This window comes from Aphis gossypii, chromosome 1 (assembly GCF_020184175.1).
Source record: "Aphis gossypii isolate Hap1 chromosome 1, ASM2018417v2, whole genome shotgun sequence".
NCBI classification, from domain to species: Eukaryota; Metazoa; Arthropoda; class Insecta; order Hemiptera; family Aphididae; genus Aphis; species Aphis gossypii.
This window is the reverse complement of record NC_065530.1, coordinates 60,966,445-61,110,623: the sequence shown is the minus strand read 5'-3', so window position 1 is coordinate 61,110,623 and position 144,179 is coordinate 60,966,445.

The following is a 144,179-nucleotide window of genomic DNA, read 5'->3' as shown; positions in this document are numbered from 1 at the left end:
GGCTAATGACGAACGGGTGGCAAGTCATCGCCGGACGGACCGGATATTTTATTATTATTATTTCGCAAACAGTTCAAGTTTGAACGGCTTGTTATTTTATTGTTTATGTAAATTCCGCAGAACCGTTGATTTTATATTCAATAAATAAACATACATACATACAGTATAAACACTGATTTCCGAATAGGATATCTGCAGTACACAAAATAATAATATCAACAGCAATAATCGTAATTTTTTTATCGTTTGCAATACTATAATGTTAATATTATATACTGCAGTATATTATAAATGAAAAATAAAATACAACGTGTCTGTCGTCATCGGTTTTCACAAATTTTATTTGCACTTGAGTGTTTTTTTTTTCATTTAAAACAATACTCTATAATACAATAATCACATAATAATAATCATAATATCGCTCGTAATAAATATAGATATCCATCAGTAAGATGAATACTTTATCGTGTTTGCTTACGGACTTTGGCATAAAAATACTTCAACGTATACTGCCAGAATTTAGCAATTCTTAACGATTTACGACCAATATTATACAATTTGCATCCTATAAGCTCCAAAATCAACATTTTAAAAAGTCACTCGAATTTGTTTCGTGATATAAGACTCGTAAAAAATAAAGTTTTAAATGTTTTCAAATATGTTACATTCATCAGATGCTAAATTTTAGGATAATTCTTAGTTGCTAAAAGATTATTAAACATTGATAGTACCTAGTTTAGACAGAGTGTTAGACGGCTAATATTGTGGAGGTAAATTTTGTTATATCAACCTTGAGTGTAATTTCAACATTTATTTTGTTATTTGATTAATACAATATTAATAAGACAATATAATGACATTGATGTAAAACATTTAACTATTTTATTCCATTGGTTGGTTACCGGTCATACATTATTATGTTATTATGCACTTGTTTATTCGTTTAATATTAATAAGCGTAATAATTTAAAAAATTCCATTCAACTCAACCGTCGATCTAATAATATAATTTTCGTTTGTTGGCGACGTATTATAAAAATAACAACAATATCATGGTGATTATAATCAAGCAGTACAATACCGATAAAACGAATGCAGATCTTGGAGTTTAAAACGGAGATTCGAGAATAAAGACGTAGGTACCACGGGGTCTGTCGGTCTGGTTTTTATTACGATTATTATTTTAGCCATCTGCGCCGGTCCGCAAAGCACTCCTATTAATGGGTTCCCTAATTTTTTAATTGCCTCCGACCCCAGGGAACCACCGTAGGATTTCTGGCCATATTGTTATTATCGTTGTCGTTTACCGCGACCAGCCAACAACGTTGTATAGGGTGCTCGGATAACGGCGAAATATAACAAGTGCAAACGTCTCCGGAATAATTATTATTATGGTAAGTGTGAAATATTAGTGGTTGAGTATAGTCACACTCCGTTCTGACGATCATAAATCCTCATCACGTAATACCCTGGCGTTGGTGGATAACAGGCGCTTTTAAAAAACAGAAATCGTGAGCATTTTGACAAAATCCCGTTGATCCTTTCTAAATGTGGTTTTATGTGGCGTAAATGTGAAGTTTTCTTACTCGGAATTTGCATATTATATATTTTTTTGTAAACGTCTCAAAATTCAATACGTGACGAAAGTAATATACTCTGTCACGTAATGAAATATTCATTAGTTTTATTCTTTTTTCCTTAAAATTTGGTTTGTATGGAAGAATATTAATCATTGAGTTTTTGCTGGATATAGTGGCTTAAAAAAACGCATTTTAACAGCGATATCCCTTTCTAATCAACACGCTGTGAGTACTACAACGTTTCGTATACACCAACAAATCCTATAAAAATATAAACTACGTCAGTTTAAAAATGATATTTGTAGTATCTTATATGAGAATCGGACCCAAGAGTGTAATATAGACGACATAGCTATTAAGAAGGACGCCTTCGTTATGTATTGCATAAAACTTAGAAATAGCTAACCTTTCTTGAAACATTTAGCATTTTACATCTTGTGACTAAACGTTAAAAATTTGTTTTTATTATGTGACCTTTAACAATTGTTCTACGATTATTTTTTATTTATCTACATAACATTCTTAACACACACAAAATTATTTAACATCCGTAACTATTCTACGTAAACATAACAAACGGTAAAAAAATTGAACTCAGTTCGAAAATTATTTTGAAATATAAATAAATAATCTAATTTCAATTAAAAGTGTTGATAATAATATAATTAATTTAATATGTAAATATATTGTCATTATATTATATTAGCAACACAATATAATATATAATACAGGTGATAGTTACGAATCGCGATAAATAATTGATTTGTGCATAGTAATGTTGATACGATACGTATAACATATTATAATATTAATCATTATAATATGCGCATAATTAATGCTGATGAATTACTAGTTGTTGTCGTAATTGTATAGACTTGCAATATATTCTCGAAACGTTGACAGTATATACGTGAACTTGGAAATTTCACAAAGCGAAACGTATAGAGTATTACAGTATAGTGGTAACGGTGGTGGTGTAGTAGGTCTAAGCATTATATACGACTAACAGTGATATATCGTACCTCAGGGCTGTGTAAATTTACAGTAGACCGTTTAGGAAGTGTTCGCCAGTCCTATGAATATTAAAGCGGGGCAGTGGGTTCTTAACTTTTAAGGAGGACTACTCGTTTGAAATCGGCCTATTAACGCTGACGGTCGTTAATGAAAGGGGTGACTTTCTACGAGGGGAAGGAATTATGGCCAGAGGTATCGCGTGTTTTTTTTTTTTTTAATAAAAGCTTTCTTTCATACAAAATAAAGGTAAACTCGGCGGGGAAAAGTTTTTACCGTCATCATAAATAATGATACGTTATAATCTCGTGCCACAGCCGAATCGCCTTCCTATTATATTATAATACGTAAAGACAAAACGTTTTACACTGCACGACACAGGAGCTGATAATTATTTTCTAGGATTTTCCGATTTTTATCTCCACGAGAAAACACACTCGGCCTATGCATAAGTAGGTACACGTGTTATCAAAACATAAATATATAATATCTAAAATCGGTAAAATGAAAGTACAGTGTAATCCGAAGGAACTGGTCCTAAAAACAGATCCGATTTTGATTTGGTATAATAATATAGAATAATATCAAAATCCGTCAAATATATATTCGGCAACAGCGACAACAACAATAACAACAACCAATGAAATAATATTAATATGTCGTCGTCGTAGTCGCGAGCTGTTTTCACACGTCATTAGCGTGCGTAGAAACGCATCAATCATGTTAATGATATCACGGGCGCGGCGGCCAAAGGATTTAACGAATACGCGTGACCCCGTGACCCGCAGTAAATCTCAAGTCGATTTCGTTAAAAGGTCTTAATGCTGCGATATTGATTCACCAAACGTTTTACTATTATTATAACAGAATACTATGTATATACATAATTATAATATATTATTATTATGTTTATTATAGTCATGTGAGCGTTGTACTACGTACGCGTAAGTCATCGTAATAACACTACGCGTTGTTTCGCGTTGCCGCTGTTTAACGGGTGCAATAGTGTATGTACGAAAGTTACGTCTAAACGCTCTCGTGATTTTCCGAGTGTAACATAATGTATTGTACCTATTATATTAGTCTGTGACCTTTGCGCTGCGCCCGAACGCCTCGAACACTGCACAAAACCCGAACGCCGCCGCCGCCGCGGCGGTTTAATCCTTTTAGATCGCGTGGCGCGAAACTTTTAACGACCGCACAAGTCCGACCGACGTTGTAATGTTTTTCTCGCTCCGTTCGACGACGACCGCGGAGATTCGTTATTATTACTATTATTATATATATATAATATTATAATAAGACTCGGGAAACGCGGGTTCAGCGTCAAGTCCGGTACGACGGAGGCAATAATACATAGTTACTATATAATAATAATATTTATTATGATTATTGTTAAACGACGACGACGACGATAATAATTGCGACTTGTACGCTTTACAATATTGTGTTCTTCGGGCGAATAAGAGACCGACAGACATTACGCAACGCGCTGTCGAAGGAAATTAATGGACAACGATATGTAGATTCGAATCGTTTGTTACAATACACACAATAATAATAGTAATATATAATGTACCTACTGCAGTGAGTGTATATATATATATATAACTAATATACCTGAAGGTATATTAACGACCAATGACAAATTATAATGCGCGTTGTGATAATACCCAAATATATATTGTATGTATAATATGTGAATAATACGCGGCGTATCATAAAAAAACAATTGTTATATAATTATACACTTTTAATAATGTATACTTTATACCTATATAATATATATACGCTTTTATATAATATATTTTATATATTTGTATAGGTTGCAAGACCATCATCGATTGTTAGTGTCGATAAAAACTTTGTGACGTCGCCGCAATACGCATCGAATGCGTACTAGCGATGTACATTGTAGGTACGCCGAACGTTATAGGTAGTCCGATGTCGTATGCGACGTCCAGTATAATAATGTATTTAATTGAGAACAAAAAAAAAAAACGACTAATGATTCCGACGATCGCTATGAACGATATAATTGTATTGAGGGCAGTGCACGTAAACTGAATAGAATCGACAATATTATGTTTTAAACAAATCGTATTTTCGTAAATAAAACTATTAAAAAAATATATGATATTATATGTACGTACCTAGGTATATTATACTATGCGTATATTATGAAAAAAGGCAGAGGTCTAGCCACAAATACTAAATAATTATAAAAAAATAATATTTTTCGTGACACAGTAAGAACACAATCGTATATATCGATGGGTGTATGTAGTAGTCGGTATCTACAGTCTCCAAAAATAGTGCCTACCCGTGCGAATGGATGAATCGATTTTCACCCTTTCGGTATTTGGAATATTGCGAGTAAATAAGATGCTCGCTCCGCCGTTATGAACATTATATACCTACCATTCTGTCATAGCGTCATACCTTTTTTTCACTTCATTCTGTATATTGTACAAAAGACGTACACAGTGCGGTGTGAGTGTGACTTTTGGTTTTCGAGACAGCAAAGTTTTCAATACCGTTTCAAATACGCACTGTACATTATATTATAAGAATGAAATCCGTATTTACTGAAGGTGGTAAATATATGCAAGCTTTATTCTATATACATAGGTCACTCGAGAATATAGTGTTCTTTTTGTGCAAGATTCTCTTCTCTTTTTTTTACACGTTAAAAGTGTTTAAATGGGCCACTGATGGCGGACCTTCTCGTGAATCCTGTAAAATTGCACATGATATCTTCAAAGCACATTATAATAATCTTACTACGTTTATTGTGCAAGATAAAAAATGTCTAATGTACTTTCATTTATTATCTATACCGGCACAATAACATTTGTGTAATATGCACAATTTACAGGTATAGTATATAGGTATTATGAATATTAATTATATGCCGTTTTCCCGTTAAATGGGAAATAATACATTATTTTTTTTTTATTTATACATTACCAACTGTCAAATTAGTTTCAGATTAGTTTAAATCAACATTTATTTATATGTATTTACATAAAAAAAACATTATTATAGATATTTTAACATTATTTATACCAATTATTATATTCATAATAATATGTAAATTTTCATAAGCAAATATGCATTAATTCAATTACCTTTTTTTTTATTGCTGTGCTACATTAATGAATTATGGTTCACGTATTTTATAATCTAATAGATTACGATGATACTGTAACCAACACGTGAGTAATATGTTTTATTTCATCAACTCCGTGTTTAAACAGTCATACAAATTCAAGTCACGCGATCTGCAAGTATTATTCTAATGAACATGCTACTTTTGAAAATATACAATAAATACTCTAAATTATATTAAAATTTAATTGAGATTTGATTTTATAATTTTTTTTTTCTGTTAATAAAATATACGAATATGAATATTTAACTATGCACTGAATTTTGCTAATTGAATAATATAACTCACTTTAAAAATCATAAAATTTTATTAAAATGTTGAAAAAATATTAAACGAGCACTAACCTAAACGTATAAACTGAGTTTCCTACAAAATATAATTTTATTAATGGTTCTTTGAATATTTATATTAAACTTTAAATTTATTAATCCTTTAAGTCCTACATTTTACGTAGGATTTTTTTTAAATTCATTTCTTTAGCTGTATTTATAATAACATTCGTTTGTAATAATAATAAAAAAAAATTTATCCTTACATTTTATACTTTCTAGTAAATTTTTTAAATTATTGAAGTAACAAACTCTATGTTAGAGATTTAATTTTAATCAATAATGTTTAAAACTATTTTACATTTTTAAATGCATTAAATCATAATGAATAAAACTTTGATTAAACAATGATATATATTTGTTGGATAACATAGGTATTATTGTCAAATGTATTTTATCAAAGGTTTTTTTCTATTTATATTATATAATTATAACTAAAATTATGTATTATGGTCTATGGGAGACAAAAGACATAATATAAGTTTATAGATATGAAATGTTTTGTTATATTTATTTTGTCATTAGATTTATAATATTATGATTAATTTATATTGTATATATAATAATATTAAGGTAAAATAATATATAAATACTACCTACTGTATTAACATAAAAATAATTCTTTTTTTAATAAAAAGTAATATTAATGGTTATATGTAGTACGATTAAAATCAACTTACTTTGTAGTTAACTGCAAATAAAACACAATCAACAAATAAATGAGAATTAATTTAAACTTTCAAAGCATATAAGCAGAATCGAATGAGTGTTAAATATTATAATTCTCAAAAATACATTGATAATAATTATGAAAATACCTATCGACTACCTGAATAGCTTTGAATAAATTTAATAATAAGTATATTATTTATTAAAGTGAAGACGTTAATTATTATACGTAAAGCAAAATCTGTATTTAGTTTATAATTGGTATCATTGATTCAAAATTATGTTATGAAAAGTATATAATATATATTGTACAACATGCCTATAATTAATTGAAAATTACTTTAAGCGTTTCAGAGTTACCCATGAATTTTATATTATAATTTATAGATTTACATTTAAAACTTGTATTTCTCTCATTTTGTTATCCAACCAGTAGATGAAGTTTTCAAAAACTGTTATCACAAGCAGTCGATTAACAAAAATAATATTATATTTAATTAAGAACGAGTAATGGATAAGTGTAAAGTTTTAAATCATTTGCCATCTGCCATGTACTGTGTATTGGAACCAACGTTAAATTTAATCGTATTATAAAAATGCTTTCAAGCATAATTGGTTTGTGATTAAATACTAAGTGTAACATTAATACATCGTAAGGTTTTTTAATGTTTTTTAAATTGTTCTATTTTGTCCAAAACTACATTACGAATTTGGGATCTCTTATAATTTTGAAGCGACATTATTAAGTATAATAACATAATTTTTAATGGATGTAATGCTTGAATAATAGTGAGTTACATACTTTCACGTCCAAAAGTTATTCTCTAGAAAAAAATTTGCATTATTATAAAATAATATACTCTATTCTATAGTTACCAGTACCACTACTTATCTAGTACCATCGTTCGAAATCTAAAGAAATCGTTTTTATAGACGATTATTATTTTCTATTGTTAACCGTTTCACATTGTAGCGTTAACGATGGAAATAATGAAAGTGTTTGTATAGGAAATGAAGGAATTATAATATGGCGTGTGAGTGTGTTGGGTGCGATAATAAACGTTTCTTTGCGTTAATTGCATTTTTTTTTTATCTCGAATCGTGTACATACCGTAGGTCCGAGTAAAAGTGAGAGCCGTAAACAAACAAGTTGCCAATGTCATACTCATTCATTTATATAAGGTTTATATATCAATATTATATTACATAATAGTGACGATGCATCTCTGTAGAATCGAAAAAATATAATCTGACACCTACCCTCACTCGTATGTACACGTAAAAAGTTATCCTAGACATGAAATAAAACCATAATGCTTTCTTAGAAGTTATAAAAGTTAAAACTGGAGTAGGAATCGCAAGAGATCTTAATACTTATACCTCCTATTGCACTATTACAATATATTTACTACATAGTATTATGTTATATACTAGTAAGCTAAATCCAAATTGAATCAAAATAATTAATTCTCCTCCGTTAAAATATTACTTAATTTTCTGAAAATTGTCATTTTAGGTTTATTAGTTTATTAAGTTCGATAAAAAAAATTATTGATAGTGGAAAATATAATATAATTATGGTTTCGATTACATTTTTTCGGTTTATAAAGAAAATAATTCATTTTTCAAGTGACACAAGAAAAATATAATTAGCTACTCAAATTAAGTAATCACCTCCTATTCTCTAATATTAACTTGTTTTGTACGAAATTGCATGAAAGGCTTAAAATAAAATATGAATTTCAGTATTTTTAATAATTTTGTGATACTTAAAGACCTGACTATACTATAATAATTATTGAAAATGAATGCCACACCATTTTATTTTATAACTATAACATAATTTATTACATATATAAATATCTTTTACGTGGTATATACGTTAGCTAAGCTTATAAAACACTATCTAATTAATTCTATATTGTGGGAGGCAACTCGTATACGCACAATAAATTATGATACGCAATCCGTTCACGGGAGGAAACTAGTAAATTTTATTGATCTTTTTATTCGCGATAAGGTTGTTAGGCAAATTGTATATTTTGTTATAGGTGATTATAGTACACGGCGATCGGAACGAAAACAAAATCTGAGCGTCCTTACCACGAAAGAGTGCCGACCGTTGCGAAACGTTTGCGATCCGAGCACATATATCCACACTCGCCCATATTCTTGGGCGAACATAAATAAATTTAGTTAATCGTTTTCTAACGTACATACGAATGACACGACCGAATAAAATATTATGTATAATGATAATATGCGCGTACACCCGCCGCGGTCGTGTACGTCATTATTTTTTATTCACTCCTCGGCCCTTTTACCTCGACGCGTTGCTAATATATTATAATATTATATGTAGGTACAGTATATATATATATAAATAAATGTGGGCTACTGACCCGACGGCCACTAACAATCGATCATTAGGTTCGATCGTAACGCATTTTGTCGCGTCGATTGAAGCACGCGTGCCGCCCCCGTCCTATATACGACGACGGTAACTATACGACTGCGATGAAGTCTCTGACGACGACGACGACGAATGATCCGAAAAGTGTCGTTTGCACTGCTGTACAAAGCGAGGCACCTATAATACGCCTGCCCATAGCTGAATGTACGTTATATTGTTACCATACACTTCTACGATGTCAATACCCACAACTAGCCATGTTTTATCGGTCGCGGACGGACGCAGCACGCCGAAGCAAGACCGCCGACGGCCGCCGTTACACAATCGCCACGCAGTGTTTGACCGGGTCGCACGAACGCGCGTTAGTATTTACTTATATACCTCTGCACCTGCCCACAGATATAAGTATTATAATAATGTACATATATATGTGTGCAATGTGTGTTTATGCGTGTAAGATTCGTACTTGTACACATAATAATATTATATATGTATATAATTTTGTATATGATCGCGAGAGTTGCGTAAACAAACGGAGCCGCGTGTTTTACCGACGCGGATTCGACGTTTTCATATTATTATTACGAGCTTATTGTAGTATGAGTGTTTTTTAACGTTTAAGACCGTAAACGAACGGGCGCGCTTTTGCCCGCGGTCAAAACTGTTCGGGATAATAGTTATAATAATAACAATCCGAATATTATAATAAAATATATTAGACGTGTATTATACACGTTTATCGCATAGGTGTATTTATAATATATTATTATGTGTACTTACTGCGGGTCTTAACGACGTGGTGTTTTGTAATCGGTCGCTCGCCGTACGCCCAAACCCGCTGCGGGTTTACGCGTGAAACTCGTGCGTTTCCGAAACATGACGTTCCGCCCTGAATTTCCAGCGCGACGAGTTCGTGATATATTGTTGTGCTTATAATTTTTAGTTACATTACTCCCTTGTCGTTATCGGTGATTTTTAAGTTTTTTATATTATCTCGGTAAATTATTGCTGTACTATAAGTAGGTATATTCTTCTCGAGTATTGCAAACGCACATACCTAAGTCTAAAATGCATAGCAGAGTAGACAATTCAGCTATATTATATATATTATATTATATTCAATTTTCGTCCATCGCATCAAACAATATAGTGAAAACGTGGTAAAACCGTTGCGATGGGTACTAGATATCTCGTCAGTTGAAGGTGACGAAAAAGCCGAAACGCACGCCAAGAACACAGCATATTCTCGACCTATCTCAAACAAAATTTCGCTCATCACCTTTCAAGATATTAAATAAACAATACAGCTAGTAGACAACACGTCCACGCTTTCAACTCTTCCAAACACAAAAAAAGAAAAAATTCACAAACGCATTGTTGTTTTTTCTACATTAATTTTACTGCACTCGTATAATAATTGAAAAAGTTTTGAATTTTTCCAAACGCAATAAATTAAAATGTCTGTGACGGGGGAGAGGAAGGGGCGATTTGCGGTTTTCAATCCGACAGTCTGTACATAGGTGGTATATACCTATATTGCACCTCTCCATCGAATACCGTCGAATGACCGAACGAATCGGACAGGAGATGTTATATGATAATAATATAGGGACGAGTCAACGTACGGCGGGCACACGGTCGGTCTCTCGTCGACGGCTCATGGGAAATTATATGCGACATTCGTTTCAAAACCTATGTTATTGCGGTTGCTCGCGAGTGTTTATAGAGGTATATTATACATCGCCGTCGATTTATATAGACGAGGAGAAAAACTGCTCTTCTGTTGTGGCGGAGGCGGCGAGAACTTATCGAGATCTGATACACTTTGGACGCTCGTCTCGCAGAACAAAGTCGGAACGCATAGTATATTAATACACACATACAATGCACATTATACGCGTATTTTATTATACATATTATATATACTGTGTGTGTGTGTTTATATGCAAATCCACACTGTGTACATGTATACGGATTAGTCACCGGTCAGCTATAATAGTACACACACACACACCTATATACCTATATATACCTCGCGGTTTTATTTATACAAATTATTATTATTATTACAATGGCAGTGTTAAGATTGTGTTTGCATATATATATATATATACAAGAGTGCACATAATATAATACACAAGACTTCGACGCCTCTGGGCGGCTTTACGTCAGTCTATCTGTCTGTCTGTCTGTCTGTCCGTCCGTACTTACTTCCATCTGTCTCTCTCTCTCCCCTACACAAACACACTTTTTCTATGTCCGTTCCTCCGTCTGAATGCGTTCTCGATTTTGCGTGGTTCGGCCCGTCCCGTATCCGCGTGCCCTGCGGATGACACCTACTGAACCACTGTGGTTCATTATTCGGTATTCACAATAATAATATAATAATATTATTACAATATTATGTACGACGTGGGAATACGCGTTCGGGCCGGACGACATACCGATCAAACCGATACTCGACCCGTAATTGCATCGGTTTGCTGGCGCATTCGGTAAGGGTTTTCGTTGAAGTACGTATAAAATATAGATATTTAATATTTATTATTTTCTATGCCCGATACATATGTGCACGGGCTGAATATTTACTCGTACATAATATGGCTGTACTGGTTTTATCTAGTCGAGGGTAATATATGCCCACTACTATATATTTTAACGTACTTACATAACATTAAAATATTGAAACCAAAACGATTATCTAAATATTTTAAAAATCAGGACCTCGAATATAATAATATGTTGATTGTTATGTTTTTGTTTCGATTAATTTGAAACAGACATTTAGAATCTTTAAGATTTTGTTTTGTTTTTCTGAAAACCAAATCGAAATGAACTTAGAAATTATAATACAATTTCAGACCTTAATGCATAACAATAATACATGATTTTTTTGAATTCGACCAATTTTCGATTACTTACTGCATTGAGTTTCACACATTTATTACACTTAATATTACTAATTACTGTTATAATATATACCGATAACGGTACATTTATTTATACACTTAATGGTTTAAATACCTATGTGATTTGTATACTCATATACGTACCTAGAATTCCTATAGTGTTACATTTTCCTTTCCCAAGTTTCGTGCAAATAAATGGCACATACCATTTTTGTTCTTCGCGTCGAGTACCTACTAACATTCATAGTAGGTCTTAAAATAAATCGTGATTTTTCCACTGCTCGAGTCGTTAAATACATCGATGTCATTCGATATATTATGCACTTTTAATGTGCGTTTGAATCCAAATGACCCGGTGTCTTGACTCACAGTCATTAAGTAATTCAGCAGTGTATTTATCCGCTAGTCACACACATAATTTTTTATTACCTTCGCGTACCGCAGGTATTATTCACGTGCATGCAAATTCAAATTAATGACCCGACAACGTTGTAAAGTTTTATTATATTACACACTTCTATTTTTCAAACAACGACTTTGATATGATCAACAGTTTATAATATGGTACGAAACAAATGTCTGGACGGTGTTGTAGGAATTTGTTTTTTATATATATTTTTTTCGTTATCTCGTCACCTTTAATAACTATAATAATTTATTTAGTATAGTGCAGCGGGTGTAGTGTACAACACAATATACTGAATGCAATCGAATCCAATTATAATTCATATCCCGGATATATCGATTGGTTATCGATCAATTTTTGAAATGTATTGCTTTTATAAATTGGTATTGTATTACATTACCAAATTAATATATAAACTTTTTACATAATCCAAAGTACCTATATAATATTATATACTTCGATAATACGATACTTTAAATGAAACTTGATACTATAAACACTTTTAACGAACCACAGAAAATCGGTAAAAAGATTAATGTTATTTAATTGAATTAAAATGATTTTAAATTCTTTGAAATTACTTACGCCCGCTTGCATCTGCAACATAATTTTATTTATTTGTAATTTAATTTTCTATACAATTGCACATGATTTATGCAAACAACAAAAGATATTAGTTTCCTGATAAAAACACTATAATCTTAAAATTAAAATCTATTCACTTATTGTTGTTCATATTATTATTATAAGTAACAATATTATAAAAGATTCAAAAGCATTTAACTCTTAAAAACTAAGACATTATAGCAATAACACTTGACTTATTATAACCAATCGTTACAACTATCTGTAATTAATTTAAAAACAAATTATACTAATTATTTAAACAAACATTTTGTTTACATTTCTGAATATTATAGTTATATTATACAATAATTTTAAAAATGTGTGTTATTTATATTATATAATAATGTTTGTAAATTATTATTTAATAAATATTCTACATACATTTGTAATCGTGTATTATAGTGTTGTAACGGTTTTGATTTATTAATATTTGAGGTCAATTGCCTACAGGCGAATTTTATCGCTGCTGTTACGTTTGAAATATAGTTGAATCTGATAAATGTCCAACCAGGACAACATTATTAATTATCCAGTATAAGTTCAGTAATCGTAAATTACGAAATAACATAAAAATAACTGACTTACTTATAAATTTAAAACGATTATACAAACCTATAAAATTGTTTTAACATCTTGTAGTTTATTAATAACACAAAATGATACAATTTTCGGTAGAAAAATAAAAAAAAAAGTCGTAATATACGTCAGTTATAATAATTTATGATTTATACTAATTATATAGTAGGTAGTTACAATCAGCAAGACTGCAACATTTTATAACGTTTTATACTATAAATATCATATTTTCTTAAATTATTATCAATTGGTTAGAAATAAGTACGAGTAAATTAAAGTATAAATAAATTACCTAGATACATGTCTATCTAACATGATTATAAAAATGTATGGTATTAAAACATGAAGAAAAAGAAAACTCAAAATTATTTGTTCATGGATAAGGTAATAGAGAGGGTGTAAAATCACATTATAGGCTAAGAACGACAAGCAAAGTTAATTCATTTCATTTTGTCGCCCTTATTTTTTGCACATTTATGACTTGCCGGCGAGGCGAGGGTCCAAACACAGGAACCATAAGTAATATTGGTTTTGGGGAACTCGTGTTTTACGGTTGGTTTTTATTACGAAATATTATTACTGCCCGAAACTGGAGGTACTGAGGAGCGGGGAAAGCTGTCCAAATCCGGCAGCCGTCTTTAATCAAAAGTAAAAGCAAGCAAAAATAAAAAGAAAAGTTTTGCGCGCGTGAAGATATATATCCGCGGATCACCGTTAAGTTTTATTAATAATAACGTCTTCTAGAACTCATATTTACTTATATATCACAAATGAGATGATACACGACCGGAATACGGGCTCGACGGTAATGACGAAGACAGAGAAGGTCAAAACTTTTTTCGAACCATACACACCTCACTTCTTTCCCCATCACCACTTCCTGAATGAAACTTTGGAAAGAAAAAAAAACTTATTTAATAAAAGCACTGCGAGAAAAATATGTTGTCGCGTGTGTGTGCGTGTGTGAACTTCTTGGACCCCGCGAGGGTTAGAATTTATGTCGCCCATATATTGGACGGCTGCGAAACATCCGGAAACGCAGACAAAACACGAAACAATATTATAAATCTTTCGATTGAAATGTGTTTTTAACAATTTGTGTGATTGAAAAATGAAAAAGTGAATATTAGAATCTCCTTGCACCACTCTACCGGAAGTATTCAATATATTTTGTATTATTAGTATTACCATTAGTGCATCGCTGCAGTGGCGCATCGAAAAAATAGTTGTTTAGCTTAAATTCGCAACACGCGAAATGTGAGCAATAATTCAACATCCCAAACCGATTATATATATATATATAAAAAAAAAACCTATTGTGATTTATGATTTTGTTTCATCGTTTCTTTGCACTGTATACAAACTGATTGTGCACATAAAATGATTCGTTTAGCAATATCGATTTCCGAGTATATTATTATAATATTATAATGTATTGCTAAACGGTGAACAACCAAAGCAAAAAATAATATTTTCTTAAACTGAAATGCATTGTATTTTAGTGTACTCAAAAATAATATGTAGACAAATATTTTATTATACATGTATGTACAATATTATTATGTGACAACAAAATATATATTATATATTCAGATAATAAATAAAAAAACGTTGAAAAAACCGTGTAAGCCGATAAAATATTGTTTCCATTGTATCAGTTTTATAAGTATACACATAAATATAGTGATGTCGTGTGTCAACCCAAACATAAAACAAATTTATTTTAGTCTTTATTATTATACAAAATATATTAATGAAAGACCGAATTTGATGGGTTTTAAACGGATATTTTAAACTTTATTTTTTATATACAAATAATTTATTTATATTCACGAACGATTCACGTGGTTCTAATTTGTAATACTTTTTTTCTGTTATTCTTATACATATTAAACTACCTTAAATTTAACACAACTCGAACAATAAACTAATATTATAAGCACAAAATACATTCACGAGTATTATAATCGAAATAATAAAATAAACAAATAAATACACCAACGCTCTGATGAGTCACAATAGTTATTATATTTGAATATTACATTTTTTTTTCTTTTTTCATTTATTTAAGATGCGGAGAGATTATAATATGTTTTTAAAAATCTTGCGCGTTCAAACACTAATATACTTAAACATCAAAATATATAAACATGCAATTCGAATACTACGATGATGTATTCCTCTTAGACATGCATATGTGTGTATATATATATGGCTTTGTAACGCATTACACACCACGTGTTCCTGTCTCGTTTGAATTCATAAAAGCATTCTCTCGTATTACCACCACTCGGCGAAACATTTTCAATGAAGTCATACTTTCGTCGTTTTCGACCCAAGAGTGTAAAATATTTCACTCGGAAACGTTATGATGATTAAATACTTAAAACACGTGTATTCGCGGTCCTCGCAAAGACATATTGGATTTCAATGGCACGAGCACGTAGTCGACTGCGAGTCTGCGACTGCAGCATCACCACTACAGGAAGTAGATTACGACACGTTATCTTTCATTATATAACTATAACACATTTGCAATTTTCGAATAGTTAAAATATCGTTTTTGGAGAAAAAAAACGCGCGACATTCAAACGTGCCGACTCGATAAATTCAGTGCGTTGCTCTGAAATCCAATACCTGTACAATATATGACGTTATTTTGACACAAGGGTTCGTATACCGTTTAACTACGACGATTTATGAACAAACGTGTATTTTATTACGATATACACGGATCAACAAAACGACACATCCGACATGGATATTTGGTAAATGAGCGTTATTTTAAATACACGTATAGAGACCATATTATGAAATTCATAACCATAATATCGTAATTTTAAGTGCGACTTTGTATGAGCTATGGACTCTATCTGTGAATGTTTAGTTGTCCGTACATACTTTTCTACCGTAGATTTCCGTATTTACTCGTGACCGTTCATAAAATAGGATACGAGCAATTAATAACATCACTTTCAGTAAGTTATTCATCTGAATCCCAATAATATTATATTATCATTGATTATTTATTAATATTGTCGATAAACGCAATCTCTCATTTTCTCCGTACAACGATAATATCATTACATGTATATCTGTTCAATGACATGATATTATATCCTTTTACCGTATTCTCGGTTTTTTAATCGTGCCTCACGTAGTCACGTGTGTAGCATATACACTCGGTCTTTCGCCTCTTAGTGATCCGTCCATATAGTTCCGCCCCGGGGTTGACCCGAAGGGAACAATAATAAGAAAATTAAGATTACGCGATGAATTTCACACTCTTCTTAAAATTTATTGCTCACAGACATGCACGGTGGCAGTACAATATTCCCCGTAGTTGACCCACAAAACGCAATAGGTCGGTTATGCGTGTATATGTGCGAGCGTGTGTGCATAATATTATAATATAATATATAATATATAATGTACAACGGGAGGTCGGTAAAGATCGAATTACACACGCCAAAGGTCCGTCCGCAAAATCCACGACTGAATATTTACGCGACCGACTTTCTTCGGCACCTACGCGGGGTCGATTACCAGCTCGCACAACGGTTTGTTGTTATATTATAACTTATATACATTATTATACGTATGTGACGCTGCGCTGTTGAAACAATAATAGTAATACCTACGAAGACGACAAGACTTTTATTTAATATTATTTTGTGAACTATGTATTAGGTATATTATAATATAATATGTGCTTTGCGCGCCTCGTGAGGGGTTCGCAAAAGCTTACTAAAAAATGTTAATAATAATAATATATTATAAATAAAAATAAAAAATAATTAATTATCATTGTTGTGTTTATACGCCGATAGCAGTCGTATAATGGCAATGCAACAATAACGGCCGTGTTATACATATTGAATGTATACAGAAATTAGCGCCTACGCAAAGCGTCTCGCGTACACGCCCCGTATAAGAATATTACATTATATTATACACCGTCCGGATGCAACAGCGTATTGCGGTTGTCGAAATTAGGCATTATTGTTTTGTAGGACGTATTTCGGCGGAATGCAATATAATATATTAATAATTTATGCATTCGTTCGTGGGTGGTAAAGAATATTATAATATATTCTATATTTATTATTATTATTATTTGTGCGTCGAATACCAACTCGTCTGTATACAATATTATTACTACGGCCGCTTTTTTCCCCGAATTCCGCAAATGTCCGTGTTTTAAAGCAGAAATATTATTATTATACTATTTTTGTCACGGCTGTTGTTGTCGTCACTGCTGTTGTTTTCATCATTAATCCTATACATAATACTCAATTATTTTGCTTAAGTTTTCAAAAGAAGTTTCAAATTTAGTTAAGTCTCAGTCAAAAATATTCGACTTAAAAATAATTAAAACTGTACATCAGACTTGAACTCTATTCCTCTATCCATTGACACTTGTATTGGGAACGTTATAAAAACATATATTTTATATTATAACATTATACGATTGTACGCATTGAAAATCAGTCGTGCAAAAGCAAAAAAAATTAATTTGTGGTTCACTGTAGTAGTTTCAAGTATCACTAACCTACACAAATAAAAATGAATTCTTAGTAATAATTGTTGAGCTTTCCGGAATTTATCATTGAATAATATAGATGCCTGTACTTGAATGCTATAAGCCTATAACCAATGGTTTTAATTTAGTAATGACATCAAGCTAATATTAATTATAATTAAAGTATAACTTAGTTAATTAATAATATTAATATGCAACCACACAAAAAAATAAATGTGTGCTGCATTGCAAATCTATTTTAAATTAATAATATTGTTTTAAAATACCTATTCGAGTTCAATAGATTCACGTAATGCATGTAGCATAATGTGGCCAAAGAACAAAAAAATAATAGATAGTTGATTTTACTATAGTAATTCATTATGATGAAACCATATGTTTGTTCATGAAAATAAATATTACAAAAAAAAAAAAGTTTTCAATAGAATAGATCATTTTAATTAACTGAACAGCGACTAAGATAATAATTTTAACAATAATTATTGAAAAAATTTACATTTTAAATGGATATTTGTGCGGATTTAAATAACGTATAGGTAACAGTTAATTATATTTTTCATAGGTATGATGTAAAGTAGTAATGTTTTTACTTCATGAATAATGTATGGTAAATATTAAATATTATAAAATATAATTTAAATTATTATTAGTTGAACTATTGATTAGTTTTCGGCAATAGTTTCAGCCAAAAGATGATTAGTATAATTACACTGTGTATAAAATACACTCCCAGTTAAAAAATAAAAGATGTATTGTAGTTACACTGATAATTAATTATTGATTTATAATTCAAAAAGGCTTTGTAATTGTTTAGTCAAATCGTCATAAAAACTGAATCTAGAGCTGAACAGAGATCGATTGATATCGTCATGTCTCTTTAAATCTCTAGATTAAATTACTTCAAAAGTTCCATGTGTATAGTCCTTTAATATTTGGAAAACTACATAGTCAATTGAAAAAAAAAACTATTTCTTTAAAGCTGCAACTAGATTCGATTTCCAATCGATAGATGGGGTTACTTGAAACTTTTCGGGCACTTTTTGTTAGAAAATTTATTTACAAAATATAATATAGAAATAAATAAATCATAGTTGTAAACTTGTAACTTCGTAAGCCTATATTTCACGCTTCGCTGTGGGTTCTGAAACGTTGATAATTGACTATTTATATTTATTCAATGTGCTGACATTGTCAAAATAAAATATTTATCATTTTATTATTTTAATAATCTATTACTTATGAAGCTGATTTATTATTATACAGTTAACCTGTACAAGAATCCCACACAAAATATGTAGAACAAATAATGATTATTGTATACAGTATTATAATTAAAAATAAATATAAATAATTTGTCCACCTTCGAACTAATACAATTAAGTAGATTTATTTTATAGGTATATATTTTTCATTACACACGCGTAATAATTTTACCTTTATTAATCTGTTAGCAATAATGGATTTCATTATATAAATAAACTATGTTAATACTCCTTGAATATATTTATTTATTTTATTTTTTTTGTTATAATTCATTAATTAATTTTATATAAAACATGATTTAAAGTTTAAATTCTCTTGAAAATCAGTAGTGCTTATTTAAAAATTATTTTTTAAATTTAAAATGTGTATTACAAATGTATAAATATTATTTGTTCAAATATTTTAGAAGTATATGTAAATTATATAATTTTAAGTTACAGTAATTGAAAACCTATGTAACTGAATTTTATATCAATTATTTAGAATTACCTAAATATTGAAATATTGTTCTTTTGTTTAAATCAATTGTGTACATTTTTTTTTTACTCATTTATAGCATACATATAGATATAGGTGTTAGGTACTTATAAATATATTATATTAATACACATTGGTTTTAAGGTATTAACTCTAAATTAAAAAAAAAAATCTTATACTTATCTTTTAGTTAATTAAAAGCAATTATACTTGATCAATATAAGACTATATTAGGGATTAAAAATTGAAGATTTAAATAAATTATAGTACTATAATAGTAGTAGGTATTGTATAAGAGGATGATAATATAAACATTTATGAATAAATTATAAACTATAATTATTATCCAAAAAAAAGCGCTGTTTTATACTATTCCAGGAAATTATTTCAATATAACACTTTTAGAATAAATAATAATTATTAAGGTACATCATGCGGCTTTTTTTATACTCGTATCTTTTAATTTGAGTCGTATAAATCGGAGGGAAATTTTTCACGCTCATATACAAACAAACGATCAACATTAACTTGTGGCGAACGGTATTTTGGGCGTTTATTAGCACTGTGTAAACAGTTTTTGACGGGCTGAGATGGATTTTTTATTTTTATTTTTTTTTTTTTTTTTAGGTATTTCAACGGATTAACAAATCTTCTTAATGAAATCTCCGAGCACGAATTGTTCCAAATTTGCACATGACTCGTCACCGGGATTATTTTTAGTAAAAAAAAAAAAAAACAGACCTTTTATAAATACATAATATTATAATATCGCGTTTGTGTGCGCACGCCTGCGTATTCGAGTGTGCCTGTGCGCGCGCGTGTGTGTGTACATACGTGCGTGAGCGTGTCTGTGTATATGCGACAGAGAGGCATCGGTCCACGGGCTTTTGATGTGTTATTTTGACGCGATTTCTAATTATATTGTGAGTCCTCCTTTCATCTTTTTTCATACGTTTATATATATACGCTTGTGAGTGTGTGTGTGTGTGTGTGTTTACACGTATACATGTATGTGGTATAAAGCACACACCAGCGGAGGATCACAACGCTATTTTAATTAGCCATTAATCTGGGACTGGTGATGTTTCGCACAAAAGAAAATACGAACGGGCGACCGACATTTTTTCTTCTCCGTCATCTCCGTCTTGTCATCGTATTTTTATGGACCGCAACCGTTGTCAATTAAACCGAGTTAGAAAAAAAAAAATTAAACTCGCACACACACTAACGCGGCAGATTTTCGTATACGTTACGTGCACACATGATGATATTATATAGCAGAGAGGTGCATATAATATCATATGTTTTAATAGCGAACTCACCGTATATATATATATTTTTACCTCTGCCCACACCGTTAACGCGTATACGGTGGTGGTTGTGGTGGCGGTGGTTAACTTTTGTCACGGGCCGTTAAAAATATACACGCCTTGGCTAGGAAACATTATTCAACCGGCCGCCGAGCGCACTTGCATCAATGACATCACGAATTAACGTTTCCGAGCGCGTTTTAGACATAACAAAATATGCGCGTGCCGAACGTCCTATTGTCTCTCAGCAGTTGGACAGCGTACCTACGTACATACCTACCATATAATATATTATCGCTGCGTGTGCTCGTGTGCGTAGTTGTCGAGCACGAGAATTTAAGGACCTCCGTCGCCGATTCCAGACTTTATAATAATATATATATATATAATTGAATATAACTACAGAACTCGATTTATCGATTCCAGGAGAAATCGGTGAGGTTTTGTCATTAAAAAAAAATTATTAGGAGTGACATGAAGTGCGTTACTTTGCAAACTGTCCTCGAGTGTATTAATCTTAGCATAAAATACATAGGTATATAAATAAATAATAATATATACTATAGTTCCTTCAGTGCTCGAATTTAAAAAAAAAATTATACATTTCAAAGTACCTACTAACCAAATAGTAGGTGATTCAGAAGAATTAAATAGTATCCTGAAATCTTCTTAAAATAGAAAACTGTACTTGGGTCCCGCTCTTCGGTTGCTGTTCAAAGCTGAGAGTATTTTACAAGGATAATAGTAATTAATGACACTTTGATGTAGTTGTACAATTATTACTCATATAATATAATATATATAATACGCGTATTCTATTCTGTATTGATTGCATATTTTAAATGGCCATATTTGTGCATGCATGTTTGTATTGAATAAAATCTAACCTGCAACTAACGTAGAACTATATGTAATTGCATATTTGCATCCTAAATAACGGGCACTTGACATTATTATGTGTTTTCACATAGACTCATCCGTCCTCAAATATATATACTTTACAATACATTTATACTACCTAATCATTAAAAATAAATCATTGAATAATACGTATATACTTTTAGAAATAATGTATGCAATTTATAAGCTTGCGGTTCTCTGGCTGTCACATGTCGTCACAAAAAAGAGTCTTATTATTATTATTATTATTATTATTATATGGTGAATATGAATAATAAATTACGTCTCAGCATTCAGCAACAACGACATGAGCAATTGAATAGACTAATATGATTTATCGTCTTTTTTATGTTTACTATCTTAAAGTTTTAAATATTTACTTACCTGTGCCATTAATTTATTACGATTTTTTTTTATTATTATTATTCAAACGACTGAAAAAATTGCTGCGCTAGTATTCCTTTCAGTATGCATGAGAGGTCAAGTGCATTTATAGAATTGCATAACAGGCGGCGGCAGCAAAAAGTACGTCTCATAATATAATAATACTATAGATGTTCAATTATTGTCAATACTGCGAATATTACATGATCCCTATTTTGAATGTGTTTTATTATACTTAATTGATAACAATGGTAATATAGTATTATAATATAGTATAAATAGAATAGATCAGGAATAGTTGGCCAAATAGTTTTTAACGCACTGATGATTTAAGGTGGTTCATTTAGTGGCTGACAAAACAAAGCCTATTCATTTATTAAAAAAATGTATTAATTCATAATGATTATGGTATAATTTAATTTTACAAAAAATCGTCCTATAATATATCACATCCTCTCTTGTATACTTGCTATACGTGGTTAAGTAGTTAGTAAGGTTAACCTACTCTATATTTTTATAGACCCATATAGTTCATAATATTATAACCACATCGACTATTAAACTTTTTTATGCAAAGGCTAAGTATAAAAACTAAAAGCTCTTATGTGGATCAAAATTATATAAGCGAGTATAATTTTAATTACAGAATTTATATTTCATTAATATTTAAGTGATATTACCTGACACGTTATGATGACGAGTGCATGCGAAAATAATTTGGTATATTCTATTCTGCATATTTTTGTTCGTTCATCGTACCTACTTCGAAAGCCGGGTTAATACTTCGTGGATCGTAGCTTAGAGACTCCTGCTTTACGTTATTCGTATGTACAATTTATTAATGTCGTGCATTATATTATTACGATTGCTTTAAATCGTTTCCTTTCAAAGACGATTACACGAGTGCATTCATTTTAAAATACAGTACGAATGATTTTCGTTAAAAGCGATATTATTATACATAAAATATAAAACACTCTGTATCGATAAAAAAAAAAAAAAATCACACCTACAACACACGATGACTGTCTATACCGAGAATTTCAACTTTCTTAATCTAAAAGTTACACGAGCACTATGTTACGCAGTAGGAACACGAACAATAAATTATACATTTTATTCTTAAAATATATAATAATATGTTTAATGTTAATACAAATTTAAGTTTATAGCTTTGAGTATATTTTAACTGTGTGTTTTGTCTGTATACATATGTACGTATAATATATCTATACTAATACATATATATAACATATATATGTGTAATATGTATATAGGTGTAAGTTATCGTTTATTAGTTTTGACTAACGTTGAGAAATACACCAAGAACACCTTAAGTTCGTATGTTGTTATTTTATCTTTACCATATTATTGTAAAAGTATCTATACACATCTATTATACATTATACTACAGCTAAGACATGAATAATAAAGTAAAAATACGGCTTTCAATAAATAAAATTTCATTGGCGTTCCGTCTCTTTATACATACCGATGCATATACATATACAAAGTGTTGTATTATACAATGCGCTCCGACGATATATTTATCTTTTCACATATTAACGTTTGAATATTATGTACCGTTCGGAATCTTTACCACTATTATTTCTAGATTAAATAATGTGAGGGAGCTCTAATGTCTATAAATTTAAATTTATGTAACTACCGTGTTGCGTGTTTAAAACTTTGGTAATTCTATAAAATTTATCGACTGTATAAAAGCGTAGTTTTATATTCGGAGTAACCCGATGAATAAAACGGTTGGAAATCGCAATATTTTTTTATAAATATTTTAAAACGAAATTCGCCAGCGACTATTTTCGAATCTCCATTCACGTTCAAAAATTAAAAATGTTTAATTAATAGATTGATCGATAATTTAAAAATTGTATGATCATCGTCTCACAGTACTTAACACACTCTTGATCGTATATAAATATATAACACAATACCTAACCTAAAAAACTTGTTGTGATTTGTCATTCATTAATAATACGATCACTTCACGTGGGCATAAACGAACAAATGACTGCGTATCTATATAAACTATGTGTCATAACACTGCGATGATTGAAAACCGATGCTGAGGTAGTATTGCAGAACAGCTGATAAATATCCGAGCAACAACATTATAATACACCAGGCTGCAAGTATGGCTAGGAATTTCGTGAACAATGTGTATACTTGTGTTATTTCATAACGTTATTCGAACAATGTACGCTGACCCGTTATTCATATACATAAAATTATATGAACTTTCATCGACTTGTATCGATATTATCATTATTTTCCATTTTTTTTTTCACAAAATATCTCTGCCGGGGCCTCTAATATGCAAACCAAGGCGCAGGTAATATTATTGTAATTCCGCTACCGATCGCGGTTGTAGGTATACTAGTCGAAGATGGTAAAATATCTTTAGAATGTAATAACACGCGTCGAAAACGCAAATCACGCGAGCTCGTCGGTGAACGGAAGTCGTAAGTCTGCGGGATAACATAATAATAACCGTGATAATATTATTATGCGGTACGCAATTACGTTGTGTTTATATGATCTATCCGTTATGGCGCGGCCGTTATTTTTTATTACGTTAATATAACTATTCATTTTAATTTTTTGTTTATTGATATCATAATAATATATACCGTGCGCTGGGTATCGGCCGGCCACGGCGATGACGAACGACGACGACTGGTTTCGGCGCCCCTAAAACCCGTCGTAGACGACTCGCGGTCGTGTCGGCTATACGGCGCAAGTCGCGATAATAATTATTATACCGTTGTCGCATTAAACAATATCATACGACGATAAGTCGTGGAGGTATTCGCCATAAATCGGCAGCGCCCGGTAGCCGCAGCCCGCCAGCTTGGCCGTTGCTCAATCGTCGTCCACCCGTCGTCGCAGCTCTGTAAATAATATCATAATATTTTATAATATCTTATTATTACTATCGGCGTAATATACGAACAATAATATTATAATATAACAACAACGTTTTTTATAAACGCGCGCGCGACCGCTCGTACTTGTCCCGCGCGCGAAGACTTTCGCCGAGGAGTTACGACCTCTTGGCACGATATACCTACTCGAAACCGGCTGCAGTGGTGAGCTCACACACAGTTACTCGGACACATAATATTGAGACATCATAGTCCCACCGGGTGGTCTCGTGCAGCAGCAGCAGTACACACACTCTAGCAAACAGATATACACGTAGGCGCGACAATGGGGGGAAAAAAACACGATTTCTTCTTTTCGCTTTTCGCTATGTGCGTGCGCGCGTGTATAGATGCATTTTATCATTTCTCTCATCCCCCCCCCCCGCACACCGCCCCGGAACCCCCGATGCCGATCGCTCCGGGTCTCTCGGTACAAATATCGTGATTTACACGTCCGGGAAACCCGGTGGTGCGAATAACGGGATGAACGTCTCCTCCCCGCGGGGTGGAAAGTGCAAAAATGTGTCTTTCTACCCGCAACGGGTAGAAAGTAAATTCGGTCGGGTCGTGTTTTCCGCAAAAAAAAAAATCTATGGGCACATGCGGTAAATCGCATTACTGCGGCGGGTGGGAAAAAAACAAAAACAACCGAACAAAGAAACAAATGCGTGGTGGACCTACCCGATTTCATACACTGCGAGTGCCACCCCGCGCGCGCGTTCCGTAACCCCGCTGCGCTTTTTATTCTTCGCAGGATTACTCTGTTGGCTGCGGCGTCGGTGGCGGCGGCGGCGACATCGTCCGAATCTCTACGGATTAGTCGAACACGTCTCTCTCCAAAGTAATATAATAATGACAATAATAATATCGGGTGCCTCTATTATTATGTGTTATTATTGTTATTATTACTATTTTATTGTACATCATACCGGGCTGGCGTCCAAATTTCTTTGAATCGCATCTGGAACTTATTTATTCGTATTGACCGATTACAATTATAACACTGACTATAGTCGTATCGGTCCAATTATAATCATACACTGCAGGCCGTGCTAGGTTATTATTATATTGTTACTATTGTTATTGCCGTTTGCCAGGGTACGTGTCGTTGACAAATCATTATACTTCCGTTAACACAATAAAAACGAAAGTCGAGCAACAGCAGTATCACGCTGTTTCGGGTACCCACCTTTATGGTCATATGGCGACCAAAATGCTTTTCTCTTTTCCAACAACAATTATTATTATTTTTATGTCTTCTTAATAAATTATCGACGCGCCGGAGACCCGTAATTCGGTATCGCAGTAATCTTTACGATAAATTAAAATCCATTGAAAAAGCACGTTCTATAGGAATTTTTGTTTGTACCAAATACCGAGACGTTTGTTTGTAGAACGTATCCGTTATTTTTTGCTATAGATACAATTTTAGGGAGTTATAAAAATACTCTAAACGTATTATTATTTCTTGTTTTATTATTGTTACACATATACACATATTGCATTGTAAAAATTACAGTTAGCAACCTGGACCTTTGGCTGTCTGACACGGTGTAAGACACATTACATTCGAAGCATTTTTTTCACGTGATCGCCCAAGGCGAATAGAAAATACAATATAATAATATTCTAACGGTACATTCTAATGGTCAATAATAAAATCTCAACACAAGTAAATACCTTAAAAATCGAACCAGTAGCTTCTATTATATAGGTAAAGTAATCCATGTAAGGTAATCCATTTTCAAGAAATTCAACGAATATCAACTGTATTAATTAATATATCGATTTGTTTCCAAAACGAGTTGAGGTTATTATAAATGCATATGTACGCAGGATTTAATGTATACATAAAAGTTATTATGTAAGTAAATAATGCAGTAGTTCAAGCAATTTCAGGTGACGTAGGTAAACGTAATTATAGAATATTATTATATTATATTATATACTTATATCATACATAGAATATTATATTAGATTAATTTGATAATGACCATTTTATGGATAAAATGATTGTAATATAATTTGTATTATAATATTCGTATAAAAAATAATTAAACGGATTACACTTTAAACACAATCAATTTAAAACAACCTTTTTGTTGATGCTTCATATTGTTGATAAATAATATTGTATTTACTGAATATCCCAAATAATTTAAATCTTCCGGATATTTAATTGAATCAAATTTAAATAATTAAATACTTTATTGCTTTCAACCTTTATAAATATTTTAAATATCTGTAAATCGTTTTATTTTATTGAAGAATAAGTACTTTAATAAAATTATATGATACAACTGATACATGTTCATTGAGTCGTAAAAATTAAATTAATTGTATATAACAGAACATGTGATAGTATTTTTAACTGTATTTTGTAACATTTCATACAAATAAAGAAAAAAATTATATTTATTTCTATAAATGATCAAATTCAACATTTATAAATTGTAATTTGTGAGAATTTAAAATATTTTACAATGATTAAGATCAAAAATGTTTACCATTAATTCATTTTAGGTGTTATTATAAATTCAAATTTTATTCTCGGTATTTCAGTATTTTGACATTATAAAATAAGCTTGGATTGCAATTGGATTTATTACGGTTGAACTTTAAGTGCACTTTATGACGCTAAACTCCCCTTCCGTCTTAAATATCTTTTGCATTTTAATTCTGGAAAATAACAAAAAATGTATTTTAAATATTTGTATTTAAATAGTGTTGTGATGTATAATATATAAAATAATAATAATTTATAAAAAAAACACTTTCAATATTTAAATTTACTTAAAGTCTGACAAAGTATAAAGTCAAATTGTTATATTTTAAAAGTAATTAATATGATTATAAACTATATTAGGCATTATCAGAGTTATATAGGTACCACAAAAAATTACTTTAAGAAAATTGTTTTACGTTTTAATAGTTTTTATTTATTTTTTTTTTGCTCAATTAATACTTTTAAAACATGTTAAATTAAATAACTATTAAAATTTTTACTTTTTGAATAAATTCATTATTATTTTTAAACACTAATAATACATAACATGTCTATGTTTTAAAAACAGCCAAGATCTAATCGATAAGTATCGTTGTAATATTATGCTTTACGCCTATTGGGATCAAAGGATACTAAACTTACAAGATATTGATAATGCAGTTTATCATCTCTATAATGTGAATATGTCAGTTGAAAAATTACTTAATATATATTTTTCACGTTTATTTTTATATTAACATAATATATAATAACCTGTATATACTTACACTTTAATGAGACGTCCGAAGAAATGATACATATTTTTTGTATAGTCAACGCATTCAAGCATACACTCGAACAAACCTGAATAGCAGTGAACCCTTCCTTTTGTGATTCAACATTATTTAGATTGTCCGTATGATAATGTGTAAGGCGATGGTCCATTGAGTATAAGCTCTAAGGGCGCACTTGAGAAATTCTTTGAAGGATTTCTGAGCATTTCCATAATATTATACAGTTAGGTATATAGTGTATAGTATAATGCAGATGAAAAAAAAATAATAATAATATTAATAAACTGGTTATTAGGTGCATCTTCCATGGCGTAATTTCAACAAAATACCAAATCTTTATAGTTTACAGTCAGTTTATTTCTTTTTTTTTTTTTTTGAGAACAATACCATTCATACGTTGACGTTAATTTCTTTAAATTACACGCAATAATATATTTTCATCCATAATTCGGAACGAGTTATTTGCTTATACAACGGCCGACAAACGATTGGGTGCGTTTTAGTCGAGAAGCTCGTATTATAAAATTATTTTATTATAAAACACGGTATTTTCTAGCATAAAATATCTTTACATTTCACAAAACTAGTATTATTTCCTGTATATTATATTATTATATCTTGTGTTCCGTCGAGAATGGATTTTTTTCTGGACACAAATCACGTTGACCAGCTAACGGTATGCAAACGACCTGCGTGATGTCACTTACTGGCTACCAATACGTTCCAATTAGTACTAATATACTTACTTGGACAATCCTTGATAACTATATGGGTTAACGCGTGCTTAGTTTTAGTTGACAAGGGTTCTATTTAATTATTTGATGATAATCTTTCATTCGTTTGTATATATCTATAATAATAAAATGTTCGAAAAAATACTTCAATGCAAACACTAAATCGTCACAACACTCGTAATATAATAATATATGCAGAAGTCATAACTAATAATTATTTGTGTGGGGTATTTTATTTTCCACACAGAAATACAGTTTAAACGTGGGTTGTAAGTATACGCTCGCTTTTATTTTTATCGTTTTCAACGCTCACGATTAAATTATAATTATTACAGAATGCTATTTTTCAATTATTTAAACAGCGCTGAGTTGTATGTTTAAAATTGCATTTAACACGTCAAGAAAACATGTCTAAGTAATATTATTATAATTATAATATGGGAATCTAAGGTTACAGACTCGTTTGTGTAGTGTTGTACTTTGTAAGAATATTTAAATGCGGTAACTATTTAAATTACTCGCAAGTCGCGTTATTATAGTCATTACACGACGTGAAAAACAGAAACAATAGTAAAATAATAATAAAAAAAAAAAAGAATGAGACGAAACGAAATGGAAGGAAAATACAGTAATTAACATGTAAACTCACCTACTTTTGTTTGGCGTTGTGATTGTTTTGAACAATTAAAGTGGTAGGTTATTTTTCAATTACTAATGTTAATGAATGAGAAGTCTCGTTAGAACAACAAAATTGTTTTACAAAAACCACCGAAAATTGGTAGTATAATATTATAATAGGAACTGGTTAAGAATTTAATGTTATTATAATAGCGTCAGAACATAATATTATTCGTTTAGAGCGGTCACACACTCAGCGTGATGGACAGCAGCAGTTCCTACGCATATTTTTAAATAAAATTAATAGTAATCGACAAATCTAAATTTCAAATGAATAAAATTATTTCCAATTAAAATCGAATTCCTAATACTAACTGCAGTTTTATTTCGTTTTTATTATTATTTTCATTATTTATTATAATTCTTATTATTATTATAATTTTTTTTTTTTTGTTATGTTTTTCTAATAGTTTTAAATAGTTGACGTTCTTTCTTTAGATAGGTAATAATAATATTATGTATGCATGATAAAATATACTAAAAACTTCAAAACGCCAAAACGAAACAACAATATACCTATATATAGTATGGTCTGTTATATTTCAAGTATCTGACGAAAAACTATCTCATAAATATTAAACAATTTTTATACATGACGTGCATTTTAATAACAATAATAAAAACTTACTGACGTAAAATTTATAAGTTTTCAAAACTATCATTTTTGTAACAAAATATATCGCCATATGAAAGAAAAAAAAACAAAATATATAATGTCCACGTGGTCGAATATGTCAATACTTATCTATATCAGACAATAATATTATATTATATTTAGATAATATTAGTTTAGGCATAGTTACTATAAAGTTATTTTAAAAGTCAACTGAAATTCTTTGGAATGTTTTGTTCAATATCGTAATAAAGTCAAGTTTCATCGGCTTTTACCCTCATCAAAGTCATACACCTAAAGATAATAATATTTTTTATTCATATTTTAATTTTATTTTTGATTATAATACTAAGTTTTATAGACATTATAATATATTGTATTTGTTATTCTTATAAATCGATTGAAAAAATATAAACACATAATATACAAATAGTTGATTTAATTTTGTCATCAACATTACAGCACTAATTACAGTAGCTTAAAGTGTAGAATACAAAATAAAAAGCATAATTTATTGATACATGTAAAGAAGATAAATGATAGCTTAAATATATCAGTTAAATTTTGATAGAGATATTTTATGGTAAGAGCAGGGATTTCAAAACTTGGCGTAAGAAATTCACAAATATAGTTTGGGATATTGACCTCAACTCTGCAGGTTCTTTGGAATTTATAGAACTTTCAGCAATCGTATATTCAACTGTGACAGAGTGAATCATGTGTCACAGAAAGGCTGATTTTTTTCAGTCACAGAGTGCTTGGTTACAAGTAAAATTAGTGAGTTCGATTCGGAGTCGATTGATGATAAGTTGAGTACTTTATGAGTATTAAAAATCGTGAACCCACGGAAAGGTCGAAAACTTGATTTTTTGAAATGTTATTGCAGTTTACCTCGACATTATGTTTTCATTCTCGGTCCCAAATTTTTTATTTTATGTTGCAGTGGATTGAGATATTCCAAATTGAGTATATTATGCATACTATTATATACTATTATAACGGAGCGTTATCGTTACTAAACCGGAGTATACGAGGAATGTACCATCGCCGACAACGGAATAGTTAACATAATACGAGTTGTTATGATATTATCAGACTTACAGTGACTATATATATATATATATATCTATCTATAATATTAAATGAGAAAGTTTACGATGATGAGAAACGTCTTGCGGACTAGTATGAGAGCGAAAAATAAAAATAAAATAAAATGTTTAAAACGTCAACGCCGCCGTCATTACGACAATTTAGTACACATCGCATATTATACTACACAAGTCTGCGACTATATTACATTGTAACTAGACGACGAACACGTCGTCCCACGCCTAAAACGTTCTCTCGCAGCGACGCGCTTGCGCCAAAGCTCTGTTGCGATTACAATAATCTTTTATTAGGTCGTTCTAAATAAACAAAAAGCGCGGTTCGAACAGCGCACGCGTCTCACGTACGTATGATAATAAAAACAATATACATTACCTACATAACGTTGTTGTTATTATCATGTGATATTTATATTATCATTACACGGTATAATACAATATCATAGTATTATTTTTTTTTCCCGTTCGCGAGCATTACAAAATCTTTCGTCGTGGAATCCGCCCGTTGCACGCCACGAGACACGTTAATTATCGATAACGAGCTAATGAAATATCTCCTCTGCCTTCGTCCTGCTCACCGCCGCCGCCGTGGACCCGGGCGATGATAATATTACGTGGGTGTGCGCAGTCACGATCGGGGATTTTTTTTCTGTACACCGCACATAGGTACGATATACGATTTGTGCATGGCGTACCGATTATGATTATTGTTGTTGCTGTTGTCGGCCGTGTGTGGTGGTGTGTATTATATTTGTACGTTGAAATTTATAAATTCATAAAGTATATTATAATATGGTGTGCGTGTGTACACTACCGCGCGCGCGCGAGCTTAATCGACGTCGCGTTATCTTTCCGAGCACATAAAAGGCATTTATATTATATTGTACATAATAATAATATTATAATCTGTTCAAAATACATATAATAATATTATAGTGTACATTGTAGCGGACACGCGGCACATGAATATGCTAATGAATCTATTAGAATTAATACGCACCGTCGTACAGTCGTGTTGTTTGCGGCGACGGCGGTGTCGATTTCGTGGCCCCGGCCGTTTGCAATCGGCGGCGTCCATCGAGCGCCGAGAAAACCGGATTTATCACGAAAATGACCAAAGCCTATTATTAATTGTCAGTGTGTCCTGCCGCCGAGAAATCTAGAATTTAATGAAATCTCCTTTGAAATGTTCCACGGTCAATCGGGGTGGGTTAGGTTAGGTTTGGCTAGTGCGGCGGCGGAGCGACACGATCACACGGCCGGTTGAGTTCAAATATCGAGTCACAGGGGCACCCACGAACCCGATTATTCTATTATCGCTGTGAGATCGATCAAGGATCTGAAAAACAAAATATATTTTAAATGTATAATTTTTTTTTATGACTCTTTACATTGTGTTTTATAAATATTATAAAAACAATAAAACGTGTACGTCGTGACCGGAACAATAGATAACGCGTAGGTATATAATATAATAATAATACAAAAATATTTTATATTCCACTACTCATACGAATAAAGTTTATCGAAATATTTTTCACAATATTAATTAACGGTGTTGAAAATCAAAAAAAAAAAGGATTATAACCTATACATCATTCTATGTATAAATAGATAACTTATAATGGTTTTATTATTACAGCGCACATATTATATTGTTTTAGTTAGTTTTTACGTATAGAAAATGTATTCCTGTATACTTTAGAGACTTAGAGTTTGTATTTAAAAAAGATTTAACAGTAGTTAAACAATATAATCATAAAATTTATAATTTTCTTATTATTTTTCTATTTTTTTTTTTTTAACTTGAAAATGTAACAAATATTATAAAGTCTGAATTAACAATGCGTAGTACTATGCTGCTAAAATGAAAAATATTATTGGTTTCTACTTTAAAAACTAACACCAACATTATATTTTTTTGTAAAATATTATAGTATCATCTAAAGCTAAAATTATTTGATTATTTATTATTCACTCTAAGTATAAATAATGTAAATTGGTTGAACTCAAGTTCTACTACTTAATAGTGTAGCGAGAAACAAAACAATTTACTAATTAATATGTGATTTAATAACATTGAAAATGACTTACAAAAGAAAACGTACATATCCGCCAATAATTTGAATACCAAAACAATTATCTTTGTTGTTGTTTTAGCTATCTGGTAAAATAATAAGTCAAGCTATCTACCTATATTACACTCATAAATTTAAATATATTATGAAAACTATTCGGATTTTGGAAATAACTCTTTTCCAACAATAAATATTATGATACATAAATACATTCCCCGACAAACACATTGTGCGAGTGCAATACCTAGTTATACAAGTGTTATATCGTTAATGTAAACACCAAACATGTTATTTTGTATACCTTATTATTTAAACGGCAGTGTTGTATTGTTGTTGCATACACACATGTGTGTAATTGGTTGATCCGTCACGTTCAACGTAAATGACAAAAGTGCATCATCGCGATCTCCGCTGCTGCACAACTATAATATTATATTGCACATTGTCCACTTACATTAATACATAATATTATTCGCTCGTATAAAATATTATTAGATAGAATTTCTTACTACAACTACGGTCGTGCTCGACTAACGTCTACGAACGGCATTAGGTTATAATAATATACTAATTATATAAAGAGCATAATAAAATACAATACAACAAATACTAGTTTTCTATAACACTATATTATAATAGCGCAATATAATGCTTACAACGTAAGAACGTGAAATAATAATTATTTTATCTGATAAAGTTTTTTTTTTTTGTAAAAATAATCGATTCGATGTGGGTTTTACGGGTCAAGCGATTGGGTTATTTTCGAATTCACTTAATCATGGACGTGTAATACGTAGGTAAATACTATATATTATTATTTAATCTTTGGCGTACAACATAGATATTACTCCTAATAACACACAAAAACCAGTGTTATCTAGACGAAAGTATTGGTTTTGCGGGAGTATCGGCTGTATACAAATATAATGCAATACACGTTCCGTAACAGCTATTGGACGAAATGCTTATTGTGTAGTGGTAACTGGTCAGTGGTAACACCTAACAACGAATAACGTAAAAAACATGATAAATAATATTATATTTTATAAAAATTTACCACTTATTTGTTGGTTGAATAAATAATTGATTTGATATATATATATTTTACTTATGGAGTCTATCAGATAATATAGTATAAGACATACAGTATAAAAGTAGTATAATAATATATTAACAAATATTCCTAAACTGTATTTTGGTTTTACAAGTTTCATTTGTATTGTAAATACGGAATCAAAATTTAATGGTTATAGTGAAAGTTTGATTTAATTTCAAAATTAATACATAAGTTGATAAATAGAGATAATATGTTACTTGTCTTGTGAGTGAGGATGATAAGAATAATAGCCTGTATTTACTTAAACTCTTATCTAGATATTGCTATTGTTGTTGTTATTACCTATTATTATAAATTTTAAATTGCACTGTTGCTTATAAAATACTTAATATAACATGTTTATTTTACAGTTATAGTTATAATTAATAACTTTGCCTATAACTTTCGATAAAACTGCCATACTTTAGAAGATAGATCAAATTATAAGTTTATATACATATTACATTGTACTTATTCTATTTTTTATTATTTTTTTCTTATTCTTTTTTAATAATAAAAATAATATTGTGTATCTATGAATATGTAGTCATTACACAGCGAACATACAAAATAGAATATAGCCGCGAGTAAACGTGATTCAAATACAATACAAAAAGTTGAGCGAGCAATTTCCTCTTAAAAGTTTAGAATTAAAATCACAATTTATATTGTGGTTATAAGAATTCACAATAACATCTATAGTTTATCCATGAAAAGATTTTTGCGTGAAATAAGCTTACCAAAGCAGTAACAACAAAAGTATTGCCAAATTTTCACATTACATATTATGAACTTCATTTACCTAATATAATAACTTTTTTTTTTTTAATTAATTTGTTTTGATTTTAAGACGGTCAAAATCAATTATTTGTAAAGTTTTATATTTTGTAGTTTATTTATTTATCACAAATTGTGAGTAACGATATGAAAATAAAAATAAAAACGCTATGACACAGATAAAGTTGTTCATTATGCATACCTATCTATTATAAATATTTGGAAAGCTTCTTTGATTATTAAACTATGTCATACGTTTTTCCTATATCCTAAAACAATTTTTTATTATTAATTTATTTCGTTATTATGCAATAACCATTTTTGATACTGATATTGGAACACTTCAAAATACTATGAATTATTAATTATGTATTATAATTTATAATATTATGTTGATTCGTTTCGACGTTTCATAAACATTGCCTATATCAAACCCCTTAAATAACAGCCGTTATCATCCTTTCTTTAAAGTATTATACAGAATTTCTAAGTACCTACGCCTTATTTTTAAAATACTTTATTTACTACTTTAAAATATCATATTTTTACCACCATGAGAATTTTCAAACCCATGTACATCTCTAACTTTTATAATTATTTATTTCCGGTGAAATATTTTAAACACGAAATCCTAAATTTATTATTACTGAGTTCTTTAAGAAAAACAAATACCTTTCACAGAGATATAATACAAATGGACCCTTTCTCGAAGTCACTGAATACCTATACATTGGTATGTCCTACATACTCCGTCCGTACGCCTTTGATACAGTGCGGTATGACGCGTCCGTTGTCTGTGTGCTTTTTTTCTCTCGTCTCATTTTTTCTTTTCTTATTTTCTTTTTTTTTTCGTCACACCAATACTTATGTTCCCCTCATATAACAATACAATATATATTATTTTACGTGTGTCACACCCTATCCTTGAACGTTTGGTATCTCGCTGCACATCCATCTTCGAGTTGCGCTCTCACGCGAGAGACGTTTTTCCGGACGAGACGGAACGAGCACACTTTTTCGCACTGCAGCACCCTCGTACCCCTCACAAGACCGGTGTTATTCCATCGGGGGGAGTCGCTCTTAGTACATAATATTACAATAATCGGTTCATATTATTCATTGCTATGGTTTTTGTTGTGAACATAATAACCATAATAATAATAATAATAATATGTACGCGCGGTGGTTAACCCGTAATGTTGTCGTTTGGTGATGGTCGAAATATTAACGTCTCGCTAGAATTTAAAATTGTGCGATAATTTGCATAACATTTATTAGCTGTCTACGTTTTTGGTTGGGGACCTCGACATTGGACTTTACATTGTAAAAAAACAAATACACACACACATTTTTCAATACGACATGATGAAATGTGTGTTTATATTATACGTCGCACATAAATCGTCGTTGTCTTCGAAAACTGAAGTAAAATTTTTTTTAATAAGATTTTTCACTACATTATGGGTATATAACCGCTACAAAGATTGCCTGGAGAAATATTTACGTATACAGAATGGCGTATATTTTATATTTTTAATCTTTTTAAATCCAGTTCACGAATTCAACAATCATTATAAATTATACAGCGCTTATTTGTACAACGTCAATATCATTTCAGAAAGTATACACTTAATATATTATATATTTTGTTTTAAAACTGTTAACACATTATTATGTAGAATATTATAATGACGGGCCTCGGAAATCTCCATAACTTTAACGTTACAAAAAAGGCATTATGTATAATATTATGTGTATCGGACTATATATCATAATGTTTATTATCTATACCTAGAAGATATAGATATATATTATTATACATATTTATGCGATATAATATTTATACGAGATTTCTGAAATTAGTTGTTGAGATTAAACTGTATTCTATGTTTATTTAGAAAATACTATATTATACACTATACAATTTGGATATTAGAAATAAATCATACTAGTTAAAACTTAAAAATAATTACGTTCAAAAAATATTGTAATCATAAACCTGTTTTTTTTTTCAATTTACCCTTTCCTTTTATATTGTATCACTATTAACTTGACAGTTTAATGTTTATTCATTAATATGTTGTTAAAAGTATAATTATATCGTTATAAGAATAATTTATTCTTTTGTTGTTTGCAGTTTAATTTCGTTAAGGATCCAGGAACAGAGTATTACCCTAAAAGAATGCCAAATAGGTGTCCATTATTACATAAATAGGTACTCACGGTTTAAAACTATTTGTATTTTCCAGACATGATTTCACATCCGTCGCCCTTTACACGACGATAGTAATAGTAATAATATTAATAATACATAATATATAAATATTCCCTCGCCCTTTCAGCGATGCGAAGCGATCCCAGTGTTGTTAGTATACCCTCGGCTGGTTAAACAGGTCTTAAATCGCGTACGAACAGACTGCGGCGCGGCGCTGGGAAAGGATCTGCCAATAATTACACTGCGAATCTATCACGATAATAATATTATTATATAACACAACGTCCGCTGTGGTAGCGCACGAATAATTTATTTATTTATTTTTTACGCGCAACTGTATTTTTATTTTTTATTTTAAATTAAAATAATAACGATACGTGTATACCTGCCGCTTTTTCAATACAAAATTATATTAATATTATTATAAAGATGCTAAACGGTTTTTGAAATGCGAAATTACCGGAAAATCGGCGGACGATGGCGATGGGAGGTCATACCGATCGCACATATAATATACACGTCATATCAGCGGCATGAACACGCACGTTTGTAATGAAAAAAAAATGGCAACTGGGAAATTACTTCACATACACATTCACACACACGCACTCATCAAATATGATACGTATCATAAAATATATTGACGGGTAAAATGCATGCATGTATATTATATATACATATAATGTTGCACGAACGGAGGCTCATCGGTATAACTATACACATCTATATAATATTATTTTATATTATATATAATGATACATTATTTCGATTGGTCGTAAGGAATCTTATATCCTTATACAAATATTGATAATAAACACGGTGAGTGTGTATAATGAGAAAATAAAACCAATTTAAATGACCCGAGTGTGTTACCTATATAATATAAATTATATAATATCATGATTGGCGTGGTATGGTGGTCCATTCGATGTGACTTGTGGACGTTTTCAGTCATCTTAATACATATTACACTTATATCTGTGAACAGACAAACGAGAAATTAAAAAAAAACCAACATTTATTAAAGATTTAATGTCTAATTCATCGAAGCATTATTGGTTAAAGTGTTAGACACTTGCAGGTTTTTAGGTAATTAGATATACATTTATAGGAGAAAAAATTGAATTTAAAAATTGGGTGCGATCATTATAAAAATAGTAATTTAAAAAAATAACCATACACAAATAATTTTAATGGAAGAGAGATAACCAATCTCTTTCTAGTTAATAGGTACGCTACTATTGACCGCTATATTTAGATGCAGCTATATCGAACGAAACGTCAACAGTGTTTGGGGTTTGAAACTTTGAAAACTGATGAATTAGCTAGAAGAAAAAATTTCAAAAAAATTGTAAGTATAAGTCATTCGATGGAAAATCATAAGAGCAAAAAAAAAAAATTACACAATAAATAGCATTAGGTCATCGTAACGTTTCGTTGACAATTTATCAGCTTTTGTAAATATTGTGGTTTTCCATAAATTGCTTGAAATGATTGACATATAATATGATTTTCTGTCTAACACACGTACACCAGTATAGTAATATTTTAGATATTCTGTTTTATTTCAAACATAGGTATACCAGTGGATAAAGTGAAGCGACAATTATTATTCTAAAAAACAATTTGAATATGTCATAAATTATATTGGAGATCGAATTGTTAACATTTCAAATATTATTCTCTTTAAATCTAAATCCTAAAAAAATATATGAAATTGACAAATCAAAAAGCTGTGAATTTAAATTTTCAGAGAAAAAATAAAAAATACGCAAGCTTTACCTTGATCAAAATTTAAGTATAACACATCTAAATTGATATGCCGGGTATAAGTGCAATAATAGACAAAAATAGAAAATTACTGCTTTCGTAATCTTTAAAATCTGTCAAAACGTAAGTCAATATTAAACCTATCTTTTAAAATTACGCAACTGGAGAATTTGCAAAAATTCTATAAATTTAGGCCGGCGCTGGACCCGGATCATAATATAATATAACCCGAAGACGACAGCTGCATCAGGGATCTTGCATCTCGACTTAACGGTCGTTTCGCCAGCCGATTTTCTAGTTTTTTTACGAATGACGTTCGCGTATAATATAATACACTTATAGTAATTACACCTGATTATACTCATGAACAATATGATATTATTGTTGTTATTGATGGGTTTTTTTCCAGAGTATCATACGCAATATTCCGTTTCACAACGTGCTCTTCGCCCCTTCCATAAGGAATAATACAGTGAACATGGCGAAATATTAACGTATTAACGTTTTTTCGTTCGCCTATTATTATATGACACTATAGTATTATTATAGTTTGCACACTCATTATAATATTATGCGGACATATATTATTATTACCGGATCTCTGCAGGGCGATTTCGGCAACTTGACGAGTCTGTGAAGTAGTGCGGTGGTGGTTTACGTTCCATATAATATTACATACGATGCTCGAACCGGTAAAGCCGAGCATTATTCGAACAGTGTAACAACGTGGTGGTGCTTGAATTATAATAATTATGTTATTATCGTCGTTATATAGATAAACGAGTTCACATACATAATAAATGATTATTTTTATAAGTCATGATATATTTCATTCACTGGATACACTAATTTAAGAAAAAAAAACAATTTTTGTTTATTTAAAAAAAAAACGTTTTCAATTATAGTTTTAAAAATATATCCAGGATAAACGTATATAATGTTATATAAAGGACTGTGAATTTGCAAAAAAAATGTATGCTAAACTCTAAAAAAGATTTCTTAGAAAACGTTTGGAATTGTGTAACAGCAAATTCAATTTTAAAACTTTTGTGTTTTGCATTTTTTTTTTACATATTTTTGTTTTTAGGTCATTTATTTATCATCTCATTTCATGGTATTCTTTTTTAACATTTTCAGTCAATTATCTTTTTTTTACATAAACTGATTTTTTTTTTTTTTACACAATCAGTACTGTTATAAACAACTATATTATTTTGTAATTTTTAAACACTAAAGCACCTGCTTAAATAAATTAAATAATTTTTTTTTCACTTACTGCACTTAAATAGTTTTTGATTTTTAAAATATTAAATGTATTTTTCATTGTATTTGTTGTAATTATTATTACATTTCAAAGTATTTAACTAATTTTTCAAAATTGTATAACTTGCTAATGCACTAAATTCACAGCCCAATTTAAAAATTAATTGGTGCACTACATTTTTACAACAATTCTTATTATTGATACTATTTTATGCTTGAAGTGTTTGAAGTCTTATATTATATCAAAAATAAAATATTAATACTAATAAAAACTAGAAGAACAGTGTATTAAACTATATCAATATATGCGTCTTAGTGCCTATGTTCCGTATAGCTTGTATACAAACCCGCACCATAGGAACACACTGGTTTTGAGACAGGCACACGAATTTTAAGATCAAAACTGCAGGTTACTTTGTAAATTTCAACCCCTGGTGTTTTACCATATATGTTGTAGTCGTGTAGTTGTTTTACCGAGTGTAAATGTACGCAGAACGATATTATTTATTATTATCGTCACTGGTGTCAACGGTATATTTTCTTATTATAAACACTCACCGGGACTGCTGCGAATGCTTCGGGTCTTAAACATTTTATCCTCTCTTTAATAATTGCAGATCCACGAAATGTATTATAAATTACGAAATTGTTTGTAGAATAAACATATACTCTATATTGGGAGAATTCGAAATAACAACATGTGATTATATAGTTCAAGTTGTCGAGTTCTCAAAAGCGTTTTAATCAAAATTTTTTCTGAACATTTTCCGAGATCTCGATACTTTTATTCACGTTAAGAATTTTATTATTTATCAAACTGTTTAAGCTATACAGTGATGTATAACATACACTTCATTCCATATATAATATATAGTATGTAAGACAAACCGTCATGTATTACAAGTATAGAAACGAGATCTAATTAAACTTGGTTATATGTGACGTGTATTGCCATGTTTAATTTGTCGTTAAAAAAGTTAAAGGACATGAATCGTTTATACTTTAGTCATACATGCAGATACTGATAGACTTAATAATTTCCCTAGTGGCTATAATAATTACCTTGAATATATAGGACAATATATTTTTTTTTCATATGAATACCATAATATACAATATACTATATATTTACTGCATATGTAGTAGAAATTAATCTAGAAAAAATCGTATTAAAATTGTTTAAGTTATCCATACATTTATTACAGTTATTCACGATAATTATATTTTCTCTACTTTTTATCTAAACGTATGACAATTTGAATATTTTGCTTTGTTATTGCAATAGATTCTTTAGGAGCGCAATTATAGATGAAATAATTTATATTTTAGAAATTATATAAATATTACAGATTTTGCAATCTATAAAATATAAAAGAAAGTATATAGTTTAACTTATTAGTACAAATACTTAGGTTCTACAAGCATTACAATTATCCGAGGGGTGATAAAAATTAATGATACGTGGAACTATGATTTAGCCCTCCCATCTTTATCTTTAATCTCTAAACAACAATACTTCGTCCATTATGTTATGTTTATACACAATATGAATTTATGAAAAGAAAAATGTACTTATAAAAATAAAGAACTTCAATTAAATTCCATTTACGAAGAAAACGTTAAAAGTGAATGGCGTCAGAGATCTGTGATACTATAATTAGATGATAAATACTGAATACAATTTTAATTTGATAACATTCTTCTAATTGATGACGTTTTGTATCTAAATAAAAAATTTAAATTAAAATACCATTACAAAGTTAATCTTTGAAATAAAAAATGAAAGAAATAATAGACAACAGTGAAGTCTGGCAATGGTCCAATAATGTTTAACCACTTTAACCTACACTTGTCTTTATTGATTATCAACCTGCATGCCAAAATACTTTGCTATTCGACTAGTTATCAATATTCAATTTCCAATTATTATTTTTTCTTTTAATAGTATATAAACAATAAAACTGTTTAAAATTATTTTTACTACACAGCTAATTATGTAATAACCTAATGATGATTAATTTTCTTCACATTTTTTTCTAAAATTTAGACAATGCCAGTGTACCTACATGATATGCAATAATAATAAATGTATTTATATTTTACATATTATCTAGATAATGAAATTGTTTTTTTTTTTTTTTTGTAATTACATTATTTAATATCCGTTGGTAGTTGGTACACAGTACATACAGTTTTTAATTAACTTTACACGTTTTTAATATGTTTAGAAATAGAAAATTAAATTTTCACTGGACTATAACATTTTAATAATAATAAAATTTACATTTTTTCTTTTAAAGCATAATAATTAATAACGATGAATTGAGTTTTCCCGATCAATATCAATACCAGTGATCAATATTTCATATTAATTAATAATTATATATATTATATAATTATGTTGTGTGTGTTTGATATTGATTGTAGGTATAGAGAGATATTATAATATTATAAGTTATGACTTTATTTAAAATGCATTCTTCTAATATGTTATCGTAATGTTGTAATAATATATTAAAGTATTATAATATTAAACGACACCGACGTCGTACAACAAACGTCCCACCTAATAATAACTTAAAATTAAACGATATGAAACTTGTTATTGCATTTACGAGACCTGAGATAGCAGTGCCAATTATTCGCGAGGGAAATTGTTATAATTTTTTTTATTCAGCGTTATCGAAAAAGATACGAGACAGTTCGTTAAGTTTAGCCCCCGCAATGCTATTATTGATGTTGCGGAGATAAGGCGAGTCTTTAGTAAAAAAAGGGTTTTTTTTCGCGTCTGAGGCGATCGAATTTTTTTTTATTTCCAACGCGTAAATCTGCCGGTCTCTAAGAATTCGAAAAATTACTATCAAAAGATTTAAAATAAATATAAAAAATACAACCACACCGAATAACCGTCGTCCGTACGGCCAATGGTACGTTCGTCTTGGACACTTATTTTTTTCTCTTCTATAATACCGCATTCCGGTAGCTGCAAATGGAATCGGACCGGTGTATTTTAGTGTCACCAGTCGTCATATTTTTTTTTTTTTTTGGTCTACGCAACCTTTCGATAGACACACTAAGTATACATTGTAAATATTCTTATATGACGCATTATACATTCATATACATGCATACCGCCGAAACTGAAGGGCGGCGAGTGTTATTCTTAAATATATTTTTTTTTCAATATGAATAACGCGTTCTGAAATTCATCTAGAAATATTTTATGCGATTATATTATTATAATCTATCCTCGTAAATACGGGTTCATTATGGTGAATATTTCTAAACGTCATTATGACGTTATGCCGTTGTGCGAAAATAAAAGTACGAGAAATTGTATCTCACGATCAATATTCAAATTTCGACAGTGGTGGTAAGTGGTGAACATAAAATATAATATTATTGTCTCCCACCATTCACGTTTCGATGAGTTCTGTACCGTCGTCGTCTTTTCCAAAGTCAACTGATGACACTTACGAATTAGATGTCATCAATCTGATCGACTTGTATAGGGGACGTGGGTACATCCAATTTTCTCCAAAATCCCAATGCCACGTGCCTGTTCACAAAGATATAAGAGAGATAAGGAATGATTTCTACATTTTCTTTCGAACAATCAGTCCAATTCGAATGCTTCAATTGTTATGTATAAAAAGAAAGAAACAATAATGTGTCTATAGACCAAGTTATCTAAAAATATACCAAATTAGAATTAATATTTATTGAACGTGGTTTAGCTTCAGGGAACTAATAAATAACGTTGACGAGATTTGCAGAGCATATAATAATAATAAATTATCGTAGTATTATTTTATTGCTAAATAGTATATTATTATGGCTTGAGAGTTGCAACCATTATCGTAAATCGATTCCAAATCGTGTACAAAGTGTCCATGTCGTAATCGATCCTTATCGAAAATTAAGAAGTCCGAGGTATTATAGTTTTATTGAATCTGTTTGTTTTTCATATATTTATATTTTAAACACATAACAATTTTCTATTAATTTATATAGGTTACACTGGTCACAGGTATCAATAATATGGTTATATTGACACTTCGGTATGTTTTGGATCGTAATTAAAATAGAAATATTATGTTGGCGAGTGAGAATTTTTTTTCAACATTGGCATCTATATATTATAATTATCAGTAACATATATATATATATAGTAATACCTATACTCGGCGAAAGGCAAATGTGGCTATCATTAATGTTTCACGTTTTTAATTTAATTAAAAAAAATTTTTTCTTCGTTTTTGTGAAGTCTACAACATTAAAAAATATAAAAACACTAGTTAATTACGTATGTACTAAGTATGTACCAAACTATATACACGTAGTAGAATATACAATGTGACGTCAAACAATCGAAGTACCTACGACGACTAAAAATCGTGTTAATATTGTATAATATAAAATGTTATAAATCATTTTTACTTTCGGAAAATTTTGGCCGGTATAGAAATATAAAATACAGTAATTACACAGTGTTTTGGTTTGGTATTGGGACGTTACTCTCGATTTATAATTTATGAAATTTATGCAGAACACTCAATGCAAATATTAATAATATACTGACAAAGCTATCGAATAACGACGTTGTTTACTCACTTGAAACCTTATTATGATATGTTTTGAATCAACATAGTACGGTAAAATATTACAAGTTTTTAAACGATGTTTATAATAGTATTTTATTAGGTACCTCCATGTACATTATGTATTTATGAGAAGAGGAAGGCGGTACTATTTATTATGCTGCTGCAATACGCGAAAATAGGCGTTCGATTTAAAAAAAAAAAAAAAAAATCAAATAATGTTTTACCAGACGTCGTTGCGGATAGCGGATGATGTATTATTATTCGTTAACAAATGTAATGGATTAGCGGTTTATCACGACTCTATATTGCGTTTGTTAAAATCGCGCGGGGTAACGCTAAATTACAATATATTTGACGGTCGTTATTATATTGTATACCTATCATTGTAGTTAAGCATTTTTTTTCAGCAATATATCGCAATAAATAAAACCAATTGTGCTACTCGAATTGTACCCGATTTGTGGAAACATGTTTAATAATATGATATGCGGTTGCCGGATAATAGCAATAATAAAATAATAATAAAAAATATTTTCAATATAATATTATGAAAAATATCGTGGCATCCGGGCCACTCCCTCCGGACTTTGTTCATTCGGTAACGTCAGCCGTCATAAAGGCGACGGGTGCGCAATATGTTCACCTTTTACATTTGCATACGTATAGCGTGTACCCCATCAATGCAGTCGCGTAATGAATCAAAAATTATACTCAAAGACACACGCGCTGCATCGTCTATCCGGTCATTTGATAATACAAAGCGCTTTGAATGAAATCAACAACGTCACGACCCCAACACAATAATAATAATATATTACAATATTATACTACACTCGTGTCCGCGACAAAAATGCAGCTGAACGCATCGTTCGAGAAACGCTGGCATATTATAATATATAATAATATTAATATCACATACTAAATTCGTCGTGCTCTAAATATTATGTATGCATTAAAATTACATATTATTGATTATATATTTATCAAGCCAAATGATTTAGCAGAAAAACCAAATGGCATTATATAATTATTTTGTTATTAATTTTTGACACTGAAACGTTATCGCGAATTAAATTTTTTTTTAATAATATAATATAGTTACGAAAAAAAATATTTTTTACAATTTTGTCGACCGGAAATTGAAACTGATATCAAAAATTTAAAATACACAGTGTCAAAAGATGGCTATGACAGGGAGTACCTATACATACAACTAATAATAATATTATTTTAAATTTTAGACTGGTAAAATAAAAACTAATTTAATATTTTTATAGGAGTCTTTTCATCAAATAAAAATGTTCTTACCATTTTATCTTGCTTATTATACCATGTTACTTTGTAGTATTTTTAACGATTTTTTTTTTCAATTAATACGTTCTAAAATTAAAATATTTAAGTTGCTTTATGAATAATTAAAAAAAAAAAGTACATAAATAAAAATACCCCATTGGTATGTACGGACACGCGTACCTACTCCAAAATCTTTGGAGGGTCGTGATGCGAGACACTAAAGCAAAGACGATAAAGTGCCAATATTGTAAAGGTATTGCAGATTTGATGAACTCATTATTTTATTATTATTATTATTGTTAAAATAATGCTGTAGAATACTAAATGATTTGTTTAAATTAATTACCAAATAATATAGACATCAAAACGCACAAGAGTATGACAAAAGAGGGGGCGCTTATATTGCACTTTGTTATTTTTAATTGTTCGGATAAATAATTTCCTTATCAACGAATGTTATACATTCGTAACACATTACACAACTCGTCTACAAAAAGTGCACTTAAAACAGTTCACATAGTATTGTATTTACGTAGCGTGTTTTACACATGGAATGCGTTTTTAATACATAATTTAATAATATTTTGTGTGCTAAAGCGTTTCTGTTTAATCGTACAATATATTGACCTACTTTATAAATTATTTAAAAACTATTAATAAAATATTTGGTTTGTTCCAATAAAACGCATTGATAATTTTTATTTTAATAGTTTTTGAACGATTACGAATCGTATTGCAATATTAACATACCAATAACGTATGCAAATTATATATTTACTCAAAAGGATTAAATTTAGCCGGGCAAAGTCGATTTACAACGTAGTTAATTCACAATAATAATTATATATCGTCTACCTATGCGATCATACAAAACCGATTAAACCAAAGAACTTTGAGTATCGTCATTCTAAAATTAATATTCAATAGTAGGTATTTATGGTACGCGATGGGGTCGTGAAAAAGGGATTTCATTCGATAATTTATTATCATTTTCCTTTATTTAATATAATTGTGGAATTATGCTGTAGACTACTGCGATACACGAATTTTATACATATTATTATTAAGCATCGATTTCGAGGATAAAAGTAAATATATTACTATTGGTCATGAATGTACAATAATTTTGATGCATACAGATATTTGTTATATCCTTATAGTAAATTGAAATCAAATATTTGGTTTGCCAACTGAAGGCAGTCAAAACATGATTATTGTAATATTATTAACAATAGCTTTATTCATTAGTCATTACTCATTATACTATAATATAGTATATGTAGTTTTATAATCGTTTTTGGATTGCTTGATAATTTATGTTTTTAGGACGTATTTATATCGTACTTTGGATATATTATGAACAAAAAATTTAGATATTAATACACAATTAAAAATTATAATAACCATTAATAATATTGTAAGATGCAATGCTGTTATACCTACATTTATGTATATTAATATTGTGCATACCTATTATGAAAAAATTGAAATATTTTAATTGAATTATATCTTTTAAATTCTTACAAAAAAAAAAAAAAAACGTATATGCGTTGTACATATTTTGTAAAAAATTTTGTTTTGAATAAATTTTAAATTATTAACATACGCAGCCATTGTAATAAAATAAAATATTATATTTTAACTTTGAAATTATAATAATATTATTATGTACCAATTATATACAAGCATGCGATGTTGTTGGATCTAAAATAATAATAGGCTGCTAAAGACGTAATTAATTTTATGAACAAATTTAATAAAATTAATAGTTGTTTTTCAATTATGAGTGTACATTTTAAAGTCTCAATTTTGTTTTACGATTATAATAAAAAGAAAAATACGACATTATTTGTATCAAACATTTTCCAAAATAATTCAACTGTGTTAATTGCGATTCGTTTAAAAACCACACTCTTACACGTCATATATGTATATAAATAAATACAATAAATGGTAACTACATAGTTAAAAAAGTGAATGTTAAATATTTTTAAACTTTTAATCGCATAATTACCTAGTATATGTTATAATTTAATAATATACCTGGTATATATTTTACTTGGGTTTAATTATGTTGTTACATTCGTTTTCTTAATCTTAAAATTGGCAATTGAGTCACAACGTTAATATTAGTTTGCGTGTCGCTGTTAACAGTTGGAGTCCAATGTATAATATTTGAAGGTATATATTATATACTTTCATTTAACTATACGCATAATAATTTTTACATACGATAATATTTTTTCAAGTCCATTATTTATCAATAAGTGATAATTTTTAAAATGTGTACACAACCATGCACATTAAAAAGTAGCACAGTTTGTTTCTCTTTGATTGTAACTACCTATTGAATAATATACTTTTAAATACATATTTTTTAAACTGTATAATTTTATAATTTTGTTAATTTTTACTTGCAATTTTTTATATCGTAAACATCGTATGTTTTATACTAGATTAATTATTTCATCTTAAAAAATGAATTGCATTTCGTTTATTATAATATTTATAAGCACACAAAAACAACTTTCTACTATAATATTTTCTAGGTGTAATTATATTTTCACATTTATTTTAAATTAATAAAATTAATTATTGAAAATAATTTAATAACTCAAATATAATTTAATGGTTTAGTAACTTTGTTTATAAACTAAATACCTAATAATAATAATTACGCCCAATTATATGACTTTATAAAGATTAATTAAATAAAAATATAAATATGAATTATATTTTTCAACTACTTAATATTAAGTACTTAATTAATTATAGAATAGTGTAAATTATATATCCTATTATTAAGTCGAATATAATTTTTTTTTTTTTGTTGTTGTTATATTGAAGTGTAATTTTTGAAATGATCTAATAAAATAAGTACATTTTATACATTTTAATTTCATTTTATTCACTCGTATCATAATGCCTAGTTGAATAGTCGAACTGTTTTTAAATCTGACTACCGTGTATATAACGCAATATAGGTATATTTTTTATATTTTTATTATATTTTATTTTATTTTATTTATTATTTTGTTATTATTATTACATCTAAATATTATGTGTTCGTGATTTATTAGACAATACTAGCCTCTGTCGATTCGTATTAGTATCTTAAATTAAATTAATTTTGTTTATATTTTAATAGCAATATTCTATTTCAATATATAGCCACATAATGTATATTCACAGTATCTACCTACTAACTAGTGTTGTATCTCATAATAACTAAGTACTAAACTTCATAATCGAGCGTTTAAGTTACTATAACCTGTCAATATCTTATTCCGTTGGCACACGAGTTGTCCATACATAATACACTGTTTCAATTACAATTTATTTTATAATGTCTAACAATCGTTAGACATTAATCATTGTACCTACACTTTAAGAAAACAATTTTTTTCTCGGAAGATCGACAGCAGCAATTTGTATTTATTTTTCTCCAAAACTCCCATCATACAAGGACCATCATTGGCCTTGTAAACCAGACAGTGTGAATCAAACTTATAATAATATGATAATAATGTTACCTATGTTATATTATGTTGACACATTTTAAACATGATTAATGAAGAAAAAAAGATAGTGCAAGTAAATCTAATTTTTGCATCATGTTTCGTGTAATAATCTTATAATATAATATAATATAATACATCGTTTAGCAAGAAAAATACAAAATTTATTATAGATTAATACAACAGTACATTGTATTTAATTTTAAAATAGGTTAATAACCAGTTATTGAAGTCTTAACAGATGATGAAAAATACAAAACAAAAAAAAAAAATTCTTCTCGTTTTAGTTCAATCTTGAACGACCCTTTCGTAATATAATTATCATTGTTATAAAATTGTTGTGTTACGTTGAATAAGCAATGACAATGTAATGGCATATTATTATAACGTTATTTTTCGAAACACTCCGAAATTTGTACAAACAAAATATAATAGACAAATAAAATATAATCAAATGACTCATCGTTGTTTACACCTTTATTCGTAATCAATCACTATACACCCATTGATTACGGATTCTTCATTTTACGGATTTTATAAAAAGTTACAAATGCACCTGTACCTGTACGGTCATTAAGTCGATTTTACCGAATTCATTCAACTCTTCGTTTATAATCAACTAATACACAATAAACCATATGACATGTAGGTATAATAATAATTTAACCCGATCCTGACAGTTAGTATTTTTTAGGAACATAATATAACATTTTTATCCAATTATATTATTTTATTGCTCTTTAGTCCCATTTCATTTTTGTAATTCAAATTAATGGACAAAACACGTTTTTCAATTGTCGTTTTCTTTTGTAGAGTTCCAGCATTCATCACTGTTTGTCTACAATAATAATTTTATTTCGCTATTGTATTAATATTTTACTCACCGATAATCAAAAATCATAGTTATGTTTAACTGACATTTCACTCGTTGGAATAGTTAAATCATGTATAATTTATTGTATAGATTCCTAATATAACAAAGCATTTTAAACAACGCAAGTAATAAAACGATAATTTATAACGAAAGTTAATAATTAAGGTATTTAATTCAAATATAGTAAGAGAGTATTATGTAATATGATTTACGAATCAAATTTACAATGTAAAAGTTTAAGAAACTTTACAACATTAAAAAACTCATTGATTTTAAAATCATTTATATGTCTTAAATCACAGGTACATACAATATACGTTCTCTACACTTGATAGTATATTTTAATATAATATGATTAAACACCATGTCACAATTTGACGTAAATTTGTTGTCACAAAATGTAATTTGCCAAAAACCAATCAAAAATATTTCAATATAAAATAATATTCTACCACAATGTTTAGTTTTTGACTCTTAATTTAAATATCGATCAAACGCCAGCATTATCACATAAAATATTTAATCTGTTATAAGTATGTTAAATTGCTTGAATCAGGAACGCGTGCAATTATTAGTGAACGTCGAGAAAATCGCTGTGCAATACAGAAGACGCGGCGTCCTTTATAAATTATGCGTGCCTGGCTAAGAAAACTACTGACGCGGAAACTCGATTTTGTATCGTTCGCTGACAGACTATTATACATTTATATTTTGTCGTTTTAATGAATCTATAATATCAAATTAAAGTGTGCGGATCGAGGAAACGCAATGTACGTCTAAGACGTTTGACGAACGTGGTCGGCGCCCAGAAACGTGAGGGTCATTACTCGTTACGACGTCCAAACGTGGACCGCACCGCATCTTTCTGTGGTCCAGACAACGCAGGAGGATGTTAACACGTCTTTAGCACCCCCAGACTTGAAAATCTGATGAGGTGTTAAAGCCCTCGTTACGAACAACAAATTTGGCTGTGCGAATCGGTTAAAATATAACATTATGTCACTATTCGTTTTCGATCTCAACGATTTCTCGAGTCAAGCAAGCGTCATTTTAGCGAGAGTAAAACAGAGATGATTTTTGCTGACGGTGACAGTACACGCTAGTATATTATTTATATGCGTTTTCTGAACGACGAAAACCTCTAGGTACTGCAGCCCCGTCGTGTTCGTGTATGGGTCGTGGGTGGTTTATTATTTATTTCGATTTTTCGACAAAGAGTGTTGTAGGTAAAATTCCGTGTGTTTGCTAGCGACGGTGTGTGCGCGTGTGTGTGTGTGCATACGAGTCGGAGCCAAGACAAACATGTTAACAAATTAAACAACTACCGGACGTCGTCGTAAAGAGCCGTCCTGAACAAATATAACATCGATTTATGCGTGTATATGTTCTTTTTTTATTTCCCTTCCCCACTCGAGAGGCGGCGGACAGGGTTCCCTTTGTGGGCCGGGCGCATACACCGAATATTCGGTTTCAAAGCAAATCGACGGAGAGAAAAAACAACAGAAACACTACGCTGCCAACTCACAATGATGCAGTTGAGACGGCGTCGACGACTAATACCATACAACGTGTATACAGATAGAGTAGGTGCCTATTATACTCGACACTGTACCGCAGTGCATCGCCCGCCGAAGCACTATATATTATAAAATATACATTTTATTCGATATACGATGTGATGATGCACAACACATTGTATTATGTGCTCAGCGCCGCAATTACATAGGTACAATGTATAGTTTCTCGCCCACGCGCCCGGAAAATGAAAAATACATTTGTCGACCGATCCGTGGAGGGCCGAGGCCAACGGTTCTGTGTAAACAGACGTGACTCACGCGTTCGCGTGTATTTGATTTCGTCTCTCGCACCGACGACGACTGACGAGCGGCGGCTGCAACGCACAAAATCGGTACCTAACCTACCTGTGTCGGTCGTGTAATATTTAGGACGTGCATGTCTCTAAAATGGAATGTACACACGTCATGAGTATCTGCTAATTGCTAAACGCACAACGAGTTCGAGAGCAGCTGCAGTGGTCCGTTCGCGAACAGTTTGCAATCGTGCCGCCTGTATGTGCGCTATTATTTCGATTTTCTTTTTTAAACCGATTTATTATATCAAATCAATACGGTTCATGATAAGTCGACTTAAAATGGTTAGATCGTCACATTATTATATTATGTACATTTATATATATATATCGCACGCCGGTCTATCGTGGTTTGGTCGACATGTCACGTGTCGTGAGTGACTACTCAATGACTTACAGTTTTTACCTTTGTAACTGGTTATACATGAATATAATGTATGGTATTGGTTTTTTTTTTTTGACCGAAATAGACGGTAAAATTACCGTACACATACGATGCGATGTTGAAATTAATTGTATTTTGAAAAAAAATAAAGAATCGTTCATAAATCGTAAAGAGAGGTAGGGAAATAGTATACATATTTTATCATAGTTTGTTGAGTATGGATAATTTGGTGTTAAAAAAATACCTAAATCGTACTTAACTTTTTTTTTTAATTTATAAAATGATTAATAATAATGTATATTATATTATTATTCAATAATTGGAACAATAATATTTTTTATCTGATAATAAAATATAACATATTATTGATTTATAATCAATTATATAAAATAGTAGGTAGTAGTACTATACCCACGTTGAATCATATTGGTTTAAACTTTTTAGCAGTAATACTTTGATGTTGATGTTGTATTCTAAATAAAGATAAACAATTGTTTATAAATATTTGGTTTATTAGATATTTTATTGTAAGGGTTTGGGAAAATATTACAAATATTTGAATTCAATAGATCGAATTTGATAACTTTCTGTATAGTGAATTGGCCTGTAGTCCCTAAATCAAACGAAACAAATTAAATAAAACGTTTTATTCTTTGTTTTTAGTGAGAAAAAAATGAAGATTTATTATTATAATCATATTTTGTGATATGTTATTATATACAAAATAATATGTAAATATGTTTGAGTATAAGCAGCGTGTACATTTAATTGCCAACAGCAAACGCCTTGATACGATGACGGGCCTTCGTATAATGTCTTCGGGAAATTTAAACGTTACTACAACTCAGTGTTTCCACGTTTATTTAAATCTACTCATCTGTGATTGGTGAACTTCTTGAACGTAAATAATTCGTTAAACATTAAGTGAATACTGTGTTGAAAGGTTACGTGGGATACTATATAATATTATATAATATTATGCTGTACAGTGTTTATTCAAACAATAATTTATTCCATTTTATTTGACGCTTATAAAAACAATGTGAAATAATAATAGTAATAATTGTGCGTATAAATTCAGACAGAGAAAATAATTGGTTTTGTGTAAATTACCGTTTTATACCAAAATCGAATTTGAATATTAAGAATGTATGGATTTGGAAAACGTTTTAAGAATATAAACATTTATTTTATTCCAATACATATATATTATACATTATACACGTCCTGTCTTTGTGTCACTTCAAATAAATACTATATTTCACTATTGACTCCGGACAATGATGATGTACACGGCGTATATGAAGAAAAAAGTCTAATTAAAAAAAATATATATATTATTTAATCTTCTGTCATTCGAGTAGTGCGTCACATGATTGGCCGGATATAAACGTGTATTTTTATTTTTTATTTCCATTGCTCGTCTATCAACGAGACATATTTGACGGGTTCCAACGAAATCTCAGTCGTCCAAATATTTAATTATAATATAAACGCAACGCATAATGTTTCGACACATGACCGGAATAAAGAATGGGGCCAAAAAGCGTGTCATTAAAGTTTTTCGACGAATTTAATTTAAATTTATTTCCAACGTCATATTGTTTACCGTCTAACTACGGTTAAGAAAAATACATGTAAAATCCAGTTGTTATTTATTTGATGTGTTCTTGAAGATTCTAATCGTAGGTATACGATTGCGATTACAATATATTATTATATACTTGCGTGGGCCAAATAGATTAATTTATTGATCAAAAAAAAAAACGAATTTTAATTTCATCGTAACTATATTGACAAGAAAATATTTAAGCACCTCGTAAACCTGCGAATTTATTATGTCTCTTTATTGATCTCACCTCGGTAATTTAAAACTGTCTTAAATATATGGAGAAAACCAATATCATAAATTGATAAACGTGTTGGGAATCGTATTTGTATGATATTTTATGTAAAATAGAAGAATACAAATATATTTGATGTAGACAAACTACCAAAAAATAACAATTTTTGAACTGACAAAGGTTTAAAAACGTCGTTATAATATAAATTTAATGGTCCATCGTTCAAAAACGAGTGTTATTTAGTTAAGAAGCATAATGGAAATTTGATATATTTTGCAATTTGGTACGCCATGCAATAATGTATTTCGTACGAAGTTCAAAATTTATAACCAACTATAACATACAATTGTAACGTTTTGTAGGTATTCTTAAAACACGTGTAGATGAATAATAACATAGATCATCGATTTCCGGATCCAATTAATCATTGTTACGTGTGTATAACAACACCACGAAATAGTGTCTAAACACGAAAATATCTCGAGAAACCAGTTTCGTTATTTTAGAGTAATCCCAGACGGTTTTTACTTTATTTGTACAAAATACCATATCGTACATAATAAAACATTCAAAACAATGTCCGACGGAACAACGTAAACCGTAGACATATAATTCACTAGTCTTGTACAAAATCGTTTGGATGGAATTTATATTAAAGAATATCCAATGGTTTAACGTTAATTTAAATAACTACAGTCGTAACTCATAATCGTCTATTCGTACTAAAGTCACTGTTAAGAAAAACTATATAGTACCTACCTCATTTATTCTGTCGAATCTAATATTTAGACTAAACTTCTCATACTCGATCATTTTTAAAGTCTACGTTTATAGCAAGTCTCGAAGAATTCAACGATCATTTTGTTGTGTCGACAAACAGGTGATTTTTGATTTTATTTGTAAATATATGTATGTGCTTAAACAAAAATAATACATTTTGCGTTACTACATCCATCTTTTAACTTGATATTTTGTTCGACTGAGAGCAGATGACTGTTACTTCTTATACGTCATACAACAGTGATGACGTTTTTCACAAAGTAATTTAAAATATTATACACTTTCGATTTATTTAACAGTCAATCATGCAACGAACATTTTTATATACAATGTGTATACATACAATTTTAGGACCCTTGTCACAAAAATAATATTAAAAATGATCGTCAGAGAACGACGTAAAACAAAAATATGGTCGAAAGTCTCTTGGGAGAACAAGGGATTTGGTTTACAGCTATAGTCGTCTTTTTCATATCGAAAGCCGCGTGTTATCATTAATAAAATATAAGCCCATGTACTCATCATGACAGTACTTGGCTGTTGAGAGGACAATGAAACTAATATTATTTCATGGTTGGATTTTATCGATTTGGTACGTAATATAAAATATATACATTTCAGTATAATTTACTACTCGGAGCATTCATATTGTTCATTTTATCAAATGTGAAGTATGAAAATCGAATGATTTTTTATTCCATTGTATTATATTATCGTATCTTGTTATGTATTTTTTTTTTTTTTTAATACTAATATTACGTGAACAATAACAATGCGTTTTCAGTACACTATTTTATATGCAGGCCAGGTAGATAGGTAGGTAGTGAACTTATTTCAAAAAACTATAATAATCGACTTACAGTTGTAATTGTTATATTTTTGCATAACTCATTATTTTTTATAGAAGGGTCGGCTGAACGGAACTATAATAAAACAGACGGTAACCCTCTGGTAATAAGCTAGTGTGATAACTGTTAAATAATATTGTTAAAAAAATATGTACATTAATTATTATTATACCACAATGTAGAAAAATATAAATTATTACAAAAGTAGAAACTTAGTAATATATCATGCGTAAATATTTTATAGTATGGCCAATTATTAAATAGTATAATATCCAGTGGGTAGTGGAAAAACACGTGTTATACTATGTATAATAGGTACCCGCTGAGAGGCACACACCATTCCAGACCGTAATCATTTATATTGTATTAATTCTAGCTATATTGCAAGTTGAATAAATCGAACGGCAGCATACATTTCCGATTTGAAACAATATCAAACAGTGGTGCTTATATGTTATTTTGAGCATAACATTAATTCTGGAAATATCAATGAATTAATACAATAACGATAATTTTTTCTTAGAGTTATAAATAATAATAATAACTATTATTATTATTGTTCTCATCATTGATTAAAATAATATTATATTTTGTTTACCGATTTGGCGATTTTTCTTTGCCATAGTATAATTTCGAGTACATTTTTAATAATGGAAAATGGTTGTAATTTAGTACATACTTCGCGAACAAACAATGTTATAGCTATATTGGATTATGATTGAGGACTTGCTTTCGTTTCAGTTATTAGAGTACATTTTAATGTTTCGTTAAATTTTATTTTTGTGTATCGCAGGTAGTTTATTTTAATAATTTTATTAATATTATGTTTTAACTTCAAACTTTGATAATAAAGGCGCTAGCATAAAAATATTCATTACTCCGTAGTTACATAAAATATTAATAATTTATATTCGTTCGATCAAAAAATAAAATAAAACTATGGACATCGCAATTATGAAAATATTATGTATACTAAAATATATTAATTAATTTTCGCACTATAACAAAATCTTTAATATCGATCGTTCATAAACGCTCCATGTTTCGATTAAAGCTAGACGCGTGAAATGACTCGTTCAATATCAATTATTCTATGCAACAACATGGTGGTATAACATTATTTGCAGTAAATATAATATTATTATTACATAAATAGATAATGCGAAAAACTGTCGTGTTAGAAATCATTGAGTAAGTAAGATCGACGGAGACGATGGACGTATGTTGTACCTTTAATATGGATTTTAATGAAGTTTTAGTAGGCGATAAACCGTTTTTTTTTCTTATAAATATTATAAAGTGTTACCTACATAGTACTTAATTTTTAAATGCGCAACGAATTTCAACGACAATATTTTAAGCGGCTTGTGAAAAATTCTGTTTTTGATTGTATTCGTTAATAACACTCTCTCTCGCATACCCATAAAAATATAAAGATTATAACAACCGCCCACATTGTCGACAAACGAAAAATAACGCATGTGGTCCCACAGTGCACCCGGGCGATTCGACCATAACACACATTGTGCAGACTGTACAGTACAACAATATATTATGATCGTTGCCAAGAAATTTTGTCGGCGGACAAACACGTATGCGATTAATAATTACCGCAGTAGATTTATTAACATTAAGAATAATATTTGGAATGTGTTAAGAACTAAGAAGTGGCCAAAACGTTTCCTATAACGTCGTGTTGTATAATGAAATATAATGTGCTTTTGACCATGTATGGATAATATAATAATAGTTATCCATTGGTATTAATCCATTAACTAAAACACGAAATGACTCTATGTGACCATTGAATCGTATGTCTAAAAAACAGTTCCCACATATCGTATTATATATTTTAGTCTCGTGTAAGTGAATAATATATTTAATAAGTTATAATAAATAATAATTTTAGTTCTTAAAGTTTAAAGCCAAATATAAAAAAGTATCAACTCAACACAGTTACAAATTAATAAGTGAATACTTTTAATCTAACTACTATGTTTCATGTCATAGTTCGATTTTATGACTTTCAGATATTTTTTAAAAAATATTAAAATGTTTTGTTAAAATGCATATTTATCTTTTCTGATTGCAAATGCTCATGACATTACCTACTGGCTTAGGTGATTTCACGTTTGTGTCAACTAAATCATTCAATTTAAGAATTAATATTATATGGTATACCAAATGTGATTTAACAATAATTAAATGATCAATTTAACATTTTAACTACATATATGGTGTGTATGTATACGATTTCGCATTATTTGTAAAATTAACCGGAAAAAGCTAAGATAATAAAGTAATTATATAATCATATTTTACAAGTTAAGTTAAAAAGTTTATTCGAGAAAAAAATGTTAATTTTGACTACCTACATTTACATTGTTCAGTTCGTATTTATACAATGGGTAAAATATTTTTAGATAAAGTCCTTTTTGATGATTTTTTAGTATTTATTATCATGATCGTCATGCTGAATATATACTTGTGAATTTGAAATATTCTTATTGGAAGTGTTTTGTTTATAACTTACACGCCAAGTATATTATTATTACAGTATATACAGACAAATGCCATTTTGTGTAGTATTACGATTTACTATAATAACGATGGCGTTGTGATGGTTGTAATTTAACAACAATAACAATGATTCCTTGAATTATTAATTATTTTTGGTCACGAGTGCATTCCAAATTTTAAAACTTTTTTTACTCCACTGTATAATTTCATAATATTATATACACTAATACTTTAGTTTTTACTACGGTTGGTTATTATTCTCCATTGTGCGTTTCGAACCACCTGTCTTACCCGGTTGGTCGGCTGCTAAGTTCCGGTCCCCGGGGTGCTGGCTTTGATATTGATATGCGACGACGAGTCACTGCAGTCGAAAACAGTTTCGTCGACCCTTGGTTACCGGCCTAAAATAATTTTCGAATGTTAACGAAAATTTATTGTTCGTCCAATAAATTATATTTTAAACAATCTTTCCAATTATGATTTATGGGTGGCCTGTAAATTAATTTTTTTTTTAATTTCTACCGAAAATTGTTTATGTAAATAGTAGTACGGTGACCGGACGTAATTTTAATAGTCAATATACTGTATACTGATCATTGATCAACCCACTTGAACACGCCTTACTGGATTTTGTTATTGTTTATGGCTTTTTTTTTAATTAGATAATATTTTATACTTTGTTTTAATATCGTATCAGTACCTACAATAAACACTGAAATATTCATAATTTATTAAAAATAAAAATATTCACTTTTAGTTTTAAATTATTATTTTAAATTAATGTGTTGCACTGTAAATTCTGACGTAATCAGTTGACTAAATATTACATACTTACATAGGACACATTTATATTATTTGTATACAATTTAATAATCGTCTATACATCATACGTAGTTTGTAATATCGTTTCTATACTTGAGAGTAATGATATAACATGTCAATTTGAATGTCATGTATAATTTTTTAATTAATGAATATTGTGATTTGGTGCCACACTGTCGCATTATAATTTTATGATAAATTAAATTCACTGAAATATCATTATTCATTAAGTATGACAGAATTCTTCCAAAAAAGTTTTAATTATAAAATACTATTATTAATAGATTTCAACGAAACCGATAAATTATATTATTTTATAATTTGTTTCAGATTATTGCAACAAATTAATACGCATTATGTTCTGAACTTAACCAAAATCGAAGGCTATTTTCATAATTTTTAATATTTCGTCCGTATAAATAAAATTCATTTAATTTCACTGCTGGCGACGACTCGTTGATTCACTTCACATTTACTTTAAAGTGTAAAAATAAATATAAACGTATGAAAATACTTCTTCGTTTCCATTTATATAGCCCATAAAACCGTTTTGGAAAACAGTTATTTTTGCGTACGTCTGCTACCGCCTAGGTCTATAATAAGCTAACAAACGTTCCAGGCAAATGTATTACAATACACTCGTATTTAAATTTACTGCAAAGCATATCCGATCTTTTGGAGACCGGAACTCAGAACTTCTGCTTGCCGCAGGAAACCCCACGTTCATTCGCGTCCTTCTTAACCACATCCTTCGTATTCCCTATAACCATAACTGCAGTATGTGTAATATCCTCTTACGCACACAAACACACTTACACATGGCTCGGCATTTAATACTTCATTCGCGACAATATCGTTACACAACCGGCTTAATCCTGTGTGCGAAATTTTATTTCGTTTTTATATTACCGTATAACTGCAACAGACGCAATATAATTTTATTCCTGACATGCAAATATTATATGTCAATATTATAATACTATATACGAACCATGTATACGCTGCGTACCGGTGTCAGGTGTCCAATTGAAGTTTAATTAAAGCGTATAATATTAGGTCATATTATTATTCGAGGCATTGATTTATGTTGGGCTCGCGAAGGTTTATTAGCAGCTGGTAATAATTTAGTGTCACTGAGAAACTTTTAATTCGTTTTCAAGAGCCAAAAGTTGCCTTAATGAACGCAGTCTCGAATTCCCCCAAAGAAATTTAAAACTTTTTGATCGATCTTTGTTCGGTAAATTATTACTCTTCCTCCTCATCGCAGCAACCCTTCCTCTACTCCACTACTAACCACACTGTATCGCAATCGACCAAGCTTTTTTTTTTACCACGAAATGTGCATGCCGAAAAGTAAATGTCTTATCTTTTTTTGTTTCATTTTCAAAAAACGTCCCATAACTCTTTATCAGCAACCCTTTTTGTCTTCGGTAGGCATGCCGTTTCCCCTACGACAATATTTATAGCGTGCTCCATACCGCCACACTGTATATGTATATATACCTATTTCGTATCCGATCTTGTTCAATTTCCGAACTTTAATAATGAATCTACAGAATATAAATTCGTCTCCGGCATGGTTAGATACTGTTTAAAGTTCGGAAAGTCAGCACATTGAAATCGAAAGTGCTGCAGAACTATAAAACAACATCAACCGTATCTGTAACAATAATATTGTTAAACGTTGAGTTATTTTCAATATAAAAATAATACGATTTATACGATTTTTATGAAACGTTTTCTACTTCATTTTGTTCTGTTGAATATATTATTATTATAAAATATAGATTAGTAATCTGAATAATATTATTTTTTTTAAACAGCTATAAAGTCTATGAACAAACAATTCAAAGTTATTAATATATTTACAATTCGCTTAAATAAATTTATTATTATTTATTATTATTATTTTTTTTTAAATAGTTTTAAAATAGTTTTAGAAAACTTATAAATACCAATCGAAAAAATATATTTTTGTGTTTGTATTGTGGTAAACACTGAAACTAACAACAACGAAATGTTTATACTTTGTTTAATCAAAGTTGTATGAAATGTGCGCTCTTCTACAATATAACATCAATATTATAATATTGTTTTTAATCATTTAGATACTAAAAAAATAATATTCTGAAATGTTTTAACTTTCAAGATTTGTCTCTAAAGAAAACAAATTTATAATAATATTTGCAATAATAGATACTGTTCGTGATTAATTCGATTTGAGTAGATGAAATAAAATTAAAATTTGTTTCAGTAACATAATTAAACAATCTTCCGACTGTTGTGATTGAATACATATATACATTATACTAATATACTCGTAATATTATTATTAATTTGTGTGGTATGTACCAGGAGAAAGAACTATTTTATTTATTATTATTTTTTTATTTTTTGTTTTTTGTTCCTCTCGCACTCTGACACCATACGGGGATGTGGAAATTAATGTACGTAGTCTAAATAAATTAGCATTTTCGACAAAGTAGTTTTGTACACTTTATAAAATAAAATACGTGTTTGTTATCTCCCATAAAATCACAAACAGAATACGTTATTAAATCAATGCAAGGTGTTGGGAACGGTTGTTACCTTACCAAAATGCAGTCAATGACAATTTATATTGACCGTCACCGCAGGTAAAAGGTACTATTAAAGTTATCGTTAGGGTGAATTATTGTTACATAAACATTAATAACACAGATTTAATGATAACTGAAGATTTTCTTCAAAGATATATTTTTTTCTTCAATGGAGTTGATATATATTGGCTGTTGAGCTGTTCATGTACGGAAACCTGCTACCTCTCGGGATTTGACTTCTAATCATTAACTTACTCTTATCGTGGGTCATAAAACACTGATAAGAGAAATTGGTATAGATCGGTCTCCAGGGACAAACCCCAAAACAATCAACTGTACGATTAGAGAACATTTCGCTCCTACAAACTATCTTGTTTGTATATAAATGAAGCTTATTATAATTTCTCTTTGAATAATACAAATTAGATACAATATTATTATTGCAATACGTAGTTTGACATCATATGCATACAACAACTTTAATGCTACAGCACTACCATGTTAGATTGGAAGTTACCAATGTTTAACGAATCGATGAGGTTAAAGTAAATCACAATAAAATCTGTTTAATGACAGTAAGATAGTATTAAAAAAAAAAAACTGTACAATAATGAGATACTACATGTATTACAAGTGTTTATTATTTACTTAATTTATAATTTAAAAAAAAAATAAGAATTATGGTTGTATAGATATTTAAATAATTTGTTGTTATAAAAAAATGATAAATTTGTGCTTTTTAATAAAACAGTATCTATTCACAGTACCATCGCATACTTTCTTTCGCCGTGGAATTAATAATGTGTTTTTAAAATTAATTTTATGTTGATATATGAAACTACATTAATTGTTGTAGCGAAACATTTCCATATTTGAAACAAAATATTTACAGAAATATTATTTTTTCCGTGAAATAAATCTATAATAATATTCATCCATTTTGACCTTATTTCGTATCAATTGTCAATGTTAATTAATTGTGTGAAATGATTGTATGAGATTGGTCAATTATTAATTTGAATAAAAATATCTAAATTTATTCACTACAAAAATCGGTTATTTAATTTTAATTTACAAAACTAAAATATGCATACTTTTTCAAATGCATTAAAATCCAGTATCAGACCATCACCTAATAAATGCTAAATACCTACATGTAAAGAACAATAAAGAACAATAGTTCTACATCTGGTTTTGTATTACATTTTTTTATTTATTTTTTTAATTGGTCTGCAACGATATGATAATTTTGTCCGTCTGTATTTTTTATGTTTTAAATGTATAATTTATTAACTTATATATGAATAGTAATATAAATATATATATATATTATATATGAATTATGAACTAAATACAACGTTGCCAAATATTTTATATCTAAATCAAAGCCCTCCGGACAAGCTGTGCACGCGTCTTAATAAACATTGGTTCTTTTTAATAGACGTTTAATTTAAATGTAAAAATACATTATGACTTTTTCGTAAATAAAAACAGATTTAATTTACAATTGTATATTATTTAAAGTCGCAACTAAAATTCCGGAGTCCTTTAGGCGAATATATATTTATAGGTATACAAAATATATAGATTACCCGTTACAACTATATATTAAATAACTTAAAATGTCGGTATGTTCTGTATCAGAATCCAAAACGACAAAACTTCAAACTATGTATATGGATTTTTATAATTATTATTATTTTTATTTTTTTATTTTTTTCAAAAAGCAAGTGCAATAAATATTCATGATAGTAATAATTTCCGAGTAAAAAACTTACAGTCGTAATACCCATGTACAAATTATACATATATTTTGCTGGAGCCTGGAAGTAACGCTATATTTTAGCCGGTACGTGTTAATTGAACGCCTCCATTAATTTGCGGCTATATGATTGTAATTATATAATTGTGTATACATCTATATATTATATATATAATATGCAAATTACAATATTAATATTATAACGTTCAAGATAGGTTAAAACTTCGAGTATAGACGGGAACCATGAACAATAATATCGTTATAATTGTACATAATATTATATATAAACAGAAATCTGCAACTATTTGCCTCCGAGTATATATCTTCATACCTACCAACCTTATACCTATGTTATATTATAACGTTTATTCGGTCGACAGTTGGTTTGAACATCTCGAGAAAATGTTTTATCGTGACTATTATTGTAGGTATCTATTTATTATATACCTACTGTATAACAGTCGGCATCGAAACTTGGTGGTGTCATTCCAGATATAGACTTTAGTGCACTGTCGATCGTCAAACTATATAAAACTTTTATTGTATTCGGGAAACAACAGATTATCTTACTTTCAGTTGGACACATTTCCAATAGCAGCTTTGCCCGATAGGCAACAATCGTTCTAATGCATTATTCAAATGAAATATTCAACCAAACACCGTCAGTATCATATTTTTTGTCGGATTTTTTATGCTTAACTCATTTTATCAATTTCTTCGATGTTTACAAACAGCGTAAGGTACATAATACAATGTGATAAATATGGTTATCGAGTATCAACAAAGGTTAAAATTAAATTGTAAAATGTTGTCTAATAACCATATTAAAAGTTAAAGTATTATATCTGATTTATTTTACACAATATATTTTGTTTCAACCAATAATTAAAAAAAAAAATAAAGTTCTTAAAATTTATAATATCATATGAACAAATTAATCATTTATTTTAAACAATACTCTGTGTGAAAAAAACACTTCAATATGTGAACCATTTTGTGCAACTTATATAATATAAGTACTTTATTTTATTACTCAAGAAATAAAAATAAAGTATATGTTTATAAAAACATTTTCATTTTATTAAAACACATTTATGTAAATCAATACATATTTTCACTTTGATGAAATATTGTTTTTTACTTTATTCATAGTGTTTCATTTTAGTGAAATATAAATGATTCAAAATTGATTACAGTTTTTCAAATATGATATTATATATCATTTAAAAATCAATAAAATAAATGAATGAGTTTACAAACAATACTATTATTAACCAATGTTTTTAACTTTTGTTTATATAATATTCGTTTAGTACATATATCACGTGACCTGTTATTTAAATAATGTTTTGTACTGAGATCGAAAGCACTTTTTCACTCGTCTTGCAGAATATTATATACGAATATAATCTTGATGGTAAAATATGGATTCACACTCACGTGTAGATATTATAATATTTTTTTTTTGTCTTGTATTCGTCTGACGTAAGTTATTTGTTTTTGACGTTTGACTAAGGGTCAGCGGGAAAAACGTTCGTATTTTAATCACGTATCGATTAAAGCGTTGTGGTCTGAAAAATACCAATATACGAAAGCCCGAAACGTTTCACGACCATTTCATGTAAAATAAATAATAATATACAATATATTATTATTATAATATGGCGAGATGTCGTCTCGATGGTCTTCCAGGACGACGGGCACAACAAGGCAAACCCGAAAATGTGTTCGGTTTTTTAATAATAACATACGAATCGTATGTGTGTGCACCTGTATAGTATTTCTATAAAAAATAATTTGATTCGGGAAAAAAGACAGTGACAGAGACAAAGAGAGACAAAGAATGATAACCTACACATATTACATAAGTATTAGTGCGGACGGTGTTGGTATGACGAACATCGTTGGAGTAAAAAAAGAAAAAGATGATGTCTGTAGGGGAGATGTGTGCACAGCAGATGGGCGAGCGGTGAGGGGTTGATGGTCTATTGAGGGGGGGGGGCTGAGGAGAGGGCGACCGGTCGACCGTTTGTCGGCTGTAGACGGGTTTCCGAATAGCCACGTAATTAATTTTGACAATGTGACAAAACACCAGAAGTACCTTCTTATTAAGATTCCTTTCACACTAAAATACCTCTCTATAATATGATTATATTAATATACGCCTTTACCCATACTTTGCCCTCCACACGCCGCCGCCATCGATTCCAACTGGTTTGCGGGACGCGCCGCGATGACAGTAGTCATAACGATTTCGGGAAATGTTATACCTACGACGCGCGACGGTGTGGCCATCGAAAATAATAATAATAATTATTATTATAACACTATATTATAATAATAATTTAATATATAATACCATTATAGCCGGTAACCGACCGACCGACCAACCGAACGTCACGCATATAGTAATCGAATATATTATAATATACATATTAATGAAACATCCCCTCCCTTTAGCTAATCTCGTGTTATCTAACGCGCGTGTTTCGTATTAAACGCCACGTATATGCGGCCCATCTATATTTCAATTAATTTATCGAAAGAAAAAAAAAACACAGGTACCTCGTTAAGATTAAACGAAAGTATTATTCGATTTTTAAGTGTCCGCTAACGCGTTATGTTATCGATAGTGTAAACTCTAAGACGTTTTTATTTTATTTAAAACTCGTAGGTACATATTATTATACATATACACTATATACATTGTGAAGAAAATGAATATTTTTTGTATGTGGTTTTAAATATTATAATCTGCACTTGTACGATACGATAAAGACATGAAAAATTAATTTCTTCCAAGTCTTAAGATTCGTATTATTATGTATACATCAGGTCTTTGCCCACCCAGCTGTATAGCATGCATATTTATATAATTATATATTATATACAACTTATAGGTGTTAATCGATGACCGCAAATGATTTGAATGTGTTATAAAGTAATTCAATTTAATAAATTTATTATATATTCAAGACAATGTTATGAACATATCTTTATAATAATATATTCTTCAAAAACATATCTATATACATTTAAAAAATAATACGTACTTACAAAATGTGTCGATGACATGTTACGTTACTTTAACACGACTGTTAATAATTAACGCACACACTGTTTACGTTGATTTTCACATTGCATTAATTATTATTAGTTTTATTTTAATATTGCGCACTGAAAGTTATAAAATTATCAAGGCTCCGAAACTACAGTTACAAATTAAAATTGCTTCAATTATTAAAATATATTATGTAAAAATAATACACTTGAAAAAGTTGTTATTTAATAAATATAAAAAAAAAATCATGTGACAATTAAAGGACAATATAATAATCATGGTATATAAGTATATTATTCACCCTTAAAGTATAATACTTTTGTTGTCTATTTCAAATATTTTATACGTGAAATATATGTCTTAACTATAGATAATCGTAACTGAGTATTTTTTTTTTAAAAATAGATAAGTACGCAAACAATGAATGCAATTATAAGAGATGAATAATTTTAATTCTAAACAAATATAAAAATATATGTTGCACGGTAAATATTTCTTTTATATTTCTTCTATTTCTAATGTCCTCAAGGTAAATACTATAAATAAACATTATACATTTATAAAAATATGATGTTAAATGATGTCTGGTGTTTTCGTTTTTATTATTTTCAGTATTTACTATTTCACAATAATGATGTGTCGTAGCTATTGTGTAGGAGTTGAGTTATAATAAAATGTAAGCTTTATAAAATATTAAAAAAAAAAATACATTTCGTTTTGAAATAAACGTGACAATAACGACGGCGATTCGTGGTAGTGGGAAATATGATTTAAGGCTAACAACTAGACAAAATAATTTAAACCCGCGTTATTTAATTTTACGACTGATTTTGATATTTTTTTTTTTCGTTTTTATATCCCCTTCCGATTAATTAACGTTCACATTCACACGTCAGTTTCGCTAAAATTCATCACATTAAATTTGAACTCGGCGGCGACGACATTTGCATTCGCCACTCATGCGTGCATACATAAAACCAAATTTCGATATAATATAATATTATAATGTTATGCAGACGACACAAAAAATCTTAACTGTTTGGATTGAGATATTGAACCGTACGCGCCAATATTTTTTTTATTCATCAACACGCTGCACATGCGCATGAAAGCGCACAGACTAAACGTGTAAATAATATATTATAAAACGTATCTATGTATGTGTGTTTTCAGCGTGTATGTGTAAATTTACACCAATCGGAGAAAAAATACCGAAATTCGTTTCCTATGCAAATAAGACAGTCTTCGGTCAAGACAAACTCAACGCGATTGCAGACGCCAAATAATAATATACGCATCAACCGTGAAATACAATTTGTCGACTTGTTACAACGCGAACCGAAATAAAACTATATTATATTATTACACCAGATAAGGAAAACAAGAAAAACCAAAAAACTGAACACAATTTGTAAAAAAAAAAAATGACTGTGTGACTATAGTCCGGTACGTATACATTACCGTACGCTCAATAATCACATGTGCATATACTATACAATATATATACATACATTTAATATATTATATATACGGGACTTTTACATATATAATCTTAAGTATAAATTAATCCCGGAATCACCTGCCAAACGTGCAAACACAATCAATTATTTTGAACTCGAAATTATTTAACTTGTAAAACTGGTAACGTTGAAACCTATTCGATTTAATCTTAAAAAATATGTATTTAAATATATATAATTACGACCGTGTGGTGTATACAAATTTTTATCAGATATATCAACAATATGTACACATTATACGTATAATTCTCAATATTGTTTATAATATGATAAATCAAAAATTATGTGTTGTATACAATCATGCATACACATTAGCTCATATTTTTTTTAAATTGTAATATTATATCGATGCACCTATATTATAATATAGGTATTCAATTTTTATAAAATTATAATTTATGTCTACTTAGAGACACGCGATCATTCAATTTTTTTTTATAATCATTAAAATGATATAAAAAATAACAGAAAGGTGAATTTTTGTTGTTTAATATTATATAAATAAGCAATTAGTGAATAATTTTTCTATATAATGATATTTTAAGTATTAAATTGCTTTAAACCAGTGTTATAAGTGGTATTCCGTTCAATATGAACTGTATATAGTTTAAAAAATAACTATTGCTTAAACACCTTGATAGTATTAATACATTATTACACATACAATTTGGTTTTAATGCATCGGTGCACGAGGTGAATATTTATTATATTATAACGAACATTTAAAAATATATAATTTAATAGGTATAGGTCGATAACACAACTTTAATATTGAATAGTGGAATACATACTCAACTACTCGAGCTATATGAAAAGACTTGTCAGTTCAATCAAACATTTCAAGATTTTTAAATTAGATTTGCTGGTGAAATTTCTAATGGAAATAACAGAGAAATGAAGTTGGATAATTTAATTCTTTGTATAGGAGTACTAGAAAATCTCGTTAACCTAACCAACTAACGTGATTAAGGCATCTTTTCAAAATGAGTAAAGATGTAGCTTTATTCGTTTTTTTTCTAAGTGTTCCAAAGGAAATGAAAAAAATAAAAACTAAAACATCTGTTGAATATGTTTTACTCGTTGTTTAAATGTATAAAAATAATAGAATTACATGAATATTAATATATTATCATACATTAATATCTTAAACAAATATTTGATCCTTTTATCTTTAAATAACAGTGTAAGCATTAGAAAAAGTAAGAATTTTGATTTTTAGGTTTTAATCACGCGATACCGATTTGTTGACAGTAAAAACGATTTCTTTCTAATTGAAATAAGTAACTATGAATGTGTGATAATATTATACTGTGACTGTTGTGAGGATTCATTTATATTGACTCAATCATATTACACTTCTAAATCGTTGCTCTATCTCGATAACAATAATAATAATTATCTCATTGAACATTTTAAATGAGGATAGCAACAAGCTCATTAAATGTGTGAGCTTGAAAAAAAAAACAAACATTTTATACCTACAACTGAAAAATCTCAAGTCCTCGACGACGAGTGGTGATTAAAATACATTATACACAGTTTATTAACCACGTGAGGTGCAGGAAGTATGTAAAAACCAAAAAAAAAAAAAAAGAAGAAAACGAATTTAAAACGCTGCTCGAAAACGACCAGCCGTGTTGTGTGTGTACGTGACAAATGAAGTAATTTTGTAGGTGCTCTATTTTTTATTTTTATTTTCTGTGAGGGGAAAAAATCATTCCCATCATAGACGTTCATTTATCAAACACGGTTTGGCTCGAGGTTAGTGCTGTTGCAGTAGGTGGCGGCGAAGGGATGAATCGCACGGTGTCCAATTATTATTATTATCGTAAACGCGCCCGTGCTGCCGTCGTCAGACCGAAGGTTAATTAGGACTCGAACCGCTCAATAATAATAATCATCGTAATATAATATACGCGTATGACCACGTATCGAAACCGAACGGAATACACCTCGAGAACTGTTATAATATATTATATTGCTATGATATACTTCTCTTCACCTATTACTGTATAATATCATAATATATAGGTGTACCGGGTACTATCCGCGGTGGCGATGGCCGATGGGGTGTGGGAGTTGTTTTGTAGGTATGTTTTGGGGGGGAGGGGTGGTTCGCGGTTGTCGAGTCGATGTATATTATATTACTACGACGATACCTAACCTTACTTAACCTAAAGCGGCTATTAATTGCATTGGACGTTATATTTTAGAAAACTCCGCGGAACGCACACGACCGTCGCAAGGAAAAACGGTACATCGGCTGTCCGGGCGACCGGTCCCGTGCCCATACATGTACAACATTTTAATGGTTAATATTATTATATCATGTATTATTTTAAACGATCGGGGCCCATCGCCGTCGATTTATGACGCGAGCCCATTATTCATAATATTATCATTATTAATATTATTACACATATATTATTATATGGTAGCCGTCGTGTACTCGGTAGAATATAATATAAAACGACGTCGGCCGTACCGCGTATTATAAATGTGCAGTAGTCGGACCGGAGGGGTAACACGGTGCCGGCGGTGGCGGCGGCAACGTAGTCGTTTCGAAAGAAATTAATATAATAATATTGTGTTACGAACGTTTATGGCCGAATTATAATATATACTAATACACATTATTATAAAAATTCCGTACGTCAATGTAAATACTCATTGGATGTGTCCCGAACTTAAAATCCAATTGCAGGACTTGTCGATGTTTTTAAAACTTATATGGCATTACTGTGATGTTTTCTCTGCTCAGCTCCGACATCCGTCGTCGTTTTATTACAAACCAAAAGTCACCGAATAACGTATTTGAATATCACGCTGAAACGACAAATTGAATTGAACTATATTACTATTTATAATAATATACAGTGTATAAAAATAGCCTGAATTCCATAGTATGCCTTTATAATAGGCGTCTTTAATAAAACAGTCTAAAATAAAATAACTTGTAAACTGAAAAAAGTTAATACCAAATGTGTAAAAATAGAATACGTTTTTCGTTGACAAATTCGCATCCAATCGACAGATTAAAACGCATAAAATTTATTTTATTAAAATGTCGTCTGAAAACATAAGTGCGAATGTACTCATGACAGGAGTACAAAAAGGTTTGTGATTTGACAAGATAATTAAGTTGTCAGATATGAAATTTAAGTATTGGTCTACGTCAAACTTTTACCCAAACAATGAGTATTTATGCTTCTTAAAGCTTCTTATAGGAACGCGTTGACATATAGCTCAAATTAAATGCGTTGTAGCACTGGAGTGAAGAAAATATAAATATTGTTCTGAAAGAGCTTTTTCAGTAGAAAAAAAATATGAAAACAAATCAGATGTGATTATAGATTAAAAAAAATGTAAGAAGAATGATATTTTTTTGTAAATTTTCGCAAGGTTTATCAATGCTTCTTTGATGAAAATATTAAATATATGATTAAGATAGGTATATATACTATATACACTTTAAGCATAAAAAAATAGTATTTGACATTCAATTTCGATTATAATATCGCATCAAAGACTCATACGAATCGATGAATACAATTTTGCATAATATTGAAGTGAGATATTTTTTTTACAAAGACCTCATCTTGAAAAAAAATAATAAATCTAATATTATTTTATCGACTTCGTTTGATCAGTCCACAACGTTAAGTCGATAAGTAAATTTAAAAACATTAAAAATTGATTTTATGTTATTACATTTTTATTTATCACTGTCCACTGGTTACCGATAGTATTTTTATATAAAAATTTATTAATAAAAATTTTTTGTTATTACAAAAAGATAATTAAAATATCAGTAAATATATTAAGATTTCAACTTCAATTTTTTTTTATTTATTTATTTATAAAAAAATATAGATTTTAGATTATTATAATAATTATATTATTTAATCATTGATCAATAAAATACACATTATGTTCTCGTATTTAATAATTTTAAGATAAGACTTAATGCATTTTCTTAATTGATAAATTAATAATTAAAATCGATTGAATAAAATGTCGTGTGTTTATCTATAGTTATATAGTTAAGATACAAGATACTAAAAAGAGACTACTCCCACAAAGTGCAATTCAATTTCTAATCGTACTCGACTTAAAAACATGTAAAAACCTACAAAATTCAAAGTTAACGAATAAAAATCAACTCGCGTAACACGTCTTCTTCATTAAACTAAGTGCGTCCTAGCTTTGTAAAGCGATGCAATCATTTGATTTGCAAAAAACAAAGTACATACTATAGATGTTCGCCTTAGTCTTTTAAAATCGAAGCTTTTTGATCATATAACCAGCAATGTGCAGCTCCGGTTAAATAAATTTAATATGTTTTAAAAATACAACTATTATGTTAATGAAATTTATGTATGCATAGTGCATGTTGATAAGTGTCAAGTATACAATATTATAGTGAGTCGATTATAGATTGCATTATAATTAAAACTAAAAAATATCGTCTTTTCGTAGAAAAAATAATCATCATTTAATAACAACTAAAAAATGCCTTAAATCCGTTGCCAACTATGCTGTGGTAGAGTAACAACGTGTCACTTAAAACTGAAAACATTACAAATTATAACTTAATATATTGTATCAGTGTAACGCTGTAATTCTGTATCATTATTATTATTATACGACGTCTACTAACTCTCTGTGAAACAAATAACTCATTTCACACGAGAACATAATAATATAAGTACAATATAACACTATAACAGTGCCGTGTCAACCAACGACATCGTTGTAAGTATCTTATCTCACAATATTCTGTTCCGAAAAATTCCCTTGTTTGTCTGTGAAGTGGGATTGGTGTCAGTGGCACGACCTCCTTAATCTTTGCTAAAATCCTATCTCATTACACATGACTTGAAAACATATATTATAATGTACACATTATATCTATTCTTATCTATACATAGTACCTACTACATGTCTTCGGTTGCGTGGGCTGGTACAGCTCATATTATTGTGAAGATTTAATAAATAAATAAATTACACCGTTTAAAATTTAAGGTTATTGTTACTTATAACAATAGGTTTTTGAAACTTGAAAGGATTAAAAATTAAATTATGTACTTTCGTATCCGTGAAGCTTGCCACTCGGAACGTGAACGTTATTGCTGTTTTCCGTTTACCAACAAACACGATTGTGCGCATATAATGAATGTTTACCTATAACATTTTGATCGCTACCTACTCGTTTAAAACATATTTTTTTAACGTATTTCATTTTTACCTACGAAAACCATTGTTATATTATTTAAACGGTTTGAATAAAAATATTTATCATATTTCTATTATATTCTATGCCATCAATGATTATATGAGGTTATTATACGAACCGACAATGCTATAAATGTGTTCGCTTTTCTCAAACTATTTTTGACAATTAACTTCTAAGAAACCCAAACAGCTGAAGGAAGTATGTTTTTCAGGGATGTGTATATTACGTTTGTCATCGGTATCGTCTCATTCAGTTCCTAATGAAGATACTGGCGCCAAGTTTTCGGATAATTAAAGAAGAACCGTCTTATTAGTAATTTAGTGTAGTCAAAATAACATTTAATTTTAACTGTGTTCTCGAATTTCGACTGATGAATGGTTATTAAACGTTATTACTAGGTATATTAAAATATGAATTCACCTACTCAACTTCGGTAATAATACACATGGTCGAAAAACACCAAATTATTATTTTGAATTTTTACAAAATCTGTCCACACATTAAACAAATATTTTTATTGCAATATTAAATGCAATACCAAATAATAGGTTAAATCGGTCCGTACATCGTGCATATTTAACAACATATTAATGAATTTAATTTCACAAGGTACGTCATGATTTATAAATGAATATTACACTCAAACTAAATTTTTAGATAATCTCTTTTATAACATACTATTTGAGCGCTAAAAACAAAATAATTGAAAATTATATTTAATCTAATTTCTTTACATATAGTAGAAAGGCACGCATGTTTAATGTACATACTACATGCATAATGATTATTTAAACACTATATTACCTAGAAAAGTTTGAATGTTTTTTGAATACATTTTTTTTTTTGCATAATTTATAGTAATTAACAATTATAAATAATTGTAATACAAAATTTTTGAAAAAAAATTATTTTTCACTTTTTTTATCATTATAATTCCTTATACATTTAAATGTTTTAAATGACATACATTTTTCTTTTCATATTCCGAAGCAGTATATTTTTCCGAGAATTTCAATGTATTCAGAAATGCTTAGTGTTTACCATCAAAAGAATCATCTTGTATACGATTGACAACATATAAAATATTATGATAGGTGTTATTAGTGTTATGTGAATACAGTATTTTATATAAGTATAAACGCAAGTACACTCGTTTAAATCCGGTATATCATATTCTGATGGCGCGTTACATTACATTATTCGTAAAATATATTAATTCAATCCGTGTGCTGAAGGTATAGTCCCTGTTGAAGAATATAAACGTGCATATAGCGTATTATCATTATAATAATAAAAAAAAAAACCGTATATGAAATAAATACATCATTTTTACGATACCGAAGAACAAATCGTTCGTACTGCAGTATAATATAACGTACTGTGTGCACTATATTATTTGTTACATGTACTACTGTGTACATACAATATATTATAAATGTATAATATAATATACTTGTATGTATTGAAATTAAATCCGTTTCGACAGCGACGCGTACGCGGAAAAACGAAAATCGCTCACTGTACAAACATTGACGTCTGTATTATTCGAACAAAATGAGACAAAACCACTCGCGCGACCTGCGTCACACTCCCACGCTCAATGTTTTACGCGTTAAACAATAGCCGCCGTGTTAACGCCGTCGTCGCCGATTCCCGACAACGTTTTTATCTCGAAAATCTGGTCTGCTACAGTAAAACGCCGTAAAACAAAACAAAAAGCTTCAACTCGAGTTTTTGTTGAGCCATCGACGTCCGACAAGTACCTTTATCTACACACATGATTTCTACAGTTACCTGTATGATATATAATAAATATATATATTGTACCTATATTTGAAGCAAAAAGTTAAAAGCTCAGGTGTTCAGCACGTTTTAACTTTTTTGGGTATTTTTCAATAACAATAATATAGTCATACGCTTCATTTATTATAATGATTAAAATATTTAAAAAAAAAACAATTAAAATTCCTTTAAAATATGCAATTTAGCAAAACTTAAAAAAAAAAATGCTCTTAAAAATATTTTAAACTCAATGTAAAGTAAAAACAATTTAATTTATAATATTATTTAAATTTATGTGACATAAATTCGTTTATCAGACCGTAGTTGCGTAAAATCGCCTCTTTTATCTGGTACGTAGGTAAAAATATAATACTTATATATTATACTTATGCTTATTAAAAGTAATGCGAAGAAGCAAAACCATTATGATGTTGATGACCACCTAATTGCTTTATTTAGTGATATATATATTATTTAAGATGAGGTCGATCTCAGTATAGCCGGTTACTGTAAACATTGATTATAACGTATTGGCGAATTCTCATTTCATAGTATTATATGGTTTTAATAGCTCCATTGCACTGCACTGTTGTATGACGGCGTGTTTTTAACGACTGACGAAATTTTTTACGAAATTTCCAAGTGATTCCAAGTAGCCTCGAGATACTGTAACTTATATACGTCTACGGGTCATATAAACGCAGTACGCAATAAAAAGATAACATATATACACACCTACATTATGTATAATATAGAAATAATGAATATATGAAATGTGATCCGTCGTCCGTTCTTGTCGAAAATCGCAACAGCCTTTACCGTACGCAAAAAGTCCTCCGACACACAATCATCAGATACCAGTATTATACCAGGTACTGCAGGATACCATGGTGTTGTAGGTATATTATTCTTATTATAATATATTATATAACGGTATACTACAGCGTGCGTTTAATATATTATAGTGAGTTGTACGCGTAGATAATACAATATGTACCTACGCGTATATTCTCACGTCGGATTCGCGCAAACCAAGTCGCCATATTATTACAATAAAATATTATACTTATACATTACCCGAGTGTGGATATATATATATATATATTGTTATAATATCATGGTATGTTTTACGCTGGTGCCACTCACTACCTATATATACACACATAATAATATATCGTTTCGGCCGGTAATTGGCTACGATTGTTTACACTCGACTCTAATTTCGGGCCAATGAGACAATGAAGAGTTAATGTTCACGTTACGGTATTATATTATATTATACTGTGTAAGTATACGTATTCGCGTCCTGTATGCTATGTAGCCGACCGCCGCAGGACGATCCGTTTGTCCGTCGCCAAATGTTCTCGTTTTTCGGCAGATGTTTGCGCGGCTCGAGGAAAACATTTTTTTTTCGGTCAAAAATATCGTGCGGTTTCTCTGTGCGGAGACGTGCGAGCATGAGAGATCGACTTATGCCGTCGGTACCGGAAATGAAAAAAAAATCGTCCCCGCGACGTAGTGGTCGTATGGTAATAATAATAATAATAATAAAGCGAGTCTTACGTATCGAAAAAACATAAATCTCACGTATGTAAAACAGCGTGCGGTTGACGATGGTTTAAACGAGAACGGCGAGTCCGTCGCTTTTGTGCACAACGCCAAATACCTCTCGGAGACGCGGCGGCGACGGCCTATATAGCCTGTGCGCTCTCGCTTATAATATTATTATCTTCGCCCGGTAAGAAGGCGAACATTTCATGACGGGAATAATATATTAAGTCGTCTAAGTCTCCGGCCTGTCATTATGTACTACAGCTCTACATATACATATACATATATTATATCCGTGTGTATCTGTGTGCACAAGCGGATGACCGGCCAATTATAAAATATGTATATGCTCGTATATATGGTATGTATAATATATACTATATATATTATAATGTAAGAATAGGTCTGTTTTTTTGCTCAGCGCGCCGCCTTGCGACGACGACCAATGCGCCGAGTACACGAACGCCATGTTTGTGTTCATTAAACATTTTTTTTTACCTTCTTCTTCTCCTTACTATATCATTATTATTCTCTATTACTTTGTTTTTTCCACGTTAATATTTAATTAACACTGCTGCTACCTGTCGCGGATGAGCACTCATGTGTATCATCCGCCTCGTGCTCTGCCGGCCCGGTTGGCGGCGACCATTCCGCCACAGACGACTTTTCTCCGTCTCCGTCTCCACCACCATACAACCTCCGCTTCTTTATTTCGCCATCTAAAATGTCTAGCTCTTGACCTCGTATATCGTTATCATATATGCGAACGATAAATATCCACTGTCGGATATACGCTACTGATTCGTTTAGTATTATAATCATAATCCCAATAATACTGCTGCAGTGAGACGAACTCAACAACCGTAGAAACCTATCTGATGATTATTTTTTTCTCGTATGATAGACAATAGTCGTTTGAAGAACGGCTACAAGCAGCATTTTTTTACGCTGTTTTTATTATTTTCTTCGATCACCACAGATTGTCAGGGACACCACATAATGTACATAGATTTTTGCCGGATTTTATGCTGGAAACAATTGCAAGGATAGTAGTTCTGAGATGACGGAAAATCCTAATGTTCAAAACCGTACTTGTGGTCTAGCACCTAGTGGTCTTTAATCTTATTGTACTCGCAACCCATTTTATTAATTGGTTATGTGTTGAAACCCATAAAATATACACACTTCAAAAAAATTTATAAATATATATTTACTAGGATATTGCTATCCATTTCTGAATTTCACATTACCCTTTTTACTCGTATATTTTTAGAAAAGAACGGTTGAATTGAGGTTTGGATTCAAGTTTTTTTTCTTTGATATTGTTTATTTTACTAGAAAATAAAAATACATAGTTATTAACATACAATGTGTGGTTTATAATAAATTAGGTGTACACAAAATGAATACTAATACACTTGAAATCAACCGATTGTAATATTATAATATGAAATATATTGTTTGTTACTGTTCGTAATAAATGATTTTCTCGTGATGTTTTAATAGTATTATATAATAATGTGGTTCAGATTTGTCGTAATTTAATTATAAAACGATCAAAACCCATTATTGAAATTAGTATTATTCATGATAAGATATTTGTTTTATTACGATAACAAAAGATATTCGAGTCTATAGAACTGAGTCATGTTTAATACTTAATTGTGAAATGGAGTTACGTAGTTTTGTTATGACTCGTGTCCCGCGTAGTAGGTATTATACCGTTGATGGGAAAAGTTAATTATTAATAATCGTTTTATTATTTAAACGGCGCTTTTGTAATAGTCGCAAAGAACAAAGTGTACAGAAATTAGACAAATATCCGTTGTATGAATTTCGAACTGATCCCCACGAGAATAATTTTCATAATTTATCGTATACGGCGGACAATTATAATTGCTATGTACAAACATCACCTTCCATGTTGACCTTTTAAATCAATGCGCATCTTCATCCGACGAAAATAGCTTATGGGTATTCTTGAATACATTATAGATGTTATCATCTCGAGTTCACGAAGTCGTTATTTGTTAAAGAAACGATTTAATAATAATATGTGTACCTAATATACCCATACTATACATAATATATTACAGGTACGTATTAAAAGTGCATAATAATTCCTAAAAATAATATACGAATTTCGTAACGCGTTAAACGGAGAAACGAATCCAGTGTAAAATGTTAATAACTTGTAATGAAGGGAATACGAAAAAAAATCATTTATAAGCTCGTCGTTAATGTTATTTATGGGTTACAGGAAAGCGATGGATGTATTTATAATAATATATAATATTTTAATAGTGCCCTCGGAAATATTAAATAACGTTTGCGTAAAAAAAATCTAATGGCCGTGCCCCGTGCGTAATTTAATTGAGTAAAAAATCGCTATCCAAAATAGACGCTCGTATAATATTACAGATTATTATATTGAAATGTAAATATGTGTAAAATATGTATATTTTAATAGTAGGTAACGATAATAATTTTATTATTATCGCCAGTTTCGGAAGTTGTTCTATGACTAACCGGCCATTGCTGCTCTGGTTGCTCGGTTGACCCGTCAATGAATTTTGCAGTTCGAGAGAAAAGTATAATATTACCTACTCATTTTGTTATCAATATGTACACTACAGTAACTGTTTGTAACATGCCGTTATTTGTAATGCATTTGTAATTGAGTAATGTTTTTTTTTCTAGAAACATTTCTCTATTAACACTACATTTTTCTATTGTAGAAATAAACTTAAATTTCGGTATACTGTTCATAAGCTTTTAGTATGCACTTTCTAACTAATTAATTAATAATACCGCAGTGATTGTATTTAAAAAAAAAACCAATTAAAAGTTAATGTAAATATATAAGATAAAATTAAGTATACTTGAGTATTTTAATGTTTTATTTATCACGAGATAATTAAAAACAGTAAGGACACGCTAAAATATTTTTTTAAATAACAGAGCGAATCCATGAATCCATCAGCCCGAGTTTCCTTCAATTCAAGTCATGTATCCGAAAACAATACCTATTTATGAGATTTAGATCAATTTGAAGCATTTTATAATAATAAAATTGAATTGTACAATAATGCATTAACATATAAGGTGAGTAGATACCTAATGCGTATATAATTATAATATATTATATATTTATATAGTATCTACTTTAGAGTTCAGATACCCACGCGTTTGGCGTTTCAAAAAATAACCTTAATTCTGTTTTTGTCGACGATGCAAGCACATTTGATTGCAATTGTGCTTACATTTTAATTTCCAACTTATACATATAAATACGAGCACTCATATTATGTTTGTAACTTAAAAAATCAATATATTATATCTTGCACTTATGTCACACCCAGAGTTAGCATAAAAGAAGCGATGATTGCAGTAGAGCTATATCTCAATTTTGTTTTTTAAAACACTAATAGGTACTGTATTGTATGCTAACAGTCTAACACTATAGGTGTTTACAACGTGGGGCTGTAGGGAGAGACGCTAAAGGACGTACTGTGATTATAGCGATATACATTACGTAGGCACAGGTATAGGTACATAAAATGCCGACGAAGGGCAGCATATTGTGTACCCGTAAACTCGGACGCGTTTATGGTCGATATAAACTTATAAACAATAACTGTGCTCAACGTGTATCGACGACGACGACCACGACGACGACCACGAAGACGACAAGGGTCGTGGCATTGTGGTAACTGGCGACGGTCTGGAAGTCGGTCGCCTGTTGTATACCACGGTGGGTACATTATATTATATATATTTACATCCTCCCCGCCGTCGGACCGGTTTCCCGATCTTCAGGCTTCACACAAATCTCATAAAACACACACACGCGCTATTTTAATAACTTTCGATTTTCCCGCGTACGTCATATACAAGTATACATAATAGAATGGTCGTACCCGTCCGTCCAGGTAAGTATACAATAATATAAATACATATATATATATTTATATATATATACAGATGGGCACTCACGCAGACAATATATATTATATAACATAATAATAATAATAATAATAATAATAACAATATTGTGCAGGACACACACAGGTACAACCGACATTGTCCGATCGACGAAAATTATATACATAATGTACAAGAGAGTGTATGAACGACGTTTCTATACTACGGCGTTATCGTCGGACAATAATATGACTCGTGTTGGGTGTGCTGTGTACACAGTGTACGTCCAACCTTGCCAATAGTGTGCGTATTGTGTTGTGGTGCTCCGAAAACTCGTGTCTAGACGCTGAGCCCATTGTCGTCGTCGTCGTCGTCATCGCTACATTATTGCACTAGGTACTATAATACCATAGGTACAATCATGCTATTTGAACCACTGCGTTTGATTTAGGACAGAGACTGAAGTGATTTTTTCGATAATATAATATAATAATAATATACGGATACACCTTAATATTCGATCTGCCTGTTTTGTGGGGGGGGGGGGTTGACGGAAGCTTTTTAGCGCCTCTATCGGTACTTGTCACCACTCACCACGATATTATGCAATGCTTAAACACCGCGAGCATTTCAGACAATGGTCGACAACTTTCCGATCGCCCAAACGTTACGTCCGTTGCGCGATAGACTTCGTGATTCATTTTTGGCCACATAAATATTATTATTACAACCTACACATTAAAAATATAGGTTATTAAATAATATATTTAATAGGTTCGGAATGGAACCAATGTGCTTAGATGTGGCAGTTATAGATACATCAATAATCTATTACGGCATTTATTTCGCAAAGGTATTATACCACTAAGTCATAAACGACAAACCCATTGGTAAAAAATAAAAATACAACCTCGGCTTAACGTTACGCGCACTTTGCAAGCGTGTGCCACCGTTTTTATTTAAAAAAAAATTATATATATTATTAGGTAATGAAAAAAAATAATAATAACAGGTACTTACTTACGTAGTTACGCCTTATTTGCTATAAACGTATATAAAAAGTAATTTGGTTGATGGTTAAATTTATTACTTAAGGTTAATTTTAATAATTTACAAACCATAAAATGATCTGTTAATTATAACGTCGGTGATGGTAATTACACTTAACAATTAGTTATTTCAATATGGAAATGTAAAATAAAATGAACATGTATTCTAGGAAATAATTATTATTCAAGCATTGAAAAAAAAGTGTTTTACCGTTAACAAAATCATATTATACCACATCGTACTTTTTGTAGAATATTATATAATACAATATTATATACTACGAGTACATTACATTATACTTATACTTTACAACTTATTTAGATCATTAGTCTCTGATAAATAGAATGTATAGTACACTTATTTATATGCTAATATGCTATTTATGATATTTTTAGATATCTATATATATATATATATAGATACTAACCATTATACATGAGTGGCTGCAGTACCTGCGATGCATCAGAGAACAATTATTATTACATAATAACTGTGTCTGGTGTCATACGTTACCCAGCCTCCCACCCCACAACATATAATCTTTTTTATTTATTATTCATTTCCTGTAAATTTCTGCAGATCATATTTTTATAATAGTCACTCTATCTATTTGCTAATTATGTTTCAGTTTTAAGGTGGGTTTTTTCAAGAAAGACAAGATTGATTGGTTAAATTGTATTAATGTGAATAATATGAATTTGAAAATTATTGAATTAACTGGGAGAAATCAAAATATATTTTATTAATACAGATTGTCAATAAAAGATAAATAAAAAGATCGCAATAATATCATATACCTAGCATAAAAATGTAATATTCAATACAGTGATATTAGTATAGTTAGTGTTATAACATTATATCCTACGAATTTGCATTAGAATTGACAAATACTAGTTAGATATTGAGTGCCTATACGTTTAACCATTGATTTGATCGCACCAACACAGCAACCTTTAGCAGGTATCCTAAAACCGCTCATATTTACGTATGTCGTGGTTTTAATGTCATTATATTCATATTATTTGACATCTCTTAAATCTCGACAAGTTTTCAATAAATATTCTGAAGACGTCGGTTATCTAGAAAAAAAAAACATGGGTATAAATAAAATAATAAATGAGCTCCTCGCATTTACCGACAAATGTTTCAATTCAAAGATCATCATCATGCCATATATATGTATATATATATAAACTCGTGCGTGGTACAATTAAAAAGCTGCTTGGCTACTTTATATGATACATCGCACAATAATATAATAAAAATAATAATAATTTATTGGTCTCAGGTGAGCGAGACGGCGATGACTTGGCCACCGGATTAAATATTATATTAATATCATTACGATTCGTAAACACATATCCAACCCCGTCGTCATCCATACCTAATAGTATTAAATAGTATAACAATGAACGCAGGTGAGTTGTTTTAGTTTTTATATCATAGCCTAATTGATTTCATATATTTAATTAGATTTTTTTTGCCCACCTACCATAAACTATTATTGTATTATCCGTTTTAAAATATGGCAGTTCGAGTTTTTTTTTTGACCGGATGGTAAAATGGTTTTTTTCTTTACGAAATTGTTGGTTTCTTTACCGCTGTCCATTCGTTAAATTAATAAACTGGAACACGCTTATCTTTTATTTATCGCATTGGTCGTCGCACCTTTTTCGGAGGAGGAGCGATCGTCTGTAATGAAAAAACACAGACCATAATATATTGTATACATTATAACACTACATTATTATATAAATAAAATTAATATACTATTATATTTGGATTCCAAAAAAAAAAAAAGAAAAAAAAAAGAAAACAATTTTCTCGGATTTCTTTTAAAAGAAAATGTAACTCAAGTCAAAATATTTATCATTCTACATTTTTAATATTTTATATACTAAAAAGTTGATATATTATATATTTTTAACTTTTTATTCTGATTCTGATTGTTTTCTGAAAATGTACACATATAAATATCAAATGCTGAGCTGATAGTTTATTATTTAAAAATATATCTAAAGTTTAGACAACCATGAAGTGCACAAATATGTAGTGAAACTAAATTTCACAGAGTAGTTCTGTCACTCATCCAATCTCATACATAAATTGTATATATTTATAAGAAATAAGTCATTGAGTATTGTTTCTGAAGATCAATATTTTATAAATCAACATTTCTAGAACTAGAGCATTGCAAATTGAGATGATATTAAATTTAAATATTCATAACTTTTTGTTAAACATTAATAAAAAATAGGTGAAAAAAACCAATACTAATATGATATAAAATACTTAAAATAGTAGAAAATTTGATATATTTGTAGAAAAATGAAATGAATCTGTAAAATAAGTATCCTACATTTAGTCATTCAAAGTCAAGCACAAGTGAGGATAATGATGGAGACCTTATTCCCTCTTGAGCCTTATTTTATGTATTTAAAGTATGATATTAAACTTTGAACCTCTAGCTCATAAACATAATATGTAATTTTTGCATAACAGTCGAAAACATAATTTCATATCAGAAATATGCGCTAATAATAACGATTTTTTTTTTTGTTTTTACAATTAAGATTTATACATATGTATATCTCACCATATTAAATTACTGCAGACACTACTGTTTTTGTTTAGAGTATATCATCAATAGAAACAGTAATTTTGTGGAAATAAAAATGAGTAGCGAGTATGATAATAGCTGTATAGTTTTTATAATATAATATTGTAATTATTTACTTCATAATCTTTATTTAACTTTGAAAAATTAACTGTCTTATCCAAATAAACTTTGTTTTGCGTATGTAGGTATTATAGACATTTGGCATAAAAAAAATATCCATAATATACGTTTTATTTATCTATATATTATTTTTACAAATATTCGTTTCATAAATAACATATTTGATGTAAACAATGTAGTTTTTTTTTAACGAAATATCGTTACAAAGCTATATGCAAATAGTATCATAAATCAAAATAATATAATATAATAATAATAATAATAATTCTCATATCCGACGACCTTAACATCAATAAGTGTCCTATGACTATAAATTCCTTTTATTTTCCAATACGATCACAAGTCCGCGTGGGTAGTATTCTATTGTGTTGCCATAATTCTAGATGATATGTACATCTTGTGTCTAAAAGTCCATAAAACAGATTTACGACAATGGCATTATCGATTAGGGTAAATGCGAATTCGGAACGCTGAAAAGAAATCAAACTGAGCAATACCTACCTATATAAATCTATTTAATATGCAGTAAGTTCATATATTATATCAAGTGATTACTTAGTAAACATATTATATTGTACCATTTTCTGGAATGTGTTTGTCGTTAATTATTGATTTAATTTCTACTACAGATTCAGAAGATTAACAAAATTTAATATATCTACTTTTTTCTTTTAACTTAACTCTATATTTATTTTATTTCTTATAAAAATTATTTTGATTTAATTAAATTTTATTAAATACATTCAATATTTTGCAACACAATACGAAACAAAATCGATGTATTTATATATTATTTACGTTGATTTTTAATACATTTTTACTAGAAATATTACTGTTAGTTATCAAAAAAATTCATCCCAGATAAATAATAAATACACTCCAATTTAATTGATTTTTTATTTGATTTGTGACTGAGCTTCTAAGTTTTCCATTGGTTCAAATTACGAGAGTATACGTTTGATATAGCGTGATATCAAAGTTGTTTAAAATCTAGAATATTATAAGTATAGTTATACGGTGTAAGCGCCTTACATTTAGACCTACCTGTTTTTTGTCGGCGGTCTCTCTTAAATTAAATCCTACATTATATAATAAGTGTCTATTACGATCCAAAATTATTCGATTGTTTTTTGCACCTCGTTTAGAATTCCAATCCCGACCATTCTAAAGTCTCAGACGGAATTAAACAATGCCGAAATTCCATTGTAGCTTTATAGATTTGTCGGGCCAGATAGCCGTTTGGTCTGCTAACCACATTAACAACTGTTGAGAATATTATAGTTGTTAAAATCAGCGAAAATGCAATTCGAGCAATTACAGTCGGTAAGTTTACGAAAAATAAACAAAATGTAATAATAATGATAAATTAAAAAAACATTATGTCATTCCGTTGGTCATTAAGTCACCTTTCGAGTCGTGTATGACCTTTGTATCGTTCCATTGTTAAGACAATGCCAAAAACCGCATCGGTGGTCTATACTCGGGAGCAACCGGTTGGAGAATCTTCATGTCTGGACACTCTAAAAAATATATATATTGTACTAAGTAGTCGTGACCAACGAGAATCGTGAATTCTTCGTGTACGGTATATTTTGCAAAAAAAAAAAAATGAAACGAAGAGATAACCAAAGGGAGGAACTTTGAGTGTTTAATTAAATAATAAGTTATTTTTTTAGATAATGTTATCATTTAAATCCTGGAAGTGCTAGTATAACTACAAATTGTGATACGATTTGGGTAATTATTTGACATATTATTTTATTAATCGACTGCTTACAATTTATAATACAAAATGTATTTTTTGTTGTGATTATTTAATTATTTTCATGCCTAAAAACGTTTTAAACAGAACTTCATATTTCTTTGTGTATATATTAAATATAATGTATAATTAATGTAATGAAATTATAGTTTTCTAGAAGTTTCAAAAACTTTTTCCAACTCAGGAATGTTGGGAAAACTTCTATATATTTATTTTTTGCCTTTTCCGTGAATCAAGAAAAAAAAAAATTAAAAAAAAAAAAAAAACGTGTAACCTACATTTCAGAAGCATCTGGTAGTCAGTCGTTTCGTTTATTTAAATTACTACTTTCTGAAGGCGTTAAAAAAAAAGTTAATGGTGTACGGTTGTTAAAGGGTTGGAAGTGGAAAAAAACTTTGACCAAACAAAACGTAGTAGGTATAGAACATACGAGTAACAAACAATTACATTTTTTTGCCTCCCGATCCGTTATTTAAAATAAATTATTATTAGAACATCTGAAATGATAATAAGAAATGGGACAGAAAAAAATAAATTCCTACCCTTGGCGTCTTTTGTAGGTGGTGATTAGTAACAAACAACCGTTAACACCCTATACGGAGAACAAAAGATCCGGTCATGTGTAGGGAACTATATTTATATTTTTTATGTATAGTGAACGATGGAAGAGTATTGAATACTGTTTTTTTTTTAACGATCTCGCACTAATTTGAATTCAACCCCCGTGGTGAAGAAACTGAACAGATTGTGTACAATTGGAAAGACGGGTTTCTCACAGAACTATTTGGGGGTAAAAAGTACATCTTGGTGTATGTGTTTTTTAGGTCTCATTTATTCTGTATAGAACAGGTTCATTTGACTGCGTACATTTCAGAAACATAATAATAATATTTAAGGAATTTATCTTATAAAATTATTTTAGGAATAATGCTTTCGATGATTCATGAGTTAGAATTTAGTACCTATTACAATTTATTACAATACAATATTATTTATATTGGTTAGGTATCTGTATCCAAACAATTTTATTATTAAATTATTGTTATGTATACTCGTTTGAATTTTAAAATTTTTTTTCCTCAACATTTTTAACAAAACCACATATTTATTACTTAAAATGGCAAATTTTGAAAAATTGTTCATCATTCAATAGTTATAGTAACCTAAATAACTTATCCTACACATTATGATGGTAACTTAAGCGTACAGAAGCCAAATAATATGTAGTAATTAGTAAAAATTTAAATTATTAACAACACTATGACATTACTTAGAACAAACTTATTGTTTTAATGAACAAAAAAAAAAATTGTTTACTTTACTATGTTATAGAAACTAATTTAAAAAACCCATACTTCGAGAAATTCGTTTAAAATAATATATATATATTGTATTTGAACTTTAATTAAAATATGTAGATATATACGTATACACTCTCGCGAGTTTAAGTCTCTGCTAGAGTTCGTTTCTAATTGGCTAGCAAAACGTTTAAATACAATTATACAACAGAACACTTGGCCTGTTAATTTTTTTTCCATAGAAACCATTCTTAAATGTTGTGAACGTTTATGTCGAGTGCAGCTACTCTAAAAACAAAAATTTTACACTGCATTTAGCTACCATACATTTATTATAGGTCAGAGACGGCCGACGACGGGTTTCAGCGATTCGTTAGGTTTTATTACGGAGAAAACTGTTTGAAACAATAAATAAAAATATATACACCAACAATAATAATAATAATAATTTAAAATTAATAACAATAAATATTGTGCCGCTGCTCGTTTTTAATCTGCATCCAATAAGCTGTATAATATATGTACATTGTGTTATTTACTCGGGACACCTGCATGGAGGTAGGCATGCAGTGTAATTATTATAATAATAATCGACTGACGAAGTTTGTTTTTTTCTTGTGCAAACACAGCCCGTGGACGTCAGCCCCCTCGTATATATTTATAATAATATGATAATAATAATTAGGAACGCACAGCTCTTCTACCCCCGGGGTATAATTCGTTCAAAAGTAGGTTCTCTTTTAACAATCATACCAGTCCCAATATAAATTATACTCTGAGATGCACGATGTATACTGTAAAAAAAAGAAAAAATACGAAAAACGTATAATATAGGAGACAAAATTACAGATCCGCGCGATTTGATCGTTGTCGTATTGTTTGTAAACTTTTTTGGCGATATTATACTACAACTGCCATCATCATCATTGGCGTACATGAAATAAAAGAAGTAAATTCCACACGATAGGGAAAAAACAGTTCGCTGGACATTGACGAAGTCGTAAACCAACAAAACATACGTGTTAATTAAACAAGTAGAATAAACAAAAGCGAATCCCGACGACTGCGAGCGAGAGGAAGCCGACGGAAAACGACGACGACGACGGATGATGGTGTAATACGACGGCCGACGAAAACTGTGGCTCGAGCGATATCACGTACATTGCGCTGTTAATAATAACATCGAATGGGAAAAAAATATATTATATTAATATTAAATTATTTCGATACTCGCACTGCGGCACGTCTCGAGTCTGTGTCGGTACGAGACTGTTTTTCCCGTCGGCGGTGTCGGTGCCGCGGCGGTCGCGCGCCGGACGGGCACCCGCTGCGAACAGTCGATGGAAGGCTTCACGTCTCGCGAGCGGACGGACAGGGCGACGCGGTCGTTAAACGTTGATTAAAAAAAAAAAAAAAAGAAAAAGAAATAATAAAAGTGGACGAAAAGAAATTACGACGGTGCGACTGTATAACTGTAGCCCACACGCCCTCGGCATCAATCGAGCCGCATCGGCGGTGGTGATATTTCCGCGTGCCCTACAGAGTTATGATATTATTGTAACGATATTACGCGGCTGACGACTGTCGTACCTGCAGTATAATATTATCATAATCGTTATAACAGCTGTACGCGGACTGCCGTTGTGTTAAGAACAGTAATAATATTTAAAAGCCTATATTTCACGATAATATTATTGTCGCAAATGGCGTCGGAGGAGGAAGGTTTTTGGACGGAGTGTTTTTTTTTTCTTTCGGTTCTCCGGGAAATTTATTGCGTCTCGTTCTCGATTACGTCGCGTCGCCGCCTTCGTCATGGCGCGTATATTATAATAATTATTATTATTGCCTTTAAATGTTACGCGAGTGAGAGCATAGTATAGGAATACCGTATATTATAATAATAATCAAGACAAGTATGTAATATACGCTGCATCGCAGAACGCCACCCGGTGCCACTCGGATCATCGGCAGCCGTCGTTTGTTTTAATCGTTATTGCACAGGTATCGCGTTATTATTTTGGGTTTATGCGATCGCTTGACGTTTTAAATATTTATCTTACACACACGTTTAACGCTACAGGCGCATATTATTATAATAGCTGTACAGCCAGACTTGATTTGGGAAAAAAAAATGAACAAATCTACCTATGTCGGCAAATCTCGGATTTGGTTTATCTCGCGATTCACGAACAAATCAGCTGGCTATATAGCCTCGCTTTACAAACTAATATGATTGGATCGAGATGGACGATCTTCCAAGGATTGTGACGAATTAGATATAGTCACTCGGTATATTTTTGTATACGTGATTCAAACTACTTTCGAAACTTTTCTGATATCTCCTAGAACAATCTCAGAAACTTTCGTCGAAATTGATAGAGTTTGTTCTTGAGTCTATACTCGCTATAATCAACAACTATATACATTTTTTGTATAGATACATTTGAATAACAAACAATAAGTAAATTAAATGTTGTTTTATTTTACTTAAAAAAGGCTACGATAACGCATAGAAAATAACACGCATGCGTTATACAAAGAATAAATTATAGTGTATCTAATTTTTAATTCCTTTGGTTAAGTTTAAAATTTTAATTTATTATTAACATGTAAGATATAACCACGTTGTCATCGCAGAAAATGGATAGTTAGTTTTATATTATTAAGGTTTACAGAAAGATTGTTCAATATTTTATTTTATTTATTTCTCAATAAAATCAATTATAATTGCATACTCCTCAGAGAGTAAATATTCAATTTTATATTGATATGGCGCTGGCAATTGATGCGATACACATGTCCGTGGACCAGTATTGACGCCGCATCGTCAAACATGCCTTGTAGGGAAAACGGTTACATAAAAAACGTCAAACACAATGTCATTAGATTCGAAAACGCACTTTAAACGCTTCATTGGCGAGATCTATTCCGTTACTCAGTCCTTTTCACCCATATTTGATTTTAGGGTGAACTTATCTAATGTTATTTACTTATTCATCAATTACGCTTGACTCGAATGCCGGTCAATCTGCGTATTAAGCTCTCTATACACCGAACAAGCAGATGTGAATTAACCAAGCTGTTCATCTACACTTGTCGCTAATATATTATAATATGTGATTTCTCACGATCAATTACCAATTAAAGAATTTTTTTTTTGTACAATACGATAACAAATGACGCGATGACATAGATTTCAGACTGAGCTCTTAACAAACGTACCTATAATGTATTATTTGTATGAAATACACGACTAAATGTAATTATAAAACTACACAGATGTGGATTTTTTTAGACAAACGGTAAATTTTTACAATAATAACGCGGCGATTGACTGCAATTATAATTATACACGAGGTTTAGACGTGATTTTTTTTTTTTGCCAGGATGATAATGCGTCATCGAATTATATTTTATTCATATTTTATTATACAGTCCTATGATACTGTGTATAATATAACAACACAGCGTCAATCGGATATACAGCGATGATCAGTTATTGTTTTTTGATAAAAAAAATAAACAATGCGACTTTTTTTTTATCTCGAGTTCAGATAGACATGCTGAGTCGTAGTTTTTTAAAATCATATTACATTTTAGATAAATTCATCGTATGCTCGTCTATTTAATCGACATAGCTAACTGAATTTTAAAAACAGTTGTGAAAATACTAATAGCCCGGGCGGTCGACAAAGTGTTAAAACGAAGAGACGACGTTTTAGTACCACAAAGAAAAAAAAATCAAATAATTATAATACTTTTATCTAACACATACACACATACACACGGTGATAAGTATACGTATATATTCCAAAACCACGTATATAATAATATATAGTATATTATACTGTTGTATCGCATGGATGTATTATACTCAAAGTATTTTAAATTTAAAAGAAACTTCTCACTCAAGCCGAACAACAGCACAAACCGATGGCAGGAAGTATAAAATAAGAAGACGAAACGTTTTATTATAATGTACATCGGCAGCTGTAGCGCAGCGCAGCGTCTTGCAACGTGCTTATCAATGCCCAAATCCCCATTGCTTACTCTATCGGCTTTATCCTTTTCCGCAGCCTCGGCAATCTATTTAATGCATTTGGACCGAAAACTTTCACACCAGACGACTGTTGCAAACACGACACGCGTTCAATCAATCGGAAAATGGCGCGAACAATTCGCTCGCACGAATAACACCCCCATGAGTTGCACTACAATAATGTTCAAACAAAGCTGGTTGAAAAAAAAAAACAGTTATCAGGCAATTCCTATTTTCTTGACGTTTCGTAAATGTTCATAAATTATATTGATTCATTAAAATATATGATTTACTTTTGGTATTAAGTTTTCTTTTATGTACAAAGACATTTCGCATGGAGTACTATTTTGCAGTGTGTCGATAAATAACGTTTACGAAATGCATACTATTATTTGTAAAAAAAAAAAGTGATATGTGTACATTTTTATAAACATTTTCGTTTTCTAAAAATGTAACAGTTGTATTTTGGATGGCAAAAATCGTTGAAAGTATACAAACGATTTAGCTTTTGATTTTTTACCGTGGCAATTAAAAACTACCGACCCACACGTCTTTCGGAGACATTTCGGTTGTCTTTTCCTTCGCGCAGAGCAGATTATTAACTATATATGTATATTTTTTTCATATTCGTGTTCACGAATCGAACACGTTATTACGACGACAGAAAATTAACATTCCATATCGCGTGGATCGGTATTTGTCCGATATGAAAAAAAAAATTAAATAAATAATAAATATGATAAAACACCACAACGTTTCAATTAATTTTTTCGGTTTTATATTATTAGTTTTTTTTTTCGCCGCATATTATATTATTATTATAACAGCAGTGTTCATAATGTTGTACGCTTGCACGTCCGACGATGACGTCGTAACAGCGCCCCGGTGGCCTGTCGTCCACTTGTCCGGATTTATACACGTACCTGTATATATACACACATTGCATTATAATAAGCGTATACGTATATAATAATAAAGGGGGAAAAATCAATTTAATATTGAACGCCGTAATAACCATGGCGAATTTTCTATACTTACTTAAAAACACATATTATTATTACTATACGGTTATTATTATACGGTCCGCGCGCGCGTGACCTATACCTCAGCAGGCAGAAAGCTCACGCGGTTTCCGTCTATATATATATGATAATATACTGAATGGGCAATCGCGTATTCACGTTTTCTCGTTTAATTAACATGGAAAATCGTCGGTAGTCGGTACTCAGTAAGTACTCGCTCTGTCCAATGCGCAACGATACGGACAAGCGGATCGTATGATCGTGTGAACAAATCGATCGCCCAGACGGTGATGATATAAGAAATGAATTTAATATAGATTGAGGTGTGCGAAATGCGTTCGCCTTCACGTCGCCGTAAGTGCGTAACGGGTCTAATTAAAAACGGGTTTGCGGACATTTGCGCCTGACGAGCTCGATGCATACATTATTATTCTTATTTGAAATATATTTATTTTATGCCGTGCAATCCTTAAACACGGACTACGTTCGTTATAAGTTTAAAACTTCCAACAAGTTTCAAGTCGTCTGACGTCGGGGTACCTTACAGAGAGAGCTCTAGCGCAGTTTTCCTCACGAACTGCACCAGTGTCATCATAATATTATCCCGTTTACCGTGGGCCGTAAAAATTGATTTTTTTTCGTACTCTGCAGTGACTACATGCACATACGCGTCTTTAAACTACAAAATGCACCAACGCTTTGGTTTAGGGCAATACGTTTTACAGCCCCCAAACGGAGTTATTGTATGTACTGTTTACTAACCTTACCTAACCCATAGGTAAGAAGCGTGCAATCGAAAAAATCTAACTACGACGAGATATATACATAAAATTACAATGGATTACAATGCGTTATGATATAGTACAATATTGTTGTATCGTGTGCATGTGTGTATAACTGTACAGCGAACCTACGCGTACATAATAATAATACGTTTGAGATAACGATATTATTGTAAAGAGGCAATTTCAAAACGATATTCGAAATTTAAAAACCTGAATAGTATAATATATATTATAATATATCACACACACTGTATAGAAACATATCATATTATTATGTTGTATACTGGTATATGATATACAACTCAAACGCATGTACACTTTTAAATGGGTATATGTACCACAGGTATATTATCTGAATCCGAAGAGATTTAAAAAAAGAGTATAATATTATTATTATCGTGTAGGTGTGTTCTAAAACCAATACGTAAATCACATCCGTAATCGTCAATGAATGTACATTGTTGAAGTGGTTCTGTTGTTGTACAGGTCAATGATAATAATAAATGATTTATATTGTGCGGGCAGATTGATATTGTCTCGAGATAGTTATAGGTATAATACAGCACTCTCACATGCGTGCGAGCGCGAACGGTATAATAATATGAAACACCCGATTTTAAATCGTCTTTCGTTAAACGCCCGAGAATACTTCGACGGGGCGAGTACATATAACCCATTAGTTAATAGGTTCGAGAGCTATAACATAACAAATGGAAGCTGTATTATTATGTCGGATTAAATGATACGAATCAAGAGAATGATGTAATCCGAGGAATTCTGAAACACGGGGCTTAAATACTGTTAAACATCTAATTCAGTATTCATTTTATTCAATGTCGGAAACATTTTCACCATATTATAAAGGTTCAAAATCCCAATGAAAAGCAAGACGAATTTGTGTATAATATATAAGCGTAGTAATAGTATGTGCGTGCGTTTAATGTATTCCTCGGATAGATCTCGGAATGTCTAAGAGATAATATTTTTTGGAAATGAAAAATAAAATAAAGGATATACGTACTACCTACGTTCAACGACTTATAAAAAACTACTTATAACAAAAACAAATTCATTTTGTGTTGTGTATGAAAGAAAACAAACTATAATCCAATATGATTCAAAACGATTGAATAATAATTACGACGAGTATATTAGAACTCCTTCTTTTGTACTTGACAATATTATCAACGTTTGTATCGATATACAAATAAATTATTATATTATCGTACACAGCCATGCGGTAAGGGTGAATTTAACTACTGATCATTTGTCATACGTTTTGAGTTTTAAACTATATTAGGTATAGGCAATCTGTAATCGAAAATATCTCAACTGCAATAACGTCGAATAATATTATTAGGTAAAACACGCATGGACAAAATATTGTATTATAACATTACAAGGCACTGCAGCCTTATTATAATATAACCACTGAACCCTTTTGTTTTTACACCGGTCACGATAAGTTCGCTAATGTTGTCGGTGTTTAAGCGCGCGTGGTCTCTGCGTACGCGGAATAAATAAACGGAACATGGAAACAATAGTAATACAATTAAAATTAAACGAATAACAGAAAAAAAAGAAAAAAAGAAAAAAAAAAACTAAACATATACGAATTATTATAATAGTAATATTATAATGAGAAAACGTATTATCGTCCGTCCTCCTCTCACACATCTGTCCGTTCATCTCGCGTTAACGCACACGCACGAGGATCGTGAATAACGAGTATATATATAGTATTATAATTGAACCGTTTCGGATCTTCGGTTTCGTAATAAAATAATATAATAATACATAATATAGTAGTATATATTATTATACTAGTATTATATAGAAAAATCGTCTTTTTTTTTGTTTTTCGCCTCGTCGTCAATTTGACGTCTCGCAACAGGTTATTATAAATGAAAAAAAAAAAAAACAAACAAACAACGTCAAAATGTCCGTGTAGCTCATTTGCGCCCGCCCTCCACAATGTTATACACACACACGGCCAAGCGTTCTAATAACCTGCAGGCGGCGGCGAAACGAACACTGACCGAGGGAAGTGGGTACATACATTTAATAATATAATAAACGAAATTAAAGAACTCGGCGGACACGGACCGACGGCCCCGCCGCCGTAGAAATGATTAGGAGGATTTGGCCGCCGACAATCTTCAGCATAAGATACACTGGACACGCCTACCCAGGGCACCTGTCTTTCAGCGACGCGCCAGCACACACAAACGTGCGCTTTTTATACATACTTTTTTCGTTTTAAAACAAACAACCTTACCCCCCTCCCCCCAAACGATAGTCGAGTCTCTTTTCGTCTTGCCGCTCGTGGCCCGCAATATAAATTGGTTACAATGTTTGTTTTATATTATTGTTATTATTATTATTATTATTAAATATTATTACCTACGATACAATTCATTTTTTGTTTTTGGCGGGTAATTTTGGGAGTGGTAGCGATTTCTGACTGTCGGTGGTGGATAATATATACTTAGTATCATTAGAAGTGTACACATCTCGTTATCCGGAGGAGGAGACGACGTGCCTGATGCAGCCGTTCGATATACGACGGCGGACATCATTCGACAAAATAATTCGGAAACGGTCGTAGACGACTGAAATTGCAGGTGTAGGCACTGACTGTGTGGTCGATCGGGGGCGGCTCTTTTTCTGATAAAATGGTGTAGGCGCCACGAGAAAGGCTGTGTCTCTCTCTCTATGTGTAATGCGATTTGCCAGTATGCGACTATACGGTTTTAATTATACGTTCACGTCGTTGGCGGCTTTTGATGTCTCCCGAATCCCGAACCGTCGTGCGTATACATTACACGCTTATATACTAATAATCTGCAGAAATGTTATATTATATTGTAACGTATATAGTATTGTGAAGGTAAGTATTTTATTCCAACAAATATTTGCCGTAATTAATAGTCATCTCGGCCGACTAACCTTAATCAACGCTACTTTATGGAATTCCAAATAAAATCTCTCGTTTGAAAATCCAATTCCCAATGACTCGCGTGCTGCACGACACCCGGCCCGGCTTAATGAAGTGTATATATATTATGTTTTGAAGTCAATAATTAGTTGGCATTCAGTTACATATTATATATTGTGTTGGCAATCAGTATTCCAATTGTAACTCTTAGTGCGCCGCAGTTCTATAATTATGATTGCTATTGAGATGTACGTCTAATTACCTATAATATATAGTGGTGGATATAATATTATAGTTTGTAAAACACACGAACATCGTATTGTGCATATTTTGGTTTAAATTTTATAAAACACATACGAAAATTAGTGGTTTATTGGTATAGTATAAAATATAAATACTGTGTACGGCTTGTAATAACATTCGTATGAGTAAAATACAAGAAAAAAAACCTACTCAGTTTTTATCATGAGCACAATTTTATCAATCATATTATAATCCATGATAATATGACCGACAACAAAATTACCGATTAACGACTCCAGTCTCTAACGTAGCAAATATACATATAGGTATGTGGGGAAGAAGAATATTGGTGTATTACTTATATTAGTAAGTTATATCATATCATTTAGGTAGGTAACCAATCTATAATACGCGTCTAGGTAAAACATAATATACGTTTTGAGGAGAGGAAAAAAACGTTGTAATTTATTTTTATTTTTTGAAATCCGTCAGATTTTATCCTAACACAATTGCGTGGATAAGTATCAACGGTCGTACTTATTCATATATATATATATATATATATTATATATTATATGTGTGTATGATCGGGCTAACATGCTAGCCGTTTCGAGCGTTTTGTCTCGGATAAATTGTTGCACGATTGTTCTCGGTTTTGCGGCGGCAGTGGAAGTCGAGTCCAATGATAATGTTTAACAACGCAAACATCGGGAAATTACCTCTAGCCCCTAGTTAATTGTTTTTAATCAACCAGCACGATAGCATAATAATACAGTGAATCGAACTTCGGGTCACCACAGCAGCAGAATCTGCAGCAGCTATCGCGTGGAACGTTGCAGACTCCGTCGCCGCTGCCGCTGTCGATCGTTGTACACGGTTAGCTAATTAACCGATATCGTATACCTGCATAGGTATATAAAACGCGGTGCATACCGTTGGGCGCTTAATCACAGCACCGATGCAGTGTAGTGCTTCATGTATGTTTGCATGGTAGTTCCGACATCGTGAAATTAATTGCATAACGTGAGCTCATGTGGACGCCATTTAAAAAATATATAATATACATACGAGTACCCCTCCCTCTCCATCATCAATTCCGATAATCTTTAATTGGCTTGGATTAATTATTAATACCACGGAGTTATCCGGATAACAGGGGTCGTTTTGCACCGAAAATTAAATAATAATTTTATAGTTCCGATATAATATTATATTTGCAGAAGTTTGAATCGATTTTTGTTGATTAATATTATTTATTTTTTTTTTCATAATATTATTATACGAGTACGTTATAGCAGCAACCACGTTATTAATACCTATTAATACTTTTCGCATTGTACACGACGTATAAGGTACCTATACTTAATTACAGAATATGCGTTCAGTATGGCCAGTTCTATGTGTTACAATATTACCTACTTATGTACAAAGTGGTTTTTTAAACTCTTTTAACTCTCTCATTGTACCTAATATTATGTCTTGTTAACTGATCCAAGAATTCCGGAAGAACATTCCTTATAATACAGAAATCGGAATAATGTTTAAAGTGCTGTATAATATTTTTTCCCTATTACATGCCTGTTTCGAATGGTGTTCACAAACACAATATTATATTAATATTGCGGTTAAAATCTCACAGCTTATTAATTAATAAAACACATTCCGTACCTTTAGGGATAGGACAAATACGGCGAATTTAATTAAGATACTTTATACGTAAATCATTGGATGAATATTTAATTCGTGTACTTGATTAACTCCAAGCGCACTTAGAAGTCAAAACTAGTCAAACTATAATATGATGAATTATATATATTATTAGTAGTTTGTATTCCTGCTATATACTTACTGTTTCTCAAATCATTTTTACAATATTCCTAGAACTGCTCGTTCGACTACGCAATGCTAATTCGAGCAATGACATGTACCTATGTTATGCGAATTTTATTACCAAGGAATTGGTAAATTATTTTTTTAATTTTACAATAATTCATTTAATCGTATACGAACCGGATACATATATGTTACACTATAACGTGGTACTTGTTGAAAATTATAAAATTATATAAATTGAGTCATAATATTGGTAAGTTTAACGCAGCTGCCACCGTAATACGTATATTATAGCAGTTGTGTAATAATAATTTGATTATTTTTAAATTATCGACGATTACCGTTGGTTGGACCTAGTTGTTATCGACGATTATAGGGGAAAAAAGAAAGCAAAATAATAAGTATAGGTACTTATGTAAAAACGTAAATCGCTAATTTATAGGCAGTTTTTCTTATATCACACAACGTTAATGGCAGCACAGCAGTCTCCTCCTCCGTCGATAATACCTTCTCTCACTCACACAGATGGTCCCTATAAATCAGAGTTCAACGATCATAAAACGTTTATGCTTAAAGGTAAAATATATCATAATCTCATTATGTATACATAATGCTTAACAATAATAAATTGGAGTTCCAAAAATCGGCCGCCGCATAATAAAATATATACATAATATTATATCGACCGCCGGAGCAAAATATATTATATATAGTTCCATCGCGCAGGGGTAATTTGTTCGTTTCTCGTGATGGACACGTCTTGAATAAAATATCTGCTAGACACCGACAGCAACCTCGCACTGTAGGTATAACGTGTTTATAATAAAACATTGCAATATATATCATACCGAAATTATATATTTATACATATTATATTGTTAATATATTATACGTTTAATTGTTTTAGTATTATAATGGTAAGTATAGTATTATTTATTATTATTATTATTATTGTTTCACATACACGTGTATCGTACGCCTATAAATATATATGTATAGTGTATAAGGTGTCCTTTAAATCACGACCTGGTCTGCCGCAGCCTCCGCCGCCGCCGCTACCGCGTTACCTATACTCTCATTGTATTACTATTATTGTTACATTATTATTCCAGACGTAGAGAGAGAGTAAAAAAAAAGAGGAAAACTACAACAACAAACCGACGACCGTTTCCAATTGCCGATCTCAGACGCAATAATCATTAATCAACGGCTATATTACGCATCTCACGCACACGAAATGAAAACGAATTACTTAAAACCGCTGCAGACGCGTCCACCACGCGGTCGCCGACGCTGCCGTACAGATGTTTTCAATACGGAGTTTATAATATATTCTCGCGCACTCGGCACACTGAGTTATGTGAAACTAATATTCCCTTTACGGCCAGACTACCGTGTCGTGTCGGAAAAGAGTTGTTATAAATTATTAAAAAAAAAAAAAAAAAATGTGTTATTGCGCGCACCGGCCTGTATCATATAATATATTGATATATTATTATTATTATTGTGCTGGACAATATTTTCATTAGAAACCGCGTGCCACTCGTTATGACGCGAGCCCGTTCCGGGAAATCATCGACGCAAATTGGATTTTGACATATTATATTTTCAACTCGATACGACCGAAGACCGCAGCGGTCCAGACGGTACCGCGTGGGTGAGATGCTGCGCAGCCAGTATATACTTGTGTGTACGTTTATGTGGCTCACGATATATTTTATTCTTTTTTTCCGTGTAACGTCCAATTCTGTGACATCTGCAGAAGCCGTCGACTTTCCACTCTTCTCTGTTGTATACTTGACTTCTAGTATTCAAAGAGATTAACTTTTCGAATGCGATTACATCCTCGCAGGACAATCAATTAATCGTACAATATAGTAGATACCCATCATTGGCTATTCTGATATCACGGTCTTTCACTGTGGTCCTTAAGATACCTTCCGACATTCAGTAATCCAAATAGTCCACCGTAAAGCAAACATTACGTACGTTTTTCGTTTTTTAATATATTTCTATAGATATTTTTTGTCCGGTATGTTTTTAAATACTTATTCATTATAACCACCATATCCGTTCAACTTATTTAGAGCATTATTATATAGCTACAGCTTAGTCTTAGTGTTTCAAAAGCTTTTATATTATATTATTCATTCCCATACATAGGATCGTCTACTTTATATAGTAAAGTTATATGCACCATGTATAAAGCATTAGACTCCCAAACGTACTATATTTTTAGATTTTTTCCGACATGTAGGTCAGTAAATTTTTTAAAGTGAAAAGGCTACTTTTTTATTAAATGGGTTTTCAACGGGATATTTTCGCTTTGCTATTTACTTTTTACTTAACACTCCAAACTTATAATACTTATTATCAACTATATGCGAATTTTTCCACTTGCACTACTTTTAAATTTCTTTGTATATGTATTTTCATCCTATATATAGTGATTTAAACGAAAATGTTTTCACGTGATCCGTTATTATACACACATTAGTGTTTTACATTATTATTATAACATTATAATTGAGTATATAAATTTCTGCAAACCATATTTATTTAAACTTTAGGTGTTTGATGTATTTAGTTAACTTCGAAGTTCAAACCTTGTATATCGCGTTAGTTTTGAGTTGTATAATGATATTGTCGATCACCTAAGATTTGTAGACGCCGCACCGCCTTTGCAAAGTGCAGTGCAGTACGCAGTATTTCTATAACGTGATATCTCATTATTATATTATATTACAATACAACTCGAAGCTTTGTTGTACCCATTTAAAAATATTTAAGACATTTAAATTTTGATTTATATTCAGAAATGTGTGTTATTTAAATTCCAACGAAATCACGGTGTTCGGATGTTTTCCCAGAAACTAATTCATACACTGGTTTAATATTAATAACCAAGTAAAATATATGTCACATATAGGTAGGTGCTAATCGTATATTGGCATACATTAACTATAATAAACTAACGCAGCTTATTCGATCAATCACTTTAACTAGACACTTTTATTCAGTCAATGACTTTAGTGAATAACTAACTCTTTTTTTCGAATATATTAAACAAGAAAAAAACTATAAAAATATTACGTATTTATAACGGTGTGGTTAAAAATTAAAAATGTAGTATAACAGTATAATTAATATGACACTACTGCATTGATAGATGGGACCATTTCTGTAACTAATTGATTTTAAATTGAGTACTGCGCAAGACTCAGTGTATGTAGTATTAACATCAATGTACCGGGTACCTATATTATTATTATTTCGGAATATTTTTTACAATCTACACGTATAGCATATCTTAAAATTATCTCATAAATGTCCAAAAAGAAAAAAAATTATAAGATTTTAAGTAACTACTTACACTAATATTGTATATAATCAACAAAATAATTAACGAGTTTAAAGTTTAATAAGCATAAAGTTTTATCCCACGAGGCCGAAAAAGCTGGATCCGAGATAAGATTTTACGAGTGTAAAGGTAAAACAAATCTGCCATTAAAATATAACCAATTTAAACAAGAAGAAACGGTAATCGCATCAAAACCACTACATTTCCATCCGTTTTTCGTGTAAAAGTTTTCTAGTTTATTTAATGACTTGTTCGCTTTTTCGGATACGTTAATTATAAACATCGTCAGACGGTAATATTCAATGAGTCCACTTTGTCGTAATGTAATTAGTAACGCATACTATAATAAAAAAAAATCTCTTTATTTACTATAACTTCCTGGAGGCATTACTGAAAAATATAATATACAACCGGTAACGATTATTATTAACAACCTATTGTTTGTGTAATAATTGACGTTGTTACAATAACGTCGAAATAATTATTTTATTTCATTCTTTGTAATAATCCTGCAGTTAATAAAGTTGCGTAACTTATAAAATTAATTCAAATACTTTTTTTTTTGTATTAAATCATAAATATGTTCAATGTTTACAGAGAATTTATGACTTTGATTTAAAGAACTTTTCTCAATATTTTTGTATTTTGATTTAACGCGTACACAATATTATGTGCCTATTATGTATTCATAACTTTTTCCACTTAAAACTTTTATAAATTATATAAAACAAAACTTTTAGTACATTTTATTATAACATTCTCTATAACTACAAATACAATATTCTACGAGAAAACGAGAAATTTTGTTCGTGTAACCTAAATATAATTTAATTACTCAATTTGTGCGTTTTTAATAACACGTAAAACAAATACACTCCGACAATATTTGCATCAGGTTAACAACTGATTAGTACTTTTTTTTTTAAGCACGCAGACGAATAATAATAATTACAGGTTGTCGCTTGTTTCGATCGATGTTAAAATCGTGATACAACGATGTTCACCAGTTTTCGATGATACTACTATTATATTATTATTATAGAATTTTTGAGTTTTACTAATATTAATTATTTAGTTACAGCCACCATCGTTTTTTCTTTGGAAACGTCTGGACGTGAGTGATTTGTGACAGCTAATGACTAACGAATTAAAAACCAAAAAATACACCAATAAAAAATGTATAGTTATAACGCACAATTATTACGTAAATTATTTTACACTACTTCCGAGACAATTTATGGTAATAATGTATCAATAATTATATGACAAAGGACGACCTAAGAAAATTTGATCGTTTCTGTTTGTCTAAATGAGAATTGTACCTAAGGCGTTTACTATTTAGACGACATTTTAACGGAAATCGTTATTTACGGTATACTAGTCGGAAACGCGCGTTTCGTAATGTTATTAAAAAGCAGACAACCCTATTATATTCTTCTTCGTTTGTTCATGTCGTTTGTACAAAATTTCATTTCGTTTTTAGACTTCTGAACAAAGTATATCATACATATAATAATCATATTATTATTTCACCATCGTTTCCGTTAGTCTATCGTTACTGCTCTTGAGTTAAAAAATGCAGGTACAGTCTTTGTCGCCAATATTGATCATATTTATAAATCGGTAACATAGATTTTTTGCTCGGTTTTTTTTGAAATTATACAGTCGTTATTATATAATTATTTGATAAAAGTCAATAGATTATAATATTATACAGTTTTTCATTGTCTTTTGATTATAATAATTTGATTACAAATTATTATTTTAATAGAAAATTGAACAATATCTTCTTTCATAACGTAAAAATAAACCTGAATAATATTATACACGCTCAAAAAGTGTTTTTTTTCCCGCTTTTATTCATTTATTTATTATTATTGTTGTTTTTATAGAAATACTTCTATATACATTATTATACTTCTCGCAGTTTACGGTGTGGCGGAGAGATGGTGAATGATAAAAACGGCGGGTTTGATGAAAAAAAACCTACGCCCTTTTTTAATATATTGCGAAATTGTGCTTTTGCAGTACTTTCAAATACCCGCACAAATAACGGAGCGCCGTTTACGAGACGACTTGGTGTTTGAGTGCGCGTGTGACTGTTGTGTGTGTATTATAAGATATTCCATTATAAAGTCCAATTTCGAAGATTACAAACGTCTACGAACATGCTATTATATACAATCATAATAAAAGAAAATAGTCTCACCCAATAATGACAATAATAAAAATATCATTATTGTTTCTTTACAACGATACGGTTTTATAAGCCAAAGGGGATTAACTGCTGTAATTCCGGCATTGTCAGTCTCCAAGATTTCAACGAAAATCGTTATTTTGCATAGGTACTTCAAAAGCATCGAACAACTGTGGTTCCTATCATCATTAACGTCGTCGTTTGTTATTCATCCTTCTTTCGAAGTATGGTTTTATGTGAAACCGCCAAAACGCTGAAAATCTGTAGAGCTAAGGCGGGAAGGAGGGTACCTATATATAGTACAATATACTGTAGGCCGTAACTTCCGGTAGTAAAATTATAAATAATAACCTGGTCAGTTGCTAAACACTGACTTTACCACGAATCCCGAGATAAATAATAATCATATTGGTCTGATGCCGTACAAAAATCGGTAGTCAGTAATCCGATTACCCACAATCAGTTTTGTACCTACTGTCGAACGACTCACGGCTTTCGTTTTAAATTTAAATACTAAATGCATTATTGTTTATTTTATTATGATAATTATTATTATTTTAGGTATAAGTTTACTCGATACTATGCGTAAACACTATAAACTTGATTTTATTATTTTAGTCACATTATTTGGCATTGATATATTGTTTTAATTATGTAAGCCAAAAGTGGTACTATTTAATATTTAAATATATTTTTCACAAAAATACCCGCTCCGAGATTATATCGTTTAAATGCTATAAGTAATAAGTTATTACTTATTACTAATAACAATAATAATCGAAACAACGAATCATTGAATTATATTTAATATTATTCATTATAGTTTGTAATATTATATAAACTCAGAAAATCAAGATGTTTGGTAATACAGAGTTTTTAACTAGTTTTTAGAATGTAATAAAAAAGCACTTGTTTTTTAAATGATTGGAATTTTAAACTATAATAACGGAGTTTCATTTAAATTAAGTACCAATTCGTTACTATAATATACAATAAATTATATGTAAATAATAAAATACGTGTATTTCTTTTCTCTCGAAAAACCGAAATTAAAAAAAAAAAAAAAAACCGGAAAATAAGTCGTGTCTTCAATTGTATTATAAAATGTATGTAGGTACCTTATAATAATAATAATAATAATAATGCGTATATATTATTATTATACCTATAAAATATATTATGTAAATTAACCAAAACGGAGATCGAAGTTCACCTGTTGGAATCCAGACGGTTAAATTAAAAGTTATTTAAAACGGAACGATTCATGTTAATATTATTATGGGCACGATAACAACAGTTCTGTGTTGTCACGCGTTATACAAAAAAATAAAAACAGAAAACACCCGTACCGTACGATAACTATAACACGACGTGTCATGTCAGCTTCTTCGACGGATTTTTACTTTTTACAAATCGATATGCATATAGCCTATCAGAACTATATCATACTGTGATAGCGTACGAGCAGTTGAATATTTTTAAGTATTTCTTACTCGACACCCGCCCTACGACCGGACTAAAAAAAAGGTAAAATACTAATATTAAACACATACATTATTAATAATGAACATTTTACTTCTGACTTTCGTATTCCTATGAGCACCATCTATATCCATCCAACCAACCTTACAAGTATTCAAACCATACCACAAAACACTAAATTCGCGCCGTCACTGATGGCGTATGTTATATTTACCTACCCTTAGAGAGGTATACAATATGAATGATTCGACCGATCGCTATCTCGTTTAATGTTTAAAACCTTCATGCAGATACACCCCGTGGTATAATGTAAATATATATACACGATTAAGCAAAACCGTACGGCCTGTCCATCATTTTATACACATAACTTATAATAATATACTATAACCACAAATACCGAATGTTCGTTTACGTTAGTTATTGAAACGTTTTCTGTTTTGGGATTATGCACATGGTAGACTAACACTGGACGAGGACGTGGGGGTGATAAAGTCTCCGGGCTCGCGAACACCGCCGTGTATTCTGTTTTCACACGTTTTCCGTGTATTTTTAGTATACCAGTGACGGCTTTAAAATTAGACGGTCCGACCACATAGTATATAGTCCGGGCCGGGGTTATTTGTTTTGGACGATTTCGGTTTGACGTCAAACGCCACCGCCGCCGCCGACCTGCAGACTCTGCGCGTATAATAATAAAATGGATAACACAGTGACGCCTGGGAAAAGGGTGTATAAACGTATATAAATACTATCGCGTCTGTCCGAAATAGGTCTTCACAGAGCAACGCCGCCACCGCCGCCACCGTCGTCGTCGTCCGTCAAATCCGGACAGACGGACGGACCGCATGCAGCGCGTTCGAAATTCGAAATTGAGAGTCGCGTGCGAGTCGTCTTGGTCGAAAAAAAGGGGCGAAATTATTTAGAGGGAAAAAACGAATTACAATCGCTGCCACCACGCCACCGCCATTCGTCTAAGCACAAATCTATATGTTTATACGTTATTATGTACTGTCAAACAACAGGTCGATCGGTAGAATCGTTTTTAGGAAGACCGCGACGTAATCGTATCGAGCCCGACATGATGCGTTCCCGACGCCGACCTTATTTAATCCAAAACTCCTCCCGAGTGTACTGGACCGCCCGGCGCGTTCCGATATCCGGTATTGTGCTTAAAATTTCCAATCACATTTTTCATACGTCTTTTCAAAAATACCGTGTTAGGCGCATACAACTATTAGCATTGTCGTTTAAGCGCTTGCGTGCACCTATATATATATATATATATACGCACACATAGTATACTTATTACAACTACAAATTGTCTCTTCGTACCCACAGCAAAATTACAGTAATACGAAATTCACAAGTATATCCTTATTTTTTTGCAAACCATTATCAGACAGAGATAAAATACATTTTTAAAACGTCCAAACCACAGCATCCGAGGCATAATATACCTATATACAGCATAATATCTATAAGGGTCTATAAATTAAGATATATACGAGCCATCCATCGCTGCCACTGCAATTGCTCTGTATTTTCGGGACATTATTCATCGGACAATACGCGAGAGTGTATTATGTATTGCACCCGAATACGGTATAATAATAATAATACAACCGTGGCCCGTGGATGAACCACAAAAATGCCCCAAAAAATAAACCTTTTTGAATGGTAGACAGAAGACACATATTTATGCTAAAATGTCGGTCTACTATATCAAAATAACGTATACATTTCGCGAGTGAATAAAACAGACAGTATACCATATTATTATACACATACATTACCGCATAACGTATAATACTATATAAATATATCTATATATATATGTTTGTTTAGGCCCTTCTTTTATACCCTTTGTATTTCATACGGGTTATTTTCTGAGATTTGGGTCAGTGTTAGGATGTCCTTTGTGGATTACACTGGGAAGGTTTTTATTATTATTTTCTTTTCTTTCTTTCTTTCTTTTTGAACATTGAAAGTTGTGAACACATTTTACAAGATTCGAAATCGTTAAAAAAAAGACGATAGACTAGATTTATACATTATACACTTTTCCTTCCTGTACGCGGTATTAAAACTTGAAAAAAAACCAAATTACTCTCTAAAGATCTTTAAAATGAAATGAGAATTATTATTTTCTTTTAGAAAGTTCGATTATAACGAGGAAACTCTATCGAAACACTGCGACCGTTTTTTTTTTTTTTTTTGGACGTTTCGAAATAAATAGACACTGACAATGGTGTACCGATGTACCCAATCAATCATCGTCTGTCGAATCTTGACAAATTTCCGTAGGATTTTAACTGTGCGTATAGTTAAAGTATACAGTGAAGGTTCTTAAAAATTCTACGGATGCCAACAACGTCCGGACCTCCTCCAAATAAACGAACCTTTTAGTATTGAGACAAACCTTCGGGGCTTTTACCATAATGACGAAATATTGAACTATAGTCACGTCACGTTTGGTAAAGTGCCGGCAGTCTATTTTTTCCCTTCGGCGCAAACACGATTTTTCAACACTGAATTTATCCATAAGATACTGATACTTTTGACTCGAATAAGTGTTGAGTTTCTATGTAACACTATATAATATTATAATAATATTCTGGTGATTATGTCAAATATTCAGTAAATAAAATGGGCCTCACTGTGACCATTTTAAAACTTTATTGCTATAGGTAAGCAGAAAGCGGATGTTGTTATACTATACGCAATAAATTGTCTTTTAAACTTATCACTATAATTATTGGCATTATAACGGTTAATAATATAAATAGGTAAATCGGGTTTTCGTATTTTGTTAATTTATTTTTTTTTTTCAAATAACATAATTGATTATTTTTAACAATAAAATTTTTGAAACTTTTTGACTAAAAAACAAAAAATTATTTTAAGCCAAAAATGTAGATTAATGCCATTAGATAGAATTGAAAACATTGAATATTCTATATTATACTATAAGACGTTAAATAAATTATTTCCATTTTCATTAGATGTAATATTATGTGATAATAATGCTTAACTTGAATAAGATTTTTTTTTTTTTGAGTTTAATAAAAAATAATTTTATAATTGTTCAAACAAAAATTAGAAAAATATAAAATGTATTGTGTTTAATATTTATATATGTGTATGACGTGTGTGTATGTATAATCATGTACGTTAATAATAACATAGAATATTATAGTAATTTTGATTCGTATAACGTCTTATCCACCCTCTCCCAGGCCAATTTAGTAATAAGTTGGTTATCGGATGAAATACGTGGTATTAGTTAAAATCCCAAGTGGTTACCCATCCTGGATCGGCTGAATTTAGCAATGTTCAATATATGGTTTAAGTTTAATACAAAGTCTCTGATTAGGAAATTCATCATGCCACGTCATCGACTTTATTATTCAGCATTAGTCAAGGGGCTTTCAGAATTCTTCCTTGAAAACTTTTATTGGGGTGTTGCTGAAATAATGAGACGCCATCGCACAGACATTTATTACGCCTCCTTTTCATAAGATACAAATTATGTTATTCACAATACACTCGACCAAATTATAAAATATAATATTTTTATGATTAACCAAACGGCCATAAAGAGTATAATGGAACTTATTATAATATCAGATAGTTGCTCATTCTTTACAGCCGAAGTCAATAAATGTAATAACAGTAGAATTTATCATAAATTATTTATAGGTGTACACCTACACAATATTGTCCTTACTATATTATAAAGCCGAAACTTAGAATAGAGCGAATACGAGATACGTAAATGATATAATAAATTAAAACCGATGACGATTCGTCGTTGAATTGTTAATTCAATATTCAACTTTTGTTTAAAATCAAACAAACCAACAACAACAAAAACAACAACAACTAACAAATGATAATATCGTGTTATTATAAAATATATGATTCTCGAGTTTTTGTTTGCGGTTTTTGAGCCGTACGAATAATATAACGTTATCACCAGAATTCCAGCAGCTCATCTACCTCGGTCGAAGTGTTTATTGTGCAATATATATATACGCATACGTCCGTATCACCGTTTCTCAGATTATTTTTGACGTTTTCGATACAATATAACATAATTCGACGCAATAGCCGAGCGGCGTTACGAACCGTACATATCAGTATATCACGAGATAGTGATTATATTATTATTGTTGTTATATGGAGAGAAACTTGACAGACGGAGCACAATGGATGGAATGATGGCGTCTGTGCAAAGGAATTCCAATCGCTCGAGTACTATTACAGTCAACTGCACACCAAAAACGAACGGAATTGGTAAAACGGTCTATCGCGGATTGCACAATCGGAATACCCTCGTATGGGAACGCGGCGACGGATGTACCTACATATATAATAACAATAATAATAATGATAATATAAAATATTATTATGATAACAAACTATATGAATCAGAACTTAGCGACGTCATCCTAAATACTCCGAAAGTGCAAAGAGACTATAATAAATTATAATATGTGTTATTCAAGCATATATCACATAAGTATTTAAAATTTCGATTTTTCGAAACATTCACTTCTGCCGAACTATTTTTATGTCTGTGGAAATGTGTGTGGCAGACTGTGATGCATAAGTACACATAAAACCATTTAATGAGTATTTTGTAGCGACACTAATACTACTTTTTGAAAAATAGTTAGCGCTTTTTTTTTTTTTTGTGAATTACCTATTAATTAGAAAACTCTTTAGACACTTTTGATGATAGGTTAGTTTAGGTTAGGATAACTATACATATTTATAGATCGACATTTCAACGAGCAGTTTTTATGATATTTATAATATTGAAAATATTAGTAATTAAAATTAATAAATACTATAGATCAATACTACATAATATATAGTGTTATACTTTAAGTATAACCTATACTTATACTTATAAATATCTTATATTTTTGCAGAACTATTAAGAAACTACAATACCACATGTTAGAATTTTGATTAAAATACATAAACATTTAAAAAAGAAAATCATCTGCTTAACTATTTATAGTAAAAAAGGTTAATACTCTTCAGGAAAAAAGAAGTTTATATTGCTACAGAACATTTCTTAAATTATATAAAAATATAAATAATTTAAAATATGATCATTAAATAGGTATACTTAAAACTTCCAAAACTCTGAACTTAAAAAAATGCATTATTAAAGAAAAAAATGGAGTGATTGTACGCTCGCTATATTATTCTTTAAATATATTTAACTAAAAAAACTATACTATGTGTATTATGATTTTTAACATAAATTATGTATATTCTAGTTAAAAGTGGTTTTAGGAATAATCATAAAATCTAAAATTAATGTACTTAGCAGATTACAACAAATATTGTTATTTATAAGAAAATACTGACTTATAATAAATTATGTAATATAATTCAAAATTTAAAGCAAACAGAAAACCATGAATGTCTTCAAAATGAAATGCTAACTTGAAATAAATCTATTTCTTTGATCTTAAAATGTATAATCAACACAAATAATATTGTTCCAACATTAATTGGAATTAAAAGTAATTTAACAAAATTTAATATTTATTAACATTTAATTAATATCATATTGTTAAGCTTTGATAAATATAAAAACGTATAAGTCTAATTTAAAATCATCTGAAAAAAAATATATATAGGCAACTTGATTAAACATACAAATATATAATTTATATTTATATATAAGGTACAAAGAGAGACAGTTAATAGCACTAAACACAAATACTAAGTGATTTTTTTTTTATCTGTTTAATTACGTTGTGAAACAAAATGAGTTTTATCCGTCTCCCCTCGTCAAATAAACTTACTTTTATCTTAAAAAATACACCAATTATCTTAATAACCAAATTTACTGACCAAATACTGTGAACTTAATTTTCTCTTAACTAATAAATAGTCTTCTAAATAATTAATTAAAACTAACTTTATAGGAACAAAATAATATAATCAATTGCATACTATTATCTTTAATAATAGTCTATGTATCTTTTACTATATTATTATGAAAGAACGTAGGAGTCAGTTAAAATGATAATATAACTAAATATATATTTTTAAATAAAACACACAATCACTTTTAAATATATTTATTATTTGTTTTTTAGTACAAATAGAATGTACATAAAGTATAAACAATATAGTAATATGTAAACGTGATAATATTTAACTATAAATAACAATGTAACTGTTACGTATAAGATAATGACTAAGACAATTTGACAGAAAACGCATCTTTAATTTTATAGACTTTTATTTTTCATATGACACTATCCGTAATCTTGTTATCGATATAATTAATTACCACTTCAAGTGTGTTTCTAATATATTACTGTTTCAATTGGAGAGCTAACACTTGTGGGCCATGGAGAATCACGACTTTACTCGTTTTGCCTTTTTGGCAGCACGATTCCAATTATATTTATCGAGAGGTCAACGAATATATTATGAAAAATCAACACGATTCTACTCGCAATTTAACGGGCGCTATAAAATATATACTAACCGTTTATGTAATATTATCTAAAAATAATTTACGATTTAAAAACTTGTAGACAACATTACATAATATTATTCGAGTATTGATATTTCCTTGGGCTGTTCAGAGATATTATCCAATGCCATTTTTAAATTTTTAAATTACCGTCGAGAATACAATAATAAAGACTAAAGTGCATACATCTATAATGATAATTGCCAAACGATTGTATTGATTGACAAAATATTATTATTACAATATGATCGCGGATTGTCAATAACCGATATGTGTTTTGATTAGTTTATGGATGCAAATCAATAATAAGAGTATGTGTGCATTTATTTATATTGGGTATATGCGGTAAATAGTTTGATCGTGGAACGAACTTTCAGGCACCCACGCGAAAACGCCCAGCGCGGAAATGTAAATGGATTATAGATATGGTGTAAATTATATGGTCGATGTTTGAGTTTGGCACAGTTTCCGGGAATCGAATGATTTCCGAGTCGGGCAACCGTCGAGTTTTAGGTGTTTACATGTATGATATATTGCAATAATATATAATAATATATGTATTGCGTATTCTGTACCGATGATATTAAAACACATATTATATACATATAATACGTGCGGTACGTGTTGAAAATGTGTTTTTCTAACACGTTCGCATACAAAATAATAATATATTATACGGTGTCGAAAGTGCGTGTGCTATCGCTGCAGCTGTGAGTCGGTGTGATATAATACACGGGCGCCAATGATTTTGGGTGGTGTTGTCGGACGGGCGAGAGGGACAACCCGGCGCGGCAATGACAAATATAAACGAAAAGCGACCCCGATGGACGTTATTATTTGTTTTTAACCGGAAAAATTACACGCGCGTCGCGAACGACCGTGTATATTACATATTATATACTATATATATATACGTGTAATTGTCGTACACCGCTACTGCTCTCGCGCGATGAACCGTAATACGCGTGTAAAGTCAGAGAGAGAGAGGAAAAAAAGCTATCCTGCGGCGGCCGTATAATATAATATACGAGCTGGAACGATGTGTATAGGACGCGTTCGCGGTGGTGTGGGAGGCGAAATGGCTGTTAATTAAATTGATTAAAAGGGCACACACCGCCTCGCGCGCGCATTTATTATATTATATTTATATACGAACGAGCGGCGGCTGTGTGATCGATGGCCAGAGCGAACGCCCGAGAATCGAGTACCTATATAGTACCGTGTATATATAATAGTATATGAGTGTATATGTTTCAGTGTATAGCTGGACGTGCGAGTAAATTGAACTCGGCCGCCGCCGCCGCCGCAGAGAGGGTGGAAATTTATCGCACGCCGATCGAATGAGAGAGGACGACGAATAAAAGGCCGACGGCCGCGTGTGCGTCGGGGGGAGGTGGGGGAGAATAAAGAAAAAAGTAGAAGTTAATTATTAACGATCGGAAAGCAAACTGGTACAAATTGTTGAACCGGAGCCAAACTGATTTATACGCACGGGGATCGCGAGTGAGAGACGCGGCGCGAAAGCGAATGAAGGAGAGACTACCAAGTCTGACGTGTGTGTGTGTGTGTGAGAGAGAGATTATGTGTGTACAAAACCACGCACACGCACACACACACACACGAGTATATCCACTACTACATAATCATAGTGTGTGTGTGTGTGTGATAAAGATAGAGCGAGCGTGAGAGGTGACAGTGTGAGGGGCAGACGGCGGCGCGTGGTATTGTCTTTTTTCGTATAATATGCGTATGTGTTCGTCTCTCCGCATTTACACCTATATAATATACAGAGCTCGGCCGAAGAGACGATTTATTTCGAAGAGATTCGCCGAAGATTACACGCGTTGCACCGACTATACGCGGCGACGACGACGTAAATCTCCGGCCGATCGATATTATATTCGGTATGCGTCGACGGCGTCGTCGTCGATGACAGCGCTTTCGCGAAGACGAGTATTATTCCTGCGCTGCGCTGCAGCCGAGTGCCAAATCGTTATTGCCGCAGGTGATCGGGCGCGATAAACGCAAACACCGTCGGCAACAGTCGTAGGAAATTTGTTGTTCGTTAAGTCCGGTCCGACCGACCGACCGACCGTCGCGCCGTCGTAAATTTATGCCGCACGAGTCTGCTCGTCGGAATCGTCGTTTTTACTTTTTTTTATCGCCCGAAATAATATAATAATATTGCAAACATACGAGTACCGCGAGACGACACGCTTGCACATAGAGCACATAAGAGCACACGAGCGTAAGTACACGATAATCGTCGTGTAAAAATGTACCTCGATCGTGATGTTAAAAATATTGCATATTATTTTACATATCGTATAATCTCACTAAAATGAAAACTTCTAATTGGTCCCTCGTGTTTAATTTGTTTAATATAAACATTGCGGATAATTTCTACGCCGTTTTGTTTTTTAATTGGATTACACGATGACCCATTTAATTTTTGTATAGGTAATAACTTTAAATGATAATATAATTAGGTTTGACATGAAGAGAGTTGATGGGAGAAACCACCCACTATAGCGACGACACTATTGTCTATGAGCAGTTAAAATTCAAATAAAACCGACAATACCTAACGGAATGAGACTGAATTATATTATAATGGCTACTACGACGACAATTATCATTTACGAGATTTAAACTGTATTTACGAGGTTATTTGTCGTAATGATTATAGAACAGTCTTGGTAGGATAGGTTAATCTCTGTTTTTCCGAAACGATAAAATTAAAAACACACTTTTCCTCTCAATATATTGTTACATTTTACAAATATAATATATTACGAAGGCATATTCGACAAAATTAAGCACTATATAGTTTATTTTATTGTACGTAGATATACTTTTGTGTACCGTTTATATGTCCTCGTAATTTTAACCGAATATGTCAGATAATGTATACATTTAATTGCGCATTCGCACGCAGTAAATTTACACAATTTTTAGCGCGTGCATCGAATCCCGAAACATGACTATATTATACGACTCAAGATATCGTACGCGATAAAAAATAAAAACACAATTTTTGCAACAGCCTTTGAGGGCCCACCACTACTTCGTCGTCGCTTTTGTCGAACGGACAAACTGCGCGCATATCATTATAATATACGTATATGCGTAGAGGTACCACGCATATACCTACAAGATTATATATTGTAATACTGCGACGTCTCCGTCGCCGTGAGAATCGTGATGAATGGCGCATACGCCGCACGTCACGATCAGACACGATGTCAAACGCCGTATAATATAGGCCTGTAATATATACGACCCTCGTAAGTTTGCGCACGTGTGTGTGCGCCAGAAGCGTTTTTAGCATTCCTACGCCCGCGGGGGGACCGGTAATAAAGTAATGCTTTTAACGGTGTGTATATACGTATAATATATGTGTGTGAGATGTGTTCGCGACGAGCGCGTGACGCGAATCCGTAAAGGGTCGCCATCGAGTAGGTGACACGCACCTCAGACCGATCTGGAGTATTGGTGCCCACTTTTCGAGGAGGGTCGAAAGTTTTTTACCGTTTCCCGGCCCCCCGAAAGTCGATCCAAAATGCATTTTTACCCTCCGATTATATCATCGTATCGCGAGCGTAGTGATGCTGCACGTCGTACGCCGACGACTTTTAAGAACTCGATCTCGATACACGGATAAGTCCTCGCCGCCGCCGCCGCATAAATACCGCGCCGTGACAACTTTCGTCGCCGATTATCCTTTTCACAGTATCCTCTCTTCCTTCTCGAGGAGCTCGCGCGGTCGCTCCCCCGTGAACACGTGCAGTGCATAATATGCGATGCATCGGGTTTTCGGAATTTTATTTCCTCGCACCGACGTGTGCTCACGCCGAATACGTCGTATACACATCGTACTGTATTATACACACCGCCGGGTGGACCGAACGTATGTTTTTTTACAGCACGCACACGGTGCACACAACGCTATAATACGACAACATACGTCCGTCACTCCCACGCTCTCTTTTACCAATCGAGAAGCACGTCCGAATTTGCATAGGATAACGAGGTGAATAATTATTATTGCTATTAATCCAGAACTGGCCCTGGGGTTGTTATACGTTTATTCAGTGTATTACAATATACACGCAGTATATAATTTAACCTGTATAATATGAGTATAATATATTTATATATATGCGGACACGGATACGGCAACGTTGACGTTTTGTTATAAAATTATATTGTTGTACGGCCGCGGCTGCAGTATACCATATTAACAATAACGCGCATGTGTGCTCCAGATTTCCGTTTAAACGACTACCGGCGACAGTCCGTTGTCGGACAGTTGTACGCCGACGATTGGACAACATTCGACCGGGTCACATATTAATAATTAATATATTATAACTGTTTAAGTCGCGCGACTTCGGTTTTTGGCCGGAAAAGTTATACTATACACTGGTGTAGGTATTTTATGTGTGTGAGTACAAACGTTGATACTACAACGTAAACCACTTCGGGAAATGCATTAATTACGGTTTAACGCATTTACCCGTTTTTGAATAATTGTAAAAATGGTAATTTCCATCGTATTTTACTTAATGGAACGACTGATTAGACAAACGCGTTCATTACATGCTTTATTTCTGTCCGAAAATTGTATGAATACATTCGTATAATATAATATATTATATAACAGTGAAACAACAAAGTGTATTTTTTTTTGTAATCGTTTCACGTCTAAATTATATTTACTTTAGTTAAAAATGATTGAATACGATTAAAATGTATTTATAAAATAACCACATAGAACATAGATAAAATAATATGTATTTTTTTAGATATATTATTATAGTATTATATTTCCATTTTTTAATCGATTTTTAGAAACCACTATGACAGTATCCACATGTACCTACATTGTAAACATAGACATGAAAATTACAAAGAAAAAAACTTTGCAGACGGAATAACCAACGAGTGGTGTCGTAACATGCATATTAATTTTAAAATAGTTTTAATATTTTCACCAAAGAAAACATTAATCTTATTATAATACAACAAAATAATAATAACAACAAAAAATTACGTGCGACAAAAGAACATTGGCCATTGTCGGTGAACAGACGAGGTAAAATTAGGTAGAGTTAGGTATTACGTACGTAAAGCGTTGTAAAGTATTTTAAAGAGTTCAGATAAAACAAAAAGTACTTCCTTTGATAAAGACGCTGAAATTCATTAATATGGTTTTTATGTTACCAGGAAATTGCAATGTTTTGAATCCGGCATTTTATTATATGCCTATTATAATAGCCCTTACATGAATAGAATATCGAAAATTATTTTTGAAAAAAATATATAATAAGCGTATACGATTGTTAAAAAAACATAGACCAGCAAAAGTTTACTCTATACGGTTCGATTCTAGCACCTAACCAATGTACACAAAGGCTATAGAGATGATATCACAATGTTTCAGATATTGTTGTAGAGCTATACATAAAATAATATAAATTAATTCATTATTTTTATATTACTTATGGTAATGATAATAATATTATTTCAGGTGAGAATTGGTGGTTATTATTGCTTAGAAACTATGAAAAGGTATTAAAGTCTTTATATTCAAGTTTCAAGGACGTAATTGACAATATGTCTAAAATATTTAATAACGATTGACGAAGTTCCAACGAGCATACATTTACAGACAATTTATAGTAACTAGAACTATCCAAGGTTTCAACATATTATACACTTGCAAGTCAAAATCTCCAAAAAAAAAAAAAAAAAATTGGGTAAAATTTGCGTAAGATATTATAATATATAAGTAGATATTACAGACGTTTTCACTCGTTTTTCTTAACGTTGATTTCTTCACATTTACAGCTTTAGTTACGGTTTGGAAATATTGAAGTCACTCACAGGACACCGCACTTGTTTTAATTACAATTGATATTAGGAGCGGTCCCTTGACCCTCCTAAGTAATCGAGCAAACAAGTCGTTTTAAAAATAACAGTTTTGCTAATTGGTGGATACCATAATTGGAATGCCCACAGTAACTATACTACCAGAAAAAATCAAAAACACATATACACACATACACATATAATGTATATTATAATATTAAAACGTATACGAAAAATACGCCAGAAACAGGTTCAACAAATCTGATAAAACACATATGAATAATATGTGGTTACACGGCAGACTATACGACGTTTTAGTATTATTATTATTGTTGTTATTATTATTATTATTATAATCATAAAACAGTGGGCAGAGTGCGACGCGGAATCTTTAGAACGTCACGTAGTAGGAACACAAATAATAATAATAATAATAATAATAAAAATAATAATATTATAATATACGTGTACGTGAAATACGTCTTCATTATAACCACGCGTGTTATCCTATTATATTACACTACAATATTGTATTATTAGTGCGTGGAACAGCCTGCAACAACAATGATATTATTCAGGACTTGTAACACGACTGTATATTATAATATATATTATCCTATGAAACGGGTTGTGCCGCGATAGATTCGTATTCGCGATAAAAAAAAAGTATATATATATATATACTTATAATTTAACTACTTATGTGTAAGTGTGTGTGTGTGTGTGTGTACACATTTTTGTACCCGTGACAACGGTGGTGGCGGCAGCGGACGACAGATAAAAAGTGGAAAAAACTCCCGCCGAATGGCAAAACGCGCATACCGAATAATATAGAGACGGTCTCTTCTACGATAGGCATGTGTGTCCAATAATGTGTAATAATATTATATACCTAGCTTTAAGAATGGTGTATACGTATTGCCCATAACGATATTGTTAAAAATAAAATGTAATTTTTGTCGCGTCTTAAACTATATTATTTATGTTAACCTTTAATTTTAAAGGTATTGATAAAAACCTATTATATCATTTTTCTTTACATTTCTTTTTAATGACTTAAAAATCGTTAAGGTTGAAAATTTAATAACAGATAATATGCAGTATCTATATATATCTATATCATCCCCTTTATTACCCTTAGTAATAAAAATTTTAATATAAATTTAATATCATGTTTTGTTACCTGTGATTTTTAAATTCATACGCCCAATCCATTATATCATAATTTTTTAACCTCATCTCTTTTTTTTAAACTAGTGAAAAAATTAACAATAACGCTCAAATGAGTCGTTTAGTTAGTCTGAAAAGACCATTGGCAGTACTTCATGAGTGGTTCAATCGTGTACCAATTCATTTACAAGGGTACCGACGTCACAATATTGGCAATTATACAGCTAATATAGAAGTAAGATGTAATTTTATTTTATGCTTTGTTAAATAATATACCTAATGAATAATAATTATTTTTAAAAAAAATGTAGATTAATGGTCAATTATATTCTGGAACTCATGTTTCCAAGACTCAAGCGAAACAGAAGGCATGTGAAAACTTCTTGCGCAGTACATTGGCAAACAAATTAAGTGAACGATCTGCAGGTAATTTAAAAGTGTTGAACTGTTTAATTTTTAATATTGTTCAAATAATATATAAATGTATGTATAATTATTGTCATACATTTAATTAGAAAATGCTGCAAGATAAAAATCTAAAGGACCCCTGAGGAGGATTTCCCTTGGGTATATTTTGCTTCATTAGCAATGCATAACTTAATAAATCAATGGGAACTACAGTATTAAGTTATAAGAGCTCATAAACAAATGTTTAGAATTTTTTTTTTTTCAAATTGTATACCATTTCAATATTCACAATATGTATATGTACAATCGTTCAGTCTATCTAATATAGACCTATATATTGATAAAATTGCAAACATTAATATAAGTAATAATTAATGAATTCGCGGGGTCAAACTCATAATAAAACATATCCTTACCGAATGTGACGCATTCCTCGAAGCAAGGAACCGCTATCAATTAAGCGTTGACATATATAATACACTAGGATCTGTGCTTCCATTACCAGGCATATTCGTTTTCTTCCAGGAGACAGGATTGAAGAACAAACTAATTTAATCTCGCATATCATTTAAGTATTTGTATAACTTTTTTATTATTATGTAATACCACTATATAAATTAAAAAAGTAAAAAAAATTAAAAAAAATGTTATTTCTCCCAATGGCCTTAATGCCGATGGTTATCTTTAATAAAAAAAAAAATTCATGTTTTAAATTTTATTGGGTTGTTTCAAATTATTATTATTTAAATACCATAACAATTTACTATACTTACCTACTCTCATAATAAGAAAATATTTATTTTTTACGTGTTACGGCGATTCGTGGACCTAACCTATTCAATGCCGTTGAAGCAAACGTCGCTTAACTGCTATCAGTCTTAAATCGATGGTTAAAGTTGATTGATAACATAAAATTTACAAGTTCTTATTATGAAACGTGCGGTAGAGTAACAATTCAATAAATATTATACGTACGTACCCTTCTAGCGTTATTGTACTGTGCTATAATTTCAGTGAAAGAATCGTTAATAGGTGGAGCTTGACCACCGATGACATAAAACGCATATACTCAACTGGGAAGTACCTAGCTCCTATTTACACCATTAAAGCGAATAGAACTACTATAGAGTTGGTAACTTAAGTACCTATCTATATATTACCTTCAATATTTTATACATATTATAATGATTAGATTCATAAGAGATAAATAATACCATTAATTTTAGAATATCTATTCTAAAGTAAAATGTTAATACTTACGCGTTATTTATCAATATAAACTGCTACACCTACAATAACTTATTATATTATATTATATAGCTATAGATATTTATCATTTTAGCTATTAGTTTGGACTGTTACGACCTAACGTTACAATAAAAAGGCTTTTATCAAAGCCAACACATTAATGTTGCACAAAAGACGATGCTATAAATGTTTGTTGTCCCCTTTGTAGCTGTACACAGTTAGGCTGGTTTGTTTACCGTAGATTTTCAACAATGATTCTAGGAAAAATGCATCGTCTGAATAATGCTAGTAATTCTCTTAAGAGCAGCCCAATCAACGATACGACTACAGGTGCTAATTATTATGGTATATATTATTATACTCGTTCGTTTTTCATTAAGAGTCAGTCATTAATTATCTTTCTTACGTTTAACCCATTGAACGGACTCACCGTACTGCCGAATTTACCAAGTCGTTGGCTAACCAGTGCCATAATATGTACGATGATTATCGAATTTGCGAACTTTCATTCCTACTGCAGATATTCCTTGACTTACGACCAGGTGGTAGTTGTCCTGTCATAGGATAACGTGTCCCTATCTGCATCTTTAACTTGTATTTAACTTGTATACAAGGCCGCACCTACTAGGACGACTAGATAAAGCTTAAAATATAGCAATGTTATTTTTCCAAATAATTTTTATTCCGGAAATAACGGTATAGCACAAAGTCAATCTTATCGTATTCTTAATAATTCTTAACCTGCATAGTATAGCTGCTGTGATATTATAATGTAGTGATATTATAGACGACGACGACAACGAGAGAGAGACTGCTGATCCTATGGTATAAATAATATACTATGATGACGGAAAAAAACGTCCGCTAGCTGCTGATTAATATTTGAATAGGACTTCGGCTCGTTTACCCGTGTAATATAAATTATATATAAGGTGCCTGTATGTATGTATATAATAGTATTCTACTTCTTGTCTGCGTTTATTAACCTGAAAGTCGGACAAAACGGTTATGTCGCTGCAGCTGCACCGTAGCTGGCCTTTTGCGAACGAAACAACACGATATGACTTGTAAGTATATTATACTATACCAATGGCCTGAGTCCATATATAGAAATGTGCGCGTGTTTTGTGTATAGGTATTATGTATATATATATATATGCAAACTACAACTTGTTCGAACGCGTTTCAAAAGAGTTTCTAAAACGCGATTGTATACTTTATAACATATTATTATTACTTAATAAATATTATAATTATGTTGTTTTTCAAGCTTTTGCAGCTTTAGAATATACGTATAACTCCATCGGTCACGATCTTCCGCCATCCTCAACCTTATCGCCATTATGTACTATTATACCTATCGTATAGTATTATATAATTGTTATTGTGTATCGACGGTCGTCAGCAAATCTTTTTATATACCATGCACGCGAACATTATATTTATTATTTAATGACAAAAAAAGGTCGTACGGCTTTCACGTAAAATAGATAGTGTCGTGTTAAACGTATACGTTTATGTATGTATGAGATTTGCGTGCGATTTCTTTTTTTTCTTCAAATATATCGTACCATAACGAAACTATTTATTTTTACGAATAGAACAGCTACCAAATTTCGTACGGGGTATACATAAGGCATATCTTATATTATGTATATATCCAACATTAAAATAACCTTAAACGAATACTAACACACCGACAAAACAATAGCATTATTATTTATTTTACGACGTGAAATAGAGGGAAAAATGTCGACTTCGGGACTGCATTATGTAGGAACAAAAGAACAATTTAGGTTCATAAAATAAATCTTTTGATGTTTTATTCGTTTTTCTTTTTTATATATGTCACAAATCGTGTTTGAGTGAAACCGTTCGTAATACTATGTGCTCAGGCTTTAGAGGTTATAAAAGGATAAACTTTTCAGATATCTGCTATAGAACAACGCAATTAACCAAACAGTAGAGATACTAAACCTTTTTACTAAATGTTATTTCGTTATCTTTTTAAGTTTAAGTTGACACGTATACAAGATACGAAATTATCCTGCTAGTTAATTACTCAAAAGCATTTATTCAGCTGTATAATATTGATCTACATAAACTAAAGTACAGTGCGTTAAACATGGACTATTTTATTGATAACGACTTTATTTTAAATCAATCACATTTACTGCTCTTTCATACTGATTAATGTCTAGTGAGTGCTATAATATGACGAATACATTTTGAATGGATAGAAGGTATATTCTATTTTATCAATACCTATGGCACATTATTATATCTATTCACCATTAATATATTATGAACATCCTTTATAATCTTTTGAAATTCAACGGGTCACGTAGAGCTTCCTCAACCACGTTCGAAATTTGAAATGAACCAAGAAAGATTTGGTAAGCTTCAAACTACAGGATACTCCGTAGCCCGTGTGGTGAAATTTAAAAACATTTAAACGGTTTTAAACTATTTATAGACTATATATATAGACATTTTTTATTTTTACTATGATACCTATGTTATAGTAAGTTATAAATTATTGTTGTAGTATTAAATATTAATAACTAAATGCAATTTTTTTTTAATTATATCAACCTACCATATTAAACCAATAATAAAATAAATTACATTAATATAGAAATATCAAAAAATATGCTATGAAATATACTTACAAGACTTAGTGATCGTCATTGCTCAGAATCGTTTTTGTATACACATACATATTACATAAGTTATCATTTAATTTTAATTTAAATCATCCATTGCAGTAAATTACTGGACGCCGATTGTACAGGAGAATGAAACCTACTTGACCACTTTTTTAATATTAATAGGATCAAAAGTTATTTTTTCTAGTTATTTAATATATTTGTCGATTTATTATTACTGTTATAAGTTATAACCCATTTATGAATGATAATAAAATTTGTAATATCATTAAAAAATTATGTAAGAAATATTAAAATAAATACAATAATATATATTATATATATATGTATATAATATATAGGTATTTATTGTCCACGCGATGTAATTTATTGTCCGTACAAAATACTTCCATATTAAATTTAATAGACTAATGCGAAAAATGTCTAAAATATTACAATTTATAAAATTATTAAAATTATAAATATAAAATAATTCAAATTACTCTAGTACTTAAAATTTACATATAGCCATATAGGTGCCTCGGTTCAGATTCAATTCAGTATCAAACAAAATGTTCAATTCAAGTTCGATTCAAGATCATATTTTTGAGCTCCATTGGCCTCTAATAATCACAATAAAAATGTGATGGATGAAAAATATGTTCTGATTCATATAACAAATAATTTTTGTGCTGTATATATTTTACTGTTCATAAATTAATTTCAAGTGCGACGATATACAGACGTCGTCACTGCGTTTATACACAAACGGTTTTATTTACCACTATTCATATATTTTCATAATATTAATAAAAAAAAAAAAGAAACACACAATATGTAATTTAGTTTTATACAAAATCTGTAAACATATATAAGGTCATTGTAATATATCATAATATAATATAAGAACTTAATTGGATTTTAAAACGAACCTACTTAGTCACCTTTAACGACCACTTCTTACAAATTCATGTTTTATAACCGTATATCGTATATGATGGTAATATATTATAAAAGTCTGGCGATACGACACTAAACGAAATGAAGGACCATTAACTGATCTGTTTTTACTTTTTATAAATCATTGTTTATGTTCCTTAAAATGATCCATTATTAATCTTTTCTTATCTGTATAATATTCAATATAGATTATTGTGTAAAAAATGTAAATCTAACTTCGTGTTTGATGATTATAACAGGGAAGTCTTATGTATTTACAATAACTATTTGTGAAACAAATTATTTTGTAAGTATTTTTAAACCATTAAGTCGGATTATGGTTAGATAAAATCGTTTTAAAATTTTAAAATTTAGATAAATCACGCTATTACACTGTATATATAGACCATAAGGTCGTTGATCGATTCAAAATGTCAAAAATATTAAAATTGTATATTAAATATACGATTACATATTTATTATGTATATAACATGGAATACTTTTAAGAGATACACGATTTTTAGTGTCAATATAACGTTATGCGGAACTGTACACTGTGTAGTGAAAATTGAAGAAAAATGGAGGGTCCGTCAAACGATTTGAACCGTCAAATAAACAAACAAGAAAAAGCGAGTATCAAAAACCGAGTGTGTTTGATGAGAAAAGTATATATAATGGAAAAGTTTCATTTTTGGAGTTAGGTACACAACATTCGAATGATAGACTACAAAAGACGCTGCACTGTCGGATGTATTATATTATATATTATTATCGCGAATTTTGTGTACACGAAGAATCACCATCGTCACCACCGGCATATAGTAGCGATGAAGGGGCACAAATTGTATGAGGGTCGTTGTCGATCGCGTGTCGAAACGATGAAAGTGTCGTTTTTTGCGCTGTAAGATTGTTACTATAGTGTACATACGTTAAAGTATGAAATAATATTTATAAACGTCTTATATGAGTGGTGTCAAAAAGCTATTTCCGAGAGTGTTCTAATACATGTTTGGATGTCTGGATTTGAATTTCACAGTTATCCTGAAAAACCGCGATAAGTTATTCGAAATTGTACGATACTTTATATCCATCGAAGTTTTGAATAATTTATTTTCTCATAGTTCAACCAATTTAAATTTAAAAATTTAAAACATTTTTTATATATTACTATAATCGTATAACTTTGTTATTATTTTTTTTTAATATATATATATATATATAATGTTTATATATTAAATAATTCATATAATATTATATAAAAATGTGTATTGCACTTACTAGAGGATAATCTTACAAGTATATTCTATACATCACCACAATACTTATAAGTTATAATACTGTACATGAATAATATGAAGACAGAACTGATTAAGTTGATTAACACTTATCAGCCTCTTCAAGAGCCAACTGTGGCATATTATATATTTATATAAACATCGAAGACAAGAACATCTTCCTAGCCAACTCAGTTCATATTCATTATGAAACGTTTTGTATATAGTTTCGATTCACGGATAAGTAATGCGTGCAACATACTATTCGGTGATGAAAACAAATACAAGTAATATTGTCATTTGACACATTATTCTCGTATTGATATTATAAATTGTTATTATTATCATCGCCATCGTATAAAACTACCACATGAATTTCCTATTCTGGTGGCACCAATAAAAATACATGTCGGCGACAAATTTCCGTACGAACGACGAACAAGACACAATAATGTGGTAATAATAACAGTGTCGACGATGGACCACCCTGCCAGCGGCGGTGGTCGACGTTCGCACGTGAACAAGGACGCGGAGACGTCTGTCGTGTGTCACTATATTATAATAATAATAATATAATGAGGTGCGTCAAAAACATAATTTCACCGTCGTCGTCGAGTGTTGAAAAATAGACGTTATTAAACATCGTATATTACTACGTAATATAGCGTGTGTAGTGAGTACACTGTACAGTTTAATGTTAATCGTACGACTTAATCGCGAAACCGAGAATTTATTATTGTTATGGAGAAATCATCTTTTGTTCCAAACAATGCATAGTATACTTAAATTTTGATACCATTACAACAATTTCCGGAGTACGTACGACATTTAAGTTCAACCTTATTGAAGCACTCAATTTTAAAATTTTCGATTTTTTACTTTTTTAGTTTTGGATTTTTGTTGGATTGAAAAAAATTATATTTTAAGGTGATACTTTTAAAAGCAAACAAGCAATGAACGAAACAAAGCGAATATCATCTACAAAAAATATTGAATAGGTACTTTGAAGAGTCTATGATTAATTAAGGTAGGTACAGGTACTATTGTGTTTATTCTCAAATAACTGCAGGGCTGTTAATGTTTTTTTAAAGAAACTAGTGTGCTTGTTATATAAGAGAAATACTACTTTTTAAACTAGGTATTTATAAATTAAGTATTAAACGTTGAACTACAATTTTTAATGGAGAATAAACATTTTTTCAAATGGTTTTTAATTGTCTTTTAAAGTATATGTGAGTTTTTTCTAAACGTAAGGCATATATTATATACATATATAATCGTTATTTTCTGTTTTAAACGCTAAGAACACTTTTTTAACGTATTTTAAATTAGTTTTCAGAGCGCATTTATAGTGTAAATTATAGCAGTGCAGAATCACGGCCTGTGGGTCTGCTATACTTAAATATATATGTGCCTTATAAACTAGGTAATCAACGGCAGTGTAAGTACCATTTATTTGGTAAATACGCCGTCCCGCAAGTATTACCTACCACTATTGACCAATATGGACTCTGACGGGGTATGTATATGTTTACATGTATAGGTATAATAGGTTGATAGTAGGAATTTATAAAGTTTCTATGTAAATGTATTGATTGTGATGAGTAGAATAAATAAATTAAAAAACTTAGTGTTGTGCCCATAGTTCACTTTCTTCATAATATTATACGAAAAATATCACACATAATAAAATAACAGGCCTCGTCGTAAAATACAAAACCGTAGTTTTACTTTTAAAACGAAACATCAAAACAAGATCGTTTTATTCGATTTACGAAAAAACGCATTTCTTCCCATAATTTAATGTTCTTTTGATTTAATTCTAGATTTCATAATATGCAATTATATATTGCATTGTACGCGGTGGTATAATGTTATTTTTATAGCACTGCGATAATGTCAACACAGTATATTTTGGGCCACGGATAATCTTTCGTTGGACACACTTCACGTATCTAAATCATCGCAACAACGATTTTTAATATACGCGGGCTCACTTAATATAAATCACTGTAACAAATTGTTCATGGTTAACAAATAACATAGCGCGAAACGTTATAAAAACATTAAAATCGTTTGAAAACCTAAGTCAGTACGCCACGGCCATTCCGTGCTCGTCCGTCGTTCGTGGTGTATAGAACTAGGTTGTGGCCGTGATCCACCTTACTATAATAGGTGCCTTTGTGTATATATATACATAATATATAGATAAATAGATGTATGTGTATGTGTGTGTGTGTGTGTGTGTATGTGATATAATAATATTTTCATTCACAGTTCTACCGCACAACATAAATCGTGTCAGAAGTTTCCGAAATTAATTTTCATTTAGAATATTATACGAGCGTTGAAAATGAAACATTTCTGACACTATTACATCGTGATATATATATCTTGTATTATGTATGAGAGTTATAATGACATAACACGTATTGGTGTATTATATTATATATTTAGTGTGAAAATCGTATTTGTTTTGTCCAGTTATAAAAAATATGATGTTCACAATATTCGCCTAGTAAATATCGTATGTATTGACTGTGTATATAACAAGCATTAAACGCGTACGACTAGGTGGGCGGCCCTAGATCTCATTAATTGAAACTGTCATGTATTTCGCAAACAGGTGTTCATAAACATTAGTCGCGAGTATATAATATAAGTACGATTTACGATATTTGCCAGATGTAAGTATATATATATATATATATATATTATACGATTGTTTTTAGTTGGCTTTAGGCCATCCTTGCCGTGCATACACACACCATCCCACAAACACGCGGACACACATACGCACATCTAATTATAATGAATAATACCAGGAGATATAACAATCGCTGGAAAATGGCGATTAAAAAACATCGTAAGTACCTACCTATATAATATACTACACAGCCGAGCGTGGATTGGTCGCAGCTATTCAAACGGGAATTAAATTAATTTGATCGCGATAGTGGGAAACGATTATTATTTGTCGGGGGTATTATCTTAAGAGAATTACCGTAGGCATACGCAGTATTTATTGTCTTGGCGTCATTTAAACGGTATTCCGGCAGACTAAAACAATAAATTTCCCGTGGAAGTATAATTCGCATTCCGCGCCTACTGTATATTTTTTAAATCAGGAATAGAGCGTTCGTTTAAAACGTATATTACCGATTACTGAGTGATTAAACCTCGGGCATGTTCGATCCAATTTAATTTTTTAATTTTTAATTTAATTTTTTTATCAAAATCCTAAATTAAACCTAATTTTGTTGTTTTTTTGGATATTCAAAAATCGTGTTTTCAAACACTTTTATTTCTCGTGTCATTTAATACCCAAAAGTTGATAAAAACTTATTTTTAATAAAAACCACTCTTTTAAAAGGTTATAATTACCTATTAATATTAATAACATTTTATAAAAAATATTGTTCTAATATTAATAAATAATATATTTAATATTACCTATACCTATTTTATGTTTAATGTAAATAGTTATCGTATATACTTGTTTTGAGTACCTACCTGCAAATAGTTTTAATAAATTAGAAACTACTCTGCATTCAAACTTTGATTTGGAAAAAAAATAGATACCGTTTGAAAAAAAAAGTATTTTAAATTCATAAAACTTGTATGCACTTAAAAATTGTTAAATTAAAATTTCAATAGATTCATTATTTAATAAAAAAATTAAAAATAGGGTCAAGCATGTTTGGTTAATCATCCTGTGTACGCAAGTAATTGGCTTATATTTTATTGCGATGCGTCAAAGTTTACATCAAACGTGAGGACGCGTGGAGATGGATGATGATGATGATGGTACCTAATAATATTATGACGAAATTATTAGCCTACGAGCACGTAGGTAGATATTATATTGTGTACATCGTGTAATGTTTGACTTAGAAAAAAAAATGTCCCATAAAAAAAAATATCACCTTGAGAACTAGTCACACGTCTCCTCGCAAATCTCGTAAAAATTCCACACGACCATTTTCGAGAAATCGTGTACAGAGAATTTTCCTCGTCAAGGACAAAACAAACAAAGAACGAGTTTACAACAGGTGCAGAATCAACAGTCTCATAATCTTTGATAAACGATCTCCGAAATGTGTATAAAAGGTAAAAAAAATAGTAATAATAATAATAAAAAACGTTAATCATGAGAAATTTCATCAATATCGTACTTTGTATAATCGCGAGAGATGATTACAGCGATGATAACACGACCGTAGGTATATCTATCACGGTGTCAGTAATATTTTGGAAGTTAATAATAATCGACAATTTGTTGGATGCGTCTTAACTTAAAAATCAGGGGCAATAAACTCCCTTCTGATCGTTATCTGGCGTAATTTTGGAAATATAAACACGCACGATTGGATAACGTTTATCGACTAGTTTGAATTTTTTTACGGCAAATTACTGCGGTGTTATAATTAAAACGTATATCAAATGTTACAGCGTTGCGTTTTTCAATTACTCAATACACTAAAATCTCTCAATGAGTCTATACAAGTGGAAATAATATATATAATAACATATTATAATATAGAGTAGGTACGGGTTTTAGTCGACCTTGTACAGCAGTGTGTAAAGTATCTTTAGATCTTCAGATCTTTCAATTTCTGACAGCGTTTATGCATAATATTTTAAATATAAGTAGACGCGGTTACGCAAAAAGAGAAAAATTGACTTGTTTGTCAACAGACCATTATTCTTACGTCTGACATCCATGTGCCAAATATATATCTTTTTACAAACGCGACGAGAGATTGAGTTTATCTGACGTAGGTATTCTCAGACAGTAATAAAACGTCTCACTTCAACAATACTGCGAAAAATAAATAAATAATAGTAACAGATTAAACATTTTAAATATATATATTGTGGCTATATTTAAATTCTTAAAATATTCTATCCAATTAAAAAAACAAAAATGTTTAGTTTTTGGTGACTTAACTCGCCGAATGATGTTAGGTATTTTAAATTATTATAGCTATTTGGAAACTTTTCAAATAATATATGTTGTAGTAGAGTACTCTTAAAATACAATTTCAGATTCAATAAAATATAATGATGATAAGTACAACTCATTAAATCGGATACGCTTACGGCAGTAGGTATGGAGAAAATGGTAATTAATATATATTTTTTTTTGTTTTTATTTAATTTTCTTAGAACAACGAACCACCGCCGCCACCGCCGTAACACATTATTGGATCTCTCGAGTTATGTCAAAGTGCTCTTAAAAACATATATTTAAAAACCCATTTGGACAGCTGCTGCCGTTGTCGGTAGATATAGACCGCCTACTTAATGTACTCGGACAGTAATAGGCCCGGCGGAACATGTATTTATACATACACGTACTTCCTATATGGGAATAGATCACTGATGGGGAGGATTATGGGCCATCGGCCAGTCGGTATACCCATCATATAAATACTGCACCTGTTTAAACCACCGTCGTCGCCGACTACTAATTCAAATACTTTAGTAGTAAAAAAAAAAAAAAAAAAAGAATAATAATAATAACAACAACCATACAAAATTAAATCGAAGCATATAGGTACACGTGCGCACGTACTACAATATTATAATATACTCGTATATTGTATACAGGATGATTCCCTAAGCACAATCGCCTTACACAAAATATATCCTTTAGTATTAGGTACATTTATATTCAAACTTGATTTTTGAAGTTTTTAAGTAATTAGAAATGTATTTAAGAACCATATTTTTAAATATTTAGATTTCTATACCATTATAGGAATAACGATGATCCTGGGCCATACAAACATACTTTTTTTGTTTCAAATATTTTATTTAATCACCAATATTTAAGATAATAATTGGCTAAACAAATTAATTTTTAAAAATTTAATTGATGTATCTAAATAAAATTCTAACAATTAATTTTTAAAATCTTAAAATATGTGCTTTAAGGATAAAATTGTTAATAACAATTATCATACAATATATTATTATGTAATACGATACTAGATTGGTATTTATAGTTATTGCTTATGCGTATTGTGCCCATAACAATTTCTTATAATTTATAAAATGTTTTTTGATTAATATAAATCACTCTAATTTTCAACTCGTGATCTTATTATTACTCTAAGTATAACACAAAGTTAAATATAATTCAAACATTTTTTGTTTAAATTGAAATACAAGAGAAGTTTTTTTCAAAAAAAAAAATCATCGTACGCTTTACAGTTCACAATGAAAATAGAGTAGTTCTCGTTTGAAAAAAGTAGTTTATATCGTCTCAGGAGTATACTTACAGTTCCAAAAATCAGAATTTGAATATATATCGATAATCGAGTGAAGAAAAAGGGTCGATATTGTCTGGTGTATCACTCTGTATATTATACACAGTAATGAATCTGCTTTTTGGTCGGGTCGTATATTTTATCTTCCAAAGCAGCGTTATCTTAAATGGAAACGTCTCGTTCGATTTAGTAGGTTGTTATTTTTCGTTTGAACACCTGTAACTCGGCGTATAGATACTTACCAATATATTATATATTATGAACATTATTGCGCACACCAATCACTTCGGTTTGTATAATTTGATAATATATATATGCGTATCTTTACTGCACTGTGTATTATATTATTATTGATATTCCCGACAACTTTTGAGCTCTTTCATATACTTGCAGGATTTATTATTGTTATTACATTATTATAATTATAATCGTGTCAGAGTTCGGCAACATATAGCAGCAGCAGCGGCAGCAGTCGAAAAATGGTTTTCGTTCGACTTTATACGTTCTCGTGTGCATTATATTATACATTAAAATAATATTGTGCAGCCAAACAGAAAAAATACTCGATGGCGAACCTGCAGGAGCCCACCCGGGGTTTCCGTTGGCCGTCGCCTAAATGAGATTTTGCACTCTGCTTATATTATGTACGCGCGCAACAGCGAATCGAAAACGTCTTCCTATAGTTATATTATTAATATTGTGATTATCACACACACACACACATAAACGTACAAATACTGCACAATGGCTGCCCGGCAAATTATACGTATTTATTGCGAAGCGTCGTTTTTCGTCTTAACGACGACGGGTTGTCTGAACGCTCAGATTAATCTCACTCGCATTGTTTTCATAGTCCACGGGATACGCGCGTACATAATAATAATATTATAATATTATACATAAGCTATACGTATATAATACACTGTAATATAGTTACTCGGCGTGGCGGCGGCGGCGGCGATCTACGGAGGCTTTAAACGATGTTTGTTTTAGACAAAATGTAAATTCGAACAGACGCGCAGGTGGTCAATTACGTTTTTTTTTTTTTTTTTTCCTAATCTCTCGCTAAATTATAGAGCCGTTTAAAAATTGTAAATATTTCGGCACATAATAATTATGTTAATGTAACTGTTGTTGCACACACACACACACACACACACACACATGATACCCATTCTGTTTTCGGTTTTCTGGTTTAAAAATACACATCATACGTCATTTGACCGTGTACACATTATAATAACTACACCAGAACCGAGTGTACACGGTCGTTGTAAATGCAAAACAGTAATTTCGTGTGCCAGGAAACACTGCGCGCACACACACACACCGCCAATAGGTTAGGTCATATTATATGGTTTCCGACGACGTACACCCAAAAGCCATCGTCCGCCGCCACCGCGGAAGAGTTTCGAACTCGCACAAGTATACATGTATATATATTATATTTTTACAGGTAGATAGGTAGGTACCTATAATACTCGCGTCTCCGCGTATATATTATTATTGCATTAAATACAAAGTATACGGTGACGTGTATCCGCGCACAGAATGCCATTTGGTCTAATTATACACGGGTCTCGCTCCGGTCGGCCAAATAATATATAATCATGTCCAAACGAGACCGGCTCGGAACTACGGTCGTTACCGCAAACGTTGGTCTCGAAATGAAAATTTAAATATTTTCTCATCGATATGATACTGTGATATTGTGTAGGTACACCCATAGGTACCAGTAAAATACCTGTATTAACTACATTATAACATAAAATATGATATACATAATAATCTGTGTATATTGCCATAAATAAGTACCTATTATACAATACGCAACGACTGATGTTACGCTACGCCATTTTCGGGGTTGTTTACGTTTGTCGTGATTTTAGGATACGATTTCGTAATTATTCACAACTGACAACAATAACAACAATTGTTAACCAACCGCAATAATTGTGACGTATACTAATCAATAATAGGTATATAGGTACAAGAAAGCAGTATTGTTTGATAATACAAAGAGTTTTATATCACAGAGCACTATTTTATACTGCAAAACTGATTCGTATGGATAAATTATAAATTAGTCGAAACACTCGATTCCACGGTCGCCGGTAGAGTCGAATTTTCTCGAAATAAATTGTTATAAATAATGTTGTAGAGAAAATTGGACACATCGTTATTTTCTTTGTGCGTCGCGATGGAGACGACGAGAAAAGCCCTTAAAAACTTCTCGTTAGGAATACACAGTTGGAAAACTATTCACCTTTGACTTTATGCGGGAGTGGTACTTACATTTTGTCATTACCGGTTTGGTCGTTAAAAAGAAAATTAAAAAAAATAAAGAAAATCTAATTCAAACTACTTACCTATATATATAAAAAATCCGATTATTATTTAATATTAATTAATTACTCGTCGACCGCAGCAGACAGAAATACATTCTGATATACCGAGACGAGCACAAATCATTATGTTACTTAATACATAAATCGCGTTTGTATAGTACATTATTAGTTATTACATAATATTATTATACCTAATACCGTCATCGTCTCGTGTAAGCAGTGGCAGTATATTGCGCGATCTACCGCGTGGTTTTATTTTCGCATCAGTCAGTGTCGCGCACACTTTACAGCGCTGTGATAGACCACCACTCGCTTTGTAATATTTTATTGTTATCATTTGTCTACAAAAATTTCGTTCCGTAAACTCACGATCGCCGCAAGCGTCAAATGTAATTGTCGTGGCATTAAAATAATTGCAAATACGCACACCGCTGCTACTGGGCTGCAAATCGTAGAGTACTTAACTATAATATTATAATGATATATGATAACTCGACGACCGACTACACGAATGTGTTCGTAAACCGCAAAACACATACTATAGGTATACTATAATATGTACACATATACCTATAACAGTTTTGGCTTCCCTCTCGGAGAGTATAGTGCTGTACGAACGCGTATCTCCTTCGCCGCCGTCGCGTCGCACGTTATCAGTAGACGACAAAAAGTTCGCTCGTCGTGCGCCCAGCACGCTATATTATAATAATAATAATAATTATAATATTACGATGACGATAATAATAATAACAATAATAATAATATATTATAATTTTAAGCTGGTTAATAATCATTATGCGAGCGTCGTGTACGTGGTGTGTACCCATATAGTGAGTATATATAACACGAGTATATCGTATATATACGGTATATACGGTGTATGCAAACGGGTGTCGCCGGAACAATAAAACACGCATAAGCCTTTTATCCGTCGATCGAATTCATATATTATATTATAGTAACGCATATTACTATTGCAGCCACGTTGTGCAGTGGCGGTGCAGCGGACGCAGCTGCATTATAATAATAATATATGATATTATGTGCATAATATAATAATATATTACTATTATTATACTACACGAATCGTCACGAGAGAGCTGAGGATACGATATGATGCGTATACACACAGGGCGGCGGCGGATATATAATCCAATTTGCGGTTTGCCTAATGATACGCGCGACGGTATCGGCGACCGCACGCTATACATTATAATATTAATTTGTGTCCCGAAAATCGAATACGTTTCACACTTGGCTCGCATAATATAAATAATGTACGAAGAGATACTATCGTGATAATAATAATAATAATACGATGTGCTGTGTATAATATTATACGTTATAATATACTATTAAATTGTATAATATAACTACGAACCATTTATTTAGTGTCTATTTTATAATATTATATACACAGTGTTTCTTTGGGGATGAGATCGCGATCCGGATAAACATAAAGTTAGGTGCTTAGCAAAACGATTCAAAAACAAATTTTCCATACCACATATGTGCTCAAAAGCGTTCGAATTGCTGAAAATGTGCTACAGAAAAGTATAAGGGCCAGTTCACGTTATCTGTTTGCAACCTGTTTTTGTATCGTTGCGTTTTAAACCTAAACTAAACCTAATTTAAAGTTCTTAACGAATTCTCAGTTCGTTTTTTTCGTTTATTATAAGCGTGCATGGGATAATGTGCCCACCGAAATTTAAAAACAATACGTATGAACCGAATATGATGTAGAAACCATTCGGTATGCAGTATGTTGCATTATTGTGGTCTTGCAGTCGACAGACTACAGAACGTTGCACAACAAACATATAATAGCATATGGTAATCCTATATAATATTCATATCAACGTGTTTCGTTTTGATCAGCTAACGGATCGGTTTTCACCGGTTATCGATGAGGAAGTTAGTCATTGCCATAGTTCTATCCGATTATACATTTCAATAACAATCGATGTATCTGCCAGCACTTGATAGAAGTCCTTATACATAAGCATGTGCTGAACCCTTTTTGTTTTTTCGGTGTACAACGGAACTAAGGTAATTTAATGACATAATTTTTCATATAATTTTTGCACGATGTTATACACTAAATATAATTGTGTTTCGATTAAAGTCGTTAAATACAAAATAATTTTGCTTTACCTTTGTTGTAATTCTAAAAAAGTTGATTTTGGACCACATTTCCGACACTATGTTGATATTCGCATAGCAAATGATAGAACCAGCTTGTATCCCGTATACGCACAATAAATGATACGCCATATGTCCTGGGAGGTAGTAATTCGGTCTAATCGATCGTAAACTTAAATATTCATTATTAATAATTAGTGAGAATATAATATTATGTATAACTGACAACTATCAAACCGACTCTATTCTCTGAATATCACGGTTTAAACGACATTGCGCATGTCTCAGAATATAATTTGTACTATACGTCATAGATACATAAAAAAAAAAAATAATAAAAACCTAGTTAAATTTCATACACGGTTATACATATCGACCGAAAGCCGTGAAATCGCAAGAAATATATGGGTGTATAATAATAGGTAATATTATATTATTATTTTACAGCTGAACATAATATTGTTCCTGTGCAAATTATCCGTCAGGATATATTTCCGTAAGCGACATGTGTCAAAATCTGATTTGACACTCGGTAGTCCGTAAACTAAAACGAGATATTCACGCGTGCGTTGTGCAGCGAGTATTGACATTTGTCATTTTTTCGTCATTATTATACAGCTCGTATATGGTATATTATAATTATTTAGTGTAATTTTCATTATAATAATATATAAGCGTATTTATTCACAAAATTATGAATGATAACGGTTTTCTTTGAATAAACAAATTGTATGATAAAGATTAGGTACCGTAATTTGTAGAACGTTTTAACGAATTATTATTAGCGTAATTTAATTTTAATGTTGGCAGTTCACGTAACGTTTGTAAATATACTGTGTTTACCGTACACGGAAATGTCGTAGTATGCGCATTGCACAAATGCACAATATGTATATAATATTATTATGGGCTTTTGCAAAGACATCCAGTAAGAAAATAATATAAAAGTTTTACGATCTCACATAACATAATATTTCTTCGAACCCGCGTCGCTGCCGCCGCCGCCGCCTAGAGCAAACAAAGTCACTCGGAATCTGAAAGACGAAAACAGGGCACTCCAATTTCCTTTTAATTCGTATTCATGTTGTAATGGTTTGCTTGGCCAAGTTTAGCGCATAACAATTATTGTGTACCTTCTTCTGTTCGGTTACGGAATTAAAGTTTTCCGTCTAACTAAATTATGAATAATACACTGTAGTGACATGCATTTAAAGCGTTCTACCTTCTACGTAAAAGGTGCGTCGAGCCGCCGAGATATAATATAATTTTATTTTAACGAGTACGACAAACAATATAACTGCCGGCTTCCGGATAAATAGAGCGCGTTTCGTATTTTGGTTTCTGGATCGTTTGAAATTAACTGTAATCATCTATAAAGTAGTTATATAATAATTACGTCGTTTTGATTAAAAAGTTTTGGAATCTACTTGGATTTTATATTATTAATTCCATCTCCGTGGACATCAAACTCAGCAACCTAACTATTATCGCCCCATGTATTATTTTTTTAGTATCATATTATATTTTTAACATATAGGCAATAAATAATGTATTAATTTTCGGATCATCAAACACTGTTATTACCTATATATTATCTCAAAGCATTTTAAAATACCTATATTCTTATATAAAAAAATAAATTGTAGATTAAACGTAATAGTAAAAGTATAATATATTATAGCACAAAATATGCTTTAAACGCTATAATAATTTAATTTTTTTTATGATCCAATCCATTTCAAATATAATATAATCATAGTTACAGATTAAATATTGTTTGGAAAACAGTAAATATAAATCGTAAACTCCAGACCAAGCATGATGTATATTATTATATTATTATATAATATGTTAAACATAGAATATGTGATTAAACAATGTCAATTATTAGGAGGCACAATAATCATTATGACGTAGTTAAAAACACATTTCCACGAAAACCAATTTGACTCCCAATTTAAGTGCAACCCGAGATCATTGGAGGAAATATAGTACTAAATTTAATTACGTGAGATAAAATAAGTTCTAATCTACGACTTAACGATAAAAATGTATTTCGACGAAAATCTATTTGACTCCCAATAATTTAAGTTTAACCCGTGATTGTTAGAGAAAATGTATTGCGAAATGTAATAATTATTACGTGATCTAAAAAATATCTCGATAAAATCATAATATTAAGTTCACAACCCATATTAAGTCTATAATTATTGTATGATATATTTTATATTCATCGGTGAAAAATGAAAATGTCCCATATTTTTTGAACGGACTGCAGTCTTTCCTTTAACATTTTCTGAAAATTACTTATACTCGATATAAGTACATATCAAATTTAAAATTGTAAACGTTATTTTTCAAATACATTTCCAACGATATAATAACACTATTTCCTTATCGTCACAGTTGTTTTGCCACCCAATCCGCCTCGCTCATTATAATCGTATGAATTTCACGTGCTGTAGTAAGTTTCGAATCGGTTAGAGGTGCCAGCACGTTTTCCTTTATTGTTTTATTTTTGTATAGATATCGTAATTTTATTTTAACACCGATTTCTGGATTTGTTTATCGCAAAACTTTTACACCGAAAAATTTTTGGAAATGTATTTTTGGTAAAGATCCAGAAACCAGATGAGATACACCTTTCACGGCGTAGGTATAAGGTATACGGTGAACGGTAAACAAAATATGTGAGTATAATACTTAATGTAAACGCGCTCGTGCCAGCTGGGATAACGCGCCTTTCAGGTCAGGTTATAACAATAATAATAAAGTACGATTCCACTCTGCTGACTGCTGGCAATATTTAGGCGCTGGTCGATGATGGAAGCTGCGGGATTCGGCATTATATACTTAATAATATTGTGATTTCGGCACCGTTGTACTGGGACCGGCTCTGAACAAGGTATCGTTTAAGCCCACCACTGCAACCACAGCACTGCAGTGCTGGTGCATCGTTTGTATACCAAATTACGACAAGACGTGACCTCACATGACCGCCGCGTATCATTATCGTCCGTATTGAAATTTATCGTGCGACCACCTCTAATCATATTTTTGCCAGCACATACGGGCGTATAACAGCACAGTCGCACACCATGTCATATTATAATAAAATACAATATCGTTATTATTATCATCATCATCATCATCGTCGTCGTCGTTGTAGTCGTCGTCGTTACAATAAATTATGTTATATTATTAATGGGTTTTTATAGTTTGTGATGCGATGCAGGTAGGTGGATTTTTTCCTCCATAAAACAGTAAAGTACCTATTTATATGGATAACATACTACAATAATACACTTACACGAATTAGTCGTTTGACATTACGACCTACGGCATCGGAGTTAAACACGTCCGCGAGACGACGAGTGAGAAGCGGGTACTGTAAATAACAATTTTCACCAACGACCGAATCGTTAATGCCGACCAACATGACGTATAATACACGTAATATAATATTATAATATTTATTATTATTATAATTGTTATTACATTTTTTATACATACATTATTGTGAAATATATTATGGTGGTAGTAATGTACTACAAACGAACTTATATCATATTATAACTGTTGCGTATTTATGATGCGGGCTACGACACGCGTTTACTTCAGAAGTGTACTTGCCAAGCAAAGATATAACACACAGGTAGGCGCTCTTACACGTTTTTTCTGTTTCCCGTCATTAGGTCGTAGGTATTTTACGAAATCAAATTATGAAAAATATATCAGCGATTGTGTAAAAAAAAAGTTTTCTTATTATCACACGCGCGGGTGTGAGAACAATATCAGCAGTACCAAATAACCGAGTTAAAAAAAAATTGTGATAATATTATGAGAAGTTGTTTTTTTTATTTATTTATAAAGAAATGGCTGGTACCTATACCATTTTTGTGGGTGAGACAATGGAAATATTTAGACTGGCGATTTCCGATATTTATTATGAGGTACCCTAAATATTCAAATATTATTCATTGATTCTATAATAACCACATTTTTCTAATATCACGGGGAAAAATTTCAATATAATTCGCAAGTTGAAAATATTCAGGAATTCGGTTATTATATAATACATACTAGCTATAAATATAATATTATATAAGATTATTATTCGGATATTTTAAGTTAGTTCAATTTTAATTCCTCATCTCGGAACAAGAATTTCCTTTAGTTGATTAAAATTCACAGTAGTGTTTTTAATAATGTTATGCTGTGAGTGATTTTTGATTTTTCTAAACTCTCGTAGGTCCCCTCAATATTATATTCACATAAATGTAAATAAATATATTACAATATACGAGTTTATGTGAGAACAAATTATACAATTTTTGCGTTCATTCATCCATGTAATGTATGTTAAAATTAAATGTTACCACTATTTATTCCATTCTCGTGTATGCTCAGTTATTATTACTATAGTGCTCGGTAGTTATTATTTTACGATATAAAGTTGGGAAAATAAATGCTTTCCTCTTTGGCGTAAACTTTTAAACAAAACTTATTAAAAATCATTTATTTGCTGTCAGATACAACTTTGAAACACACTCCAAGAATATGACTGTTTTTTAAATAGATAATAATATTATCAGAGGTCCCGACGACGACCGACATTCGAGTGATATATTCTTTAAAAACTGTTTTAAACGGCACCGTTTAAAAACAACTATTTATCGGATAGGAAAAGACGGCTCGGAACAATAACGACAATGTAACCGCCGTCGTCGTCGAGTTGGTTCGCCGACCTATCGAATATAATCTCGAACGTTTCATTTTAAACGTCGATAAAAGGTATAGCTAGCATATTGTGTGTATATTTTACGAGACGTTTTCGCGAAATATGTTCTCGTTTATTTTGATGTACAGCCACCGCATCACGGCGCGGACTATGGACCTTTCATTGTACATTATATTACTATTTCGGTATTTTTCGGGAGACGACAATAATAATAATATAATATGTAATCGGGCGGGCGGCAGCGAGGAAAACGATCGTATATAAACGTCGTTGCCGAAAAAATATAATAACGTAAAAAACGAAAAATACGATAACAATGTCCGGCGGCCGGTGAAGACGTCCGGGAAGAACAGGAGTGAGGAGCGGGCGTCCGTCTGTATCCGTATAACGTGATGTGCGCTCCGGGGAAATAAAAAATTATTGGCCCGACCGTTCGCAATTACCGCGTATACGGTATGCGCGCGGAATATACCTACGCAGAGGGCTGTAGTGCCGATATGATTATGGTATACTCCCACTTGCGAACGCATCGCACAGACTATATACCATCACACGTCGACCGACGCTGTGCTATATTATCTATTGGAGAAACAGCTGAAAAAAAAAAAATAAAACCCGATCATCATAACGTCTCTCGGATCCAATTAGATTTATATTTATTTAGGAATTTGTGCGGGACGGAGAAAAACGTTCACACACTCGCACGCACAATCTCCACAGCGACACGTGAAGAGAACCCGAAGTCGTTGTTTCAACACTGGCACACGCACGCACTTATATACATATATATTACTCGCCGCCGACCATTTATTCTCTATTTTATTTATTATTTTATTATTATTCTTTTCGTTTTTTTTTTTTTTTTTTTTACCTCCTTTTTCTCTCGTCGCCACGTGGACGATAAATTAACGCCCCGAGCACCATTAATATTATTCGGCGTATATGTGCGCGCGCCTCGTCTACCTGCACCGCCGCCGCCGTATGGTAAATTAGAATATTACAGCGACTATATTATAATATATATTATACGTAACACAATAATAATAGGAACATGTGTGTATATATCGTATTTCAGTATTTTGTTCTCATTGGCTCCGGACAAGAGTCTTCTGCAATCTTTCCGTCCTGCTGTAGGTTGTAGATATATAGGTGCCTATAGCCGCGACGACAGCAGATCCGAATAACGAACGGACGATAACTAGACAATGAGCGAATGGTTTTCCAATTAAACGGAGCCCCCGCACGTCCGGTCGTCACCGTCGAAGTCGATAATGCCCCTCTAAACCATATATTATTATTACTGATACGAGAACTGTCCGAAAATATGGTTCGTTATACCTCCTCGTCGTCTGATACACGCATCTTCGTCTTCTGTACACACCTCTAGGACTTCCGGTGCTGCCGTACCGGACAGTATACCGATTTTTACTTTTCACCTATATACTATCCGTGTTTTGCTTGTAGGTACGCTAGATAGATACTTATCTATTGGCCGCAAACCCGTTGTTTTATAAATGATTGAACTAAATTTTGTAATATGCATTACCCGTGCAATACCCATGAAACGTGCAATTTTGTTTAAATTAATCTAGTTCACTATTATTGCTACTATTTATTTCTTGTTAACTTGTTTCTATAGGTTTTTAAACATGCAATAAAAAGTTTCCTATGATGCACGAGGATCAGGTCTTCAATCATATAACCATGATACTATATACAAAGATAAGGGTTAACTCTCCGAAGTCGTTATTGAATTTTTTTTTTTTTTTTTGGTTAATACTAATCAAACTGACCAATTCGGATTGAACAACAATTATAATTACGCCGTTCGGGTTACCTCTACGGTGTCCGGTTTTAACAACTACAACAGTGACGGCGATTGATGGTCATCGATTCAAACAATTCTGCGTCTCTAACACAGTAATATATAGATATACATTATTATGTATAG